Source organism: Bolinopsis microptera, chromosome 2 (assembly GCF_026151205.1).
Source record: "Bolinopsis microptera isolate Bmic1 chromosome 2, MBARI_Bmic_1.0, whole genome shotgun sequence".
Lineage (NCBI taxonomy): Eukaryota > Metazoa > Ctenophora > Tentaculata > Lobata > Bolinopsidae > Bolinopsis > Bolinopsis microptera.
Genome location: NC_087073.1, coordinates 4607050 through 4751228, shown reverse-complemented (window position 1 = coordinate 4751228; position 144179 = coordinate 4607050). Strand labels below are relative to the sequence as shown.

At 37.7% G+C, this 144179-nt stretch overlaps 9 protein-coding genes and 1 long non-coding RNA gene across 13 annotated transcripts; 8 read left to right on the top strand and 2 right to left on the bottom strand.

The window, feature by feature from the left end:
• Positions 1 to 30609: 30609 nt before the first annotated feature.
• Positions 30610 to 34716, top strand: LOC134826626 (olfactory receptor 7A42-like). 2 transcript variants are annotated; one of them, XM_063839081.1, is made up of 8 exons: positions 30610 to 30849; positions 30975 to 31222; positions 31510 to 31614; positions 31766 to 31880; positions 32069 to 32326; positions 32572 to 32800; positions 33001 to 33151; positions 33648 to 34716. In XM_063839081.1, exons 1-8 carry the CDS (start codon positions 30691 to 30693, stop codon positions 33805 to 33807), a joined length of 1425 nt encoding a protein of 474 aa, XP_063695151.1. In that variant the 5' UTR covers positions 30610 to 30690; the 3' UTR covers positions 33808 to 34716. The 2 variants fall into 2 exon arrangements, with proteins under 2 accessions (XP_063695151.1, XP_063695152.1); XM_063839082.1 differs by having other exon boundaries at positions 33001 to 33162; positions 33648 to 33722.
• A 3312-nt stretch (positions 34717 to 38028) lies between these two features.
• Positions 38029 to 40679, top strand: LOC134811268 (uncharacterized). The gene is made up of 8 exons (XM_063818042.1): positions 38029 to 38190; positions 38406 to 38501; positions 38863 to 38952; positions 39078 to 39164; positions 39328 to 39450; positions 39571 to 39702; positions 39938 to 40054; positions 40244 to 40679. Exons 1-8 carry the CDS (start codon positions 38134 to 38136, stop codon positions 40511 to 40513), a joined length of 972 nt encoding a protein of 323 aa, XP_063674112.1. The 5' UTR covers positions 38029 to 38133; the 3' UTR covers positions 40514 to 40679.
• Positions 40680 to 54377: 13698 nt separating this feature from the next.
• Positions 54378 to 58595, top strand: LOC134811259 (uncharacterized). Its single transcript, XM_063818031.1, has 8 exons — positions 54378 to 54828; positions 55044 to 55139; positions 55501 to 55590; positions 55716 to 55802; positions 55966 to 56088; positions 56209 to 56340; positions 56576 to 56692; positions 56882 to 58595. Exons 1-8 carry the CDS (start codon positions 54772 to 54774, stop codon positions 57149 to 57151), a joined length of 972 nt encoding a protein of 323 aa, XP_063674101.1. The 5' UTR covers positions 54378 to 54771; the 3' UTR covers positions 57152 to 58595.
• Positions 58596 to 80664: 22069 nt separating this feature from the next.
• Positions 80665 to 90195, top strand: LOC134826491 (centrin-3-like). Its single transcript, XM_063838871.1, has 5 exons — positions 80665 to 80814; positions 81634 to 81748; positions 82081 to 82153; positions 82304 to 82422; positions 89732 to 90195. Exons 1-5 carry the CDS (start codon positions 80674 to 80676, stop codon positions 89773 to 89775), a joined length of 492 nt encoding a protein of 163 aa, XP_063694941.1. The 5' UTR covers positions 80665 to 80673; the 3' UTR covers positions 89776 to 90195.
• Positions 90196 to 90292: 97 nt separating this feature from the next.
• Positions 90293 to 93523, top strand: LOC134826490 (uncharacterized). Its single transcript, XM_063838870.1, has 6 exons — positions 90293 to 90508; positions 91849 to 91941; positions 92123 to 92255; positions 92377 to 92505; positions 92619 to 92672; positions 92773 to 93523. The coding sequence occupies exons 1-6, from the start codon at positions 90338 to 90340 to the stop codon at positions 92967 to 92969; spliced, it is 777 nt and encodes a 258-aa protein (XP_063694940.1). The 5' UTR covers positions 90293 to 90337; the 3' UTR covers positions 92970 to 93523.
• Positions 93524 to 93676: 153 nt separating this feature from the next.
• LOC134826593 (putative leucine-rich repeat-containing protein DDB_G0290503) lies at positions 93677 to 99783 on the top strand. The gene is made up of 3 exons (XM_063839022.1): positions 93677 to 94316; positions 94587 to 94679; positions 97631 to 99783. The coding sequence occupies exons 1-3, from the start codon at positions 93693 to 93695 to the stop codon at positions 99161 to 99163; spliced, it is 2250 nt and encodes a 749-aa protein (XP_063695092.1). The 5' UTR covers positions 93677 to 93692; the 3' UTR covers positions 99164 to 99783.
• Positions 99784 to 100373: 590 nt separating this feature from the next.
• Positions 100374 to 101366, top strand: LOC134811001 (uncharacterized). The gene is made up of 3 exons (XR_010159749.1): positions 100374 to 100504; positions 100709 to 100734; positions 101266 to 101366. It is a non-coding gene; the product is annotated as an uncharacterized LOC134811001 (long non-coding RNA).
• Positions 101367 to 102978: 1612 nt separating this feature from the next.
• On the bottom strand, positions 102979 to 115678 carry LOC134811000 (uncharacterized). 2 transcript variants are annotated; one of them, XM_063817701.1, is made up of 8 exons: positions 115521 to 115678; positions 107947 to 108155; positions 107515 to 107661; positions 107207 to 107323; positions 106624 to 106849; positions 106234 to 106343; positions 105761 to 105855; positions 102979 to 104110 (listed from the first exon to the last, which is right to left on the bottom strand). In XM_063817701.1, the coding sequence occupies exons 1-8, from the start codon at positions 115525 to 115527 to the stop codon at positions 103894 to 103896; spliced, it is 1128 nt and encodes a 375-aa protein (XP_063673771.1). In that variant the 5' UTR covers positions 115528 to 115678; the 3' UTR covers positions 102979 to 103893. The 2 variants fall into 2 exon arrangements, with proteins under 2 accessions (XP_063673771.1, XP_063673769.1); XM_063817699.1 differs by lacking the exon at positions 115521 to 115678 and adding an exon at positions 108775 to 108991.
• A 13055-nt stretch (positions 115679 to 128733) lies between these two features.
• Positions 128734 to 135633, top strand: LOC134810997 (b(0,+)-type amino acid transporter 1-like). Of its 2 annotated transcripts, none has more exons than XM_063817697.1 (12): positions 128734 to 128901; positions 131818 to 131955; positions 132075 to 132243; positions 132370 to 132583; positions 132751 to 132876; positions 132993 to 133146; positions 133360 to 133483; positions 133785 to 133891; positions 134106 to 134202; positions 134563 to 134709; positions 134882 to 135077; positions 135252 to 135633. In XM_063817697.1, exons 2-12 carry the CDS (start codon positions 131849 to 131851, stop codon positions 135293 to 135295), a joined length of 1485 nt encoding a protein of 494 aa, XP_063673767.1. In that variant the 5' UTR covers positions 128734 to 128901; positions 131818 to 131848; the 3' UTR covers positions 135296 to 135633. The 2 variants fall into 2 exon arrangements, with proteins under 2 accessions (XP_063673767.1, XP_063673766.1); XM_063817696.1 differs by lacking the exon at positions 128734 to 128901 and adding an exon at positions 130157 to 130210.
• Positions 135634 to 135750: 117 nt separating this feature from the next.
• On the bottom strand, positions 135751 to 139469 carry LOC134810999 (cyclic AMP-responsive element-binding protein 3-like protein 1). The gene is made up of 5 exons (XM_063817698.1): positions 139385 to 139469; positions 137348 to 137482; positions 137022 to 137192; positions 136700 to 136909; positions 135751 to 136528 (listed from the first exon to the last, which is right to left on the bottom strand). Exons 1-5 carry the CDS (start codon positions 139457 to 139459, stop codon positions 136307 to 136309), a joined length of 813 nt encoding a protein of 270 aa, XP_063673768.1. The 5' UTR covers positions 139460 to 139469; the 3' UTR covers positions 135751 to 136306.
• Positions 139470 to 144179: the final 4710 nt, after the last annotated feature.

Here is a 144179-nt window from a genome sequence, read left to right as displayed (position 1 = left end):
TATTTTAAATGTGTCCTTATGGCATCTAAAAGTTATAAAAGATCAACTTACCTCAATAAATAGAGCACATTCACAACCACACTACTGTGCGAGTACACGTGACACCACGTGACACCACTATAGTGCGCATTGATTATTTACTGGAAGATTTAAGGATGATAGATATGTTACATACAGTTTGAGTTATAGCACAAGTATATGTCACTATTTCGGATCAAGTTTCGAAGGGTAACTGCTTTCCAATTTATAAAAGCTTACGGGCAATCTCCGTCTTTATCGGTCGATTAAATGGTTGTTCATTGTTCAACCTACCTTACAATTCTTACTCCTAATATGTCTGGTTTGGGTTTGTTTTGGGACCCTAGATTAGTCATGCTAAAAGGATTCTAGTAAAGATGGGGTAATAACTTTATGGTTGTGACTTGGGATAAAGTTTGCATACTTATACTTATAGCGAGGGTTCATACGACTTAAGATGAAATATCGAAGGGTAATTAAAGGTTGTGATTAGGGTAATTAAAGATTGTGTACTTAACCGCTATTAAGTATGATTTTTCATTAGTCCACTCAAGCAGCCATAGAACCCCAATTGGGTCATTTATCAAAATGAGATGCTATTATACTGGGCGGCGCTCAGCCTGTTATTCCGCCTCATCTTTATTCGGTGTTTTATCATGTTTATTGTTTATGAACATTATATTTATAGCCGGGGGTCCCCAAGTGGCAAATAAGAGATGCTATAGTTTCAAAAAGAAAAGGGCAAAGAGAAGCATCACGGACTCATGCCTTTATTTCCAGTCTTGACTCAGAATGAGTGGACAGTCTGAGCCATTATTGATAGACATATTACTTTGATCAAATTCCTAAATTCGTTGTACTGAACATTTTTATTCTTTTGATCTGTGATCTAGTCCTTGAGTTAATTTGGCTAGAACATAGAAGAACAATAAGCCAAATTCAATTATTCTTATTGCACTTATAAAAGGTTTTCTATCAAGCGAGTAGTCAAAGCATTTACATATTCCTAATACCATTATTGTGCACTGTAAACATAGTACCACATAGTACCATATAGTACCACATAGTACCATATAGTACCACATAGTACCATATAGTACCATATAGTACCATATAGTACCATATAGTACCATATAGTACCATATAGTACCATATAGTACCATATAGTACCACTACCATATAGTACCATATAGTACCACTACCATATAGTACCATATAGTACCATATAGTACCATATAGTACCATATAGTACCATATAGTACCACTACCATATAGTACCATATAGTACCATATAGTACCATATAGTACCATATAGTACCATATAGTACCATATAGTACCATATAGTACCATATAGTACCATATAGTACCATATAGTACCATATAGTACCATATAGTACCATATAGTACCATATAGTACCATATAGTACCATATAGTACCATATAGTACCATATAGTACCATATAGTACCATATAGTACCATATAGTACCATATAGTACCATATAGTACCATATAGTACCATATAGTACCATATAGTACCATATAGTACCATATAGTACCATATAGTACCATATAGTACCATATAGTACCATATAGTACCATATAGTACCATATAGTACCATATAGTACCATATAGTACCATATAGTACCATATAGTACCATATAGTACCATATAGTACCATATAGTACCATATAGTACCATATAGTACCATATAGTACCATATAGTACCATATAGTACCATATAGTACCATATAGTACCATATAGTACCATATAGTACCATATAGTACCATATAGTACCATATAGTACCATATAGTACCATATAGTACCATATAGTACCATATAGTACCATATAGTACCATATAGTACCATATAGTACCATATAGTACCATATAGTACCATATAGTACCATATAGTACCATATAGTACCATATAGTACCATATAGTACCATATAGTACCATATAGTACCATATATTACCAGTACTAATTCTGTAAGTGACATTTAGTATCGAACTTGGGATGACGACTAACTGACTATAACCTACTTGATCTGCATATCACGTTCTTGGGAGTAAGAGGAGAACAATGAAATTAATTCAATCATTTTCATTGCAGTCATGAGTCAGTATAGTCATAAGTCAGTGTTTGGTGCATATATCGTGTTCACAATTGATGCTCTTTTATACTGGAAGAGCTTCTTTGTGTAGAAATTCATGCTTCGCAGTAAACTTTCAGTTTATGCACCATCTTTATTTAACATATTATATGGTTAATGAGAAAGGAAACAATTTGCCCAAAAAACGCGTTATAGCGAGGTCCGCGTTATACTCAGTTAAAGCGAGGTATTACTGTAGTAGTAGTATTAATAGTATTATATACAACCTTAGTTCTAATAGGACGCTGACTTTGGTCACTTAGTGCCCATTTTTTAGTTGACCTGCACAATGCACAGCACATGCCATGTGCACAATGCACATGCCATGTGCACATTTATCATTTATCATGCAGGTTTTAAATCGAACGACTATACGTATGGATTTCTATTCTACGTATGAATTCTATTTCAAAGTCAAGAAGCTGAATATAATGAACACTTATAAAAAAGCATTGTTGCAGTAAAGTTCTAGGGAGTTGGAATAAGATTTATCGGTTACTCTGATCAATTATTTACATTTCTCTAGATGAGTAGATCATAGATGCGGTGCTCGATGTTATAATTATATCTTGTTGAACATATAGTTGAAGTTCCGTCTGATATTCTTCCCTGCAAGGCCTGCGCCTGCTGCATGTCTTATTTGATCCAGCTCACAACTCCAACTGTTCTCACGTGACGTACTTTAAGTTATTGCAGATTCTATCAATACAATCCTTTCTATCGCGCATTGAAAAGATTTTATTGATTTATTGATCTTAAATTATTATTAATAGCCACACGTTTTATAATAACATTAATGATTAATATACAATTATATTAATATTACAAGAATAGGGCTGGATAATCATTGCTATAAGGACTGCGGCACATCCTCTTGGTCAAAGCCAAAAGATACCTACTATACGGTTTGACACTTTATTCGAAGTAATTACTATCTTATATTATTATCGCCCATATATTCTGCCGTACCTTAATTCTTACAATAACTTATTCTATTAGTATTAGCTTATTATGAATATTGAATACTGGCTACTATGCACTTGCCGACCCTTATATGTATGACAATTACTTAGAATTACAAGGACTTGACAAACATTTGCCGGCTTTTATGCTATAACTCTATAAGATCCTCGGCGACCGAATAATTATGGCCAATAAGGTAAAGTTCTTTTCGCCCTTATAATTATACTTATAGTTATACATGAGAAAACGGGTTAAAACCACTTGCTCCAAATTGCCTCTTATCTATTTTTATCTATTCTGATAAATCTTTCGTTCCTTAGCTCGTGATAAACGGGACTATCACGTAAAATGGCAAGATTTGAATTTTAAGCTAATATTAGCATTTATACTTGTGCCTTGACATAGGACGTAAATTAGCATACCTTACAAGACATATTTATAACGTACGAAATGTGGCGGTTTTCCGAAAATTTCGCCATATTTTCGGACCGCCAAAATTTCGGTCGTCGTAATAGAATCCGTCGCATTATCTTTTAGCTTATTTCAATGACTGTGCCTTCACTGCTTTATTTTGTTTCTAAAAAGTAATATCAAGTAAAATAAATAAATAAATTCTGGCATCTTGGGACAAATTATTACCACACCAATGACGAATTGAATGTCAAGCAATACAGTTTAAATTTGCATTAAAATACATGTATGTGCTAACATGAAAGTCTTACAGTCTTAATACAGACTAAGTTTGAACATGATTTTACCGAATTTCAGAAATTTCCTTACTGCTTACTGTCACAAAAATGATGAAAAATACCCTTATTTTCTGTGACGTCCGAAATTTGACGGTTTTTGTTCAATTTCGCCATATTTTCGGACCGCCAAAATTTCGGTCGTCGCAAATTAGGCCGCCATAAATATGTCTTGTAAGGTATTATGTATTAGCATATTGATGGATTGACCTATCACTATCAGTTAATGTTGCTTAGGTTTCCCGTGGCCGTGACACTTGTTTCTACAAGTAGACACGTTTATTCGTTTAATGAGTCGGCCTTATTAAGAGTTCATGTATCACGTTGCGACCCCCACGGTCGTTTCACTATGGTGTTTCACTATGGTCGTTTCACTATGGTGTATCGTCCTGACGATACAGGGGGAGCCGCGCACTTCGTGCGCGGCGGGTCATACAACGTATGACAAATTAAGAACGCAAATTAACATTCATTTAACCGCTGCACGTGCAGAGTAATTGGACTTACCTCTGGCGGAGAGAAATAAAGGGCATGGGTGGCGCCGCCCACTAAAATGAACTGTTAGGTTTCTGGTCAGTTGACCGAGCTAACTTCTCTAATCGGCAGCAACATCTTCACTCGTCACTTCGACAGGAATGGAGTTGGGTTGTGGACATATTGTACAGCTGGTACTATATTTCCACATATAATAGGACACCACAGTATACTTAATACAGGGTCACAGGGTGTCGCAAAAAACACGACCACAAGTTATCAACTAGTTCCTCTACGCAATTAGTTTGCTTTGATGCATCAAGTTGTCAGATCTTGAACCCGAACTATCATCTCATTGGTAAATTTTAAAACGTCCCGGTTTCATTCCATCAGGAACTTATTCATTAGGAATGTCCATTTTTCTTTCAAATGGGGGACGTTATTGAAAATGTTGAGCACATGTATCCGATGACTTTTGGATAGTAATAGTATGATAGCATACAAAACGAGGTAGATATCGGACAATTAAGAAAAGAATAGCCTCATATAAGGCTGTCATTGTGCCCTTCATGAATAAACTGCAAGAAGTTGTGGTCTGAAAATATTTCGTTTTAAAGTTATCATTAACAATTCGATCACTTAGTCGTGTTTTTTGGAATATTCTACGGTTTACAATATCATAATATGATTATTGATTTAAATAAAAAACTAGTCAAGTCATTGTTTCAAAAGTTTTCACATCACTTATATAATTCATCTTCAAGCGGAGTGGTCTCTCAAGCGACGCCCTATAACCAACACGTGTCTACCATTAACAATAATATCAGCCCGACTACCGCCCACTTTCACATAATTTGGAATAATTTGCAGACATATTGGTCACATTAGACCATTTTCATGGCGATCAGTGTCTGAGAGAATTGGAACTTGATAGCTGAGTTATCATGACAGTGCTGACGAGTAAAATGTCTCCCAAGTACTCAGGAATTAGTGATCGTTATTTCAATTATGGGCTATTTTGATTGTGGCTTAGATTTCGAGTGGGATGGACTGTTTCGATTGTGCAGCTTAGGTAGTTTCTTGTGTAATGTTCTGGTACGTGGTGAGCTAAATTTGCACAGTTATTTAACTTTTAAAAACTTTAACTTTAACTTTAAGCGAACTTAGAATACTCACGATGATAACATTGCCAGGAACATAAACGACTGAATTAGGAGAATTGTCAATAACCCACACTTCATGGTAACTTGTACTTAGTTACCCTTTTATTTCAGTAATCTTACGCGGCATGTACTCATGTATTGCCATTGGTCAGTTGAGACACAATTGTGTCTCACCTTAATTAGTGACTATAATATACTCTCGCCAACTTGTAGTGGACATTAGTCCAATAGACATAATATGTTAACACAGTCCTCACTCCTCTGCGACAAGCTGTGTCAAAATGATTTGTAATTTATTATCCCAAACATAATCTTTGCTTGCGTGCATTAGTTGTAAATAATATTACTAATACTAATAGCTTATAGTACTATTCGACTTTCCAAGCAACCCAAAAACAACATCCTTTATGATTTAAATAATCATTTTTGTAATTTAATACCACTGTTATTAAATTTACTTGCATGGCGCTCAGACTCAGTAACTTTAAGTTTAAGTTTATGGTTTAACAAAATTAAAATATAATACCTAACGACTTGAATGAAATATTGTGCCTCGTGCTCAATGGTAAAATTGCCTTTTGCCCTAAAGACATGAGTAGTTGTTGATTAAATGTCAGCTCTCGGTCGAAACCTTGCGAGAACTTTAGCGATTTGAGTATACCATGATCACAGACAACGGAAGATATCAATGTAAAACTAAAAGAACTCCATCTTTTTGTTCTTGCGAATAAGCGAGGGTGGGTCACTGTCTCTTTATTGACTCCTGTAAATTTCCTATCGTGATATCTTCGTATTGTGTGTAACACTGACTGACATGAAACCTTAATTTTAAACTCGATTAGTTTCACGTAAAATAGCTCCCCTCATTGTAAGTGATGAAACTTATTCTTGCATTCCGCTCGTTTCACATTTGTCATTAATTACGACACTGGTCACTGTGTCTACTTTGTTTGATATTAACTACATCTATAACCGTCTATCCACAAGATATTATCATAAATAGCTGTGCTAAGAGATTATCAAACAAAGGTTTTGGATATTATATTACATTATATTATAATATATTATATTATATTAAGTATGTCGTAAAATTTACAAGTTAACACTCGGGCCACTGACCCTGTGAGTTAACTAATTTACTACACTCTAAGTTTTAGCACCTTTGCTGTTAAACTACTTTACGTAACAACTGTAAATATTAAACTTTTTGACCTATAGTAATAGTATGGTTAACTTTCATTTTTACATCTACATTGGTAATCTGTTGTACTTCTGCTACAGATTTAATTCATCCCTCTTAAGCTCTTTATACACTTCATGTAGTTGCACCAGTGCAGTTGTTGGATGGCTAAATCGTCTAGGGACCTGAACAGGGGTCAGGTGGTACAGGCCACAGGGACAGTATTACTATTAGTATAGCTCGCTAGTTTTAAATCATTATCTCAGTTAAGGGTTCCGTAAATTGTATCCAATTTCTCGTTCCGCGGAGTCAAAAAAGGGAATATTATATCGAATAGAAAGTTACGACTATAGTTACGATATATACGATATATACGATATATACGATATATACGATAAAGTTACGACTGCAGCAATGCAGCAGCGAAGCTTCGGGATAATACCTTCCTGACGATACATCGTATTTCATGTTTCATCACCCCCTCCCTAATTTTAAAGTTACTGAACCTTCAAACCTGGCTATAACTCTCTCAACACTTACCCGTTACCTTGCCCTAACCTACGAAAAGTTTTGTTTAAAATGCAATGCTAGGGGTGTGTAAGAGTGAAATGGACAACAATTTAGCAGCTCATTTTGAGTGCTCTTTGTGATCCATTGTCCAATGTCCAGTGGTTGTGATTACCACTGACTGACACCTTCTCTTATGCTAAAGCTGGACTCTCTCTTGCATTGCTCCAAAAATTGGGTGTTCGGTACAGTCAGAGAACTTGATTTTACATAGCTTCCCAGAGTGCAGGCCAGGAGGCTTAGTGCAGGAATTACTGGCTACTTATTTGTAGATTTGACTTACTAACTCACAATAGTTGAAATTAAGTTAATCGATTTACGCTATCTTATTTCTCAGAAGTTGTGTTAACTTATGTTATGCCAGCGTTCAATCCATACGCTTTGAAGTTAAATCTTATGAGTATAATTCTTCCGTCTTTTTAATCCAATTGAAAAGTAAGATAACGTTATTTTGTTTGCACCAAGTAGACCGCATCAAGAATTATTCGCAAATTGATTTAATTTTCTAAACGTTCCATTACTGATTACTATTTGTGGCTTTGAGTCGTGCAGCGTTTGTAATTATTTATGATTATATATAATGATATAGCCGCCGGTTATTAACAGCTTTAAACTCATTAAGTTAATATTTCAAGCCTTTAATTAAGTTTGTACTTACTGAAGCATACCTAATCTTTTTTGATGGTTTTAGCTTGCGTGGGTACTACTATTAAACCTGGCCTTTTTATTATTTAGCGTTGATTTAAATGCTGTCAAACTTTTATTGTCCATTTCTGTACCATTAAGTTATCTTAAATTTAATCATTATGCTGATGTTGATAAGTATTGTGAACAGTCAACAGTATCAAAGTATTAACGATAAAACGCTTTAGAGGATTAGTTGGCGAATTATAGCTACGTGGGTTTTTTTGTCGAGAAGACAAAGCTATCATGCCTTATAATTGTGCGGTTCTCAGTCTGATACCTTCATCAATAAAGGTTAATAAATTGTTAGACAGTTAATTGAAGTCAAAGCTTGTGGAGGGTTTTACAGTAACTACCAATCCATTAAATTTAATAATTGGGCGATTGTTTGTTATAGTCGCATGCGAAATGCTTTGAAGTTTAAAAGATCTTCTCAGCTTAACAGTAAACAGGGACCATTGGAGATTGCTACAATTACAGCCGATTCTCAGGTCGAGGAAGCTTACTAGTAAAATTTAAATTATTTTCTTCCCTAAATTTAACCTCTTTAGTTACATTCTCATTAAAATGGAACCATCTGAAAGTCAGTGAATTGCGTAAATAACCCAGTTTTACTGGCAATTGTTTAGACATGACTGCAAGTGCAAATGACTAAAGCGCTGTTATTTCTTACCGTTTGGTGGTGTTCCTGTCTGACTATTAATATTATGCTGTCTAAGGCTAATATCGCTATTCGATCTTTGAAAGTTTAACCAGCCGATTCAAGTTACTATTTAATTATCGTCTCTCAAACAAACAACAAAAATCCACTAACAAATAACAAGTATACTTTTGTGTATATTTTCGAGCAGGTTCGGTATTGTGGCTATCTACTGTGTCAACAATAGAGATTGATTTATCCTCTTCAAGCTCAACATTTCAGAAATCACGAGTCTACTTGTAGGAGGCCAAAGTGAGGCTAATAAAGAATTCGAGTTTCGACCGTATTTTAACTTTGATGTATGAAAATTGAAAACAGGTTATAGACCCACTAATAAACTTGTCATTGTAGGCTGCAGGTTATTGAGACTTTATCATAACTTATGTGATGTTGGATTGAGGCTCCCCTCTTTCCGGGAGGCGAAATTGGGGCTTACAGATACTGTTGATCTTCAGTCCCTAGATATTGTACTGTCACAACTCACAAGTTAGTTGATATCCATGTTGCAGAAGAAATTCCTTTGGATTATACTTAATTGATATCTAAGCTTCAAATATTCGGATGAAAATGAGGCTAACCTATCTTTTGAGAGGATGAAATAAGGCTTTCAAACAATTTGAAGGGCTAGTCCGAAGAAGCAGTAGAACAAGTAATGAACAAAACCTTGATAGTTAGCCTTATTTTATCCTCCATTAAATTCAAAAGACAGAAAGGGTAGGTGGAGTCTACCATCGACCTAAAGTATCCATATAATGTACACCAGGTCAAAGGATAGTTTAAAGGACGTTATTGTTCAAACATAATTCAAAAATTAGAAATGATCTGTTAGCCTCACTTTACCCTCCATTAAAAGAAAAAAAGGGGTCGGCTGGGCTGGCCTTCGACATAGAGCATCCATCTCATGTATTTTAGGTCAGAGCTGATACTTAGATAGACGTTATTATTCAAAGCAAATATAATTCAAAAATTAGAAATGACTTCTTAGCCTCATTTTTCCCTCAATTAGCGAAAAAATTTCCCTCTTCTCGTCGGATTATGAAAGAATTCGATCTGATGAATCGATTAAACACGTTTAAACTTTTATTGCATACTTGGAAGCTGTCATTAGAAAACAAAATGTAAAATGGCTCGTTAGCATCAATGTGCCCTCGACTAAATGCTTCAAAAATTTTATTAATCGAAACTCAATTAATTGAACTATAGACATGTGAAATATCATATTATGCTTATCTTAAATTTTCTTCCTGTGACAATCTTCTAAAGTTAAATTGGGAAAAACGTGGTCCATCTCGTGCGAACTTTCCTAATGACCAGGGTCAATAATGCGTTTTAATCAAATAAGTTAACAAATCATGTAAATTTAAATGAGCATCGCCCTAAAGCATTGATTTGAACAGATTTAATAATTCGATACGACTACTAACCTATAAAATTTACCCTAGTAAATTTAGTTTAAGCCTTTCGTGTACCAGCAGCAATTATCTTTTAATTCAAGTTTATTGAAAGCTAGACATTTTTAATTTATGAACGATACAAAGCTTCGATATTCATTGATTAAATATCATCCCATATCGTCAGAGAACAGTTTAAATTGCTTTTAGAGAAATTGTTAGGAGTGCAATCTTTTCCTATTTACGATCTGAAGGATTTATCCAAATTTCTTGAAGCTACCAATGGTTATCTATTCCCCATATTTTCAAGTCCTTGTCGTTTGAAAATAATTTCTTCACCAATGATTTCTCCACTAATTAAATAATGTTTAAGACATTCTGCTTGTTTGCAGGAACCGACGCTTAACTTCTGCCTGAAAGGTACACATTAAATAGCCCTGTAGTTCATGATATTATAACTTTATAACCTTTTATATGTTATAGAATAGTGATAGAACACTGACTGCTTTGTTTCCTGTCCATTATAATGGTCCTGATTTGCCCCGCCGTGGAGGTTATGTAGAATAACTTATCGCAATAGACTAATGGATGGGGAACAAAAGACTTTCTGGTAACGGTGTGTTTTTGCATTGTCTTAGTTGTGTACCTGTGCCGTGTATGTCATGTTATTGTACATTTTGGTTTTGGTTGAGCCATATATAGCTGAATCAGAATAGTCTGATCGTTTTCACAACTGTACTAACTTTGAATTAGTTAAGTGATATTTCAAAATCCCCTAGAGTCAAACAAGTTTTTTTTTCAAAGATACGAGCTTTTGATTATGAGAAAATGTAGCCTGAATCTTATTTCCGACAATTTCATCGGTTTTTCTGTATGTCGGTTATATTATTATTACTGTCTTGATATGCCATTTTGCCGACTGATAAGCCATTTTGCCGACTGATAAGTTGAAATCAGGATGTCGGGATTAATTGGATGATTCCGGTTTTCCGGATCAATTATCAAATCACGAGAAATTTATCGTCATGCCATCAAAATAGGTATCCCGAAGCCTATTCATAGATTCAATATCGATTTTCTGTGATCACTTGCGTTATTTTATTTATTAAACATCATGAACAAAGACTAGAACTTCAATTTCTGTCATATTTCACTGCTAATCTTTTGGTCAAGATCCTTGACCTAGTGGTCTAATCGTGCTTCGATATGTTTATAAAGCGTGACACATCGTCAAAATTATCCAGCTTTTCACCAGGATTACTTCTCAATATTTGTCAAAATGCAATGTTGGGATTCTTTTTCTCGTAAAAATGCCTATGTATTTTTATATAATCTGATCCGTTAAATTCCAATAAGAAAGTTCAATGCGTAAATAAGCTCACCAGTCTAACATTTACAGTCCGATTTCTTTTATTTTGCTGAGATTTATAACAGGTGTACAGTTAAGCGTACTTCCGACCTTCGCTGACCTGATTGGGCCCTAGCAGGTCCACCGGTTACGCGAAAACACCCTGCCGATTAAAAATTCATTTTTCAGGTTTTATCTTTTTAAAACCAGTTTTTGTCGAAAATTTATAAAAAGCTTCAGTAGTTTATGCACTCCTCCCTGCATTTACTAAATATATAAGTCATATTTTCAAATATATGCTTATCATTTCATTACATACTCAACTGTAAATACTACGTCTACAGTGTACTGATTAACAGATATTTTCGCATTTCTCAACCGCAGGGTTGTTAACAATAAGTCGCATAGCAGTTATTTGTTCTTGATTTATTTTGTTCATGACTCGTTGAATAGACACGAGGTCAATAGACCGAGACGAATTCAGTAAATTCATTCAACCAACATAAGAACAACAGAATAATCATAAATTCCTTCCAAAGTGTTGGGATTTCAAAATATCCATCGGTTATACGGGTATGTATACTCCTATATAATAATTGAATGTTACACCACTGTTTCGTTTATTTGCACTGATCTCTGCTCAGTTAGACGACGGATAAAACACTGTAACTTTAGTAATTTGCCCAATTCAGAGCCATTTAGGCAACACGATACCATGATCTGGTGCTGCTTCTTTTACTAATATTCTATAAGTCTATAATATATAATCACAATACATATAGTATTCCAACTAATCTGAGAACTTAAACCACTGTACTTTTAAACTTTGTATTTTGGTCATTAGTTATTAGTGGTAGAGCTGGAGGTATATTGACTGTTAACTGTGCAATATTCATAGACTCTTGTCTTTTGTTTTTCACCATTTTGAATATTATACTCTTCAACATCTTTAGCATTTTATTGGCTCATTTACGTAGGAGAGCTCGTGTTTAAGCTCACTTTTATATGTTTTCCTTTTTAAATGACTTAATCATTGCAGATCCTGTAGTCCTTCATGTAGCCTCTTTGAACCTTTAAACGCAACCTCTTCCTTTTAAGACTTGCATTTTTAAGTATCGAATTTTGTGAACCTCGTTGTCGGGAGTAGAAAATATTTTTGTGAGAATAGCGCCGTTGCTAGACGGCACACAGTTTACCTCAATTTGCAGCAACTGCGATCCATTGTCGACCTTCAGATTCATATTGACACTGCTTAATTCTAAGGAATTTGAAGTGCGCTGGTTATAGACTATAGTTATGATGAGTATTTGGAAGAGAATCATCATAGTGATAGTTAGTAATAGTTATTGGTGATCCTCGTTGTGATCAACAGGTGATTTAGATTGACACCAGCTTATTCTCAGGAATTTGATGAGTGTCGGTAGTAACGATGAAGCATTTAGTTAAGAATTCTGACTAACTGTACAGCACTACATAATCTTTCTCCAGCCTGTCTAGATGACTCTTTAAGATTGTAAGAGGATTAAGTTATATCTACCTCGAGTATATATAATATCTAGGCTATTTCATAGCTTCAATAAGTTATTTCGCCCTACTTCATAGAAATTTGACACTATTTCCTTGCCATTAGATCCAATTAGATGCTTGTCTTCAGAGATTAAAAGCAGTAAAAGTTATGTCCACTGTCCACTGTCCACGTCTTTGTAACCCGATGAGTCAATGACTCCCATTGGTCACTGTAAGTGAAGTTTGCCGTCGCCACTCTCGTGCTCAATTTCAGGGTCCTGGCTCGTCCTTACTGGTTATGATCCGGGGGAACAGTCCACAGACGACATAACCTGCTCTGTAACTCTGCCAATTAAACAAGGGTAGACTTGAGTGGTAATGGTTAAGAGAGTCGCAGAACAAGGGTTTATACTTGGTCACGAGGCTCATCATGCTGATCTGTAATCATGGAGTTTGCGCTAATGGCACGTGACAGTACGTTTGCTCGGTTGTGATTTTACGTGGAGGAACTTGATTGGATGAGTGCAATAAAATAAATCGTAAATGTGCAACTTTCAGTTGCAAACACAATGACCAACACTGCACTGGGAGTAGTAATCAAATTATTTCTGTAATACCATGGTAGCCAAAGTTTGGCAGCTTTGGCTACCATATGCTTAAGGGGGCATACACCAAACCTGTCCAACCCAAATGACCTCATAGGCAGTTCAGTGACCCTCTTGCCTCTAGCGCACCGTTTCCACACCAAAAAATTATTTTGAGAATACCCATTTTTGTAATCGAGCATTGATCCTGGTTAGAGTGGCATTTTCGGAAAAACACAATTTGTTTCATGGAGATGCTATAAGTTAATCATTTCTTGCGGTATCGGGTTGAAATTTTGCTCGCCGTCTATTCACGTCTATTTCAAGGTGTGTGTAAAATCTTGATATCGTATCTAAAAAGGCTGCGTTTTTATAAATTTTTAAAGTCAAAAAGCGGTGTATGCCCCTTAAGTTTTTTAGCATGCAGATCTAAGGTCAGGTCTTTTTTTGACCCCCCTCTACAGCTTTTTGTATCCCCTAATATTTTTTCGCACCCACCGAACGTTAAGTTGACCGTCATTTTATTTATATGGTAGACTTTGCTGTACTGCCACATCGGACGATTTTTTCGTCAAAAAGACCTACAGTTCGGGAAAAAGCCCCCACCCCCACGGCACTCAAAAATGGTGAACCATGCTATTACAACTTTGGCGGTTGAGGATCTGTAAATGAGTTTCAGACACTAGAAGTGATTAGAAATACCAAGATATGCTAATAACTTAATAAGAGACGGAAACCCTAACTTAAGGTTGGTTTACAGCATCTGTAACGACAGACGTGTTACTTACTGGGGTCCCCAGGTAAACGTGTTACTTACTGGGGTCCCCAGGTAAACGTGTTACTTACAGGGGTCCCCAGGTAAACGTGTTACTTACTGGGGTCCCCAGGTAAACGTGTTACTTACTGGGGTCCCCAGGTAAACGTGTTACTTACTGGGGTCCCCAGGTAAACGTGTTACTTACTGGGGTCCCCAGGTAAACGTGTTACTTACTGGGGTCCCCAGGTAAACGTGTTACTTACTGGGGTCCCCAGGTAAAGGTGTTACTAGCAGTACTTCTTAGTGCCTTCATATTCTGTTGTATCATTGTGATATATTAAAAATTATGTTATGGGCAAATTAGTGAACAGTATCACAGTATGACCAATAAATTTATAATTAGACAATATTTCCGTTCCAACCAGTTCCTCGCTTTCCGTCTAAATTGGGCTGCCATTAATTTAAGCCGTTGAACTGATTTCAATGAAGCATTTGCCAATTTAACGAGTGGTTTAAAAATTAAAGTCGTAGATCTTCTCGAATTTGTGGTAATGCTCAGTAATTAATCTGTGGTTTGTAACTAGGCTGAAATGCTTGTATTTAGGTAAATAAACTGCAGAAGAAATTAAATTGTTTGTTGGAATTTGTATTTTCCAGACTACGACGTTTACGTTTACGTTGTATGTTTATTTCGTACCTACTCGATTCTCATGATCATATCAAAACATTCATAGTTTGAAAACAAGATTATTCAATGAGGCTGGACAATATTTTACCGTTTACGGTAACGTTGGATTAATAGTTACGAGCTGATTATATAAGCATGTTGCAAGTGAAATGGCATGCCTTTTACGCACGTCCTATTATACTACATTATACGCAAGTGCCTGCTATAATATTGCAGTTTACGCACGTGCTGCACTGTTATACTGCATTTTCATATCATGGTTATTTGTTTATACCGATTATAATATATGAATGTTAGCAGAAATCAAGGCGGTTTCAATCTTAGTTTTACCAGATGTATCAAAATTATGGGCATTACCACGGTGCACCGTGTCAAATGCGTAAAATCGCCATCCATAAATTGTGAAAACGGTAAAAATACCATCAAGTTGAGATTTGAGAAATTTCGATGGCGTGGATGCGGATTCGACCAAAATATACAGTTTAAGTTCGTATGAACTCAAAATTTCCGAGTATTTTGCCCGAACTTTGGGGTTACGAATTAGTTATGGAAGGTCGACAATCCACAATTGACATTTCAAAGTTTTGTCTCCATGATTGAAGATGTTCATTTCAATTTGATACACGTTGATTGCTGCTAAAGACAATTGCATTTTAAAAACTTCACCCTCATTACCTGGAGTAAAAATACACGCAGTTTTTATTTTGCTTGTACTTGTAAGCTTGTATAGTAGCAGCACTATAGCATCTCAAACTTTATATTAACTTAAAGCTAGCGTTTAATTTGTTCACTTGAGCACCAGTTTAAGAGGACATCTATCAACGCGTCTGTTATTCTAATTTTCCAGGCAGACACTCTGTATTTTTAGACACTCGGTTATATAATCCATAATGATAGACACCTAGTCTGACAATGAGACATCTTGTAAAACCTACTCTGACTGCTCGTACTCCGCCAGTTACCAGACGTAACCATTGTCATGTCTCCTATACTATGTGTTTGAGACGATATTTTAGAAATTATGTGAATGTCGAGCTGGCTCAGCTTTATGAGTAGACGAATGAGTCGTGTGTGAAGCCGTTTAAAATCCATTTCACATCAACCGTCGATTAAGACGTCTTTCCACACCTCACTTTTTATTAGATTTCGTTTTCTGCTTTTTCGGCATTATATATATATGGCGTGGAAAGCTTTTATTTCCTTGGTTGTGGAATAATGACTGATATTTCATCCCTACTTCATAGAATCTTTGTGAACAAAACACAGCAGGTCTCTGTGATAATTTAACATTGTGCTTATCTATTCACTATTGTTACCACCTGTTTATACAAACAGAAGTATTGTGTGAATGGTTGCCAAGTTTTCTGTCCATTGTTATTGTTCCTAAACGAGTGTCGTGGACTCGTGAACTCTCGTAAACTTGTTTTATTTTACAATATATGGGGGCTCCCATGATCCAAACAATTGAATATATTTTGTGCAAAAACTCGGATTTCGAAGAGGTCTTTATATCACCCGCAAAACGAAACTCCAGATGTTGAGTAACTAATTCGTCTTTGTCACGGTCTACTTTGATACCCCCACAAATCATAATCCGAATGTTGGTATAAACGATCGAAAGTTTATTAAAGTTTTGGGGTTGATTAATTAATTTTAGTCTGCGTAATAAATGATGCATTTAAGTGCTAATTGGTTCACTAGAACCCTATATCGTTATCATTGAGAAAACTGAGTGCTTACAAGAACCCGGGAACCCCCTGTGTATGTGATAAGTCATCTTCAGACAGTCTGTACGTTCCCAAGCGTGACTCCTGACTAAATATCTAGCGTGACTAGATGTAGCCAACTTGTTGGTGTGAGGCACGGAATTGATCCCAGTCGACGCAGATTGTAATTTAGTCTGTACGCTGTTGGTTCGTGATTATACCCGGGTTGCGATAGTCGCTACATATTTCCATTGTAAAGTAATAACACTTAAAGATGACTGTGTTTGTCGTGTTCTGAACCGGAGCTCTGCATTAATTTATCCATTGTGGCAGAGCTTAGTTTCCCTGGAAACGTCCCACATTGTCCGACATGACTTGAAATAATCCGAGTCGCGACAATTATTATTCTATCATGAATTTATTATTCATTGTCATCCCATCATGCATGTATAACTCTCCATTCGACAAGGCACGCGCGGTGTCAATTACGCATGGTATCACAATCCTACTTTAGTCTTTATTGTGTCTTGATTCTGTCGAACTGCTTTATAGTTTATACCCCATAAAGAATCATTACATATTACAGCCTATAGGGGGTTTGGAAAAACTTACAGTGTAATTTCTACATGATGACTGTGTAGAGTGGCCGGGATATAAAACAATGTGGAACGCGTAGTATATGTGAACTGTGAACGATCCCTTAGAACCTTTACAATACAATCTCACTATAACATTTACCCGTGCTTACTCACAAAACAGTGAAGACGGTAGAGATGAACACAGCTCGTTCACAGTATAAATCCACAAACAATAGCATACTTTCACTCACGTATAATACGTAATACCTTGTATAATCCGATATAATCCGATAGTATTCGTAATATAGCATGACGTCTATTATAAACAATAAGAATGGTATGGTTAATGTTATAAACCGCTCATAAATACACTTTGTTAAATGATGCGTGTTGGTTTGCAGCACAGGTGCTTAACAAACCCCGGCACGCTGCAATATGGCCTCCTTCACTTATGACGTCAGCAAGTTTCTGGCTATTTTAGGCCCGTGAGACCACCGGCCATGTGCTGGCAATTGTGTAGCAAACCCTTTTAAACATTTTCAGGTCGCTCACAAATCCCACTATGAGCAGTGGCCTTTGGCACTTGAAACTTCTTCTAGCCTCCACTGATTTATTTACCATTGATATTGTTAGATTGTGGGCCGTAAAAATAAATAATTGTTTTATTAATTTGCCAAATCTTTCTTAGTTTGTAAAAATGCTTCAGTATTATAATCTTGTTGATTTTCTGTATTTATTCCTGAAAATTCACTGTAAGAAAATTCTGAAGAAACAAAAGATATCAAGCACCCCTTAAATAAACGAAAATTCCCTGGAGTAGTAATATATGCGATCAATACGATTCAGAAAAGACAAAGTGTTGTAGACATGACATTTGCTAGTCCACCGACTTCTCCATCTTGCCTGCTATCATGACTAAATGTCCTTGCCATTATGCCGGAATTAGGCACATTTTATGACGGAATTATTCACTACCTCTAAAATTGCACCCTCCGTCCTTACAGTAACTGTGATAACCACATTTATTGTGTCTTAATTATGTCGAACTGCTTTATAAGTTACCCTATAAAGAATCCTTACATATTACAGCCTAGGTGAAGGGGGTTTAGAAAGGCTTACGCCAGTGTTATTTCTACAGAATAGCTATGATTTTCTCACAATTAGGAGTATTTCCATCCTTTTTACAGCAACAATTGGTATGATTTCACATTTGTTTCGTCTAGTAAATTTTCAACTCATTTGCCAACAATGCTAAGATTGTTGGACCTAATTCATTCTTGCCTTTCGTTACGATGTTCCGGCACAGCACGGAATTTTGTTTGTTCTAATTGACGCCAGGAGGCAGGAACCATCTAGTTCCAAGTATTCAGGAACACGTACCACTTGTGAAATTCTGTGTCTTATTCACCAACCATATTAATAGTTCCGATCTGCAACTTTGGACCGTCCACTGCAAGCGATAGTGATGCATGGATACTGGATAGCATGACCAATGACCATGATTGATGATTATGCTTGGAAATCTTTGTAGATATTGTATGGATTGTTCTGTTTTATTTTTCAATTTACCATCAAAATATTTGGTCCGATGAATTGATCCTTTCCTCATATTAATTCACCTCTGCAATTTTAGGATACACAAATGTTTTGTACCGGGTACAAACTACAATTTAGAATTCAGCATCCTTGCTCATTTGTAAATGAGCAAGGATACTGAATTCTAAACTGAGTTATAAATTCTAAACTAAATTCTAAATAACTTACCATCTCTACAGCTATCAGCGCAGAAAACTCGGAGTATTTCGAATACTGTATATTTTGTTACCTATTTTTACACCTCAATAGTGTCGAAATTTTGTTCATTCCACCCAATTAGCAAGATATACACCTCGATAATTTGATATATTTTCTGTTTGGGAGACCTTTCGCCACTTCTAAATTTCTTGAATACGATTGTCTAGTCATGTTATTTTAATGTACCCCACAGCCAAAAATGCTTCCTTTTTATTCTGATCTGAAAAGTCAAGACTCAACTAATATTGCTGTATAACTATAAGAGTAAAGTAAGATCTTTTGTACAGCATATTCTAACTTTAAAATGAAATACTCCGAATAGTCGGAATCATTAACCTTTTATCCAAAATTTTAATTATTCCATCTAATATTTTACATTGTTATATTGCAATCTTTACTACTATCTACAAATATTAAATTGAGTGGAGCTGAAAGTTTAATCTTTGATCTTTGCCGTGTTCTTAGTGCAGTCAAAAGGCTAACTTTAATCAATATGCGTGTGTGTGTATATGTGTGTGGACAATTTCCGAGCGGCTTAATTAAGAAAACGATAAGAGTTACGGGACTGGTTTTTTTCGGTGTAGTGCCGAAAAAACTCTGACGAAGCCAATAAGCAAATTTTTTAAAAATCGGCCGGTGGTAGGTGTTTTAATTGATGGTTTTGTACCACAAATGTGACATAAAATGGCTCACTTTTTCTCCCTCCTTGCTCTCTCCCCCATTACTGCATATGCAGCGTTGGTACATGAATCATAATTAGGTTATTTGGCAGTGTATCAGCCGTAAGATTCACTGTCATGTAATACTATAAGGTTCATTTCCTATTTTCGAATATAATAGGCGGGCATAAACTTTTGCATTTCAACTGCTATAGCGAAGTCCCGGCCGTAGGCACGGGTTACACTAGTTTTGTCATAATGTCGCAGTAAAGAAATTCCGGGAAATTAGGACATTAGGTTTAACCACGATACGTGCTCTATACGGCCACTAAACTGCCACTATTATACGGCCACTATACGGCCACTATTATACGGTCTCGATTCGGTCACTATATAACAGCCACTAAACGGCCTATAAACGGCCTCTATATGGCCACTAAACGGCCACGATACGGCCGTCAGAGATCGAGAATGAAATAGTTCTCTAACCGTCCTCCACATTTTCTCTCGCCTTCCTTCATTTTTTATTCAACTATTTATTTCCATTACAAACTGTCTTCACTGAGTCTATTCAGAAACAATCAGAAATTTGTATGACAGAAACATTAAACTTGGGGCTGCTAATGCTTTGAATTTTGTTACAATTTCATAGTTTCCAACCAGTCGTCCCATTAAGGTTTTTGCAGTATTTATCATATGTGAGGTTAAAGTGTAGAGGTGATAATGATCAACTTATATTTTTCGAAAAATATAATCGCTTTTTTATATTATTACACCGATTATAAGCGATTATTTTTGAACCGCTTATAAGCGTCGAATAAGCGATTATAAACGGTCTTTAAAAAAAGCGCTCAATAGGCGATTATCAGCGCTGATTAGAAAATTTCTCTTTTGGAAACTTGCCTAAGCTCAAAACATGCACCTCAACAAGAATTGCGCCCGTTGTTTCGTTTTGGCGGACGCTAGATTTCCATTTCACATTTACTATAAATTTAAGTATAAGCTCCAATCAGCTCACTTCAATCTTCATGATAGTAATATTGATAAATTATGCATCAAATACGGGAAAAAATTCAGTTCAATTGCCGTAGAACTTAACAATAACTTGTATCTGTAATTCAAGAAATTATCAGCAAAGGTAAACTATACTCGTGTACACATCAATACGCTACGCGTGCCACGTACAAATTGGGCGTATTACCTAATAATAATATTATACATTACATGCATCATATACATTAAAACACAGTCGCGCCGCGCATTTATACTTATAGATCACAAGCTATCTATACATCACATCTCCGCAAGCAATCCTCGCGCGCGCGCAACTTTTTCGTTGCTTGGTAACGAACGGAAGCAAGGAACACGACATACTTAGACCCACCTACTGCAATCTCCAAAATCCACGTTTTTCTGCAAAAACCTCCATTTGTAACCTTTCACTATTGCCTTTTTCAAAAGGGTGAAAAGGAAAAAATTAACACAATTGTGAGGTTCTCTTTAAAGAACAAAATTGTGATACAGTGTACAGCTCATATCGCACCGTCATGAGTTTCTAGACAAAGCTGCAGGGAAGATAATTATTAAAAGGTATGACACAAAGCTTTTCAAATGATATGTCGTGAGTTTTTGGATATATATTATAGCTGTTTGATACGATAAGAAATATATTCAATATATCCCAATTATTAAGTATAAGCTTCATTGGTATCCGAGTTTATATCACTCTGAAAGAGTATGTTACAGTCATGTTGTGTTACGAACCTTCGTTAGAGTCATTACATTTACACCATGCAGCACTGTTGTTCCTAGTTCGATTGTTATCAGCTCTTTCTTTTCCTCACATTTGTTTAATTTCTGAAAATTGTAAAGAATTTTGGTTGAAAATTATAGAATTTGTTGGCACTTTGTGTCTTTTATGTTATGTCAAATGGTATGATTAATATCTAATACAGCGTTACAATACAATTAGTCATTTTTGCCAAATAATCAGAAGATTTCCGGAAATGGTTTTGATTTTCTCGGCATCTTATTTGGCATTGCTATAACATCCGGAATTATTATATTATATGTATTGTTATTGAATGATAATCGCTGAGAATCTACTGTAGTACTGCTATTCGTTCCAGAGATTGGAGAAAGCGTGCAATGCTAAGTTATATTATAATTAATGATATCAGTACAATTACATGACTTGGTAATGAATCAGAGGCATTACTACTGGTAAAATGTACCTCATTATGTCCGATTATGGTTAAGTTAGGTCGTTAATTGAGAATAATCATGCAATTTTAGTAATAATTTGTGTAATTTAGTAATAATTTCACTGTGAATTAGCTTGGAACATATGGTTAATACCAATTTGTCGGGAAACTTGATTTGATGCTAACTAAAATCATTTCGCCAATCATAAAAAGCAAAATCCCGGAATCAAGCTGATCCGGATTTTTTTCAAATTGTGTTCTTTACTGAAATTATAAAGCAGTATCGAAATTCATGCTCTTTCTTTGTATTGCTGATCAATAAATATTAAGATAAATTTGTTCCCACGTCTCAAGAGAATACCACGCCCTGAAGACACATTTCAGATCAGGCAACGTCTGGAAAATATATCAGCGTTTGTGTAGAAATTAAATTCTGAGTGAGTAATTGTTTTTTAAATTGTATCGATTATATTATCAGGGACTATATCATGTAAATATTTTTAAAAAGGAGGTTTACTAAAACCCACGTACGTTTTCTCATTAAATTGATCGTGTGAACCTTTAGCCTATTCCTTTGCATTCACAACTTTGCAGCCAAAGGATCTAGGTTATAAATTCCTGGCACAAAATCATATTACAATTTACATTTTACAACCCTATATTCCACAGCAACAAATAGTGATCTGTGCTTGGTCCGATTGTGTATACGCCTGAGGGCACTGGGTGCGTTATGTGACATCATAAATTGTTGGAAAGTTTTATAAACCCCATATTTTTGACCGCCAGATCAATTAATTGATCGCTTCATTCTAGCGGGCTTTAGACGGTTATTAATATTACTATTTCGGGTCCTTATTACCCTGGTTTATGTTATACTCGTCATACAAATTACAAGTGGTCATTGTACCCGGTACCGCCCTACCTGGTCTAGTTGACTAGTTCTAGTCTCCTTTTAACAATGCTCATCAGTATTGACCATGAAACTAGTGTCCCTCCTATAGTGGCTGCAGGCGGCGTCCTCTGTACCTGATCCAGCTATAGTATTCTAAATTAAAAGACCCGGTTATATAGCACGGAGACATTCCTTGCAGGCTTGGTACACAATGTCTTCACTAAACGTGACCTATTGGCTATTGTTCGCCTTATCATGAAGATGGTATCCTTTCTCTTTGTGCTCTACCAGCCAAGGGGCTTTGTCGACTGTTTCAGAGCTTAAGGAGTCTATAATTACAGGTCGGGGTGAAGTGGGTAGTACTTAGCCATTACCGATTAGAGTGCACTGGTTCCATAAGACCAACTTGTTATATCATTGTAGTGGAGCTGCCCCTTCTTGCTATTAAATAAGAGCCAGTGTAACTGACTGCTACTGCACAGTAAGTGTAACGTAACATAGTGTACAGTGACGTATCGTAACATAGTGTACAGTGACGTATCGTAACACAGTGTACAGTGACGTATCGTAACATAGTGTACAGTGACGTATCGTAACATAGTGTACACTGTACAGTGACGTAACAGCTCCCTTGTCCTTGTACGCCCTTAACTTTGTACTTCTCTAGTTCTAAATTAAAGCCTTATTATCGTCTAATATCTTGCAAGTTGAAGCAATTTGAAGCAACTATAATGAACCCTATAATTAACTGTGCTGTAATTACTGGGGAAGTTTCACTACTTAACACGTGGAGGCCGTAATTAGGAGCTTTAATAACTTTGCGGAGTGACCCACCAAATTAGATGACAAACTTTTACTTAAATAAAACTGTTCAATATGAAACGTCCCTTCCTTTTCTTGTCTTCTCCGGTTAGAATCCCTGGAATGCGTGATCGTATACACAAAAGCCTTAGCCGACATTAACAATTATCTCATTCAAATCGCTCTTAACGCTCGGTTGATCGCTTGATTCTGAGATTTACTCGGGGATATTATATTAATTCAGTTAATTATTCTTATTCTTCTGCCAATGGTGTTTGATCTCCGCGATTCTCCTTGATTAATTTTAACCGCGTCATAGACCTCATCTATAGAGACATAGCTAACTTTCGAGCTAACTTAAAAGCAACCTGTACATTTGTATTATTTACTATCAGCACCACTTATTTGATTAAATCGATTAAATAACTATTTAAGCAGGAGTCATTTTTCTATTGTTAAATGTTTTGTCTGTCAACGCAATTTCACCACCAAAATACGTATGTAACTTATAAACAATTATCTGGTTTATAACATTATATAATTAACCTAACATAACTATAACATATTATAACATATTATAACATAATATAACATATTATAACATGGAATAAAATATTAAAACTGTATATACAATAACCTCGTACGCCTTGTATATAACCTGGTGTATAAGCTCTACGGTAATTTAAGTTGGCTACCTGATTCCTAATGTGTTAGCAGCTCTTACAGCTTTACAGGTTGAGGTTGTAACTTATTTGTAAGTAGAAATACAAAGTTTAATCAAAGGTAGAGTGTTAGAGCCGGTACGAGTCTACAAATGCTTTTTTTATTTCAATATCCGCTAATGGCTCCACTAATTGGCCAGGTTTCCGTCTTTGCTCTGATCATGATCTGATCAGGTCCACCTTGCCTCACTCCAACCACTCCAATTGTCTGTAGCAATTTCTTGGCGCTGTTTGGGCTCCTTTAATCTTATTTGCTCAGTGCAGGTTGGTCTGCGGAAAATACTTAATTTGTAATGTTGAAACAAAACATGCAATTTGTAATAGGCCGAATACTGGAATTGGTTGGTCTGATAATTAATTGGTCCGATTTAGCTGGTCTGCAGAATGAAGATACTGGTTGAGGTTCTTTGCCAATTATTGTTACTAAAAGGATGTTTAATTTCAAATGTTAGACTCAGAGCTAATAGGTTATGGGAAGAGTTCTTTATTTGTCTCTTATTATTTCTCTCATAGCAGATATTTTGGTTTTGTAAAATTTACTTGAATTTTGTAATAAAATTTAAAAAGAAGGGAATATGTACTGGAAATGTTGGACGCGGATCAAATAAAGAAGAAAAAACTGTTTTAACTTTAAGTATGATGGAGCTGTGGTGTCATGTTGATTGGTCCTGTCAAATATGTGTTGATCTGCCGAACAATTTGTCCGTTTTTTTAGTTAGTAGACTGTACAAGTGTACAAGTTGTACTTGTGTCATTATCACCTAACCACCAGACGATTACATCTTATCACATACCACTACCGTTCAATGCATTCATTTTATCTAAAATCTATATTTTACTTTATAATTCAACATTTTGTTCTATCTCATTCAACATTTTGTTATATTTTATTTCTTTCAGTGAATTTGACTGTTTTCTGAGTTAGTATACCGTACAAGTTGTGTTACGTACTTTAGCCTGTCATAATAAAAAACATCTAATTGTGCTTGAAATTTGCAACACCCCTCTCTCACTGTGTATAAGTGTATATTTATAATTTATTGTTAAGGTGTTGTGGTTGACTAAAAACAACTTAGTTTGTTAATGTTGACCATCTCGTGTACAATCGGTGAACATTTGGTGAATATTTCGTCGCTCGAAACTATGTATAATCCAGCAAGTATGTTAAGACACTGAGTTACTGCACTATTCAGTCTTCAACATGTTGTACCTAATTTTGGTCCAACATGATTCAGGCTAAATGTGGATTAGTTTGGGTAAACTTAGTGTGGAATTCGAAGTTTCGCTGTATAAGAAATTTGAATATATCTGGGTGGCAGAATTGGCTAATTGACAACAATTAAGTATGCTAACCGGTAACTCTAGCAAGTTGTCACATAAAATCTATCCATTTTACGCAGAAACATAAGGTTTATGCCCGCTATAACTCGATTAACTTTCACTTCTTTAAGTAAAGGAACCAGAGTCAGAGTCCCAGACACGTGAATGTGAAAATATTCTCTGATTCCAGTCTCCAGAACGCATAAGTGAAACCCTATTTTAATAAAGCCTGTCATTATCATAATTAGAATGAGAAATAATGAACAATGTGCCGTCTAGTCGCACTCTGGGTTCGCCTCCTATAACACATCACAATTCAGGTGGTCGCTATTGTTTTGTTTTTACCGCTAACAATTAACTTGGGTAAGTCTAGTTCGTGGGCTTAAAACAGACATCAGTTCTGTTTCGTCTTTGTGTGCTGATTCGTCTTTGTTATAATCTGTTCGTCATCTCCGTACTCTACGCTGATTGGTCCAGTTTGATGGTAAGCTGTCGCTCAGAAAACAATTAGACAATTTGAAATATATTGTTAGACATAGTCATACACTTGCTAGGTAAGTAGGTTACTTATACGTTATAATAGACGTTAAAATTACTCTCAGTCTGATCAATTGATATGAAACCTCTCCAGTCTCCAGGGAATAATGTAGTTCTAGGTTTTACTTGAAGATTCATTGCCATTATCAGACTGTTCATAGTGTCTTCCATGCAACTCTCCTAGCTGAGTGTTACACAGTGGACTGTGGAGTCTGTTAACACATTTAACCAAAATTAATATCTATGAAACTTAAAATGGATGATTTCAATCGCAAGCCGTATCTTGCCGCAAAACAGGTTGTAATTGAAGGCCACTGAGTTATAATGTCCAACACAAAGCTGGAGGTACTATCAAAGCCCCGATGAACAAGTACAGGTACTGTACAGGTACCCCGATGTACCAGGTACCTTGCTCAAGTAACGAAAATGAAAGGGAAGGCACGAGACTTCCGTGAGGCTGAGACATGGGGTCGGCTATAAGTGATCGCAATATTCCACACAGCTGTGTTACTGTTGGCGGCAAGATCGTTCGCGGCGAGATCGTTACGGTTAATCTTTAATCCCTTTGACGAGGTTATGTAGAATGTAGATGCTATGTAGATGCTATGTACTGGTCAACTGGTCATTGCCTCCTGTTAGCTGATTTCCTTTAAATCACTAGTTATAATCGTAACTTTAACTGCAAAAGTGCGATTTCAGTCGATTAGCTAGCTATTGGTTATTGATTTCACCATCTTCATGCCAATCTGCTGATGGGAATCATAATTTACTAAGGCGCGTGGGTATTTAGTCTCTACCAAAGTGACGACTTCTGCAGACAGCTCACATGCTTTGTTATTGTAAAATGATGCTAAATATTCATCTAGGTGATTGTTTAATTCATTACAGATAGCTTGTTCACTCCAACCTCTGGTTGAGGTTGTAAACCAGCTTTCCTGCCCTTATCATAGCTTAATTACGAAGTTCTTTAGTAGTATGAACTTTCAGATTTCAGTGTCCATACTCGCGACTCCGTTAATTCTTATAAATTACATTCAGGTGCACAATATATTCAGTATTCTTACCTCTTAGCTAAAGTTGTCTGTTGCTGTCGAGCCCTTTAACCGGTTGCTTCTAGTACAGCTTTTTATTCCCACACTTTAGATAAAATCACAGCTCCTCACAAGACAAAAGGCATCACACTTCAACTGTAAATTGGTTATCTTATCTAAATTATTATTTTGACAGAATATAGTGTCCCTAGTCTCCTAAAAAGCTCAAACCATCAGAACTCACTACATAGCCGTCTAGTATAATGAGATACTAAAGTACTGATACCAATAACATGACCCGATAGGAGGATGTAGCAAAGATTTCGTTGTAACTGATCGTCGTAACCTGGTAATGATATTGGACCACGTCAAACAATGTCTCCATTCCAATCTCTGAAACATGCCGTATACAAATCTTAAACAATAATTTCAGAATGTGTGTTTGTCTGTCTGTCTGTCTGTCTGTATGTGCGCGTGCAATTTCCGAACGGCTTATTACTGCATATTTTAAACTAATTTCAACACTACAAATCTATTACATTTATTGAGTAAACGATGTAACAGAGTCGATATATTTTAATGTTGCCATGGGGTGGCAAGTCCCCATATATCGTGGTCCGGTAGCTTCATTGCGTCCTAATATGTAGCGTTGGTACATGAATCAAAATTAGGTTAGCCGCGTATGATTCACTGTCATGTTATACTATAAGCTTATTAGGGAAGGGGCACTCATTACGGTCTGTTTGGACTGTAGAGAGAGTTCATACTGTCATACGACAATGTTATGTGTGTTTTCAAATATAATAGGCGGGTTTATACTTTTGCATTTCAACTGCGATAGTGAACTCCCGGCCGTAGGCACGGGTTACACTAGTAATATCACTATAATCTTATAATGCAGGAATAATCTTTAGATGAAATGTGACAACTTCATTATCGAGCTGGCCCACATTGTTCTGAAAGTGTTAATCGACTTCGCCACTGTCATTCAAGTCCTTAAAAGTACAATTTTTCTGTGGGAGTACGGTGATTGATGGTGGAAATTTGACCATCTCGACCCCTTTGTCCAACTCTGTGAGGCCAGGTAATGGAATTCATAGAGTGATCTATCGATCATGTCCCCTCGGCCAACAGCTTGCGTTTCTATAATTGTCTTTCCCGTCTCAATCACGGTTAGAAATGTTTGGATTTTATCATAATTTCTTCGATATTTGGTTTCTGATCTGCTTTTTACATTACTTTTTCTGCAATAACATGAAGAGGTCAAATGTATTTTTCTGAATCATAATGGGAGTGAAACATCATGATCAACTGGTAATAAATTATAATTAAAAAGGTAATTAAACTGAATTAAAGGGGTATATCCCAAAAATTTCCAGCCCAAATGACCTCATATGAAGTTCAATGACCATCTAGCGCACTGTTTTCACACCAACAAATTATTTTTGAGAATACCTATTTCTGTAATCGAGTATTTCCTGGTAAAAGTGCATTTTTCGGAAAAGCACAATTTGTTTTGTTAAATTTGAAAGTCAATCATTTCTTGTGATATCGAGCTGAAATGTTGCACGAAGTTTATTCAAATCTTGATATCGTATCTGAATTATAGGTTGCGTTTTATCAATTTTTAAAAGTCAAAAAGTGGTAATTTTACTTTTCAGGCTTGTTTTGACTTTCACCAGGAAATGCTCGATTACAGAAAAAGGTATTCTCAAAAAAAATTGTTTGGTGTGGAAACGGTGCGCTAGATGGTCGCTGAACTTCCTATGAGGTCATTTGGGTTGGCCGACACAAACCCCTGTTTTGGTGTATGCCCGCTTAAGTTTAAAATTCTTGATTTAGCCAAGCTGTGTAGTGCACTTCATAGCTTGTGTGATTATGCCAACATCATTGGTGATTTGGTGGCGACCTGACTGTTGGTAATTGGTCAGATCTCTTGCCTATAATAAGTATCAGACATCTCATGATCACACGAATCATCACCATTACTACAATGTGCTATAGCACGCGCTATACTCCCCTCACCGTCATGAATATCGAAATAGTACGTGATATTACAATTCCTCTGTCGTAATCTTGATATTACTTAAATTACTTAAAGTGGTTATTGGATATTTTATATGGCTCATATGCCGTGAGAACTCCATTAAATTTCATTATCTTATTATTGTAACTAACGTTATGTAAGCAACAATCACGATTTCCTCTCATTTGTTTTGTAAAGTATGAGATAGCCGTGATAAATGTGATTTAAACTGGTATTCATCCAGAGTAGGAGCCGATATTTGATCACCAGTTTCGAGATTACTAATTGTTAAGGGTTGTTTCCAACAACTCCCTCCACCCTCTCGGTAGGGGACGTCATTAATAGTGAATGTTTTCTAATCACAATAGTAGTCGTCATTCTATCAGCCCTAACAAAGAAACCTCCCTTTCACTTTTGCATCAATTCAAGATGTCCCCATTCAATCTCTCCAACATGTCTCCTTCTCTCCAAGATTACTTTCTTTGTCTTCTCCTGTTTCAGCTGATGATTTCATCCGAAAATCAGCGATCTGCTTCGTCCTCTAAAGTGGGACTGGGTATTATTACCTCTGCTCTAATATTGAATATTAAATTGTTATCATTATAATAAGCGTTAGCTGACGTTATGAGTATGAAATATGCAAGTCAGTAATGGCGGTGTTAAGCCGCAGTCGCCCCAACATAATCCAGTGTAGAGTCTTATATTAAGATCGATGGTGATCATGAATATATGAAAACGACGTAGGTATCTCAAGGCGACCCGCTTGTGAATCGACTAGTTTCGACTAGTTTCGACTTTTCTCATCCACAATTAAGGTGATATTCCCTTGTGGACGTCGTTTTCATGCCTTCATGATCACCATACATTTTAATTGTTATTATTGTTACAGATGATCTATACCTGCTTGGGCCAAGGAAACTATACAATTGAATGGTTAGCAAATCATTCTACCAACGTGAACATGGACGATCATTTTTCATTTTTGTTCGGATGATGATTAACACTAACGAGAAATTAGACCAACTTCCTTATATGGTCATCATCGAGACAGTTTTTCGCCAATATCTCGCTAGGGGAGCATTTTAACCCTATGTCATGGGGGATAATTCGGAATCAGCGTTCGAAAATGCATCGATTGAAGTTAGTCTCAACTGTCGGGGACCTTTTAGAAAAATCTCGAAGATCGACTGTAGGGTGATTTAGCACGCTCGTTTTTGTTCACCGCTAAGCATATGCAAGATATAACCATTATATTCATAATATAATGGTTACCTTGGATTAAGTCGCTAATGTAGGTCACTACTTAAACTTTATTTAGAGGGTAGCCTATTTTTGTTGCCACCATTGGTGGACCTTTGGTTTCTTTGGTTTCTTTGGTTGATTACTGATTAGCTTAAGTCAAATAATCAAGTTGTAAAAAACATACACATAGCAATGAAGAATTTTAATGCTATGTATACTAACTTCTCACCAATACTACACACTTAGCCTTTAAGATGAACGAGAATCAGTTCACCAAGATTCGGAATGCGTCCCTGCCAGCGGAATGGTTCTTCTTTCTTCTCGGCATTGTTTTCCTCATTATCTCCATATTCGGAAACGGCTACGTGTCTTACAGACTTATTAAAATTGTGAGGATGTCTAAAGCAATCCAGGTTTGTAAAATTAGGATGATGTTTTGGTTCTATATACTTCCTTCCAGATTTTGTTCCATTAATGTTTTCGAGATTTCGATGAGAAAATTGCGGAGCCTACCCCATGCACATATTTCCTTTTTCAGACCCCCATTTACTTGTCCCTGACAATATGTGGCTTCTGTACTGGAGTATTCTGCTTACCCTACATGCTCTACACCCTCTACTTTTATCGTATTGAGAAACTGGGGAACTTGGTGACGGTGGTAAGTGTGGTTCCTACACCCACACCAATACCCCACTCCACCACCTCCTATTCTATACCCGCCAACTTCTCCTGGTACTCCTCGACTGAGCAGCCAACTATAGAACCTGATTGCAGCGACCAGATCAGGTGAAACAGCTGAAAAAATAAATAGCATGCATTTCAAGCTTGCTTACGACTGAACATTAATGAATTTTAATGAATTAGTACCATGAAGCATTTTACCCCTGACCGTTTTAACTGAGACTTAGGGTCCAGGTTTGAGTTAGCATTCGCTGTTAAGGATAGGTCAAGGTGTATATAGTTACGTTTTAAACCCAACAGTTTTGGTTTTGATGATACTTCATCAAATGTGGAGAGGTAAAAAGTAACGCGTTTTAACCAAACTCCAAGCCCTAACACGAATCCTCCTTCAGTGTGATGAGTTCGTTTGATAGAGTGTTCTGCAACATAGCTGGCACTGTCTTTAACATCACTTCTCGTCTTATTGTGTGGCTCATGCTTCTTCTTTCAATTGACAGGTACGTTCGAGGCTCTTGATTCATGTCTCTTCATAAAGATCAAAGTTTCATTCACCTCATTCAATGTTTCTATGCATTATTATAGAACAATTGACTACATTTGTCCTGAAATCCCGTTTCTGCCCCACTGAATTCCCAACAAAACCTCCAGGTATATTTTTATCTGCCAGCCATATCGGATACATTTGGTGAAGAAACAGCATTATGCTTTTTGGATCGTGGCCAGCAGTGCAGTCATCACCTTTTTGTCTTTTGCTCCCTACATTGTGAGTTTCAATATTATTTTATAAAGTTTTTTAGATTACTTTTGTTTCGATTAATGTTTACTATTACCAAATGAATGACCAAAACTTCCCCACTCAGCTGTGATTGACCTCCCTACAAATATTTACTGTTAGGAGCACCTATTAAAAATAATATGTGAAAATAATATATGAATATTTTCCAATTTCAGTTCTACCACCCTCAAGCAGTGTTCAAAAAGAAACCTCCAGGTTGCCCTGACGGCTATCCATATCAGCCGTACAAGAAGACCTATCCGGACAGCTATGTTTGCGACTATTCTCCTCTTATCATGCTTAACATATCAGTACATCTTGAATCAGCGGAGGGGTTCGGGGGCATGATCGCGTTCTATTTCTTTGCTGTTGTGCTGCTGAATCTAGTCCCTATCTTCCTCAATGTAGCATTCTCCGTCAAGGTCCTATTTGAGGTAAAACTATATCAGGATTGTTCCCTTCAATCCCTAACTGTTGTACTTGTTCGACGTTTTGTAAGATATATAAGTTAAATTTGATGACTAGAGTTTGGATGTATAAACGCACCGTCACTGTGTCCGTAGTTAATGACTGACCCAGACCAGGGTAAAGGGAAACTTGATTTGATGTTGTTTGGGACCAGTTAATTCTTACTCTCACAACTAAATGATGACAATGTTAGTTATAATTTATGTTTCAGATACTGAAGATGAGAAAAGTTACCCGAATGACGAGTGTGACTGTAGCTCGTGGAGACTACACAGAAGTAACCAAGTGTGAGGTAGAGCTGGAGGATCTAACTGGGAAATGTTCTCCTCCAACGTGTCCTCCGAACCTCTACAGTCAGATCAAGAGATTTTCTGTGGTCTCTCAGAAAAGAAAGTCAGTTCTGAGTGTCATGTCAGCTCGTGTGATCAAGAAAATACAAGGTAAAAGAAGCCACCACCCTCCTCCATCACCCTTCAGCCTTCTCTAATGTGCATTAGTTGTCTATAAGTCTGCTCTGAAGAGCCAATTTCAGCTGAAACCCCTACAGATTTTAATTCTACATAAACTGAAGCATAAGTTAATAATCAGATCGATATCTAGGATAACAACATTACAGGTTTACAGGTTACATTTTTTTCAGGGTTTGGTCGATGGTTGACCACCGGATCGGTAATAGAGAACAAGGCTAGCTTCACGATGCTGGTTCTTTCTCTCTTTTATATCATCACCTACTTCGCATGGGTTCTTGTGTGGATCGCCGGTTTTCTTCGTTTGTACAATCTAGAAATGGAGTAAGTCACTAGTTAGTCCCTTACTACCTTAGATCTGACAGAGGGGTGAATTGATCAACCACCACAAACCAAGATACCGTTCATATTTTACACATGTAAACCCTGGGGGTCGGGGGGCAACCCTGGGGTCGGGGGCAACCCTGGGGGTCGGGGGCAACCCTCCTTCAGAGTAGCTCTTGGCAATCATCACCAATCACTGCCGTCGCGGACACGTTTCTAATAAAATGTTTTTACAACGTTTGCCCACACCAAACTATGAAACCTTTTTCACTTTTTGTATTGCATATTGTACCTAGACTTAGAGTGCTGAAAGTAAAACAATATGATGCAATTTTAGTTTTTTTTAACTATTTTATTCGTTCCCTTACTAGCGTTCACACCATGGCAGGGGAAGAACTTGTCAACTTTTCTCGTTTTAATTTTATAATTTTATCCTTTAAACAGATAAGCCAATAAAAGGTAAATAGTACTATTTGACACAATACAATTTTTTCAGGTACTTAGATAAAGACGATATGTATATATATATACACCTGTATCACTCTACAAGCTCAATAGCGTACAACATCATGAACCACTATCCCATGGCTACCTTTGCTAACGCTGCATTTGTACCGTGTTTATTAGGATACAGTCTTCATCGAGGAAAAACTTAGCGAAACTAAGATATTTAATTGTCAGTTGTCAATGTCAGTGAATTGAATATTATTTTTACGTGGCCTGTAGAGCAGACGTTTCGTGAAAAATTCGACTGCATATGAACTGGTAGATGTATGTAAAATAAGGGACCATCTACTTAGTGCTTAGGACGTCTGGCATATAAGGCATATACATCGCGGACAGGGGGAGGGGGTGGGTGGTTTCTGAAAATTCGGACGTCCATAAATTTGGTGAAAAATAAAGCAAAAATTGCACTTTACCAACGAATTTCAGTTGTTTTCATAATTGTATTATTAAACGTTGTTGGAAAATCCGGAGACGTACTCCAATTCCAGGGGAGTGCAGAAGGGTGGTTTGAAAATTCGGACAAACCTGAACAAGTCGGGGAGGTCAGGAGGAGGGTGGTCTGAAAATTTGAGATTTTTGGCGGCCGTCCTAAATAGATGGCCTCTAAGAGTGAGAGAAGAAAGTTTTAAAAGACATGACAGTAGTTTAATTTATACATAATAATAACATGTCTATTTGGGTTATTTTATTCTTAATGATCCCCAGAATACTTTAGGCTTAGCGGTCCTAATTTTGCCTAAAATTTCATATAGGGTATAGGTATAGTTTATAGTTATTGGGCGACGCTCAGCCTGTCATTCCGCCAAATCTCTATATGTTTATGAACCTAATATCCTGGGGTCCCCAGGTAAAGTTTATAGTATAGTAGTATAAATAGTTTTTTGCCATGGTATTTTCAAATTAAGTGTTTTACTATTTCTGATTTCATTTATTCAACGCTTCATGATGATGAAGAATTTAGTCGCAAAATTAATAATTTTTATGAAATGTTAGATAATTATAGATGTTGGCGAAAAATGAAATTGTTCAATTTTGTAATAATTGATTTCAATGTAAAATCGCATTGTCCTTTTGTAGAAATAACATGTAAAAACTTATAATAATTTTGAATTTTATAAGACTGGATGAACTTTGTGGCTGCTTACTTAAAATTCTATTATTTCGCTTAATGGGTGATGTAGATATAATTTAATATGTATAAAAAATTATATTTGTTCCAATTCCAAGACCGTCGCGACGAGTCCAACTAACTGGAAACTCTAAACTCGGTGTGTGTGTCTTGGTACGGTATAAACCTACAATATTTCGCTGAATGATGATTAATCACTCTACACTCGACTGTATTGCACGTGCTTTTTTAACCCGTTCTCTAGCTGGCCCTGAACGACTATTCGTTGTAGCGCGATGCGTTACACTTACTGGGACGCACCGCGCACTGACGGATGCGGCTGACGGACAACTAGGAACCTTTCAATTTTACCTAGTTAACTAATTAACATGCAAGCTTGGGAAATCCAATCAGCTCCGACAACTAGGAACCAATCATGACATATCCCCGACAACTAGGAACCTCTGGAGATACTTTAAACATTCAGAGATTCAGGTGTCCACCGATTTCACAGCTGTGCTGTATATAATTCTGCACTCATCACAATGCTGGCAAGCATGACCGCCGCTCTTATATTCACAATACTATTTACCCCCTTTACTATTTACCCCCTTTACTATTTACCCCCTTTACTATTTACCCCTTTTACTATTTACCCCCTTTACTATTTACCCCCTTTACTATTTACCCCCTTTACTATTTACCCCCTTTACTATTTACCCCCTTTACTATTTACCCCCTTTACTATTTACCCCCTTTACTATTTACCCCCCTTTACTGTTTACCCCCATTGTAATTCGATGTTAAAGATGACAGGAATAAAAAATAGTTGTGTGGAGGTTCTTAAGAAATTTGCGCAAAATACGCGCCAGCATGTTATACGAAATTAGGTAAAAAACCCAAAATCGCCATATTCAGGTGCCTTAAAAACCATGTTAAAATTGAGTTAGAGATCTGAAACTTTGCAGGGCGTCTAGACCTCGTCCAAATCGACAGTAAAAAAAATTTCATGTTTCAGGAGTATCGGGAAGTGGGTTTTCTGGAACCCCTGTTTTACAACAGATTGTCGTGAAGCATATATATATATGATATAATATAGACGCTTTGGCAGTCAATTGGCAGTCAATTGTAGCCTACATTTAAGTGTCCGTAGATTCAAAAGTATAAAAGATACAGTCATTTTGAACCACAAGTCTTGAAGATAATCGTTTATACTTCAGTTTTCATTATATTGAAAAATAATTTAACGTCATCATAATCACTTGATGACGTCATCAAATTAAGTGTTTTTAAAACTTGTTTTTTGACAAAGTAACAACTTTTCAAATCGATTTTAAACCATTAAGGAGTAATTTTATTCAAAATCTGAGGACATTTTCATCTTAGATAATTGTTCAAGCATTCTGAAAATCTACCGGAAAAGTTTCTTACCTTGCTCCTTCATAAAGATATTTGCTATTGAAGTTAGTGCTTTTTTGAAGAACAATTTTATAAAAACACAAAAGTTGTGAATTAGTATTCTCTGGTGTTGGGCCATCCCTTGGATTGTGGAGCTCAATTTTGCTTCCTAAAGGTCTAAATTGTGTTATAGGCTAGTTTTAAAGTTGAAAATCGAAAAGTTGCACACGTGGGGTCACGCCCAAATTGATTTAAAATAGCTAAAATCACTAAACATTTTGATTTTCACGATTTTTATCAACTTTGGAGTCCCGTTGTGATTCAAGTTCTTTTTGAAATCTTCTGAAACTTTGCATGCTTATCAAACTATATATTAAATACCACTCTGCAAAAATTTACGGTGATTCAATATTGTATACGCACGCAACGTCCGCTCAAAGTTTGCACGTGCGAAAGGTGAGAATTTTGCTTATTCGTGATTTTGAATATATTCTGCTTTCCCACAACAGTAAAACAATATATTATATGAATTTGATACCAACTTGAAAGAATTTAAATTGACATATTCAGTCAATGATCGATAGATATGCTACCTCAAACACAAGGAAATGTTTTAAGGCAATTTTAAACCGTTGAAATTGCATCCTTATAATTATTAACTTATAACTCATTAATTAAGTTATCAGTTGACCTTGACATTGAACAAAAAGAGATGATCGTTTACCAAAACTCATAATCAATAATTATGGGTATAGTAGGCAAAGGCTTTTTGACAGAAATCTGTTACTGGAAACTGGTGGAAACGCTAATTGATAACCAAAACTAGAATGTCGAGTTCACGCTTTCAAAAACTGTGACGTTCATGGTTTGAACAAATTGAATTCCTTTGCTTATCGACTTACAAAATACTTCCGACAATTCTCACCTACGTCAGAGATAACCTGTTAGTGTTGAATTCTCGTGGGTTGTCTTTGTTAAACTTGTAAAATGAAACCATAGGAACTGTGGTGTTAATTTTTTTAGTACGAATTACGTAACAGCAAGGGTTCTGAGGAACCATATATGGTGAGGATACAGGACCAAAATTTTATAATGTCGTAATATAATTACGCGATTGTGACGCGATTGTGACGTAAAAGCTCTACCAGATTGTTAGCAGACTACGTAGCATAAAGTATAAAAACCCACCTCTCGCCTCAGTGTCACAAAAAAATTTTCAAGTTGTGTCCTTTGTTATAAAAGCTTTGAAATACTTAGTTTGCTCATTTTCCCTTTACTTGTAAGTAATGATTTTTTGGCCTTGTGTCTGTCAAAGTCAAAAATAATTTCACGGCTTCGCATACACCGGGCACCTTCTTTGTCTGCCTCTTATACGTGGCAGAAATGTGAAACAAAATCATATTATTGAAGCTTTCTTGCGACCCTTATAACATTATATTTCATTTAATTGATTTGATTATTTTAGTCTTTGCGTCAGTTATTTTCAGTTTTCCAAATAAATTATTTCATACGGTGATCATGTCACGTGATCGAGACAGCATTTTAAACCTGTGTCCTGTTTGGTGATACGGAATCAGTGTTCAGAAATGTATGTTTTATAAGTTGGTTTCAATTATCGGGGGCCCTTGCACTTTTAGAAAAACTTTATAGCTCGACTGGAGAGTGGCTTAGCTCTAAATGATATCATTGGATCAACTGAAACAAGTTATTACATATAAAGTACTAGTTCTGGCTAAATCGCATTATGGCATCATTTTCTTCGGCTTCCTTGATCATCTTTTTTTGTGATATTGAAAAAAGTTATTCTGGAATTTTTTGATGTCCGTTAACGTAATATTCGGTAAAATCACATAAGGATTTGTCCTCTTTTCTCATCCGTATACTGTTAAATATATAAAGATAGGAGGTTTTCAGTAACCAATAATCTATTTTATGTAGTGGATAACATTTGCATCGTGCAATAGCTGACATGTCAGGACCCAGAGCTCAACTTATAACGGCCTTGTCAGAGAGAATAAAAATCGAGGTATGTCCAATTATAATCATATCGACAGAATACTGCATCGTATTTATTTTCATAGCAGACATTTATTATATAGGGATATTTATAATAATTGTAGTTTTTTAAACATTTTGTTCAAAGTTTGTGTCTATGTGTACTCATTGAGTCATTGAGTCTTGCGTAATACTCAAGACTCACGCATAGCAGTTGATAATACAACATTCTATTTCCAATGCTAGAGAGTAACGGAATTCATTACGCATAGTATTACAAATAATGGAGAGCAGTGCAGCTGTGTAAGCTGTCTAGTACAAACTCCAGTGGTTTTAGGCTGGGTGAGTAAACTCTCAACTATATAGATTTTCATTTTATAAGTTATCGTAAATTTAAGGGACCATAGTTATAAGATATAAATCTTTGTATATATTTTGGTCTTGTGTAAATGTAATTGAAATACATTGCAGATGTTAAGCTTCTTTGAATTTTAAAATTATAGAAATACCGTAGTGTTATTGAAACTATCCTGATGGTGTTGCTGTATCCATATTTCATCGTAAAAATATATTAGAAGCTCCTGAATTTTCAGAATATGAACAGTGATATTGATTATTAATTGAATTATTACAACCTCTTTGTCTAAATCAGTTAAGACTTTTTCAAAAAGGTGACACCCGTTTAATTACAATAATTTTTCAGGGGATTGAAAATGAAAACATACTTGAAAATTATGAAAACGAGTTTCCGCCACTTATCAAAGCTGAACTTGCACCTAAACCCCATAATCAGGTTTTTAATGACATAATCACAATTATTTTATCATATTGTTGCACGGTTAATTGGCTGTATTGTTGATAATTATTTTATTTCCCGAAAAGGTATTTTAAGACGTTTCAAAAAAGCATGTTTTACAGGAACTTTGGAGTCAAGTTGTCTCAAATCCAACGCTCATTTATGGGTTGGCATCCTCTGAAGCTCCAGAAAATTGTCATGTCCAAAGGGTGAGTAAAACTGTTCATTCAATGATTACCCCATTTTATTGGATCCTTTTTTATTAAATTCAGGTTGCTGTAGACTAAAACAAAAAATAGATTAGTAATAGTGTCACTCTCGAGTTGATTTAGATTATTAGACAAAGCTTTTTTAAGTCGATGAAAATTACAGGAAAACGAGTACTTATCTGATAAGACGACAACCGGGGTTGGAGTTCTTGTACTGAAACAGAAAAACAGTAAATGTAAAACAACACAAGCTCAGAGATTCAAGGAGAAAGAAAAAAAACAAAAAGTTTGTAACTTAACTTTAATATAAAAAAAGCTTATCAAAGTACGATTAGTTTCTTAAAATTAATGATAATTACAATCAATTAATTTTTACTTTCTATACAATTACGATAAGCATTGGCAGGCCTATAAAGCTAAGGTGAGTAAAAACAAACATGGACAATGCAGAACAGAATCCCTATCATTTGGAATTAATTTACACAACGGATTCGAAAGACTAAGCCTACGAGAACAGCTGTGCAACAATTCAAAAAATGTAAGATTATAATTATTTGCATCCATAACTGTTTGTCTCTGACTTGTAATTAATTATCTGACATTTTCGTTTTATTTAGCTGTATAATTGTGCAGCGTAAATTCATTTTAGGTCGCATAAAATTTACACTTTACCAATACAACATAATTATTTGTCCCGCAGAAGAAAATTGTTTCAAATATATGTTATATTAACATAATATTTACATTAATTATAATATTGTACAAAATTGCAGGAAGAATGTCATTCATACGAAAATAGGACAACAGGGGATGAAGCTGTCGCATCAAAAAAGAAACCCATTAGAAAAACAAAAGCTCAGCGAAACAAAAAGAAAGAAGAAAAACGAAAAGTTTGTAAAATTCATTTTTTGAAATATTTTGATGTTTTTGATTAAATCTTTTTTATGCGCATTCAATGCAGACTAATTGGCACTCCTTCCAAAAGAAATAAATTATTATACGATGTGTAGCGATTGAAATATATCAAAAGGTACTTAAACATCGATATTGTAACGAATTACATGAAGAACAATTTGCAGGCTAAGGCTTTACAGTTAGAGATACAGTTACTAAAGCAGTTTGACGAAATAGAAATTATACAAAGATCAATATCTATCGAAGAAAAAGAAAAACATGAAAAAAGGACTGCAAAAAGAAGAAAGAAAGCAGCTAAAGTAAGTCTAGTCGTGAATTTATTTAAATTTCATAATTATAATTATTTGCATGACCAACTTCTTATATACGACAACTTGGTTCATTTTGAGGTTTCTTATACTTCATTCCCAGTGCGAAATCATCAAAGACATTAGTGGAGGAGGAACAGACAAACAATTCACAAAGAGTTTCAAGAGAAATTCGAAGAGAAAACGAATAGGAAGGAAATATAAAAAGCAAACTTCTGAGTCTTCCGTACACAAAAAAGGTAAGAAAATGTTATAAGAGTTGTGTTTATAAGTTGAGGATATAATTACTTTTACAATGTGGTGATTTTTTGATAAAGCAGCTTTCTGTCCACAGGTCTTATTGATAATTTAGTATTATGATCCTCAATGTCTGACATCTCGACTTGTTTTAGTTATTATTTTCAATCTACAGCCGCACTTTTCAGCTTTAATTAGAAATATTATAGTTTAACGTGCATGATGCAATCATAAACGTCAAAAAATATTCCACAATTTGTTAATTCTAATTTCCCTTCTTTCACTTTGAAATGTTATTTTCATTGCACATTTTCGAAATACATGCCACTTCTAAACACAAAAATAATCAACACATTGGCCAAAAAGTACGCACTGTACGTATTTTGTAATAATTACGTACGCATATTGTTTGAGCTTAAATTATAATATCCGGTCAATTATTACATATTTCACAGTCTCAATATGAACGTAAATCCTCCATGTAACGATATTTAGCCTTTATCTAATACTTTGCGATTAGAAGGTAAACAAAGTCATTAAAAATAGATTAGATCATGTGGGTGCTATCAATCACATTGCTAGTTGAATTTTATAAGTTTCTGCGCGAATAGCTAGCCTCGCTGCACAGCTGTCGTATGTTAGGCCAAAATATCTTACTACATGTACGCGTCGGTACTTTATTATTTTAAATCCCGAGAATGTGAATATATTTGAGACTCGCACCAAATCTTTTCACCAGCCTGTTTGTTATAATCGTAATAATAATAACGATTATATTCTTTATGCAGTTCATGTGAACAAATTCTGTACATTGTATTTCAGATTTGCCCAAAGAAGACAGTCTCGAAAGCAGCAGGAATTCTTCATTCAAAGATAATCAGAGAGATGATCAGCCTTTCGAAAGGGAAAGTGAAAGACAAAGTTCTCCTTCAGATGATGGAATAACAATGAATGTAGAATACTTAATGAATGAGAAGCAAGATGTTAAGGAAAGTCAAAGACAGAGCTCTCCTTCAGATGATGGAATGACAATGGATGAAGAATCCCTAATGAATGAAGAGCAAGATCCTAAAGAAAGTGAAAAATATCTACTAAGAAAAATGAAGCGTGCATTAAGAAACATTCGCTACCACTCTTCTCCCGGTGGCAGATCTGCGCTAAACAAAGCGCAAAGTAGGTACTTCTCTTCTCCCGGCGGCAGATCTGCACAAAGTAGGTACTTCAATTCTCCCGGCGGCAGATCTTCACTAAACAAAGCACAAAGTAGGTACTACTCTTCTCCCGCCGGCAGATCTGCACAAAGTAGGTACTTCAATTCTCCCGGCGGCAGATCTTCACTAAACAAAGCACAAAGTAGGTACTACTCTTCTCCCGCCGGCAGATCTGCAATTCATAAAGCAGCTAAGAAATATAAATCAGTCCCACATGTGAACGATCGAATGAAGGAAAAACTTCGAATTGTTAGGCAAAAACCAGAAACCAGGCAAAAACGGAAGGATTATGAAGATTCAAAGAAAGAAAAATTATCGCAGTCTAGAAGAACTCGGTATCGCCGAAGCAGATTGTTTGAAGAATTTGGGGAAGATTTTGACGATGACATAGATTATTGCTTGAAAAGGAAGCAGGCCATGAAACAGATAAAGACGCACACGACCCGCAACAATAAAAAATTGCAATTCCTGTTACACAAGGAGAAGATCAAGGGATTCAGAAAAAGTGTCTTCCTCCCTAACCTACCATATGTTTCAAAAAGAGGAACATTCAAATCAAAAACGTTCATGAGGTCAAAGAGCAGGCTTACATGGAAAAATGCCGTTATGCGATTGATGATGGAGCATTTGAATGATCAATTAACCAACAGCATCATTAAAAAATGGTACCCATCTCTCAATTTTAAAGGAAAAACCGACCATTACAAAAAGAATTTTGTCGCATCACAGCTCCAGAGGAGGATTTTGAACAGCCGTGATCTGTGGATCAAAGTTTTATATGGCCGTTGTCATAAGTTGAACTTGACATCGGAGCAGCTTCTCAACAAAGAAAAGTTGGACACATCTGAAGAGAAGCGCCATGACAGCATCCTTGGCTATAAATGTCACAGAAAAGGTACGGAACCTTACTTTCCTCTATACAGCTTTTTCAGTAGGGAGCCATTCACATTTCGGTACAACAAGGCTTCAAAGAAGAGCAGAGAGGAAACGAGAAAAAGTGAAAAATGTACTGCCGACTGCATTCCTGCTGGGGGTTTTGAGGTAACTCGCTTCAAAGACTTCTTGGCAAGATGTAAAAATTTAGAAGTGAGAAATTCCAGAACCTTCGTTCAAGAGTCAAACAAGTGTGGCAATGTCAAAGCAAATGAAATCTACAGCTTGATAGTCGAGCAGCGTAATCACCCTGAAAGCTGTTTAAGGAGGGAGGCGAAGAACAAGTGCTCAAGTGACTTAGTTCTGCTGAGAAAATTGAGTGTCCACTCCAAAAATGCTCGATCTATCTATAAGACTGTGAACGAAATGAAAACAGCCGACCAATTTGTGTGCGACTTGGATACGGCAACTGCAACAGGGGATATCGAGTATTTGATTAAACTAATGCAATACGAACCCCTGATTGCAGAAAAAATATTCAAGGTTGAGAGACCGCCACAAATCATTAATGAGCAGTATATGGAAGACAACTTTCCTAAACAATATTTAGAATTCCTGACTACAGTCAACGCCAACCATACAGTGCCTTGCATTTCTTGTCAAAGGCTGACCGAGGATAATCCTAAGAAATGCAAAACCATAACATCTCGATGGAAGAAGGTGAACATCGTCAACTCAGAATACATGCTTCTTCTCCACTTTCTGCAGTCAGATGAATGGCTTAAAATGGGAGGTGTTTATGTTGACACGTTGGTGGGCAAAAGAATTTGCAACTACTGTCACACTAAAATGGACAAAGGGGAAGTTCCAAGGATATCAGTGAGGAACGGGATGAACGAAGGGATCGTTCCCATGGAAATAGCTGATTTGTCCCAGTTTGAGTGTATGTTCATTCGACAAATTTCAATGTTCCAAACGTTTTTGAAGCTGGGACCAAGTGTTGGAAATCGGCCGAACAATGAAAAAATGGCGGCAGTCAAAGGATTTAGTGTCCACATCCCGGTCCCAATACAGGCGAACGTTGAGCAATTAGCGGGAGGAGTGCCTCATGGACTGTTGAATCCAAAGAATTTTATTGTCCTTCATGGTCTGCCAAACAAAAACAGGAAAGTTTGGCAATCTTTGATTAATGTGGACAAAGTCATTAAGGCAATAAAATGGCTCGTGAAGAACAACCCTCTTTATGAAAAAATAAACGTTCCAACAAAAGGGTGAGATTCTTGACATGATGTGTGAGGTTGATAGTGATATTGAAGATGGAGAAGGAGCGATTCCAAGGGACTTCTTTGATAGCTTTGATTGCTCTGACAATAAGAAAGCTCAAGATCCCTCCGATTCATCCTCTGCTACTTCTAGCGCTGGTTCGAGTATCAAACCGTCTACTAAGAGAGCTTGCCATAAGAACAGTTACACGTCTGAAGACATGGACATGTCATTGCCTGAAATGCTACCTGCGGAAAAGAAAGAAGATGTTGCCGATATAAATGACGAATATCTTGACAATTTATGTGAAATGGAAAGCGGCAGCAACGATGATAATTCAAGCAATAGCTCCATATTTTCACTTCGTAGTACATTCACAAAATCAGCTAAATTACCCAATGACTCAACAGACATGGATAGTGAAATCAGTGTTGATGAGGAACCACGCCAATCAATTGACAGTGAAATTAGTTTCAATGAGAATGAGAGCATAGATAAGGGCGGTAATTGTCATATAAAACCGTTCAAGAGCGTGACTAGTGTCGACTTTAAAGATATGGAATTGAGTCTTGACGAAGAAGATCCCTCCTATAAGAATTTATGGAAGTTTTCTGCAACAGTCAGCAATGAAGAAATGGCCCGGATAAAAAATGTCTCTAGTAGTAACAGCAGGAGGAAGTTGATTGCGCTAAAATGTGTGGTGCATATGGCTAGGATGCTAAACAGCAATGGTTCCCTCTGCGTTCGTTGCCATCAAGATGTCAAAAATTACAGAGATAGAGTCATTAATCTGTTGCGATTGGGAAAGAACACACTAGGCTACCAGCTGCTACACATCCAAGCGATCCTAACGTCGTTTTCAAAGATGAGATCAGCATTGCTTGCAGAAGATGACTCGATCAAAACCAACAAGTGCTCCTTCTGTGTCCTAAATAAAGTCTCTAAAAATCCCCTCAAGAAGAAAGCCAGGCGTAACACAAAAGGCAGCTTAAAAACGGTTTCGAATAGCCATCAATTGAGAGCAAGCTGGGGAGCAAAATTCTTTTATAGCACAAAAGTAAAAACTTTGTCCCTGTTAGATTCTATGAAAGAGGAAAGGCAGTTATGTGACGGATGCTACGAGGACGTTGAGAAAAAGTCAAGCAAAGGCATATCACACTTTACGAAACCCTCGCGATCTCTAACACTCAAAATACAAAAAAGGTCTACAGCTTTGTATGACTCGTACTGTGAAGTACAGGGGCTATATGCAAATGCTAATGATAATGAGTCACGTAGAGATGGTATGTGCATAAAGTGTGATCACCATATTTCCCTCTGCCAGGATATCCTCGATAAGAGGTTCGAGGATTTGGAGTTACCTGCTGAGGAAATGAAATGTTCTGAGGTTATCGGCTTGAAAGATAAAGAAGAAACTAGGCTTCTCACGGAGAACTTCCCTGAAAATATTTCTGCTAAAGAAAGGTCCACTTTAAGATCCAAAAACATGTTCTATAGCGACCATATTCTTCGCCATATTGGCACCGCTTTAGTCAAGTCCATCCATTGTCAACATTGCAAGAAACATCTCAAAGCAACTATAGCAGCCTTTAAAAGACTCGCGAAGTACAAGAAGCCGTCACCCGAGAATCAACCCGTAAATCTTGAAGACTGTGATCCCAGTGTACTCCAAAGTTTAGACGTTTTCTACTCTGAGCGATTGGCAAACTCACTTTTACATGGGTGCTGCTTCAAGTGCGAGAATTCACTCGACCTAATTGGAGGCGGAACAGAAAGTAGTGATGATTCCTCTGATATGACATCAGCTTCAGGTTCATCTGCCAAGATTTCTTCAGCAGCAGAGGAGTATTCAAGTCCAAATATTTTCTTCGAGGACGTGAAATCAGATAATGGAGATAAAAAGGGGCCTAAGAAAATGATGGAAGAGATGACTGAGGAAGACTACAAGAACTTAATCGAAGAATTCACTGTCACTGGTATGGATATCCTCGACGATAATCCTGAGTTAATGGATGATCTATACAGATTGTTGAGATTAGATGATGATCCTGTAGATCTGACAGACACAAAGCTGGACCTGCTGGCTTTTCCTGAGATCTTCAGCTGGGGTGTTGGTGGAAGGAAGGGTTTTAGAGGCGAAGAAGCGAAGCCCTTGCAATACGAAAAGTGTAGACTGATGTCCAGCAATGGGCCAACTCGAAGAAATCTACAGCATTTGTTTCACTTAGCAGGTGAGAATGAGCGTAGAAAAATCCGTTCTAGCATCTTCGCCACGCTAAAAAATGTACAAGGCATGGGACACCTAGATGCGGCGACTTTGCTCAACAAAATCAAAATGAAAGATCCAGCATTATTGAAAAGGATAAACAAAGTATTGAGGTTGGTTCCGAACACACAAGCTTATTGGGAAAGTGCCCGCGCAAAACTTAAAGCGCAAATTGAAAAGTTTGGTCCCCCAACCTTTTTCGCCACATTTAGCCCCAATGAGTACGACTGGGAAGACCTAATTCAACATTTAAAAGATGTCAACAGTGACATACCTAATATAGATGACCTGTCTCCTTCTGCTTTGCTGAATAAGGACCCTGTATTGACATCAACTTACATCCACAAAAAGTTTGATGCTCTTTTAAAGTTTATAATTGATGCAGAACCTTTGGGGAAAGTCAAGTCATACTTTGTGAGACATGAATATCAATCTCGAGGTACTATTCACTTTCACACATTTATTTGGATTGATAAAAGTCCCCTGATCGGCAAAAGTTCTGATGCGGAGGTTGCAAGCTTCATCCAAAAACACATCACTTGCAAACTCCCTGATCCAGTGAATGAAGCAACATTGTTTGATGTAGTGGGTAGCTACCAAAATCATTCGTGTAGACCGTATTGCTTAAGAACATTTAAAAAGACCAAAAATCCTTCAAAGACCAACAAAACTAGTTCAAAAACGCAAGTCGCCTGTAGATTTGGGTTCCCAAGACCAAAATCACAGAAATTCATCCTTCATGATGTTCTCTCGAGTGTGATTGGAAGAAAAACAAAGCAGATGAAGCAACGATTGTATGATTTGCCAAGAAGTGAAGAAGAAAGAAGGATAAATGACTATAACCCAATATTATCCTTTCTCTGGAAAGGTAATATGGACATTCAATTCCTTGCGGAAGACAGTCACTCGATCACGCAGTATGTTACCAAATACATAACAAAGGGAGAAACGAGTGTTGTAGACATTGATGAAGCAGACTTGAAAGATCTGTCCAAAACATCGTATCAGAATCTTTCCAAGTTTGCGTTCCAGCTTCTCAAATCTCGTGAGATGGGGGCACATGAAGCAGCTGACAGGATCCTTCAAAACAGTGGCGAACTATGGAGATCCTCAGAGACTTTTGTGTGGCTCCCATCCACCACTCCAGATCGTAGGACTAGGGTAATGCGGAACCTTAGTGACTTACAGCATCAGAAGCCTGACAGCACTAATCTATTCTTTGACGATTGGGTACACGTTTTTTATCCCAATAGGCCTCGAACAAAGGATTTTGAAAGCATGACGCTCTACGACTTTGTCTCTAAGTACGAAAAAGCGATAGGGAAACCTGAAAAGTTTGAAAAGAAAGACGAAGACAAGTATATCAAGATCAAAAGTGAAGATGGAAAATATATACGAACTCTTCAACGGAGAAAGAAAGAACCCGTTATATACCATCACAACTATTCCTTAAATACTGACCCTGAGCTGTTTTATTACAGCATGTTATCTCTTTATAAGCCTTGGCGAGATGAAGCGGACATCGCAAGCTCTCACGACAAATACAGCGATGCGTTTTTTGATGCCGTCGAGGACTTTTCACAGCTCAAGGAAATGTCTAGCAAGAAGATCAATATTGAAAAGGCTAGAGAGAAGATGGAAAAGGAAGCAGAAGCAAAAATGGCAGCATCTGGGACAGCTACTCCTTCACAGGCTGAGGATGACATCGATCTCGGAAATCAAGGTCTTAGATCCGGCCTACGAGATTTTGAGATAGTCAACGATAGAAGCGAAATAAAGTCTCATGGGGAACTTGAATCGTTCGTCAAAACATTGAACGAAGATCAAAAAAGAGTGTACCTCAAAGTCACCAAACATATTGAGCATATGGTTCGACACAGGGACAAAGAATGCACGGGAAAGGAGTGCAGTCGACCTCTCAATTTATATGTAAGTGGGTTTGGCGGAACAGGAAAATCTTATTTGATAAAAGCTCTTCAAGGGTATCTTTGGGTGCAGAAAAACCTCTTCGATGAATCAACTGATATTGCGTTGACTGCACCAACGGGGCTTGCTGCAGCAAATGTGGGAGGACAAACGCTTCATAGTCTTTTTAGTTTGCCAGTTGAGCATGGTGAAAAACTGCCCAAGTATACCGCACTCAAGAAGAATTCGATGCAGCAAACAAGGACTGTACTCAAAGACTTAGCATTGCTTGTTATCGATGAGATTAGCATGGTGTCGGCAGAGATGTTGATGTCAATAAACTTAAGATTGCAAGAGATCTTCGGTGCTGATGATTTGTTCGGCGGAAAAACCGTTGTTGTCTTTGGAGATCTTCTACAGTTGCCGCCTGTTCATGGCAAACGGCCATTTCAGGATTTGTCTGGGGACGATGTCCATAATTTAACTGGAGGCCTTAGAATCCCGAGTCACCTTTGGGAGAACTTTGAGTTTGATGAACTCACTATAAATCAACGGCAACATGGAGATGCTAACGAAAAATGGAGTGGTATGCTTGGCAGGATTCGTATTGGCCGTCAGAGTCTAGAAGACATTAACATTCTGCAAGAGCGGCTTATCCCAGTCAGACCATGCGAACTGCCTAGCCAACACTTGGATCAAATCGTTGATTACTACCTCAGTTTACAGAAACAGTTCCCTACTACTGTCTGTCTATTACCCAAACGAAACATGATGGAATCTTTTAACGCCACAGTCATGAAAAAACTCTTTCCTGATACCATTAAAGTTGAAGCAGACGATGAAGTCGACGGCAGAACAAAAAATGACAAAAAACGGGCATTAGATGCAGTTCTGAAGATTGATAAATTGGGTGATTCTCGAAATACAGCCGACCTTGAAAAGTGCCTCATTTTGAGCGAGGGTGTCCGAATAATGCTCAGAAAAAACATTGATACCGCGAAAGGGCTCGTTAATGGTGCTATGGGAATAGTCAAACAAATCGTGCGGCAGTCCGACGACCCAAACTCAATCGTTGAGAAACTTTTAGTGCAATTTGACGGAGTCGACGGCGATGTTGCAATAACGAGGGATACTCGCAAAGTGAAGTTGTTCGAAGAGTCATACCTCCATCGTCGACAGTTTCCTATCAGCACCGGGTACGCCCTCACCATCCACAAAGCGCAGGGTATGTCTCTGAGTCACGTGTTTTGCGATTTAGGCACTATGATCTTTGCAACTGGTCAGATTTATGTCGCTTTAAGCAGGTGCAAGACTCTTGAGGGACTTTATTTGGTAAACATAGATGAGTCCCGGATTAAAGTTGACCATCTAGCTATCAATGAATATGTCCGACTGAAGAGTAAGCCAATTATAGCAGCAGGTATAAATTTCATGACTGATGGTCAGCCAGATTCGAGCAAAAAAGGCAAGAAAAGAAAGCCGAAGAAAAAGACGGAACGCATCTGGTACGAAACTGACGCAGCAAAAAAAGCAAAGGCGACCTTCGACGATATTTTGAAGAATCACACAGATGACCAAACAAAAGCTTCTAAGAAAAAGCAGTCCACCAAATCAAAGAAAAAGAAGCCAACTGCTGAGAGGAACTCCAATTTATCTGCAGCTAACATCAGCACACACATAAATCAAATTCACGCTGGAATTCCTGACGAATTTATTCCAACTGCTGATATTGTGAGCGGCTCAGAAATGATGGAGGTATACAGGAGAGCTCTGGTACCCTGTTTTAGAGCCAACTCCCCAAACAGCTTCATTTTGAGATCTGCTTTAGAGTTGGACCCCGACCCATTCAACTGTAGACAGTCCCGTGATCTCTGGTTGACCGGGTCTACCATTGCAAAGTATATTGCGGTGATCAAAGATGGTTTGGCTGAGGACGCGGGTCCAACTCTGTACAGTATGGGACCTTACTGTGGTGCTTATCGGAGTGTGCGTGGGCGTCGCCGTCAATCTGGATTGCTTGAAGATTTCATAAGGAACACATTTGCCGAGAGGCCGTTCACTCGACTTAGGTATAGTAAATTTGACGTTTTTGTCTATTAATTCTTTGACACTTTTGTCCATTTATTTCGTAATTATAGCAACGACTGTTCTTGTGTTGGTAAATTGACTGATAAAAAGTGTAAGGTATGCAAAAATCGAATGCAATTCCTAAACCTATATATTTCAGGACAGTTCAAAGTTCTCCCCTTCACTCCTAGGGATCACTTAATACAATACGGAGATCCGATGACGTATGATATAATTGCTATGGTCGGCAACCCTGGTAATCATTGGTATACGGTCATCATCGACAACAGAAATCGACAGGTATGCTTTATTCAAAATATAATATAAAATCAATTTAAACTGAGAAGCTTTTGCGATTGGTCTTATCAGGCACGTAGCCAGGGGGGGGGGGGGGGGATTGAACCCCAGAAAAAAATAAGCCCCCTAGTACCCATGGTCGCCTGGTAACTGGGCTGTGTTTATGACTGCAGTCTGCTTTTTAAAAATATACAAAATCAATTTAAACTGAGAAGATCTTACGATTAGTATGACAGCAATCTTAAAATATCTCAGCGTTTATCGGTATTAATCGTGTTTCTTGTACAGGTTCTGCACTTTGACTCCCAAAATTGCTCAACCGTAACCATGAAAGATCGTTGCCACTCACATTTAAGGCTACTTAAAGACTTCCGACAATACCAGAGGTGAGTTTAACGTTTAACACAAATGAAATATAAGTCAAAGTGTTATATTTGCTAGTCACAATTTATTGTTACTGTTAGAATGGGCATTTCTTTGTTCACACTGATAGTCTAAAATCGCACATTATTTTCAGAGACAAGCTACCTATTGTTGTCAATGGAGATTTGAATACTGATGACTATACATTTGTTGATGGTCAATCCAGTATTCAAAGAAATGGTTATGACTGTGGTGTCTTCTCTCTGATGAACATCGAAAAATATATAACTGCCAGACCATTCAATCATCCTATAGTACAACCTTTGATGAAACTATTTAGACTTAGAATATTAGCAAAACTTTATCACCAAAGTGTCATATCAGGATTAGGGGGTTAAATGTTCTCAGAAGATGGAATCATTTTTTCACCTTATCTGCCTTTAATGATATCATGTAAGATGGGCTGCTTGTGATAGCGTAATGCCTCTCTCGGCTCGCAGTCTGTCAATTGTTCTTATTATGGAAAATTTCTGGCAACTAAAAATGTTGTAATTTGTGTCGGAGCAAATTGATATCAATTTACGATTTTGATGCTATATCTGCCTTTAATGATATCATGTAAGATGGGCTGCTTGTGATAGCGTAATGCCTCTCTCGGCTCGCAGTCTGTCATTTATTCTTATTATGGAAAGTTTCTGGCAACTAAAAATGTTTTAATTTGTTTCGGAGCAAATTGATATCAATTTACGATTTTGATGTATTAATTCTTCGTGCAATTTGTTGTTATTTACTGTTATTATGTAATATTATGTTGATGTTTGTTTTGATTTATTTGTTTATATTTGTGATGTTTTAAATTATTTCTTGTTGTTGAATTTTGCATAAGTAATATTTCTTGGTGTTCAGTAATCTTTTAGAATATTTTGTGATTATTATTTCGTATTTAAATTTGTTTATAACGTTACAGAAGGTATTTATTTAATGTAGTTCAAGGAGCCCTAACTCGCAGCCTACGATGGCGCCTCTTTGTGTTTCACTCAGATCACGGCCTGCTATATTGTTAATTGTAGTTATTTCACAATGCTGGCAAGCATGACCGCCGCTCTTATATTCACAATACTATTTACCCCCTTTACTATTTACCCCCTTTACTATTTACCCCCTTTACTATTTACCCCTTTTACTATTTACCCCCTTTACTATTTACCCCCTTTACTATTTACCCCCTTTACTATTTACCCCCTTTACTATTTACCCCCTTTACTATTTACCCCCTTTACTATTTACCCCCTTTACTATTTACCCCCCTTACTGTTTACCCCCATTGTAATTCGATGTTAAAGATGACAGGAATAAAAAATAGTTGTGTGGAGGTTCTTAAGAAATTTGCGCAAAATACGCGCCAGCATGTTATACGAAATTAGGTAAAAAACCCAAAATCGCCATATTCAGGTGCCTTAAAAACCATGTTAAAATTGAGTTAGAGATCTGAAACTTTGCAGGGCGTCTAGACCTCGTCCAAATCGACAGTAAAAAAAATTTCATGTTTCAGGAGTATCGGGAAGTGGGTTTTCTGGAACCCCTGTTTTACAACAGATTGTCGTGAAGCATATATATATATGATATAATATAGACGCTTTGGCAGTCAATTGGCAGTCAATTGTAGCCTACATTTAAGTGTCCGTAGATTCAAAAGTATAAAAGATACAGTCATTTTGAACCACAAGTCTTGAAGATAATCGTTTATACTTCAGTTTTCATTATATTGAAAAATAATTTAACGTCATCATAATCACTTGATGACGTCATCAAATTAAGTGTTTTTAAAACTTGTTTTTTGACAAAGTAACAACTTTTCAAATCGATTTTAAACCATTAAGGAGTAATTTTATTCAAAATCTGAGGACAAATTCATCTTAAATAATTGTTCAAGCATTCTGAAAATCTACCGGAAAAGTTTCCTTACCTTGCTCCTTCATAAAGATATTTGCTATTGAAGTTAGTGCTTTTTTGAAGAACAATTTTATAAAAACACAAAAGTTGTGAATTAGTATTCTCTGGTGTTGGGCCATCCCTTGGATTGTGGAGCTCAATTTTGCTTCCTAAAGGTCTAAATTGTGTTATAGGCTAGTTTTAAAGTTGAAAATCGAAAAGTTGCACACGTGGGGTCACGCCCAAATTGATTTAAAATAGCTAAAATCACTAAACATTTTGATTTTCACGATTTTTATCAACTTTGGAGTCCCGTTGTGATTCAAGTTCTTTTTGAAATCTTCTGAAACTTTGCATGCTTATCAAACTATATATTAAATACCACTCTGCAAAAATTTACGGTGATTCAATATTGTATACGCACGCAACGTCCGCTCAAAGTTTGCACGTGCGAAAGGTGAGAATTTTGCTTATTCGTGATTTTGAATATATTCTGCTTTCCCACAACAGTAAAACAATATATTATATGAATTTGATACCAACTTGAAAGAATTTAAATTGACATATTCAGTCAATGATCGATAGATATGCTACCTCAAACACAAGGAAATGTTTTAAGGCAATTTTAAACCGTTGAAATTGCATCCTTATAATTATTAACTTATAACTCATTAATTAAGTTATCAGTTGACCTTGACATTGAACAAAAAGAGATGATCGTTTACCAAAACTCATAATCAATAATTATGGGTATAGTAGGCAAAGGCTTTTTGACAGAAATCTGTTACTGGAAACTGGTGGAAACGCTAATTGATAACCAAAACTAGAATGTCGAGTTCACGCTTTCAAAAACTGTGACGTTCATGGTTTGAACAAATTGAATTCCTTTGCTTATCGACTTACAAAATACTTCCGACAATTCTCACCTACGTCAGAGATAACCTGTTAGTGTTGAATTCTCGTGGGTTGTCTTTGTTAAACTTGTAAAATGAAACCATAGGAACTGTGGTGTTAATTTTTTTAGTACGAATTACGTAACAGCAAGGGTTCTGAGGAACCATATATGGTGAGGATACAGGACCAAAATTTTATAATGTCGTAATATAATTACGCGATTGTGACGCGATTGTGACGTAAAAGCTCTACCAGATTGTTAGCAGACTACGTAGCATAAAGTATAAAAACCCACCTCTCGCCTCAGTGTCACAAAAAAATTTTCAAGTTGTGTCCTTTGTTATAAAAGCTTTGAAATACTTAGTTTGCTCATTTTCCCTTTACTTGTAAGTAATGATTTTTTGGCCTTGTGTCTGTCAAAGTCAAAAATAATTTCACGGCTTCGCATACACCGGGCACCTTCTTTGTCTGCCTCTTATACGTGGCAGAAATGTGAAACAAAATCATATTATTGAAGCTTTCTTGCGACCCTTATAACATTATATTTCATTTAATTGATTTGATTATTTTAGTCTTTGCGTCAGTTATTTTCAGTTTTCCAAATAAATTATTTCATACGGTGATCATGTCACGTGATCGAGACAGCATTTTAAACCTGTGTCCTGTTTGGTGATACGGAATCAGTGTTCAGAAATGTATGTTTTATAAGTTGGTTTCAATTATCGGGGGCCCTTGCACTTTTAGAAAAACTTTATAGCTCGACTGGAGAGTGGCTTAGCTCTAAATGATATCATTGGATCAACTGAAACAAGTTATTACATATAAAGTACTAGTTCTGGCTAAATCGCATTATGGCATCATTTTCTTCGGCTTCCTTGATCATCTTTTTTTGTGATATTGAAAAAAGTTATTCTGGAATTTTATGATGTCCGTTAACGTAATATTCGGTAAAATCACATAAGGATTTGTCCTCTTTTCTCATCCGTATACTGTTAAATATATAAAGATAGGAGGTTTTCAGTAACCAATAATCTATTTTATGTAGTGGATAACATTTGCATCGTGCAATAGCTGACATGTCAGGACCCAGAGCTCAACTTATAACGGCCTTGTCAGAGAGAATAAAAATCGAGGTATGTCCAATTATAATCATATCGACAGAATACTGCATCGTATTTATTTTCATAGCAGACATTTATTATATAGGGATATTTATAATAATTGTAGTTTTTTAAACATTTTGTTCAAAGTTTGTGTCTATGTGTACTCATTGAGTCATTGAGTCTTGCGTAATACTCAAGACTCACGCATAGCAGTTGATAATACAACATTCTATTTCCAATGCTAGAGAGTAACGGAATTCATTACGCATAGTATTACAAATAATGGAGAGCAGTGCAGCTGTGTAAGCTGTCTAGTACAAACTCCAGTGGTTTTAGGCTGGGTGAGTAAACTCTCAACTATATAGATTTTCATTTTATAAGTTATCGTAAATTTAAGGGACCATAGTTATAAGATATAAATCTTTGTATATATTTTGGTCTTGTGTAAATGTAATTGAAATACATTGCAGATGTTAAGCTTCTTTGAATTTTAAAATTATAGAAATACCGTAGTGTTATTGAAACTATCCTGATGGTGTTGCTGTATCCATATTTCATCGTAAAAATATATTAGAAGCTCCTGAATTTTCAGAATATGGACAGTGATATTGATTATTAATTGAATTATTACAACCTCTTTGTCTAAATCAGTTAAGACTTTTTCAAAAAGGTGACACCCGTTTAATTACAATAATTTTTCAGGGGATTGAAAATGAAAACATACTTGAAAATTATGAAAACGAGTTTCCGCCACTTATCAAAGCTGAACTTGCACCTAAACCCCATAATCAGGTTTTTAATGACATAATCACAATTATTTTATCATATTGTTGCACGGTTAATTGGCTGTATTGTTGATAATTATTTTATTTCCCGAAAAGGTATTTTAAGACGTTTCAAAAAAGCATGTTTTACAGGAACTTTGGAGTCAAGTTGTCTCAAATCCAACGCTCATTTATGGGTTGGCATCCTCTGAAGCTCCAGAAAATTGTCATGTCCAAAGGGTGAGTAAAACTGTTCATTCAATGATTACCCCATTTTATTGGATCCTTTTTTATTAAATTCAGGTTGCTGTAGACTAAAACAAAAAATAGATTAGTAATAGTGTCACTCTCGAGTTGATTTAGATTATTAGACAAAGCTTTTTTAAGTCGATGAAAATTACAGGAAAACGAGTACTTATCTGATAAGACGACAACCGGGGTTGGAGTTCTTGTACTGAAACAGAAAAACAGTAAATGTAAAACAACACAAGCTCAGAGATTCAAGGAGAAAGAAAAAAAACAAAAAGTTTGTAACTTAACTTTAATATAAAAAAAGCTTATCAAAGTACGATTAGTTTCTTAAAATTAATGATAATTACAATCAATTAATTTTTACTTTCTATACAATTACGATAAGCATTGGCAGGCCTATAAAGCTAAGGTGAGTAAAAACAAACATGGACAATGCAGAACAGAATCCCTATCATTTGGAATTAATTTACACAACGGATTCGAAAGACTAAGCCTACGAGAACAGCTGTGCAACAATTCAAAAAATGTAAGATTATAATTATTTGCATCCATAACTGTTTGTCTCTGACTTGTAATTAATTATCTGACATTTTCGTTTTATTTAGCTGTATAATTGTGCAGCGTAAATTCATTTTAGGTCGCATAAAATTTACACTTTACCAATACAACATAATTATTTGTCCCGCAGAAGAAAATTGTTTCAAATATATGTTATATTAACATAATATTTACATTAATTATAATATTGTACAAAATTGCAGGAAGAATGTCATTCATACGAAAATAGGACAACAGGGGATGAAGCTGTCGCATCAAAAAAGAAACCCATTAGAAAAACAAAAGCTCAGCGAAACAAAAAGAAAGAAGAAAAACGAAAAGTTTGTAAAATTCATTTTTTGAAATATTTTGATGTTTTTGATTAAATCTTTTTTATGCGCATTCAATGCAGACTAATTGGCACTCCTTCCAAAAGAAATAAATTATTATACGATGTGTAGCGATTGAAATATATCAAAAGGTACTTAAACATCGATATTGTAACGAATTACATGAAGAACAATTTGCAGGCTAAGGCTTTACAGTTAGAGATACAGTTACTAAAGCAGTTTGACGAAATAGAAATTATACAAAGATCAATATCTATCGAAGAAAAAGAAAAACATGAAAAAAGGACTGCAAAAAGAAGAAAGAAAGCAGCTAAAGTAAGTCTAGTCGTGAATTTATTTAAATTTCATAATTATAATTATTTGCATGACCAACTTCTTATATACGACAACTTGGTTCATTTTGAGGTTTCTTATACTTCATTCCCAGTGCGAAATCATCAAAGACATTAGTGGAGGAGGAACAGACAAACAATTCACAAAGAGTTTCAAGAGAAATTCGAAGAGAAAACGAATAGGAAGGAAATATAAAAAGCAAACTTCTGAGTCTTCCGTACACAAAAAAGGTAAGAAAATGTTATAAGAGTTGTGTTTATAAGTTGAGGATATAATTACTTTTACAATGTGGTGATTTTTTGATAGAGCAGCTTTCTGTCCACAGGTCTTATTGATAATTTAGTATTATGATCCTCAATGTCTGACATTAGAAGGCTTTCGTAACCTTCGAGACTACTCGACTTGTTTTAGTTATTATTTTCAATCTACAGCCGCACTTTTCAGCTTTAATTAGAAATATTATAGTTTAACGTGCATGATGCAATCATAAACGTCAAAAAATATTCCACAATTTGTTAATTCTAATTTCCCTTCTTTCACTTTGAAATGTTATTTTCATTGCACATTTTCGAAATACATGCCACTTCTAAACACAAAAATAATCAACACATTGGCCAAAAAGTACGCACTGTACGTATTTTGTAATAATTACGTACGCATATTGTTTGAGCTTAAATTATAATATCCGGTCAATTATTACATATTTCACAGTCTCAATATGAACGTAAATCCTCCATGTAACGATATTTAGCCTTTATCTAATACTTTGCGATTAGAAGGTAAACAAAGTCATTAAAAATAGATTAGATCATGTGGGTGCTATCAATCACATTGCTAGTTGAATTTTATAAGTTTCTGCGCGAATAGCTAGCCTCGCTGCACAGCTGTCGTATGTTAGGCCAAAATATCTTACTACATGTACGCGTCGGTACTTTATTATTTTAAATCCCGAGAATGTGAATATATTTGAGACTCGCACCAAATCTTTTCACCAGCCTGTTTGTTATAATCGTAATAATAATAACGATTATATTCTTTATGCAGTTCATGTGAACAAATTCTGTACATTGTATTTCAGATTTGCCCAAAGAAGACAGTCTCGAAAGCAGCAGGAATTCTTCATTCAAAGATAATCAGAGAGATGATCAGCCTTTCGAAAGGGAAAGTGAAAGACAAAGTTCTCCTTCAGATGATGGAATAACAATGAATGTAGAATACTTAATGAATGAGAAGCAAGATGTTAAGGAAAGTCAAAGACAGAGCTCTCCTTCAGATGATGGAATGACAATGGATGAAGAATCCCTAATGAATGAAGAGCAAGATCCTAAAGAAAGTGAAAAATATCTACTAAGAAAAATGAAGCGTGCATTAAGAAACATTCGCTACCACTCTTCTCCCGGTGGCAGATCTGCGCTAAACAAAGCGCAAAGTAGGTACTTCTCTTCTCCCGGCGGCAGATCTGCACAAAGTAGGTACTTCAATTCTCCCGGCGGCAGATCTTCACTAAACAAAGCACAAAGTAGGTACTACTCTTCTCCCGCCGGCAGATCTGCACAAAGTAGGTACTACTCTTCTCCCGGCGGCAGATCTTCACTAAACAAAGCACAAAGTAGGTACTACTCTTCTCCCGCCGGCAGATCTGCACTTCATAAAGCAGCTAAGAAATATAAATCAGTCCCACATGTGAACGATCGAATGAAGGAAAAACTTCGAATTGTTAGGCAAAAACCAGAAACCAGGCAAAAACGGAAGGATTATGAAGATTCAAAGAAAGAAAAATTATCGCAGTCTAGAAGAACTCGGTATCGCCGAAGCAGATTGTTTGAAGAATTTGGGGAAGATTTTGACGATGACATAGATTATTGCTTGAAAAGGAAGCAGGCCATGAAACAGATAAAGACGCACACGACCCGCAACAATAAAAAATTGCAATTCCTGTTACACAAGGAGAAGATCAAGGGATTCAGAAAAAGTGTCTTCCTCCCTAACCTACCATATGTTTCAAAAAGAGGAACATTCAAATCAAAAACGTTCATGAGGTCAAAGAGCAGGCTTACATGGAAAAATGCCGTTATGCGATTGATGATGGAGCATTTGAATGATCAATTAACCAACAGCATCATTAAAAAATGGTACCCATCTCTCAATTTTAAAGGAAAAACCGACCATTACAAAAAGAATTTTGTCGCATCACAGCTCCAGAGGAGGATTTTGAACAGCCGTGATCTGTGGATCAAAGTTTTATATGGCCGTTGTCATAAGTTGAACTTGACATCGGAGCAGCTTCTCAACAAAGAAAAGTTGGACACATCTGAAGAGAAGCGCCATGACAGCATCCTTGGCTATAAATGTCACAGAAAAGGTACGGAACCTTACTTTCCTCTATACAGCTTTTTCAGTAGGGAGCCATTCACATTTCGGTACAACAAGGCTTCAAAGAAGAGCAGAGAGGAAACGAGAAAAAGTGAAAAATGTACTGCCGACTGCATTCCTGCTGGGGGTTTTGAGGTAACTCGCTTCAAAGACTTCTTGGCAAGATGTAAAAATTTAGAAGTGAGAAATTCCAGAACCTTCGTTCAAGAGTCAAACAAGTGTGGCAATGTCAAAGCAAATGAAATCTACAGCTTGATAGTCGAGCAGCGTAATCACCCTGAAAGCTGTTTAAGGAGGGAGGCGAAGAACAAGTGCTCAAGTGACTTAGTTCTGCTGAGAAAATTGAGTGTCCACTCCAAAAATGCTCGATCTATCTATAAGACTGTGAACGAAATGAAAACAGCCGACCAATTTGTGTGCGACTTGGATACGGCAACTGCAACAGGGGATATCGAGTATTTGATTAAACTAATGCAATACGAACCCCTGATTGCAGAAAAAATATTCAAGGTTGAGAGACCGCCACAAATCATTAATGAGCAGTATATGGAAGACAACTTTCCTAAACAATATTTAGAATTCCTGACTACAGTCAACGCCAACCATACAGTGCCTTGCATTTCTTGTCAAAGGCTGACCGAGGATAATCCTAAGAAATGCAAAACCATAACATCTCGATGGAAGAAGGTGAACATCGTCAACTCAGAATACATGCTTCTTCTCCACTTTCTGCAGTCAGATGAATGGCTTAAAATGGGAGGTGTTTATGTTGACACGTTGGTGGGCAAAAGAATTTGCAACTACTGTCACACTAAAATGGACAAAGGGGAAGTTCCAAGGATATCAGTGAGGAACGGGATGAACGAAGGGATCGTTCCCATGGAAATAGCTGATTTGTCCCAGTTTGAGTGTATGTTCATTCGACAAATTTCAATGTTCCAAACGTTTTTGAAGCTGGGACCAAGTGTTGGAAATCGGCCGAACAATGAAAAAATGGCGGCAGTCAAAGGATTTAGTGTCCACATCCCGGTCCCAATACAGGCGAACGTTGAGCAATTAGCGGGAGGAGTGCCTCATGGACTGTTGAATCCAAAGAATTTTATTGTCCTTCATGGTCTGCCAAACAAAAACAGGAAAGTTTGGCAATCTTTGATTAATGTGGACAAAGTCATTAAGGCAATAAAATGGCTCGTGAAGAACAACCCTCTTTATGAAAAAATAAACGTTCCAACAAAGGGTGAGATTCTTGACATGATGTGTGAGGTTGATAGTGATATTGAAGATGGAGAAGGAGCGATTCCAAGGGACTTCTTTGATAGCTTTGATTGCTCTGACAATAAGAAAGCTCAAGATCCCTCCGATTCATCCTCTGCTACTTCTAGCGCTGGTTCGAGTATCAAACCGTCTACTAAGAGAGCTTGCCATAAGAACAGTTACACGTCTGAAGACATGGACATGTCATTGCCTGAAATGCTACCTGCGGAAAAGAAAGAAGATGTTGCCGATATAAATGACGAATATCTTGACAATTTATGTGAAATGGAAAGCGGCAGCAACGATGATAATTCAAGCAATAGCTCCATATTTTCACTTCGTAGTACATTCACAAAATCAGCTAAATTACCCAATGACTCAACAGACATGGATAGTGAAATCAGTGTTGATGAGGAACCACGCCAATCAATTGACAGTGAAATTAGTTTCAATGAGAATGAGAGCATAGATAAGGGCGGTAATTGTCATATAAAACCGTTCAAGAGCGTGACTAGTGTCGACTTTAAAGATATGGAATTGAGTCTTGACGAAGAAGATCCCTCCTATAAGAATTTATGGAAGTTTTCTGCAACAGTCAGCAATGAAGAAATGGCCCGGATAAAAAATGTCTCTAGTAGTAACAGCAGGAGGAAGTTGATTGCGCTAAAATGTGTGGTGCATATGGCTAGGATGCTAAACAGCAATGGTTCCCTCTGCGTTCGTTGCCATCAAGATGTCAAAAATTACAGAGATAGAGTCATTAATCTGTTGCGATTGGGAAAGAACACACTAGGCTACCAGCTGCTACACATCCAAGCGATCCTAACGTCGTTTTCAAAGATGAGATCAGCATTGCTTGCAGAAGATGACTCGATCAAAACCAACAAGTGCTCCTTCTGTGTCCTAAATAAAGTCTCTAAAAATCCCCTCAAGAAGAAAGCCAGGCGTAACACAAAAGGCAGCTTAAAAACGGTTTCGAATAGCCATCAATTGAGAGCAAGCTGGGGAGCAAAATTCTTTTATAGCACAAAAGTAAAAACTTTGTCCCTGTTAGATTCTATGAAAGAGGAAAGGCAGTTATGTGACGGATGCTACGAGGACGTTGAGAAAAAGTCAAGCAAAGGCATATCACACTTTACGAAACCCTCGCGATCTCTAACACTCAAAATACAAAAAAGGTCTACAGCTTTGTATGACTCGTACTGTGAAGTACAGGGGCTATATGCAAATGCTAATGATAATGAGTCACGTAGAGATGGTATGTGCATAAAGTGTGATCACCATATTTCCCTCTGCCAGGATATCCTCGATAAGAGGTTCGAGGATTTGGAGTTACCTGCTGAGGAAATGAAATGTTCTGAGGTTATCGGCTTGAAAGATAAAGAAGAAACTAGGCTTCTCACGGAGAACTTCCCTGAAAATATTTCTGCTAAAGAAAGGTCCACTTTAAGATCCAAAAACATGTTCTATAGCGACCATATTCTTCGCCATATTGGCACCGCTTTAGTCAAGTCCATCCATTGTCAACATTGCAAGAAACATCTCAAAGCAACTATAGCAGCCTTTAAAAGACTCGCGAAGTACAAGAAGCCGTCACCCGAGAATCAACCCGTAAATCTTGAAGACTGTGATCCCAGTGTACTCCAAAGTTTAGACGTTTTCTACTCTGAGCGATTGGCAAACTCACTTTTACATGGGTGCTGCTTCAAGTGCGAGAATTCACTCGACCTAATTGGAGGCGGAACAGAAAGTAGTGATGATTCCTCTGATATGACATCAGCTTCAGGTTCATCTGCCAAGATTTCTTCAGCAGCAGAGGAGTATTCAAGTCCAAATATTTTCTTCGAGGACGTGAAATCAGATAATGGAGATAAAAAGGGGCCTAAGAAAATGATGGAAGAGATGACTGAGGAAGACTACAAGAACTTAATCGAAGAATTCACTGTCACTGGTATGGATATCCTCGACGATAATCCTGAGTTAATGGATGATCTATACAGATTGTTGAGATTAGATGATGATCCTGTAGATCTGACAGACACAAAGCTGGACCTGCTGGCTTTTCCTGAGATCTTCAGCTGGGGTGTTGGTGGAAGGAAGGGTTTTAGAGGCGAAGAAGCGAAGCCCTTGCAATACGAAAAGTGTAGACTGATGTCCAGCAATGGGCCAACTCGAAGAAATCTACAGCATTTGTTTCACTTAGCAGGTGAGAATGAGCGTAGAAAAATCCGTTCTAGCATCTTCGCCACGCTAAAAAATGTACAAGGCATGGGACACCTAGATGCGGCGACTTTGCTCAACAAAATCAAAATGAAAGATCCAGCATTATTGAAAAGGATAAACAAAGTATTGAGGTTGGTTCCGAACACACAAGCTTATTGGGAAAGTGCCCGCGCAAAACTTAAAGCGCAAATCGAAAAGTTTGGTCCCCCAACCTTTTTCGCCACATTTAGCCCCAATGAGTACGACTGGGAAGACCTAATTCAACATTTAAAAGATGTCAACAGTGACATACCTAATATAGATGACCTGTCTCCTTCTGCTTTGCTGAATAAGGACCCTGTATTGACATCAACTTACATCCACAAAAAGTTTGATGCTCTTTTAAAGTTTATAATTGATGCAGAACCTTTGGGGAAAGTCAAGTCATACTTTGTGAGACATGAATATCAATCTCGAGGTACTATTCACTTTCACACATTTATTTGGATTGATAAAAGTCCCCTGATCGGCAAAAGTTCTGATGCGGAGGTTGCAAGCTTCATCCAAAAACACATCACTTGCAAACTCCCTGATCCAGTGAATGAAGCAACATTGTTTGATGTAGTGGGTAGCTACCAAAATCATTCGTGTAGACCGTATTGCTTAAGAACATTTAAAAAGACCAAAAATCCTTCAAAGACCAACAAAACTAGTTCAAAAACGCAAGTCGCCTGTAGATTTGGGTTCCCAAGACCAAAATCACAGAAATTCATCCTTCATGATGTTCTCTCGAGTGTGATTGGAAGAAAAACAAAGCAGATGAAGCAACGATTGTATGATTTGCCAAGAAGTGAAGAAGAAAGAAGGATAAATGACTATAACCCAATATTATCCTTTCTCTGGAAAGGTAATATGGACATTCAATTCCTTGCGGAAGACAGTCACTCGATCACGCAGTATGTTACCAAATACATAACAAAGGGAGAAACGAGTGTTGTAGACATTGATGAAGCAGACTTGAAAGATCTGTCCAAAACATCGTATCAGAATCTTTCCAAGTTTGCGTTCCAGCTTCTCAAATCTCGTGAGATGGGGGCACATGAAGCAGCTGACAGGATCCTTCAAAACAGTGGCGAACTATGGAGATCCTCAGAGACTTTTGTGTGGCTCCCATCCACCACTCCAGATCGTAGGACTAGGGTAATGCGGAACCTTAGTGACTTACAGCATCAGAAGCCTGACAGCACTAATCTATTCTTTGACGATTGGGTACACGTTTTTTATCCCAATAGGCCTCGAACAAAGGATTTTGAAAGCATGACGCTCTACGACTTTGTCTCTAAGTACGAAAAAGCGATAGGGAAACCTGAAAAGTTTGAAAAGAAAGACGAAGACAAGTATATCAAGATCAAAAGTGAAGATGGAAAATATATACGAACTCTTCAACGGAGAAAGAAAGAACCCGTTATATACCATCACAACTATTCCTTAAATACTGACCCTGAGCTGTTTTATTACAGCATGTTATCTCTTTATAAGCCTTGGCGAGATGAAGCGGACATCGCAAGCTCTCACGACAAATACAGCGATGCGTTTTTTGATGCCGTCGAGGACTTTTCACAGCTCAAGGAAATGTCTAGCAAGAAGATCAATATTGAAAAGGCTAGAGAGAAGATGGAAAAGGAAGCAGAAGCAAAAATGGCAGCATCTGGGACAGCTACTCCTTCACAGGCTGAGGATGACATCGATCTCGGAAATCAAGGTCTTAGATCCGGCCTACGAGATTTTGAGATAGTCAACGATAGAAGCGAAATAAAGTCTCATGGGGAACTTGAATCGTTCGTCAAAACATTGAACGAAGATCAAAAAAGAGTGTACCTCAAAGTCACCAAACATATTGAGCATATGGTTCGACACAGGGACAAAGAATGCACGGGAAAGGAGTGCAGTCGACCTCTCAATTTATATGTAAGTGGGTTTGGCGGAACAGGAAAATCTTATTTGATAAAAGCTCTTCAAGGGTATCTTTGGGTGCAGAAAAACCTCTTCGATGAATCAACTGATATTGCGTTGACTGCACCAACGGGGCTTGCTGCAGCAAATGTGGGAGGACAAACGCTTCATAGTCTTTTTAGTTTGCCAGTTGAGCATGGTGAAAAACTGCCCAAGTATACCGCACTCAAGAAGAATTCGATGCAGCAAACAAGGACTGTACTCAAAGACTTAGCATTGCTTGTTATCAATGAGATTAGCATGGTGTCGGCAGAGATGTTGATGTCAATAAACTTAAGATTGCAAGAGATCTTCGGTGCTGATGATTTGTTCGGCGGAAAAACCGTTGTTGTCTTTGGAGATCTTCTACAGTTGCCGCCTGTTCATGGCAAACGGCCATTTCAGGATTTGTCTGGGGACGATGTCCATAATTTAACTGGAGGCCTTAGAATCCCGAGTCACCTTTGGGAGAACTTTGAGTTTGATGAACTCACTATAAATCAACGGCAACATGGAGATGCTAACGAAAAATGGAGTGGTATGCTTGGCAGGATTCGTATTGGCCGTCAGAGTCTAGAAGACATTAACATTCTGCAAGAGCGGCTTATCCCAGTCAGACCATGCGAACTGCCTAGCCAACACTTGGATCAAATCGTTGATTACTACCTCAGTTTACAGAAACAGTTCCCTACTACTGTCTGTCTATTACCCAAACGAAACATGATGGAATCTTTTAACGCCACAGTCATGAAAAAACTCTTTCCTGATACCATTAAAGTTGAAGCAGACGATGAAGTCGACGGCAGAACAAAAAATGACAAAAAACGGGCATTAGATGCAGTTCTGAAGATTGATAAATTGGGTGATTCTCGAAATACAGCCGACCTTGAAAAGTGCCTCATTTTGAGCGAGGGTGTCCGAATAATGCTCAGAAAAAACATTGATACCGCGAAAGGGCTCGTTAATGGTGCTATGGGAATAGTCAAACAAATCGTGCGGCAGTCCGACGACCCAAACTCAATCGTTGAGAAACTTTTAGTGCAATTTGACGGAGTCGACGGCGATGTTGCAATAACGAGGGATACTCGCAAAGTGAAGTTGTTCGAAGAGTCATACCTCCATCGTCGACAGTTTCCTATCAGCACCGGGTACGCCCTCACCATCCACAAAGCGCAGGGTATGTCTCTGAGTCACGTGTTTTGCGATTTAGGCACTATGATCTTTGCAACTGGTCAGATTTATGTCGCTTTAAGCAGGTGCAAGACTCTTGAGGGACTTTATTTGGTAAACATAGATGAGTCCCGGATTAAAGTTGACCATCTAGCTATCAATGAATATGTCCGACTGAAGAGTAAGCCAATTATAGCAGCAGGTATAAATTTCATGACTGATGGTCAGCCAGATTCGAGCAAAAAAGGCAAGAAAAGAAAGCCGAAGAAAAAGACGGAACGCATCTGGTACGAAACTGACGCAGCAAAAAAAGCAAAGGCGACCTTCGACGATATTTTGAAGAATCACACAGATGACCAAACAAAAGCTTCTAAGAAAAAGCAGTCCACCAAATCAAAGAAAAAGAAGCCAACTGCTGAGAGGAACTCCAATTTATCTGCAGCTAACATCAGCACACACATAAATCAAATTCACGCTGGAATTCCTGACGAATTTATTCCAACTGCTGATATTGTGAGCGGCTCAGAAATGATGGAGGTATACAGGAGAGCTCTGGTACCCTGTTTTAGAGCCAACTCCCCAAACAGCTTCATTTTGAGATCTGCTTTAGAGTTGGACCCCGACCCATTCAACTGTAGACAGTCCCGTGATCTCTGGTTGACCGGGTCTACCATTGCAAAGTATATTGCGGTGATCAAAGATGGTTTGGCTGAGGACGCGGGTCCAACTCTGTACAGTATGGGACCTTACTGTGGTGCTTATCGGAGTGTGCGTGGGCGTCGCCGTCAATCTGGATTGCTTGAAGATTTCATAAGGAACACATTTGCCGAGAGGCCGTTCACTCGACTTAGGTATAGTAAATTTGACGTTTTTGTCTATTAATTCTTTGACACTTTTGTCCATTTATTTCGTAATTATAGCAACGACTGTTCTTGTGTTGGTAAATTGACTGATAAAAAGTGTAAGGTATGCAAAAATCGAATGCAATTCCTAAACCTATATATTTCAGGGAGTTCAAAGTTCTCCCCTTCACTCCTAGGGATCACTTAATACAATACGGAGATCCGATGACGTATGATATAATTGCTATGGTCGGCAACCCTGGTAATCATTGGTATACGGTCATCATCGACAACAGAAATCGACAGGTATGCTTTATTCAAAATATAATATAAAATCAATTTAAACTGAGAAGCTTTTGCGATTGGTCTTATCAGGCACGTAGCCAGGGGGGGGGGGGGGGGGGAATTGAACCCCAGAAAAAAATAAGCCCCCTAGTACCCACGGTCGCCTGGTAACTGGGCTGTGTTTATGACTGCAGTCTGCTTTTTAAAAATATACAAAATCAATTTAAACTGAGAAGATCTTACGATTAGTATGACAGCAATCTTAAAATATCTCAGCGTTTATCGGTATTAATCGTGTTTCTTGTACAGGTTCTGCACTTTGACTCCCAAAATTGCTCAACCGTAACCATGAAAGATCGTTGCCACTCACATTTAAGGCTACTTAAAGACTTCCGACAATACCAGAGGTGAGTTTAACGTTTAACACAAATGAAATATAAGTCAAAGTGTTATATTTGCTAGTCACAATTTATTGTTACTGTTAGAATGGGCATTTCTTTGTTCACACTGATAGTCTAAAATCGCACATTATTTTCAGAGACAAGCTACCTATTGTTGTCAATGGAGATTTGAATACTGATGACTATACATTTGTTGATGGTCAATCCAGTATTCAAAGAAATGGTTATGACTGTGGTGTCTTCTCTCTGATGAACATCGAAAAATATATAACTGCCAGACCATTCAATCATCCTATAGTACAACCTTTGATGAAACTATTTAGACTTAGAATATTAGCAAAACTTTATCACCAAAGTGTCATATCAGGATTAGGGGGTTAAATGTTCTCAGAAGATGGAATCATTTTTTCACCTTATCTGCCTTTAATGATATCATGTAAGATGGGCTGCTTGTGATAGCGTAATGCCTCTCTCGGCTCGCAGTCTGTCAATTGTTCTTATTATGGAAAATTTCTGGCAACTAAAAATGTTGTAATTTGTGTCGGAGCAAATTGATATCAATTTACGATTTTGATGCTATATCTGCCTTTAATGATATCATGTAAGATGGGCTGCTTGTGATAGCGTAATGCCTCTCTCGGCTCGCAGTCTGTCATTTATTCTTATTATGGAAAGTTTCTGGCAACTAAAAATGTTTTAATTTGTTTCGGAGCAAATTGATATCAATTTACGATTTTGATGTATTAATTCTTCGTGCAATTTGTTGTTATTTACTGTTATTATGTAATATTATGTTGATGTTTGTTTTGATTTATTTGTTTATATTTGTGATGTTTTAAATTATTTCTTGTTGTTGAATTTTGCATAAGTAATATTTCTTGGTGTTCAGTAATCTTTTAGAATATTTTGTGATTATTATTTCGTATTTAAATTTGTTTATAACGTTACAGAAGGTATTTATTTAATGTAGTTCAAGGAGCCCTAACTCGCAGCCTACGATGGCGCCTCTTTGTGTTTCACTCAGATCACGGCCTGCTATATTGTTAATTGTAGTTATTTCTTTTATAATGATTTACTGTTTATTACTTCTTGTTATTCATATTGTTTTTTACTACGAATAGTGAATATCAAAAATATACATGTGTATTCATGAGTCGCTTTAAGACCAAAAAAGGCTGATATTTAACCAAAACCCAATAAATTGGGTAGGATGGACCGTCGCCTCAAGTCAGTTATTGAAATTATAATGCTACTTATCAGCTGCGTTACACAAAGCTGCGCAATAAAAGTATAATAAAACGAGTCAAAGATGTGATATAAAAAAGTGACCGTTCTTGTCCCGTAACAGCGCGGTCGCTTGCTTTGACCGTCATGTCACCAAATCACGAAATTTAGACTTTCGAATCTTCTTTAGCATTATATTCAAAAACACGTATTTGTTATTTACAACAACGTCAAGTTTGAACTATAAACTACCACTTTGTTTTTATTACGTGGCCGTCCCTATACTTTAAGTTTATTAATTTCCGCAAACTACACGTTTATTGATTTCCTCAAACAACAAATGAGTTATAATTAGACTGCGTACGCCGTGCAACTACATGCATGGAAGCTTTATCTGCATTGATCAGTTTATACGCTCATGAGGCTCAGAGTGCAATTACGAATAAAAATCAAAACGATGACAGTTATGTCTTTTGAAACAAAATATTATATATTTAATGGACAAGTTTTCCTTGAATTTGAAATAAATGAATGGCAGTGTAAAACATAAATTGAAAGTGAAACTCACGTCTTGCAGTCTTTACTAACTAATACTGATGGTAATAGTAAACAAAATTCTTACTTATTTCCGGGAGGTTTCGTAATACTAATTACTATCATTATACACTTAAAGTTAATCGTATTTTATCTTCATAATACAAATTAAAATTATTCTGGTTTAGTTTTACTTTCAGCGCTACTTTTATTAGAACAATTAAATCACTACAATTCTGTTGCATTTATCAAGGAATGAATATTGAATACAATTTAGTTATATGTTATGTTTGTAATGAATTTCCAGCTGTCTTGCTTGTTATCGGCCATCGCGTTCAAAACTTATTTACGTGTTTTTTACATAAAATATGCATGTTCATGATATGTGATACAGCCTTCATTATTTTCTGGCATTGTTACCGACTATGTGATTGTTCTGGATAAAAATATCGTAAACTTTAATTTGCCTACTTAATTTAAATGACGACCCAGTTCTAAGTTTCAACTGTAATATCAATATTTAAACTTAATCTAAATTAACAATGTTGATGAGTGATTTGGTGACATGACGGTCAAAGCAAGCGACCGCGCTGTTACGGGACAAGAACGGTCACTTTTTTATATCACATCTTTGACTCGTTTTATTATACTTTTATTGCGCAGCTTTGTGTAACGCAGCTGATAAGTAGCATTATAATTTCAATAACTGACTTGAGGCGACGGTCCATCCTACCCAATTTATTGGGTTTTGGTTAAATCTTTTATAATGATTTACTGTTTATTACTTCTTGTTATTCATATTGTTTTTTACTACGAATAGTGAATATCAAAAATATACATGTGTATTCATGAGTCGCTTTAAGACCAAAAAAGGCTGATATTTAACCAAAACCCAATAAATTGGGTAGGATGGACCGTCGCCTCAAGTCAGTTATTGAAATTATAATGCTACTTATCAGCTGCGTTACACAAAGCTGCGCAATAAAAGTATAATAAAACGAGTCAAAGATGTGATATAAAAAAGTGACCGTTCTTGTCCCGTAACAGCGCGGTCGCTTGCTTTGACCGTCATGTCACCAAATCACGAAATTTAGACTTTCGAATCTTCTTTAGCATTATATTCAAAAACACGTATTTGTTATTTACAACAACGTCAAGTTTGAACTATAAACTACCACTTTGTTTTTATTACGTGGCCGTCCCTATACTTTAAGTTTATTAATTTCCGCAAACTACACGTTTATTGATTTCCTCAAACAACAAATGAGTTATAATTAGACTGCGTACGCCGTGCAACTACATGCATGGAAGCTTTATCTGCATTGATCAGTTTATACGCTCATGAGGCTCAGAGTGCAATTACGAATAAAAATCAAAACGATGACAGTTATGTCTTTTGAAACAAAATATTATATATTTAATGGACAAGTTTTCCTTGAATTTGAAATAAATGAATGGCAGTGTAAAACATAAATTGAAAGTGAAACTCACGTCTTGCAGTCTTTACTAACTAATACTGATGGTAATAGTAAACAAAATTCTTACTTATTTCCGGGAGGTTTCGTAATACTAATTACTATCATTATACACTTAAAGTTAATCGTATTTTATCTTCATAATACAAATTAAAATTATTCTGGTTTAGTTTTACTTTCAGCGCTACTTTTATTAGAACAATTAAATCACTACAATTCTGTTGCATTTATCAAGGAATGAATATTGAATACAATTTAGTTATATGTTATGTTTGTAATGAATTTCCAGCTGTCTTGCTTGTTATCGGCCATCGCGTTCAAAACTTATTTACGTGTTTTTTACATAAAATATGCATGTTCATGATATGTGATACAGCCTTCATTATTTTCTGGCATTGTTACCGACTATGTGATTGTTCTGGATAAAAATATCGTAAACTTTAATTTGCCTACTTAATTTAAATGACGACCCAGTTCTAAGTTTCAACTGTAATATCAATATTTAAACTTAATCTAAATTAACAATGTTGATGAGTGATTTGGTGACATGACGGTCAAAGCAAGCGACCGCGCTGTTACGGGACAAGAACGGTCACTTTTTTATATCACATCTTTGACTCGTTTTATTATACTTTTATTGCGCAGCTTTGTGTAACGCAGCTGATAAGTAGCATTATAATTTCAATAACTGACTTGAGGCGACGGTCCATCCTACCCAATTTATTGGGTTTTGGTTAAATTAATTAAGACAAAGATTTTTTTCAAGATAATGATATAATATAATAGTTCAAACCGAACATAATAATTACATACAGAATACATTATTCAATATCAATCTCATGGCCAAAGTATTTGGCAATCTCAAACAGATAGTCAACCTTGCTAGAGCAATCCGAGTATTTGGAACAGATCTGGAACAACTGGTCATTGGAAGGTTTCCTTCTAATCCTTTTCTTAGAAGGAGTTTTTCCAACACCCAGTCGATCGATATTCTTTGGAGCAGCGTTGTCAGCAGGGTGGTTGTGGAGTTTGGAGCCAAGGGATAAAGAGTTATCTGACAGGTTGAGGTAGGCATGATTGGGACACTTGGTAGGAGGGTTGTGCTTCCGGCATCGCCAAGCAGAGTGGATGGCTGTATCTTTAGCCTTCTTTCTGGAGTAGATGTACCCGTCCGTGTCCACCAGCTGTTGAGATCCTCTCTGTCCTTCGATGAATTTGGAGAAAGCAGGCATGTTGAATTGAAACCGATACTCTTCATGTTCACGTTTCAGTATATATACCAGAAGTGCGGTTGTATATTAACAGCTGATCAACTCTCGCACTTGTGATTGTATGTCTCGTATCATTCCCATTGCATGCTCGGCTCAAATCCTTGGATACGAGAACCAGCCCCTTTCGGACCCGGCTCACGCCCGTAATGTGAACACATACCGAGAGCTCAAACACTTCTTAATTATAATATACTTCATAATACACAGCTACTTACTAAACTGTCATGTGAACCCTACCCAGGTAACAGGTTTTTGGTTGTCCGGCTGTTAGGATGGTTATAATATGGATCACATCACAAATGATACGTCACTGATGGGGCCATGTGCAGTGGCGTAACGTTGCCTGTTGGCGCCCCCCTGCCGAAAAGGCGCCCCCCTGTTGGCGCCCCCTCTCCTTTTGGTGCCCCTCCCTAAAATTGAACAAATTAGGCGATTTAAGAGGATACGCCGGTAAAATCTCTAAAAAAGTGTGTATCTAGAGCAAAACGCGCAGTTTTGCTAGTACTTTAGTTAAGTTTTCGAAATTGTCCCACATTCAAACGACGATTTGGCGCCCCCCTAAGACGGCGCCCCCCTGCACAGCGGGGTCAGCAGGGCCCTTCGTTACGCCACTGGCCATGTGATTGTGATGTGATACCTGTGGGAGGCCGAAATGAGAGGTTCCTAGTTGTCGGTCACCGAATTAGGCTTCTCGTTAGATCGGCGAGATGCGCTACTGGGCCTCGCCGAGCTGCGAAGAATTGACATCGTCAATTAAGACTTATATTAGAAATAAATAAAACCCTTACCGGGCCGGCTCTATAACATATAATCAATAATTTGATTCTAACCCTAACCCAATCCCTAACAATTGATGAATTGATTATATGTTGAAATAGTTAATTCACATACTATACCCCAGTCTATAGCCGTTGGTATTTTCAAAATTTCAATGAAACAATAAGTTTTAAAATGAAACAATAAGTTTTATTTTACATTCCTTTAATCATAAATAAAATAAGAGCTTAAACCACGAATTAGGTAACTAGAAAAAAAATATTCGTTGGTGATTGTATATGATTATTTAAAAAACTTTATTTGGTTGTTAGTTTTTTATTATGGCAAGTGGTTGAATTTAGTAAGGGGTGCACAATAAAAATAAACTTTCTCGGATTTTAAAAATTTCTGTACCATTGTTTTTTAAGTGTAGAGACTGTAAGAATTTTCACAGTAGCAAATTTGTTATAACTTTTTGGAAGATCAGTGAGCAGTGATCAGTTTCGCACAGGTGCAGTGCCATTTTTGATGGTGCGCGGCTTTTGGAGCAAAAGTAGGTGTAAAAGTTGTAGCGCGATGCGTTACTGTGCCGCGCCGCGCACTCAATTATGCTTCTCGCGCGCAACGAAATGCGCTACTGTGCCTTGCCGAGCTGCGATGAATTGACATTGTCAATTAAGTGTAAAAGTCGCGTAATTTGACGAAATTCGTTGATTTTTATCGTATTATTCTGTCATATCTTCGTTTCCTTGAATGAGATCATTCTGAAAATTGACAAAAACATTTTAATTAAATAGGGCTTTCACAACTGTCCGAAAAATTTGGTGGATATCGGAATTTTAATTGATATAGTGATGAAAATGGGGCAAATTACGCTGCTTTTAGCTGTAACATAATGTTTGATGGTTGGATATGATATGCTTTAAATTTTTCGGACACTCTCCAATTGTAAGTACTAAGTCTATAAGTAAGCTTACCAATTTTTGTTAAAATTGGATCAAGGGAAGGTTACTGGTTACTCAATACGTATTTGTTTCAAGAATTTTGTGCTGGCCGAAATTAGCCCTAAAAAACCATCCTTATACAGTCGGCACGCGCGGCTCACTGTCGATGGTGCGCTACCTAAATTTAGTGAAACAAGGTCAGTTTCTCTATTGTCTTAGAAAAATTTCTACTTTACAGTGCAGTAGGCAATGCTGAGTGGCAGGAATGAGGGACCAAAACTTTTGGGGCTAACAATGGCCCATATTGCCCAATTTGCCCAATTTGTATTCCTAAGACGCGCGCCGCGCGAGTTGGATACGTCGACGGTCTCTAATATTCAATATTTGGAACAAATATTACGTTTTGTTTTGTTTTAAAGACCCAAGGGCCACCCTTAAGGGCTTGGAAACCGGTTTATTGACAATATAATATATAAATAAACTGAAATCGTAACATTCATGGCAATACTAACTGAAATAATATAATCTGTAGTTAAAATAATAATACTTACTGTCACTTAATTAAGATATATGATATAATAAAATGAATCTCTTTTATTTCCACACTAATTCTCACACCAAGCTTTAATTCACACACCAAAACTTTAAATTTTATCAGATTACAAATGTCCTAATATATACGTCTCTTATCTTTTAGTTAAAAAGTCAGGGGTGCAGCCGTTTAACTTCAATTAAAATCAAAACAATTCATCACGCTGGATCACGATATTATTCTATCAAAATCAGCTAGCTGTGTTATTCCTCGTTATTGCCTCTTGATTGGTGTTCCAATAGCACACGTTTTGCATTAGACTTGTAAATGTTTATTGAAAATAAGCTGGGAAGACAAGTTATATTTAAGTTTGTTTCAGTGATGGCAAGCAGTGGACCTTTAAAAAATACTGATTGTCTAAAAGTGTTACTACCGTATGTAAGAAGCCAGTCAGAGCTAGTCTCATGGCTGGAGTTAACTGTAGGGATATTACTTGGAAAAAGGCCTTTGATTGATTTTGGCACTGTTTCAGGGAAGTATTTCATCCTGTGCATTAATATAAGTGCGTTCTTCACGATAATTCCATGAATAGTGAGAATTCCATACTCTTTAAAGAGTATCACCCGTTAACACAATTGACAATGTAAGCTGTCGGAAACATTTTTTCAAAAGACCAATGACTTAAAGTGGATTGACATTGTTAAAATGGAGGGACCGTTCCTTTGATGGTCATGATAGTAGGCCCACATCCAGAAAGTTTTATATTTCCTCCCAGATGCGTTTTTTGGGGGCGCAGCCCCCAGCGGGGTCCAGGGGCGGAGCCCCTTGGCGGAGCCCCTTGGCGGAGCCCCTTGGCGGAGCCCCTTGGCGGAGCCCCTTGGCGGAGCCCCTTGGCGGAGCCCCTTGGCGGGGGCTAGGGGGCACAGCCCCCCGGAAATTTTTTGCGAAATAGGGTGTTTTAGACGGCATTTGGCATTAAAGAAATTTGTAGGACAGCAATAAACTGGGATTGAAAAGAATCAAGTACTCACGTAAATTTGGTAACTTCACAACAGCAATCTGCATTCTCCAATCAGAATATTTCACTGTGTTCCAAAACTGACAGGATGTTCCTCTTTGATTTTTATACAATCGAAACATTTTCTTCAAAAATTTCCTCAATTAATTTGTCTTTATTCCAAAAAAATATTTCGAAATTTAGGAGTAACTTCTCAAAAATTTCCTCTTTTTCTCCCGTTTTTCCCCCCAAAAAAAAATTTCCTCCCAGGCTGCCTGGCAAGATGGCGTGTTTCTGGATGTGGGATAGTAGGTCAGCCTATTTTAAACTGTGTAGGCTTTCCTGGGTGGTTCACATAGCCATGTGTATTATACGCGTACTGCGTGACGCGCTTGTTTCACAAGTAGAATATACTATATTTGCCGCCTTCGGCGGTCGCGCGCTACTGCAAGCTCTGGTTAGAGCAAACTGGGTGGCGCTCAGCTCAGCCTGTCATTTAATCCTGCATTCCACCGCGACCGAATTTCTATTATGAACATTATAGCCTGTGGTCCCCAGTTAACCGCGCATGCCGACTGTAGGATTGAAGATGGTTTTTAAACGCTAATTTCGGCGTGTAGCTCGATGCACTACTGGGCCTCACCGCGTATTCAATATTGCTTCTCGCTTATCGATGAGATGCACCATTGGGCCACTCCGAGCTACGAAGGATTGACATCGTCAATTATATTTCGGCCAGCACAAAATTCTTGAAACAAATGCATATTTGGTAACCTTCTTGATACACGTTGTATACCTCTTTGAAAAGTGGTATACACAATACAACGTGTATCAAGCACTGCCGATGCCTAGTTAAACTCGTTCAAAAAGGATTTGATGCTTAAGTTACTATATCCAATTATAAAACCATTTTCCTCCAAGAAAAGAAAGATTCCAACTTAATATTCATCAGCAGCGCACAAATGGGTTGCGATAAATAATGAACGGAGCGTCCTCTGCAATAAAAAACATGACTGATCGGTTGGGGAAATATTCATATTAGAACAAATCCTGTCCCAACATTTGCTTAAAATATTGATTAGGGGTTCATATCATGAATTGCTTGGGTTAGTTCAATGATGTATGAACATCACCCTTGTGCAAAGTAACGATCAGTACTATTGAATATTGCTTATTAGGATGTAAAAGTTGTAATACATAATATATAATATAATACACGTCAAAAAGTTAAGTGTCTAGTAATTGTGTTTGTTATTATTAAGTTCCATTGAAATATTTGCTTAGTTCAAATTCCATAGTCTAGAGTTGAACTTTAGTGCTTAGTTAGGGATCCCCTTTCCTGTAGATGAAATTCTTAACTTTTTTATGAAATTTTAAAATTAAAATTTGACTTCATTGGTGACAACTTTCAACTTACCATGGGCCTACGCATACTACATACTACGTGATGTGCTTGTTTCATGAGCCGAATGGCAGGCGGGCGCATGCTGCTGCTTACTTGGCGGTAGCTTACGGTGCTCAGCCTGTCATTCCGCCGCAGCTTTATCGCTGTGTTTATGAATACTATAACTATCAGCCTGGGATCCCCAGGTAAGCTATCTGCAAAGCCAAAAAATCACATTTTCTCCCATAACTTCAAAGGGAAGCATTTAGGATGTTTTGTTGTTCATAACTCATATATAAATGTGCTAGTTGCGGTTATTTTGCGCCATTCAAAAAGTCACTAGCACATTCCTATCAAAATTTTAGAAAAATCAGTAAATATGAAAAACGAAAAATGTGCCTAAATTTGTTGTTTGGCTTTGAAGTCCAATAGATCTGAAGATAAATGAGGAAGAACATTTTTGAGGGCATCAAAAACTGCGCCAGAATTCAGAGAACAAGTTCATGTCAACCATCAAATCAATCCGATCTTCCCTGACTGACTTTTTGGTTAAAATAAGTCTGAAAAGGACAATTTCAACTTTTTGACTTTTTTTAACTTTAAAAATTTATAACACACCAGCCTTTTTAGATACGATATCAAGATTTTACACACACTTTGAAATAGATGTGAATAGACGGCGAGCAAAATTTCAACCCAATACCGCAAGAAATGATTAACTTATAGCCTCTCCACGAAACAAATTGTGTTTTTCCGAAAATTCCACTCTAACCAGGAAATGCTCGATTACAAAAATGGGTATTCTCAAAATAATTTTTTTTGATGTGGAAACGGTGCACTAGATGGTCACTGAACTGCCTATGAGGTCATTTGGGTTGGACGGCACAAACCACTGTTTTGGTGTATGCCCCCTTAAATCATGTTACATCTGATCTGAAAAAATGAGCCAAAACGGATTAGAAATGACAAGGTTATCAAGCATTTTGTGTATCTCTTTAACAAAATTGGCTGGGTAATTATGTGACACCGTGACACGACACCTTAATTGGGCACCCTTAACAATTTCCATAATGTTTAATGGGTTTACCTTATCACCTGATCACACACGGTAATGAATAAACTCGTTATGCTTCGTATCTCAGTCATCTGAGAAGCTACAACTCTAATTTTTTCAGGACGAACGTAATTCGAATGGCCAAACACAATTCAATAAAATTTAGCTCGATCCGACTTCCAAACTATCAAATAAATGCGAAAATGAACCTTCATTTGAAAAAATGTACACGAATCCTTTTCGATTTGACAAATTACTCAAACCAGTGGTGGTAGTAAGTCATACCAGAAAGAATTATTTCAATTGGGCACTCAGTGACTGAGCTATGGCCAACGTTTTCACACTGACTTTTGGCCATCATAGATTTTTAATTTTTTAGGCAAATCCCTAAAAATGTTTGCACCCAAAGCTAAAAATATGGGTACCATTTAAAAATGATTCCAATGAAAATCTTTTCAGAGACAGTTTTTCCAAGCTACTTAAATGTCAAAGAAAATGCAATTTTATCGATAGAAAATAAAGTAAAGCCTAAAAACACACCAAACAATGATTAAAATGTGATACATACAAAGAGTTAAGTAGGTGTCCAATGAAGGTCCCATTCAGTCAATAGTAAACAGTGTCAAGCACAGGTCGTCATAAGAGGGACCTCTCATTGATTACAGGCCTGGGTAAGGCCGGATACATACCAATGTCTGGAGCATTGGCTGTCTAGTATAGAAACTAGACTCCCAATCTAGGTGTTGGTGGGCCCTGTAGATAAACATATTAAGCTTATCACTTTTTAAAATTTCACTGCAGACCTGGATGGATTTTGGCCCACTGGAGCAGTTGATGATCACCAAAAGTGGAATCCCCACCTCGGAACCTAAGACTGAATGGAGTTGGGTTAGAAACATATAAGAGATATGATGGTTTAACTTGTAGAAGCTTTCAATAAACATGTGTTAATCGTCGTCAGCTGAATGTGATGGGGTGGCCAATGCTTATATAATGTGATGGAGTGGTGTCAAGGATGGAGGGTGGGGGTGGTGTGGGTGGGAAAGTGAAAATTACAGTACAATGTCAATAAAAATGTAGGCTTCTGTTGAGGTTGAGAAGGAAATGCCAGATGGTCTGGACTTTAAGGATTTGGCAATTTTAGGAAGGATGGGGTCCCAGAGGGAACTACATTTGGGTGCGCAGTCTGTTCTGTTCATGGCTGGTTGTCGTATTTGTATAGCTGCGTGTTCTGTGAGGTCAAGTTGGGAGCGTGAGGTGAGGGATTTGAGGACTTCGATGTTGTTCCAGGAGATGGTGTGGCCGGTGGTCAGGGCATGATGTGCAGGGGCTGATTTGATTCAGTCTGTGGATTCGTCAATGGCATTGTTGAGTCTGTAACATCGTTCGTGTTCTTTCATGCGGTGAATCAAGGGTCTGTAAGTCTGTCCGGTGTATTTTGAGGGGCACTGTGAGCAGGAAATTTCGTAGATGGTGTTGGGAGTGAGATGAGTAGGGGGTGTGGTCTTCGTGGTCTTTGGTGAGGAGGTTGCAGAGGAAGGTAGCCGAGGAGTGGGTGACTTTGATGTCGTGTTGTCCGAGTATCTTGGAGATGGGTTTGGATAGGGAGGGATGGAAAGGAAGAGAAACACTAAGGGCATGTTCACGGGTCTGTCGGTTGAATGAGGCTAGGGATTGGTGGCGGGAGTTCGTCGTCAAGGTGTTGGGGTGAGCAGATGTTGTGGGCTCTTCTGGTCAGTGATCGGATGACTGCGTTCTTAGATGAGTTGGTGGTGCAGGAGGAGTACTTGGTGTAGAGGTTGGTGTGGGTGGGTTTTCTGTAGACTGATGTGGATTTGTCAGGGTGGATGAGAACGTCAAGGAAGGGTATAGTTCCGTCTGTAGAGGGATGTTCTTGGGTAAAGTTCTTGGGTAAAGTTGTCGGTAAAGTAAGTCGGTACCTAAGGTCTTCTACAGCTAGTCAGTAAATGAATTGAAAGCTATTCTTCATAGCCACTGCCACTATAATGTTTCTGAACTGAAATCCAGGACAGGCAATATAATTATAGCAGCAAAATTCGGCTATAATTTGTGTTAACAGCTTCTATCCTCCCTGAAGGAGAAATGCAGTTTGTTCTTCCAAGGGTGCATGATGCTGCCTAGTACCTATTGTGTTTACTGTGCACCAACGTCCAACAGGGCTGATTGGTCAGTCAGGTTGATATATTTGAGGACTGGACAGTATTAAAAATAAAACAAAAGTTAATAAAACAGAAGTTAATAAAACAAAAGTAAATAAAACAAAAGTTAATAAAACAAAAGTTAATAAAACAAAAGTTAAATGTATATTACTAATTATTCAATCAATACATATCATTTAAACTCTAATATTAGAAACATACAGCAAGATGGATGTCTTAACTCTTAAACTATAAATTTTTTGTAACTAATAATCTAATAGTTTAAAGTTGAATTTTAGTTAGGTATGAAATGCCACCACATCATAGTTAGGATGAAAGATTATTCTTAAATTATAAAATTGAGAAGATTGGTCTATAACTTAAAATTTAAAATTCTAGCTATCTACTTTTTAAACAGTTGGTTACAGTTGGTGACAGAACTGGCAGAACCAATCTTATTGTGGCTGGTAAAAGGATCCAGTAAGGGCTTTATCCCAACCCCTGGGGACTACAGTGTAATAAGATCAGGCCAAATGTATAGATATGTAGTGTAATTTATTTATTTCGGAGCTATATTTGCATGATATAGCTGGTGGTCATATTTAGAGGTGAGTTCATTCGTGTGATATCTTCATGTTGATGATCTCCAATCACGCATTGGTCCATTGAACTTACAAACACTTATTAGGGGGCTTTCTGTTTTATTTCTTATACACAGTACATGCAATAGAATAGCCTAGCTGAAATTAATTAATTGTCCTAACACATCTCTTCAAGTGATCAATCATCAATGCAAATGGCAGAGGTCAAGCTTGGAAAGCGAAGTAAGAAAAGAAGGGAGCTAACTAATGAACAGAAAGAAGAACTGCGAGAAGCATTTGATTTATTTGACTCAGATAAGGATGGTGTTATTGACTATCATGAACTCAAGGTAAAACATTATAAATAAACTTTTTATTTATATATTTTCTACTCCACACTAATTTACTCTAGTCTCTACACTCTTCTGCATTAAACGATTCGTACAGTATCTAGTATAGTACTATATTTGCAGTACACTACAATAGACTATATTTTAAACTGGCAACAGCTTAAAAACACGAAAACATTATTGATCAAAAAGTGATCTTTTTCTGGTGATTAACCGTTTATTACAGCTTTCTTTGGGAATAGAACTTTCAGTATCTCAATCGTGTCTTGTGCCATCCTCAGTGACCTTGCTCGATGTTCATTGAAGAAAAATTGAGTCAAAACAGTGAAATTTGGGTCAAGGAAAGCTGAAATTTGAAAATGTCCTACTGGTAGGACATTTTCAAAATTTTCATTCCATCAACGTTTTCTCCGAATATACAGCTTCCAGTACCTTGATGGCGACTTGTGTCACTCTCACGGACATCACTGATTGGTCACTGGTCAAAAATTTCGGTCACTCGTAAATACATCGTATTTACAAGTGTCATTAGCAAGCTTAAAGTCGGCTCGTTACTGCTTCTCATATATAACCAAAATAAAACCACTTCCTAAAAATTGAAACCCAGATTTGTATCTTTCTATTTTGCTCGACAGACGTGAAACAAGATTAGAATACAATTAAAAGTCAATCGAAAGATAACTAAGCGGCCGCAAACACAACATAACCTACAGTGCAGCCTGTTATCTTGCTTTTTTTCTTATATTATTATTATTCTTATTCCCACGTTTTATTTAGATTTATGCTCAAAAAACTAAATACTGAACTTACACTTTACAGGTTGCTATGAAAGCGCTTGGGTTCGACGTCAAGAAAGCAGAGGTTCTCAAGTTGCTAAAAGACTACGATAGAGACGGCTCGGGTAACATGTACTGGGACGACTTTTACGATATCTGTTAGTTATTCCTTTTATAAGTTTTTATAACATCATTTAAATTTTGACTATTCAAATGGTACTAGTTGATAATATCATTTTAATATTAATTTATTTCAAATGGTACCAGTTAAATCTAAGAAATAGAACTTGCGTTTAATTTTTTTACAAAATTGGACGTTTTGATATGAATCCATAATGGTAAATTTTTGTCAGTTCTCTGTCAAATTAGAAAATATATCCAAGACCAAAAGGTTTCTATGTTTTGCATGATCGATTTATATTATTGCATTAATAAATTAATTATTATATAAATTGATTATGCATATTGACAGAAGAAACTAACTTTTCAGTGAAAGATAAGATGCTGGAGAGAAACCCTGAGGATGAAGTACAAAAAGCGTTCACCTTATTTGACGACGACGGGTAATAATTTGTAATAATTAGTCCTGTTAATTACAAATTATTACTAATTAATCGCGTATAATTAAACTCATTAATAAAAACCGTTATATTTCCTTTTTCCAAAAATAAAACCGACTAGGACCGTCTTTACGATTTTAAAAAACATTTCAGAACTGGTTCTATAAACCTGAGAAACCTGCGGCGCGTAGCTCGCGAGCTGGGTGAGAATATGAGTGATGAGGAACTTAGAGCAATGATAGACGAGTTTGACACTAGCGGGACTGGGGAGAGTAAGTCTATTGTATTTGCCCTGTTCTATTGAGTAATTGTTGTCTTATTCGCAATAATTTACTGAAGTTTCAAACTTCTTTGCTACTAATAGATGGCTGCTTAGCATGTAAGGCTGCGTCTCGTTTCTCAATAAAAAGCATAAATAAAACTGCATTGTTGTTGCAATTTCAGCAAAATAATTGTTGTTACAATTGGCAATCGACTATTATCGATAATTTCTTTCAACGAGAAGAAGTGACACAACGAATATGAAGCATAAAATATAACCCACAAAACACGAGGGTCTGTTTTTTCTTCAAGCTCTGAAACCTCAAAAACAGAAACATGCTTTAAATTGACAGCGTGCTAAAAATCACTCTACACTCAATCTTCGAGATTTTTCTAAAAGGGCCCCCGACAGTTGAAACTAATTCTAATCGATGTATTTTCCGACTCTGATTCCGAAGTACCCCTCATGACAGCGTGTTAAAATGCTCCCCTGGCGAGATATTGGCGAAAAACTGTCTCGATCACGTGATGTGACCGTATAACGAAGTTGGTCTAATTTCTCGTTAGGGTTTCAGCATATGCTTTTGTTAGGGATTGGGTTAGGGTTAGGGTTGGGATCAGATTAGAGAGTTAGGGTTTCGAATAGTCGTTTAGGACCAGCTAGAGAACGTGTTTAAAAAGTCACGTGACAGTCGAGTGTAGAGTGATTAATCATCGCCCTCTAAATTGCTTAGTGTAAGTTGAGCAGCACAGTCACAAAAGTCTCGTTCATACAATTTTTGGTATTTCCAAGGATCCGGGCATTTGGTATTTCCAAGGCCAGTAGCTCAGGAGTCAGGATGTCTGATGCAGTGTCCCGATTAAAAATAATAGGACACTGCATCAGATGTCCTGAGCTACTGGCTAGTTATTTAGTCTTAGCACTCTTATGGGAACCTGTGCATGGTAGAACAAGGCCGACCGAGACAAAGCTATTTGTCTTTGTTACTGAAGAAGTTGGGACAAATTCTAAAGATGAACTGTGAACCCTGCTGCGGAATAAAGATATATGGAGGGGTTATCTGGCGTAGATCAGACTTAGTTCCGACATGGTAGTAGTAGTAGTAGTATTCGTAGTAGTAATGATCCTGAGATTTGGTAATTGGTATCGCTACGAAATTTACCCCTATGCCATTCTTTGAGATCATAGTAACTCTTTTTATTTTGCTAATATTAGTCCCACTTAGTGCCTTTGTAATCTAAGGAGGTAAATTTGGCGAATATGTGGAAGTGTGGCCACTCTGTCCCAATGATTTAAACTTTACTTTTAATATTTGGTGTCCAGCCAACATGCACGGGTGAGGCCCAACGAATTTTATCTGTTGCCGCCACTGCGTGTTCGACGCGACGCGCGAACTCCGAACCCAGTTCTTGTGTACTGAGTGAGTGCGCTTGCAGTCTGTGTAACCACGCGGGATATATATATATTTCATGGCTGGACTTCTACACAATAAAAGAAAGCGGTTGTGATTAGATCTTCGAAAGTCTTTGCATCGTTTATTTACATCAATTCTGAGAAATTATATCATTAAAGTAACTACAACAAATACGAATCATATACAATTGAGAATAAATACAAACTAAAAGCAGTGGGAAAATCTGATGAACTGAAATTTAAAAAAGAAACTGAAAGCCGTTAAAAATGTACTCTTATCTTATCTCTTATCTAAATACTGATAACTGATTCTCGGAAAATCACTTAAAATCACAACAAAAAACCTGTAAAATTTATACTTAAGTAAAAAATGTAATATGCACGTCTCTGGAATAATGGTATAACTAAATAAAATCTACAAAATATACTAAAACTATAACTAAGCTCCGGCAGATTTAAAAAGTATATGGTTACTATCAAGGGTGTTCATACCCCCAAACCGTTCAAGGGTTTTCAATTGGGTCTGGTAGAACCCCTCTCTAGCTTCCATAGCCTTTTCTTTGTCTGCTTTACTAATATTAGGCTCAAATACTAAAGCGTCTACTATAATGACAGAAAGGTGCTTACTAAGTGAGGAATTATAGGAGGCTATGGTACTAAAATCTAAATCATGATCAATATCTAAAAAATGGTTAACTAATTTACAACTTCTTATACCTTTCTTTATGTGACTCTTATGGTTAGAGAATCTCTTAGGGAGATTTGAGGTAGTATAACCGACATACGACTGTTTACAAGTCTTACACTCCATTAAATAAATGAGGTTATAACTCTGACAAGATATATACTTCGTTATAGGGAAAACTTGTTTAGAATGGTGACTACTAAAGTTGGAACAGGGGGACAGGAAATTTTGCTTACAAACATAGCATTTACCACAAGCATGGCACCCTGGGTCGACAGCCCCGGGAACCGCCCTTAGATTTTCGGAGTCTGGTTCCTGGATCTGACTTGCAGTTGTTTCTCTCTCATTATCACAGTTTAAAGTTCCACTGGCACGGTACTTATTGTGTACAAGCATGCCACCGATAGTTTGATTCTTTCGATGACTCACGAATACACTGTCCGCACGTACCAGCTTCTTCAGGGCCGGATCGAGGTTGAGAAGGTGCTTATACTTATGGATAATGCCCCCCATGTTGGGAAGTGCTGGATTTTGATCCATCACCATGGGTATTAAACAGGCAGTCGACTCATCCTTGTCTTTAAGGGTATACAAGTTTTTCCTATTAGCTATATCACTAAATTTGTTAAAGGCATCTTCTATAATACTGGAATGATAACCTCGGGCTAGAAGGTAACGTGTATAGACCTCTCTCTGCTCCAAGAAGTTAGTGTCTTCACTGTTGTTCTGTCTCACCCGCCTCGCCACTCCAAAAGGTATGTTTTTTACAACATGGTTCCTATGGCATGACGTGGGGATAAGGTAGCAGTGGGTGTCACTAGGTTTAGAGTAGAGTTTGGTGTGGACAACATCACCAACAGCATAGACATAGGTGTCTAGAAACTCAACGCCGTCCCTAGAGTAGTCGTAAGTAAACAAAAGGTTTGGGTGGATACTATTGAGCCATTCCATGAATTGTAATAGTTCCTCAACAGTACCGGGCCAAGCCATATAAATGTCATCACGTAATCTACCCCAGAATGCTGGTCTATGAGGCGGGCCATATTCTAGATCTCCTTCGTTAACTAAAATATCAATCTTATCCATAGCACAATCTGCATACTCACATGAGTTCTTAGGACCCATCGCTGCTCCACGCTCCTGGCGGTATGTTATACCGTTAAATGAAGCAATGTTGTAATCAAGAGTAATTTCTAGTGCACTAATAATGCATTCTGTACTAAACAATTGATCACCACTACTCCTTTTATTCAGGTGCTTAGTGCATTGTTGGATCCCCATATCCCTAGGAATGTTGGTAAACATGTTAGATATATCGATGGCAACATGTATAACCTCCTTTCCCAACAATATGCTAGACTCGTTCAGGCTATCAATCTTCCTCAGAAAGTGAGGGGTATCAATAATTCTATAATTCAAAGTAGCCTTCTTCAATTCATACGCAGTCAAGGCAGAAAGGTTTTCAATGTATGAACCACAGCCGGTGGTAATCATCCTCCCAGGATACAAAGGTGGTTTGTGTGCCTTGGGATTCAGGTACATGTTTCCAGGCTGGTTAAGCTCAGTACATGGAATAACCCACTCCTTGACCTTCTTGGACATACCTAATTCATCTTTAAACTCAATTGTCCAATTCGAAATTTTATCAATCAATTCTACAACTAAATCATCTACATTATTTACAATACTATATACAGATCTATCATTTAAATGTACACCTATTCGTTGAATATAATCTTCTTCACTAAGAAGGAAGAATCCTACTCCTTTATCGAATGGTCTGATTACAATGTCTTTCCAACCTTTGACTTCTTTGAGAGCTGCTCTGATGGGCGCAGCGATGTTATCTGGTGAGACGAATTTCTGAGTTGGCCTGTGGAGGTCTACTTCTGCTCTGCAGCATTTTATAAATGCCTCAAGTGCAGGGTTTTTACAAGATTCGAAAGTACGTGATGCATCAGTCTTTATAAGACAACGTTCCATATCAGTAACTCTCTTATCTGCTTTGTTGGGTCCACATTTAAAGCTATCAAATACAACTTTAGCTCTCATTTTAGAAAACCATCTACACAAATCGTTCTCGAAGCGGCTTAGATCTGGTAGGGGAGGTGTAGGTGCAAACTTGTGAGACAAGAAAAAGACATAGAGTTGCTCTTTACTAAGCTCTTTGTCTGTAAGATTTACAACTGTTCTGGACATGTTTTCCATTGACAAGTCTTCAACCTTGGGAAGAGTACCTTTGATTAACGTCCTCTGATGTCTGTGGGATGTGGTACGATTAATCTTTTTTCTCTTCCTTCTTCTCCTCTTCTTCACAGGTTTAGCATTATCCACATATGAAGGTGCAACATAAATAGCATAGTCCTTATCTCTCTTCAACTTAGATTCATGACGCTTGGTTAGTTCAAGTTTCTCCTTGTGCATTAAATTAGATAAATGATTCTCTAAATTTTCATGATCTGATGGGGGAAGTGCAGATTTGATGCAGTTTTTGAAACTATAAAAGCTTTAACGCAAAGTCTGAGACCTGATTACTTGATTATCTATGACTAAGTCTAGCATTCTTGATTTCTGTAACTGATTAAGCGCTTTACAGGATTCTACATAAAAAGTGTCTTTAACTGCACACCTAAAATTGATTTGAGTAGCAATACCTCTAGGGATATTACCGTGGTCTCTCGTAGTCTGTAAGTATCTCAATTGACAAGATGCCCTAACTGATCTAACTGCTAAGTTGTCCAATTTAGGCATCGGGGGACTCATAATGATAAATGTTACTGAAAACAAACTAAAATCTCATAAAAAGATGTCGGATGACAAACGGAGCGTGGAGGCTCTGGGGATTCTGATGTGTACCGAGCTTGTAGCTGATAGATTGTAGAAGAATCACCACGTTGTGTCAGATGTGTTGCGTAGAAGTGCTATATATATTTCATGGCTGGACTTCTACACAATAAAAGAAAGCGGTTGTGATTAGATCTTCGAAAGTCTTCATCGTTTATTTACATCAATTCTGAGAAATTATATCATTAAAGTAACTACAACAAATACGAATCATATACAATTGAGAATAAATACAAACTAAAAGCAGTGGGAAAATCTGATGAACTGAAATTTAAAAAAGAAACTGAAAGCCGTTAAAAATGTACTCTTATCTTATCTCTTATCTAAATACTGATAACTGATTCTCGGAAAATCACTTAAAATCACAACAAAAAACCTGTAAAATTTATACTTAAGTAAAAAATGTAATATGCACGTCTCTGGAATAATGGTATAACTAAATAAAATCTACAAAATATACTAAAACTATAACTAAGCTCCGGCAGATTTAAAAAGTATATGGTTACTATCAAGGGTGTTCATACCCCCAAACCGTTCAAGGGTTTTCAATTGGGTCTGGTAGAACCCCTCTCTAGCTTCCATAGCCTTTTCTTTGTCTGCTTTACTAATATTAGGCTCAAATACTAAAGCGTCTACTATAATGACAGAAAGGTGCTTACTAAGTGAGGAATTATAGGAGGCTATGGTACTAAAATCTAAATCATGATCAATATCTAAAAAATGGTTAACTAATTTACAACTTCTTATACCTTTCTTTATGTGACTCTTATGGTTAGAGAATCTCTTAGGGAGATTTGAGGTAGTATAACCGACATACGACTGTTTACAAGTCTTACACTCCATTAAATAAATGAGGTTATAACTCTGACAAGATATATACTTCGTTATAGGGAAAACTTGTTTAGAATGGTGACTACTAAAGTTGGAACAGGGGGACAGGAAATTTTGCTTACAAACATAGCATTTACCACAAGCATGGCACCCTGGGTCGACAGCCCCGGGAACCGCCCTTAGACTTTCGGAGTCTGGTTCCTGGATCTGACTTGCAGTTGTTTCTCTCTCATTATCACAGTTTAAAGTTCCACTGGCACGGTACTTATTGTGTACAAGCATGCCACCGATAGTTTGATTCTTTCGATGACTCACGAATACACTGTCCGCACAGATTTACATTATATATATATATATATAATGTAAATCATATTTTGTGATTATGATTCATATCACAAAATAGATATGAACTTATGAAGTTCGATTTTATCGATTCGATTTAATTACGAATTCATTGATTCAATCGATCGTCACCATCTCTCTCTCTCTCTCTCTCTCTCTCTCTCTCTCTCTCTCTCTCTCTCTCTCTCTCTCTCTCTCTCTCTCTCTCTCTCTCTCTCTCTCTCTCTCTCTCTCTCTCTCTCTCTCTCTCTCTCTCTCTCTCTCTCTCTCTCTATCTCTCTCTCTCTCTTGGTTACGGTCAACGGTTTCTGGCCTCCTATGATAAGAGGGAAGCCTTCTCGCCGTGCCAACAGCGTGCAACTCCTGCTAGCTGCACGTCAGGACTCCAAAGTATATATACATAATCATTAAAAAATATATATCAATGTAACTAACCACTGGAGTCTTGAAACTGTCACTACCTGGATTAGAGCAAACCCACTGCCGTTGTAGTACTTCTGCGGGCAGACAAGGGACTTCCGAGCAAGGTGAAAGCCTGGGGAGATATGTCTCTATGCGGAGATGGGCCTAGGTTGAGTTCCTAGTGTGGAATTTAGTGAAAGTTCCTGGTGAAGAATCCTAGGAGGTTACCCAAAAAGGTTGTCCCTATCCAGTCTTGTCGACTGTTCCACAAATTTGAAGATATGGTTGAGTTTACTGTTGTTAAGATCCTCCGTAGGGGTTTACCAAATATCCTCATTCTGAGCGTCATGAGCTGGATACACTTGCAGAGGAGGTGCTGGGATGTTTCTGCTTCTCCTGGAAAGTGTTCACAATCTTGCGTCTTGAAACCACGTTCTGAAAGTAAACTAGTGGGCTGTGACTTATCCGGAAAGCGGCCATGTTAGCCATCTGATGTGAGTTCCAGATATATAATGCATATCATATTTTGTGATATGAACTTATGAAGTTCGATTTTATCGATTCGATTTAATTACGAATCCATTGACTCAATCGATCGTCACCATAATGGCGAGCATTTTAAACTGCACTGCACTATTGATTATTATTATCCTTACAAATTAACTGAATGGTTCATTATGAAATAACGTCACACAATCGTCTACTGAAATGAGCAAAATTGGCTGATAGAATTGAGAATGTGAGGTCGCCATCCTATCTATAAGGTTTAGACTCACCTCCGTAACCGTTGTTTTTATTTCAGTTGATCTCAACAGATTCATGTCGATAATGCTAGGAGACTCGTAGAAACCATCATCCAGACTAGTTACCAAAGTTACACGGGAGAGACGACAACCACTCAACAGCCACTAATTAGCGGATACTTTACCGAATAAATAGATATCGTCAGAATCCACCTCGACTTTATCAAGAGTGGTCGGATGTTTTATATTCTAATCAGGCTGGATGATTCAATGAATATGAACAAAGATTTACAATCATGTTACCATATTAGCATATTTGCCGGTGGACGATAAATATTTATTGGACCGCTTAGTGTTTTATTTTGATATTAAGGAGCGCTTTAACTTTAACTGCGGTCACAATTTATGCCTTACTCTGCAGTTTAAAGAGTTTAAGTAATAAGATTGCTTTTGTTAAATTTTGACATAAAAAATGAATATAAAGTGACACTTATCTCATCGATTATTTTAATTCAATTCTAACAGCTTCGTCTTTAACTTTCAGAAACGCAACTGTACTTGTTAATTTCTTTAAATATGTTGAATTCTAATCTAAATGTCGCACATTCCAAACTACTGATCCTAGCACTGAAGATAACATTACCACCTCACCCATCAGTGTTATAATGGCCAAGAAGAAAGGTAAGAAGCTGCAGTCCAAGACACGTATTACTGATACAGTGGAGAGCTCACTGTTTGAAGCTGAAATAGAGGAAGCCACCGAGTCAGCAGTAGCTGCTCTTTCTATGAAGAGGTTCAGTCCTGTACCGACTGTGGTTAATGCTAGACAAGATGTGGTGAGTTAACCCTGAGATTAACAACAGAACTCTGTATAGTTGTAGTTTAAACTAGTTTTCTCGTTACCATAATAAAATTGTGATTCCATTAAAAACATTGCTATTACTTTACTTCGTTACTTCGTTGAGTTCATCCGTGGAGCCGGAAGGGTCATCAGATATCTGACCACCTGGATAGCGAGTAGTCGACCAGTGAGTTTGACCAACTGCAGCTGTAGCCGGCGACCGGAGGGTTGTCCGGTATCAAAGCAAGAAAGTTCGACAAACTACACTTAAACATGTCAAAGGATGAATCAGCCTTTACTGTGTGAGGCACTTTGTTCCACAGCTTCGGTCCTTGAACTGCAAAAGACCTGTCGTACAGTGACTGGTTGCGTAAGGAACTTGACTTTGACAATGAGGGTATGACAGCTACATCCCCGTGTCTTGGGGTCACCTTGAACTTGATATCACAACAGTTTGGTACCACATTATGGAGAATCTTCCACATCATCAGGATGATATACCTCTCCCGTCTGCGCTGTAGAGACATCAATTTAAGCTGTACGAGTCTTTCCCAATAGTTGAGATGTTGAAGACCGCCAATACGACTGGTGAAAGTTCTTTGCACCCCCTCTATCAGCTGTATTTCAGTCACCTTGGTAGGGCTCCAGAGTGGGCAGCAATACTCTAGAAAGCTTCTTACTAGTGACTTGTAGAGAGTAGTCATTACGGTCTTGTCGCGAGTTTTGAACACACTGAATACCCAAGATAGCGTGCTCCTTGCTTTGGGTACCATGTTGCCGATTAAGATTAATTCTTATCTTATCCCGAACTTAGATATGGGAAATTATTTCATTTTTGGCGATCTTATCGCCTTAGTATCCACATTTTAACAGAGCTATAAGTCATTGAGAAAATATAGGGCCTAGCTTTTCAACATGATAGATACACTGGGACGGTTCTTTTTCTCGTCAATTTTTTGAAAGATCCTATATTGCATATTTCGTTTTCTCACGTCTAATTAATTTCAAATTCAAGAGATTGAATTTGTTTGATTACATGTCAGACCACCTCGAAGATATGTAGGATGATCAGTGCTTGCTGATATTCTGTTATTTCTTACACGAGTACTGCACTTGGTCACTCTCAATTTTATCGTTCGGTGTAGATCATGCCGACTCTTCGGATTTAGTTCGTTTCATATGCTGTAGTTTCTTTTTACTGCCAAATCTCATTTGTTAACGTGAAGTTGATTCTTTTTTTTTAAATGCAATTTATCCAACCGGACCTTACCAGTTTTCTAAATTTATTTTTACTTGAAATGTCACATCTTACCTTATCTTACTTCTTCTTTACAGATGGAGAATATTCTGAAAGTCCTTCAAGAGCCGACTGAGACTATGTACAAGGGGCTGAGTCAGCGGGCCCAGAACGAACTCAGTCCTCAAGAGGTCTCTTACATCACTTACTTTTCATTCTGTGACATTTTAAATTAACTTCCTCCTATTCTAAAATAATCAAAAATTCTTCTCCAGGTGACCGTGAAGAATTCGAAATTTGTCCCGTCTTGAAGTGAACATTAATTGAATAACAGTTTAATTCCAAATCTCGTTTTAAACCGTGTATCTCCAGGTAAGAGAACTGAGAGAGTTGTTCTCCATATTTGATATTGGAGGAAAAGGTAGACTCTCGTATCCTGTCCTCAGGAAGTCTCTAAAGACTATGGGGTTCTCTGCTGATGACAAAGAGTTACTTGGAGCCATAGGTTAGTCTTCCTTCTCATAGGTTAGTCTTCTTCTATCTCTGATAAGTTAGTCTTCTTCTCCCCTCTCATAGGTTAGTCTTCTTCTCCCATTATCATCTAACAACCTTATCAACTCCCTCAGCGGACTGTAATATAGCGGTGGACGAGGGTGTTACATTCTCACAGTTTGTAGATATTGTCCTGATAGAACAAGGAGACAGTTTCGATGTTTACGAAGAGTTGATGTCTGGATTCACTGCTATGGATATTGGTTTGTTCTCTGCGAGATTATTTGTGTGTCTCCACTATTGTGGGATTTATAGAATGTCCCCTCGAAAGTGATATCGTATGATATAATTTGTTTCAATCCTTCTTTATCTTCAGAGCGTAACGGTAAAATAACGGCACAATCACTAAAGAAACTCTGCAAACGGCTTGGTAAGTTTTAAAAGCTACTCCCAGCAAGTTATTCTCTCAAGAAGCTGAAACAATCCTTGCCATAATATTCTTATCATTATAACATGACTCCTTCCATCAGATGAGGATCTCTCCCAAGCCGAGATAGAGGACATGATATCGGAGGCAGATAAGGACGGTAACGGAGACGTCTCACACAAAGAGTTTATATCAGTCATGCTAAAAACCAACTTGTTCCGGGGAACCACAGCTAACTTCAACTCTTGTATTGCTGAGAATAGGAGGGAATCTCAGAGGAAGGAGTCTCTATTTTCTTGATTATTGTCACGTGTCCTGATTGTTAATTGAGAACTTATGATTCTTTCTCTGAAGTTTACCTGACTCCTGCCAGGTGACACTTTGATAACTCCGCATGACTGCATCCGTAATAACTACCAGATCGATTCCTTATTTAGTGGGTATATCAGATTCATCATCCATCGTCTCTAGACTCTAATCGATGTAATTTCAGTTAACTTCCAATATTACAACATGCTATAGGGTGAGCTCTTGACAACTTCTAAGTTAGTTTATTTGATACAGTAACTGGTAGGTGTGTATCAGTTATTGTTGTTATGTGTATTGCGGAGCTGTGGAGCTGTGGGGTTTTGTCTGTTTATTGGGGGTAATCCTGAGATGTTGTTATTCTAGTTTAAAAGAAACGTACTACAGAGTTTCGCACTATTTACCTACTGTAGTGAAAATGAGTAAACCTAGGACATTTCAGCCATAAATTGTAACTTTTACACATTCACAACACAGAAATTGTAAATAATTTATAAAATGATTGTAGATAAGTGTATAATAATGTAATTTATTGTTCTTATATAATAACGATCTTTGTTTTATTCATTGAACCGTGTCTGGTGTAACATATAAATTCATTACTCGCGAATATAATTTTTTGGCTGAACTTCAGTAGTTTCTTTAATAATAATTTATCAATATTGAATAAGCTCGTAAAGTTATGACCCGTAATCTACGTTTTACTTTTAGGGCTTTATGAACTATTCGCCCATCCACAGCGACCTCTTTACTTCCTTCAACAAGATCGGATCTGAGATAGATGACATTTTCAATAATCTGGATGTTTTCAATCAGTCCTCCGAGCGTTACCAGACTTCGGAGCGTTATTTGAAAGGAGGGTCTTCAGTAGACTTCCTTGGTCCAAAAGAGACCGAACCTGACAATTTACCCAAACACAAGCTCAGCTTTTCCCATTCAGAAGCATTAGACCACGACTTTTCAATTATCCCCCTTCCAAAGCAAGCGTTCTCCGAGTCTGCCAGTAATTTCCTAATACAGGCCCAGTCCTCAGCAGTGGAACTGTCTAAATGTGGCTCCTCAACCCCTCTCAAAACAAACCCCTTCAATCAGAACAATCTGAACAACCTCTCCCTGAGCAGTCTCCACTCCAGTAGTAACCACACTAACCTAGGATCAGTGCTACTGAAGTCCCCTGACTCTGTGAGCAAAGAAAAGGAGCTCTGTAAGAAACATCAAGGAGAAATTAAGGAGTTGAGACAGAGGATTCTGGGGCTGACCGACAGAATCCAGATTACTGTGGACGAACGGAACAAAGTTTTCTTCAGACTGGAGGCTGCTGTCCGCGAGGTCGCATCACAGGTCAGTCTGTCCTGAGATTTTAAAGTGAACTTTGAACTGTTTCGAGTATGTAAAATATTAGTGTCTGTCCTGACTTTTAAAGAGACTTATTTTACCGTCATGAATGCCGAAAATGGAATAAATATAAGTCTGTTGCTAGGGAACCTACTCTGGTTGCTATGGTGGTCATGGCGACCTTCAAAATCCATCATTAACACTTTCAAGTTGTATTGTAAAATGATGACCTTGATGAAATCTTGTTCTTTTCCGTTAAAGTTTTTGTTTTTTCAGGGGACTAAAAAAGAAGCTCTGTCACAAAAAGTAGAGGATCTCAATCAGAAAATGTTAGAAAATGACTATGAAATTAATCAACTGAGGACACAGGTAGCCATTTCGTCTGGGTATCATCTATTGTTATTGTTTCATTATCCATACATTGGTTACTAGTCCAGTCATTTAAGCACATTATAGGCTCACTACCTGCGAATCGTCTGTGATTTCTGAGACTTAGCCCAGACCTTCCTAAAGGTTTTTAAGCTATCAAAAAACGCATGTTGCAAAAATGTTATCATGGGCATAACCCAGGGGGCCAAACCCATTGTTGGTCTTTAGGCGCTTTTCTGCCTCTGAAGGTCGTTCAGACTTCTGGGCTGGATGAAATGAAGCTGAACCAGTACATCTATAAATAATTATTAAATAAACAGTAAACAAACTGCTGAAAAACCTCTACTTTTCGATGAAAGCGCCAAAAAATTGTAAAGCGTAGCGCAGAGATTTCGCTTCTATTACTTTGAATGGAAGCATGGTTATGTGTAAGGTGTGGGCAAAGTCTAACAAAATCAAACGATCTGCAGGTAGCTGAGTAATTGCATGATGATTTTAGCAAATTACTTGGAAAAACCGGGTAGATTGCCTTGGAAATATAAAGGGGGGGGTGTCACGTCCGTCTATGTCCGCTTGTCTCATAGAATCCAAAAAGGACAGGACATAGGCGGACATAGACGGACATAGGCGGACATAGACGGACATTAGCGGACATAGACGGACATTAGCGGACATTAATGGACACCTAAATTGCTAAATTTTTGCTGTTATAGGGGGATCATGTTTTTTGTCCGTTCGGTACCCTATATTTTCAAAACGGACAAAAAATAGAGCGGACAAAAATGGACAAAAACGGACAAAAATGGAAATAACATTTAGATGCTTCCTCCTCCTACTCTTCCTCCTCCTCCTCCTGGGTCTTCCTGATCTTCCTCAGTCCTCTTCCTCCACCCCTCCTCAGTCCTCCTCCTACTCCTCCTCCTCGTCCTCACTCTCAGTCCTCCTCATCAGTCCTCAACAGTCCTCCTCCTCCCCAGTCCTCCTCCTCCTCCTGAGTCCTCCTCCTGGGTCCTCCTCCTCCTCTTCATCCTCCTCCTCTTCCTCCTCAGTCCTCAGTCCTCCTCCTCATCCTTCTCCTCAGTCCTCCATCCTCCTCCTCAGTCCTCCCCCAGTCCCCTTCCTCCTCCTCCTATTCAGTCCTCCTCCTCCTCCTCCTCAGTCCTCCTCCTTCTCAGTCCTCCTCAGTCCTTCTCCTCCTCCTCCTGAGTCCTCCTCCTCCTCCTCTTCCTCCTCTTCCCTCTCAGTCATCCTCCTCAGTCCTCCTCCTCCTGGGTCCTCCTCCTCCTCTCCATCCTCCTCCTCTTCCTCCTCGGTCCTCAGTCCTCCTCCTCATCCTTCTCATCAGTCCTCCGAGTCCTCAGTCCTCTCCGAGTCCCCCTCCTTCTCCTCCTCCTATTCAGTCCTCCTCCTCCTCCTCCTCCTCAGTTCTCCTCAGTCCAGAGTCCTCCTTCTCATTTCTCCTAAGTCCTCCTCCTGAGTCCTCTTCCTTCTGAGTCCTCCTCCTGAGTCCTCCTCCTCCTCCCTCTCAGTCATCCTCCTCAGTCATCCTCCTCAGCCATCCTCCTCAGCCATCCTCCTCAGCCATCCTCCTCAGTACTCCTCAGTCCTCCTCCTTCTCAGTCATCGTCAGTCCTCCTCCTCAGTCCTCCTGAGTCCTCCTCCTCCTCCTGGGTCCTCCTCCTCCTTCTCCTCCTGGGTCCTCCTCCTCCTGGGTCCTCCTCAGTCCTTCTCCTCAGTCCTCTTCTTCCTCCTCTTCCTCCTCCTCCTCCCTCTCAGTCATCCTCCTCAGCCATCCTCCTCAGTCCTCCTCCTTCTCAGTCCTCCTGAGTCCTCCTCCTGAGTCCTCCTCCTCCTGAGTCATCCTCCTCAGTTCTCCTCCTCCTCCTCCTAGGTCCTCCTTCTGGGTCCTCCTCCTCCTCCTCCTCCTGGGTCTTCCTGATCCTCCTCCTCCCTCTCAGTCATCCTCCTCAGTCATCCTCCTCAGTCATCCTCCTCAGCCATCCTCCTCAGCCATCCTCCTCAGCCATCCTCCTCAGTACTCTTCAGTACTCTTCAGTCCTCCTCCTTCTCAGTCCTCCTCAGTCCTCCTCCTGAGTCATCCTCCTCAGTTCTCCTCCTCCTCCTAGGTCCTCCTTCTGGGTCCTCCTCCTCCTCCTCCTCCTGGGTCTTCCTGATCCTCCTCCTCCCTCTCAGTCATCCTCCTCAGTCATCCTCCTCAGTCATCCTCCTCAGCCATCCTCCTCAGCCATCCTCCTCAGCCATCCTCCTCAGTACTCTTCAGTACTCTTCAGTCCTCCTCCTTCTCAGTCCTCCTCAGTCCTCCTCCTGAGTCCTCCTCCTCAGTCCTCCTCCTCCTCCTCCTGGGTCCTCCTCCTGGGTCTTCCTGATCCTCCCCAGTTCTCTTCCTCCTCCCCTCCTCAGTCCTCTTCCTACTCCTCCTCCTCAGTCCTCCTCATCAGTCCTCAACAGTCCTCCTCCTCCCCAGTCCTCCTCCTTCTCCTCCTCCTGGGGCCTTTTCCTGGGTCCCTATATAATTTGATATAATAAGTTAAAGCTATTAAATAATAAGTTAAATAGCTTAAATAGCTTTAATGTGATTAATAAGTCGTTTGTTTTGTACAAGATTATAATACAAGTTGCGAAAAATTCTCAAAATGTTTGTCCGTTAATGTCCACCAATGTCCGCTAATGTCCACCAATGTCCGTCCGAGTCCGCCTATGTCCGTCCGTGTCCGCCTATGTCCCAAAAAACACGTCCGTTGTCTCATAGAATCCAAAAAGGACAGGACATAGGCGGACATAGACGGACATGACACCCCCCCCCTATAAATTGCAAAACGTTTATGCGAATTATAGTCAAAGGTTTAAATGTTTTTCAGTTATACATTTGAGAAATTTACAAACCATCCCCTCCCCTCCGCAAACTATTAATAAAAATAACTCTTTTTCAGATCAGCCTGCTAGACGGTCAGATAGATACGACCCATACCTCCGAACTAAAACTCCTCGACAAGCTAGACCTCACTTACTCTCAGTTGGGACATTTCAAGGAGGAACGGGATAAGGTTCTCAAGGTAGCTCAGCGGTCAAACGATGAGTGCCAGAACGTAGTTCAGAAGTACAAATTACTTCAGAAGATCCATGATCACTGCAGTACGGTAAAAGATAACGATCAGGCAGAGAGACAGACCTTGTTTAGCAAGGTTGACGAACTGACCCGCGTCATATCCAATATGCAGAAGGAGAGAAATGATCTTATTCAAAACTTGGAGAAAGTTCATAAACTGGTTGATAAACTGGAGCGGAAAGCTACGGATAAGATTCAGGTTCTGTGTAGAGAGTTACAGGATCTCCAGGCCACTAATTCCTCCCTCAGAAGCTCTGCTCAAGAGAAAGACGCCGTGTTATCTATGGACCGAGCCACAATCAGAGATTTGGAGTCTAAACTTATTGAGTGTGAACGGGAAACCTCTGATGTAAAACGGTTTGTACAGAATCATCAGCAGAATCAACAGGGAGCTATTTCTACTAAAAATAAGAAAATTAAGATTCTCTCCTTGAAGGTTAAGCAGCTTCAAACCCGTATGCAAACACAAATCAGTCAGATAAGTATTCTCACGGAAACAAATGAGAAACTGGAAGAAAATTTAAAGGATGAGAAACTGAGATGTAAATCAGTGGTTGATGAGACCTCATCGAAAGATAAAAGGATTGAAGATTTAGAGGTTGCATTAAAAGAGCAATCTGTTCAAGTGAAAGAGGGCGCGGAGAATCAGAAGTTACAATCAGAACTGGAAGCAAGTATAACTGAACTCGTGCAACAGAGGGAATCAATCCAAACTGCACTGAGTGTATTAGAACAATCAAACAGCGCCCGACTTCAAGAAATAGACGAATTGAAACACTCCCTCGCCTCAACCGAGCTGGAAAAAGAGGCCCTCCTCCACGAATTGTACTCTAAACTAACCGCTAAAGATCGGAAGATCGGGAAACTAAAGGAAGGTATCAACCAGCTAGTTTCCTCCAGACAGGAAACAGTAGCCGAGCTACAGGAACTGAGGTTCGCTGTATCAGTCCTACAGGGGGAGGTGCACTCAGTCAAGGAAGAATCTGATGACAAACAGCGAGATCTAACAGCGGATCTGAAGGAAAAGAGTGTTCAACTGGAGCAGTACAAAGATCTGCTTGATAGGATGGAGGTGGACCAGAGGTCTAGAGTCATGGAGATGGAGTCAGAGTATGACTTCGTATCAGCTGCAGTGAGAGTTCGGGAGCTGGAGGCTGAAAACAACCATTTGAAAGCTGCACTTCAGAAGAGTCGTGAGAAGCACTCCAGGCTGAAACAAGACTTTGGGAAGAAAGTGAGGGAGCAGAATGAGATTATTGATAGTTGCGTGGAGAAAGAGGCCGCTGAGAAGCAGCTGACCGAGATGCAGGCTTATTATCAGGCTCGTGTTAAAGAGCTTGAGACGTCCCTCAAATAATTGTAAAGACTTTGCGCTCTTTTTCATGTTTCCTCTTTCGATAACCTAATTGTTAAAAAACTGTGGCGAATTTTGATATCTATATTTCATGTTAAGAGTATATTTGGTTGGTTTTTTGGTGGTTTATGTCTTTGAGCATTGACAAACATTTGAATAGAAGGGATCAGACTGTAATATTTTCATAAATTTTGTATTTATCAGAAACGGTCTTGTTAAACTTAAATAACCATTGACCATATAATTGTATTTATAAATTGGTAATTTTTAAGAATTTTTAAAACAGATGGTAAGAGTAATTCCTTTGCTTTAAGTACATTTATACATATATATTAATTTGTATCTATCAATATTAACAGTATGATTAAATCACTGAACTCTAATGCCTCATCAAATTAAAATCTGACCAGCTCAATTCCAAACCTTCATACTTCTTCGAATTATCACAATACTTTGGATGATTTGAAGAGCTAGCAAGCCCATCCTAGCTACCAAGAGTTGAGTAAAATGTTGCACTTGCAATAATTGCTGATCAAATCGTGCTTAGTTTTCACGCCCGCACCCGTCATTTCTGTAACTAAATCTATTAACAATTAACGTATTTTATATTTGGTTTTATGAGCTGCCTGGTTGTGATTTGTTCCGACTATCTTCACCAGTTAACTCGCAACAAATTTGAATGAGTGATTAAAATATTGTTGAGAAATAGGCTATCAAACGTGGTGTGAGACGAGGTACCACGTGCCGACCCGCCTGCCATTCAAAGCTAATCATTAAAACAGCGCACCTACAAACAAAGTGATCAGCAGTTAATTGGTCGGTTAAAGTTTAATTTCCAGCCATTATCCAGTGTTTATAGAAGTGAAATGCATGCTCGGTCGACGCCGCGTGATACTTAACCGAGCTGATTGGGTATCACGTGATCTGTTGATCGACCGCTGTCTCCGTCCTGAGGATAGGGATTGACGCATGACTAGGCTAACTCATAATCCTGACAAATCAATTAAACTAGGTGATGGCTGGAAGACGAGTTACCAGCGTGAAATTTGTGCGTCAAAGATAGCACGTGCTCTGGTTGTCTGTGTCACGTGATGAGTTGACAGTGTCTCAGCACGCGCTGAGTAGCAGCACGTGGGCTGGAATGAGACCGACGATTGGCGGCTGTAAATCCCCCCAGTTTCGATATAACTATCCCTGGGCGAATATGCTGCTCAGTTCTATTTTGTAGTCATTCCTTTGTATCACTAACCAAGAGAGATCTCAACTTTAACCAACTTCCAATATGAAACTGTTCCTTCTCATCGCTGCTTCTCTACTCGTCCTGTCCACTGTCACTGTAGAAACGTATGTTCAAATAACTTTATTTCATTGTGTAAATCATTTAAAAAATGTACAGAGCTGCTAAATCCCCTTTTATTATAAAACCTGGCCTTGGTCGCCTGTGATTTTATTTCAAAGATTTTGAATCAAAACAGCGTAGGTATTCAATATTCGCCACGAAATTAATAATTTATGTTAGCAATTTAAACTTAACATCTTTATTTTCAGCGAAGCCAGAGAAATTGTTGCTGAGGGTAAGTTAGTTGATTACTAAAGTTTAAGTACAGAGGTCTAATAAACCTTTATCAGTCCCTGTCTTGACTCTTTTAAAATCGGTCTTCTCATACCAAGGATTTAGAACGCACTAAGATTGATGGTTGAGAATGACAGTTAAGATTATATTAGTGGCATTTATTTAGTGTTACGAATCTATACTTGTTAGACTGCGGCTGGACCCTGGATTTGACGACTTGCTCTGCTTTAGTTTTATGGTTCCAAAATTCCTTTTCATACAATAAGTTGTAATTTTAAAAACATAACTATGAAGACTGTAGTTTTTCGTCAACAATTTTCTTCACATTATTGATTGAGATTCCGTCCATGTCCGAGTTGAATCCAAAAATCAGACATGTAATCGGGTAACTAAAATTCACCTTAATGTAGCAAATAATATTTATATTATTTTATGACAAATGTAAATTTTGTTATTGATCTGTTTCATGTCTGGTATTGGTTTGGACCAAGGACGGCCCACTCTTTCATCATAGTTATCTTTTTCTTCACAGGAGCTGAGGCCGACTCTGTAGAGATGGAATCAATGGAGGAAGATAGCTTTGTCTTCAGGAAAGAAGAAGAATCTGCATTCCTGTTCGCCGACTAAATCAAATGTAAGTCTCATCCTCATTTATCCATGAAAATATACCATATCTGAAAGTTATGTCAGGGGTCACTCTGATCCAGAATTTGATTTAAAGTTTTGGGATATTTCTATCCAGTTTCCATCTGTCATTGAGGTGTCCCACCATAAAGTAGTCCAAATCATACCTCATATTCTAAAAGTGTACGTGACATATTATTCTTGCGGTGTAGATGAAGCTAGTATCTTTGCTAGTATCTTTAACAGAACACCATGTTCCTACTGTGTTCAATGGTGAAGGTGCAATCATGCATTGTGCTCTTTAAGTTTAACATAGTGTGTGGCTGGGGCAGGATTTTTGATCTTCACGTGCAATTCGCAGCAAGGTTGAACTTAGGGGGGAGATGGAGGGAGATTTACAAAAAATGCTAGAGTTCAAAACATTGTTTAAATATGTTTGAATGTTGTTGTATGGCTATGCTGGTTTTGGGCTGGGCTGTGAATCTTACTTGATGACAAGTATGGCACTTACACGACCCAGCATGGCCATTGGCCCTAACACCATACCCGCCCCAACACTATGCCGGCCCATGATTTTCCGAATCGCTTACCAGTGGAAATCTAGTCAATTCAAATATCTGGTTGCTTGGTACTCATGGTTGATACGATCACAGCCCAACCACCTTCTTGATCAGACATGTGCATACGCCATCTGGGAGCCGTCAGTTGAGCTTGCTCTCTGACTCGTGGGTTGAAAACATCGTGTACAGTTGACAGTACTTCGTGAGTAGTACAGTTCTTCAGAACGATAATCCGCCTCCCCAACCAAATATCTCATGCTCCTAACATAGCCTGCTTGTTGTTATGCGATTTTGTCTTTAATTTTATATCGACAATAGAAGGCAAGGTGGTAACTTTTAGATTTGTAGAAACACGAATAATGGCCTTTGTAGTAGTGAGACAGTATTATAATATAGAATATGGAAACAATATAAACGCTTCTAATGAATGACATGGCCCCTAAAGAACGGTATCAGTATTCAGTATAAGTTTTATTTAATATCTAGCTATAGTTCTTTAACTACTAAGTTTTATTTATTTGTAATATCTAGCTCAAGTCCTATGGTTAATTTAATATCTAGCTCGAATGACGACTGACGGCCGGCTTTGTTGTGGTTAAACTACTCATGTCTATTATATTTACAAAATTTAGGACATTAAGATGTAGACGTGTAATCAGGCGACTAATCGAGGATAAGTGTTAAGTTATGTGTGGGGACATAAAAATGTGATCTTTCCCCTTTTTGGCACGGATCCAAAACTAAAAAATTAGTCACACTCCTCCCTTTCAAGGTTTACAATCTGCTAGAAGCACCGCAACAACCATTCTGTGATGTTCAAGCATTCTCGTGAAGGAAACGTGTCTCATTCTCCGAGACTGATGTCTCAATCTTGGGATTTTGGTCTCAACCTGGAACTGTCAAGGAATGTTTGCGAGTGTGAGATTTGACTTTACTTTTTGCTGCGTGGACAGTCAATTTGCAATGTTATAATCTTACTATACCATTTTTATTCACAAACTATTATACTATGTCATTACTTGGTTCCTTCTAATAAATTTTAAAAATGAAAATGCTGAATTCGTTCTAAATCTACGGTATTTTACAAATACAGTTCATGATTTTACAGACTTTGCAATTGCAGACCAAGCTTTAAACCTATCGTAAAGATTAAAGCTTATAAATAGTGAGAATATAAAACTAAACCTTGTCTGCAATATTGTCACAAGTCACGGTTGAACAAAATACTTAATTCTAGTTAAAGTTCTTCAGATTTAAAATGAATCAAGAAGAAAAAATGGTTTTAGATAAAAAACAACTTCAGATAAATTAGCAATTCATTTTTAATCCAGATTGCATGAAATTTTCAGTGTTAAAGTTTTCCAATTTCAATTCAATCCAGCACCTTTTCTCTTCAAATTCCACAAATTCTTTCATCTGAATTAAGTTATTTAAAGCCGAATGTTGAAGCATTATGAGGAAATAGGAATAATCTAAGTAATGTCTACTCTAGTGCCTAATCTAATGACTATCGACTACTCTAGTGACCTATAAATCGTCAGATTACAATTAAAAAGTCACCTAATCATCAGCTAGCTCTGGTCTGTGCTCAAAAACATGCTTCTCTTGCAGCTTCTCGAAAATTTAGCTTCTTAATGTAAAACTTAAAATTATGGATCTACCATCTTGTCTCAGATTAATAAGAAAATAAAAACTAAAAACTGCTGTAAATTCAAAATCTAGTTCAACTGTTGTGGGTAAACTTTTGAACCTTTACGACGTCATATTGAAATATAAAGGCGTGAAATATCAATTATCAAGATACACAAGAGTTTAAATAAATCGTTTTGTCAAATAAAACCTAAACTATACATAACATGCTTATTCAGTCTTCGCTGTCCATCTCATCCATACTGCTACAGTATTCTGTTAAAAACTCTGAATTCTCTGTCAAGTCTCTATAAAAATGTCCCTGGGGGAGGGACACTAACCACTGCTTAATCCTCGGGGCAGAGACTACTATCCATGGTGGACTTCACCGTCCTCAGGAACATGAATGGAGAGGTCTGACTGCTGTATCTGCCACATTCTTTAACCCAGGCAATGTGGCCGGAGAACCATCTTCTTTGGGTGTCCAGAATGTGTTGTGCTGCTTGGTCGTCAGGGTCCACTAGTTTTGAGAGTCTGGTGTGGTCTGAGAGACACTCGTTTGCTCTGAGAGGGGAGGCGTGTTAATTATGTAATTATGTAATTAACATAATTATTAATTAATCTATTAATTTGTAGATAAGTTTATTATTGTAGGTTTTCAACTGCACTACCAATAAATAACGTGTCATGATTGTAGAACTTATATTATGTTATAATCTAGCTTTCTAGTAGTGACTGGTGCAATGCTCCTAATCTTTGTTTGGACTCTGGCTTAGAATTAATCCAAAAATTTAGTGGCGGTTTAATTAGCTCCTAATTCTCCGCCAATATACATGAGTGGTAAGTATCCTGGTAACGCTAATTTACAGTACAACAATGGTTGAAATCTGAAATAAACAAAAGCAATTTAATTGAAGGCAATTGGGCTCAGTATTGTAGGAAATAGTATAACTCTCAAATAAAACGTCGAATACTTATCCAAATTAGATCAATATCTTTTTGCAAAATAAAGTATACAATTCTGCTCATGGAAATGCACTTTAGTTTTAATTTAGGGAAATTTGTTCACTTGACTCGGGTGCAATTCGTAATTAGCATCAATCTAAAGGTAGATTCTCATTGGCTCTTCTAAATTTGGAACAATTGACTGTGAACAAACTTCCAGGCAATACAGCTGATACGAATATTTTACTACCTCTTTGTTAGCTAGATGGAAAGTTGCCAGACAGCAAATCATAGCAATTCGCATGAATAATTGAAATTACTGGCTGTTATTTATCTGTCGCTCATGGTAATGAACTGCGCTGGATTTTATCATTGCTCTTCTTATAACGAATTTGTCGGCAAATGAATATATTAATTCACTTTACAACGGTAATGGATACTGTGCGACAAATTCTATTCGATTTTGTTCAAGTGTGCCGTAATACAGAGGATTTATTTCAAACCATTTTATTAACCCTGTAGTTGACAAATGACTCAGTACTCAGTACTTGACAATTGAGCCAGTTTATTCCCAAGCTGCTGCCCAGTCCTATCTACAAGTCTAAACAGCATGATCTATCTGATGACACCATGTCTCGGTAGTTGAAGTTTAGCGGTTTTCCCGGTATCCTGTGAGCACCTCCCTATGACCGGCCGTCTAAGAGTTTAAGCTGCAGTTTTGTGACGATAGAAGCTCCAGTGCCAGTCTCACATTTGTCCGACTGAACTATGTAGTACAGGAAATACACTGGCAGTATACCTGACCTGGGACACTTGCTCACGACTTCAGGTCTATAATTTAAAACATCTTAGTTAAAAGTGCTGGTCTCAGAATCTAACAGCTCGCACAGACTTGTGGAGCAGATTACCAAAAGAAAGTTGAGGCTAATGAAGTTTGAAGCTACCGTCGATATTATTTGTTATTAATTGTTGTTTGTTTAACAGCTTATCTTATAGAGATTCTCACGGCTTATTATAGATCCAACGTAACAAGGCTGTATATTGTAAAGCTGAGAGGTACTATAATGCCGTGAAAAGCTATTCCATGGTAAAACTACTTAGTTCTTATGGACGTCAATCCACTACCCAATTGAGAGTGTAAGACTTCGGCCGACCTGAAGGACAGAGCACGCCTCCATGCATGACTTTGATCACAGTTCGGTAAACCCCACAACAAAAAGGTTGTGGTAAAGCTGCTGTAAAGAATAAAAAGACAAAGGATAAACCTACCTTTCAACTGTCAGGTGAGCAGCCTCGTCAAAGGGTACCTGTCGGAGCTCCTGCACCGCGCAGACGTAGTTGAAACGGTCCTTTTCACGGTAGATCTGTGTAAAACATTATTTAAGAATCTGCGGTAACCGCAAAACTCCTTTACAGCGAACATCGACCAAGCTCATCGAATGGTACCTTGCCTTAGTGGCTAAATCAAGTTTTGCAGTTACATGAGGGTGTGAGGTTGGCACAGGGTCTAAGCTTAACACTCCTACCCGCCCGCCGCCCCGGTAAAGGGGTCGGGATCATGCGATGCTAGGCAACATTAGCATAACTCTCAAAGTGTGTAACCCTCCTTTATTATGCTTTTATTTTCTTCTTGACAGATGAAGAGTTAAAAGAAGAGAATTAAAATTATAATCAATTGGATAAATATGCGCATAACTAACTTAACTATTCGAGTGAAGAATGAAGAGTGTGTGTAACTGTACCTGTTTCTCGTACGAGAAGATATCGTTCAGCAGGGCAGCGTGAAGTGTGACCAAGTCAAGACACTTGTCCAGTACTTTCCTGTCCTCGCACTGTCCGTAGGACGTGCCTCCTGGTATAACAAGAAGTTAGCCTCTAATAACTTAATAACAGGGTATTATACTGCGACTAATGGTAAGACTAGCGGGTAACACGGGTGGGAGATGATGAGGGGCTAAGAATAGTGTTCCTTTAAGTTTAACTCTCAACAATTGCCGGCTTGATTTGATTATTGTTGGATATTTGTGAACCATGCGCAATAATTCTGCAGACGTGTTGCACAATATACATAATACTGTAATAGAAAAATATTTAGAATGTAAAGCTAGTATCTAGGAGAAAGAGTTACCAACCTGCAAAAAAAACACATAGAGCGCCAGCTGAATCCTTCATTCTCAGTTCCTCAAACTCCTCAATAGAGAGGGGGAATGGTTTGCCAGCCTTCATTGCGAAAATGTGAGGAGTACAGAAGGTCACTCCTTTTCTCAGATGGTCGTCTAGCTGGTAAACGTATTCGTCGTAAGCTCTCCTGTCCAGACACGCCAGAGACTTGGCTCGCAGGTACCGTGCTAGCTTAACCTGGGTAATAGTGGACTTAGGGCCATATTCGTATGTGGTCAGGAAAACTGGGCAATATGGGCTCGTATATGGTACATGACCATTCTCGTTACGTTATGGAAATAATTAGATGGTCTTTAGCTGGTTTTCTAGTCATTAGCTATCACCAAAATAAGTGTTGGCGTAATAAATTGCTCCTATTTCCGTACTCATAGTCGGATTATTTTTAGTTCACTAGGCTATTATTATAGGTATCAGATGTTTGAATGGATTCCGGGATTCTATTTCCAAATTAAGGTAGTATAATAGGTGACGTAATTTGTACGGGTTATGAGTTGTACTGCAGAACTGCAGATGATTAGTGGTAAATCCACTTACCACTCCATGGTTGGGTTTGAAGTGTTTCAGAGGGGGCAGATCCTCAGTGTCCCCATCCACCAGTCCCAAGATGTCATCGTTCGTATCTCGTACTATCTCTATATATCTTTGCACCATCTAGTACAGTGTGATATCGTCATTACAATAGAAGGAAACTGTCTGCATTTTCACAGTAGATTGTGACGACAGGAATAGTTTAGAATAGTTTGCCCTCTACGTAAGAATTTATTCTCAGCACAATAATCAAACTTTAGGATTCTTGGAAACATTCCAGCGAATCCTCGACACAAACAGGTAAACTGACTTACAGCATGATTCCCAATAGAGTCCTCATCGTCTATAATGAATCTGTCTCGGATATCGTCTATGGTGTAAACCAGTGCCATCCACAGGACGTAGCAGAGGATGTGGTCCTTAGTACTATTCGGAGACGTCAGACTCGCTAGCATGTCAATCTGGAAAAGTTTGAGGGTTATTTATAAAATCAGGCTTCAGTATGTGTTGTACACTACAATAAGTTAAATATTTCGTGAAGGTGGACCTAGAATTTATGGAAAATATAAGTGAATTTCACGGATAACAGAATTTGCAGTGCATGAAATATGAATGAGACTAAATATGTGGAGCAGTGCAGGTCCTTCCTTAAATATTGTTAAAATCAAGAAATGAACCCAGGCATAAATCTAATCATGCATGTATTAGAAAGAAAGTCACGAAGGTTGAAAAAAAGGAGCTGTTACCTTGAGACTTCTCCAGGCAAGATGTTTCTTGGTGTTGTGTGAGGAAATAACCCCCGTATCCTCCAGCACCCTCAGAACGGACTCCATGAGGGAGGGATCGTAGTAGGAGCGGTTCATTTCCTTCCGAACTGCGTCCAGGGTCAATGGTAGTTTAAAATCGGATTCTTGTACTGTTGACTCTTCAATCCTTGTATTCTGATCTCTTAATCCTGTAAAAGGAACAAAACTTAGAATATTCCTGAGTGTAAAATCACCGTTCCTTCAATTATAATTACAGAATCTTTAATGCCATCTGCACTTGCGCTCTAACACAATTTCCCTCGGTTACTCCTATTCCCCTCTTACATGCCTGATTGATTCTCTTTCCACCGTAACAATTCGGATATACCCGATGAAAATTCTGCCGTAATTTTGCCAATCTAAACGGAGCAGATCTGAGTGACAAAGGTCGGTTCAGGCCAAGGTAGATTTTGCAGATCACTTTCAACTAAACGAGCAACTTTCGTCGAAAAAACGCAACAAGGAGAACAAATGCTAAACTTAAATTGAGTTAAAATACCCAAAAAGACAATGCTCACAATGTATTAATTTGTGAAACGTGAATTTAGAGCTTAACGCATTCGTAGCGGACAATGTCTAACAAGATGAACTCGACCAATGATCAGCTGCAGTATTACCAATCTCTAACGATTAATGTCACTGGCCTATTGTTTCAAGGCATGTATGATACGGGAATGCTACCTCAATATAAGCAATGCCCCCGTGACTTGTTTTTATTACTGTATAATCGGAATAGAGGCAGATCATGAGAAGCGAAAAATGTCATACCATTGGTTGCAGCATAGCTGGTCGACCGGGTGAGTCTTCTCTTCCTGTTGTCGCATGCTGTTGGCATCGGAACGGGCATTGTGGCAGCAAAACTAGAGCTAATCGAAGTAAACGTGTGAAATGTTTGTTGTGAACAACTGGTGTGTGGCGACAAGTGCGGATGCATTTAAGTAGTAAATTCGCGTGGAGCAATGCCGTAGGAATTTCACTCCCGATCAGATAAAGCTGTTAGGTGAGGTCAGCCTTAACGCAGGACGGATCTAATTGAGGACTGTAGAGTTGGGGGAGAGGGCATGCTAGACGGGTGATATCCTACTGAGTTGGGCTCCTTAGTCCGGTACCAGCCACGTCATGCTCCGTCAACCTCACGTGACATGCCAACTATGTGTCCTCCTCCGGACCTCGTTCGGCCCTCAAATGAGGTAATACCTGGCGAACCCATACCCATGACTTTATGAGCTCCTGGAGTTAAACGGACATCCTACGAAGCCAACCCCCTGCTGTAATGATATTTCGATTTCCAAAATATCTTGTGAACAGATATAGATTGCATATGCAGGAGGAGGTCTGGAAATCTTTGTAATTCCCGAAGAGGCTTAAACTATTTACCACAAACATTGTGTGTCCTTCGTCCGGTTAGGGCTTCTGCCCCTCCCTCCACAACGAAATTAAAATTTAAACTCTATTATTAAATGCAAAGTGAAATGGTAAACGGAATGATTTTGGGCAACTACTAATTTCACAAGATTCGTTTAGCCAGACGAAGGATCTTTCTAAGGTAGTGAGATTTGGCGAATTTGTACCCTGTCCCCATCCAGAAACAACGGCAGCGAATCAATTTCCGAAGCCTTATTTGCTATGCGACATGACCCGAGATGTGCTCGGGTGATTATTTTCACCTGGTCCGGCACCTAACCACGGTTACTGTTTGCAGCCAAACCAAACAAGCCTGGGTTCGGATTTCCTTGTGGACTGCCCACCGCATATTTGCAAATATATTGAATATCTAAAAGGTTTGGTGGTTAGTCCGTTAGCCGTAGTAGCTTCAGCCTAACTATCTGAATAAAATAGGCTGCTGATCAGAATCTAAAATTGAGTTAAGTAAGAACTGCTTGCCATTTATATACTTGCCAATAAGCGCCTTCAAGAATTTCACAAAATTTGGGATGCGTCTAAAACTTAAATTCTTCAAAGAAAATACGGTCCATCAATCTTAAAACCATTAGTGACGTGGAGAGAATATTGCAGTGATCACCTTCATATCGAGAAACACCCATAATCTTATGTACTGTCGAATTTGTTGGAAACTTAAAGACTTTAGCTTATCGATGAGTGCTAGCAGTAGCTGCTAGCAGAGCTAAATTTGCAGAAATGCCTGAAAAAAGAGTTGCTAATTGACAGTGCAGTGCTCTGGGCGCATATTCTGGGACAAATTTAAACCAAAAAAGTATCCCACGCAGCAATTTAATCGCAACCACTTTTGCACTAACAGTTCAACAAAACTCGTATAATCCAAGCATCATCAACATCATGATCAAGCCTAGGATATTCATTAACATCAATATGTTAAACAAATTTGTTAGTTTGGACGAGACATACCGGCTGGACTATATTATTGAAGCTTGTCAATTCTGAGAGCTGCTGTTATTTTATTGCCAATTCCTGCTCACCCCAACAGAGATCCTCCAACTGATCTGACTAGAACATCTTAACAATCAAATAACTGAGCTGCAAATAAGGAAACTAACAATGTGATAATGACAGTAGAACCCTGCTGATAACGAAGTGAGGGAGCACAAAACCACAGTATTTCTAAACTTGGTATGTAACTTTAAATACTTGAAATATTCGAGGTTTGCCCCGTAGCCGGGGGGCTACTGAAGTTTAGACCGCATCAACCGTCACGCCTACTTGATGGCTCACTACTTATTTACTTATTTACCTAAAACACGCCACCAATTTTCCCGAGATACCACGACAGCTAGCGTGTGTTCAGGTGTATTTCAACCCCGCTCCTAGCTGTGCCGGTGATTTGGTTCAACCTGGTGTTTTGCCAACTTGCAAAAACCGCGTGATTCGATTTTTAGGACGATATTGGGAGTATGAATTATGAAAACTGAAAATATTGAAATTTGTCATTAGATCTTAACGTGAACTTGTGGTAAATTGCTTGTTTACGACTCTAACGGCATAAAACTTGTATTTTACGGCATTTTCTCTGTTGCAGTCTTACATACCTACCTGCCAAAGTTTATTGCATTTTGGGATCGTGTAAAGCTCAATTCAAACTGTCATCGCATTAAAAAACTTAATCAAAGGTGGAAATCAAAGTAATGAACTGAGGAATATCGCCTCCCTCTCTAATGAAATGAATCAATTTTGGAGGGTTTTAGGCTTTGGCGACCGACCATTTTAAAGAAAATTAATTATATTAGCTTGTATGACAACATTTGCGTGATCTGACAGCAGCTGTTTCGCTACAACGTCACATAACGACGTCAAGACCTTACAATTGCTGGCTTGCACAATGTCTCAAAACTTCAAGCCCTATACCTACTCTCCAGGATTTTCAATAAAGCTGGCCATGTAACCACAAGACTTACCCGATAGAAAATGCAAAGGATTGCGAAAGTTTGGATTAGAAACTGCAATTAAAAGCTCCATCGCTCAATCAAACCAATCAGGTGGAAATACAAAATAGAGAAATATGTCTTCCCTTCTTAATGAAATTAATCAACTTTTAGGAGGTTCTGGTATTTTGGGTCCCTATCATGTGGGGAAGTGGATATCAACCTCCAGTGATCTTCACAGCTTCTTGACATAAAATTTAATTGGTGAAAATTAATCAGTTGACTGATTGACGCCATAATGGACCCTTTTAGCTTTTTGAACAAAAATTACTGTTCCTCTATCAATGTCTTTATTAAAGTTAAATTGGAAACGTCATCGATTGGAATGGTTTTTCGAATATGGCATCTGACGTTGGAACCATTTTTATTAAATCAGGCATTTATTTAATTTTAATCCGTGGTTTGATATCAATAGATCAGAGGTTGCAATTCGGATTTAATGACCAGATAGGAGTTAGTATCGGTTAATTGTGACGTGGGCTGGCATGGGTTGGTCTATAACTTACCCGTCATTTATGTATTAATTATAATTAATGACTTAATATTATCAGCAATGTCAACAATTTTTAATTTCGTCAAAAATGCAGCTGCTTCCTAATTAAATGTTCCTGATACAGTGCCAGTTCTGCAGCATTCCCAACATTCTATTTTTATCTAGATGAATCACCCGTTAGTTTCGTCACTAACCAATAACTTGCCAGTCCCCTAATATAGTTCTACTGAAAATAGTGCCAGGCTGTCTAGAGTGCGGGGATCTTGTTACGTCACTATAATGTTCCAGTACCAGCCTACTTTTATAGAGCTAGGGGAGTTGTCGAATTCAATTGTTCCTTATAAGGAGATAGTGGGGTCCCGCAGGACCGAAGGGCTCAAAACCCCGGTCAATGATCGCGCGGAAGTGCATTATATCACAGTGATACATATCACATTAGGGACACACCTGATTCTGATCATTGGGGCAAGGGATAGGGGGGGACTAGCTAGACAGAGCCCCACCAGGGGTAGGAAATGGGTCCCAGCCATACTGGTTAGATGTTGAACAAGGCGCAAGGTAGGGCTACATACCGACCTGCCCTAAATTAAAAGCAATTGTTACTTCCTTCTCCTTTAAATCAGACTGAGAGTGAGACATTGCCCCGATCTGGTGTGTAAGTCATTGCTTCCGTACTCAATCATTGCCCCAATCAGTAACATATCGCTCCGTGCTCAATGAAGGCGAAGCTCAATTGCCACATAATGATTATTAATCAGCTCATGAATAGCCAGCTAAAATTGCAGCTGTGAATGAACTGTGGGATGTGTGAGAGAATGTGTTTTATATAATAGGACATTTGAACAATGCTGCTCCCGCTCAATCTTTAAATAAAAGAGAAACCAGAGAAAGGACTGAATGAGAAACCAGATAAAATGAATGATGCACGATTTGCAGCTTATTCAGTCACTAAAGATCTACAAACGGTTCGAAAAAAACAAGTCGGATCAGAAAAATGAACTGACCTCACCCTGAGATTATTCTTTATATGTATGTAGATTGTAGACTGTATGACTATGACATATTGGCGACTGTGTTAACCGACTGGTTTATACCAATACTCCCACTCGTGTGGTCTAGTCAGCAAGTAGGTGCAATACGGCTCTTAATTTAGCCTACTCTTGATCACTTCCTTTGCAAAACAATGCACATTCCGATCCAATATATGAACATGGGCCTGGGCTCTGTGCAATGTGAGGCTACAGCTCATCAATTAATTATATCCTAATTTATTGTTAAAACGAAGCCTTCCTGTGTGGGCGGGATTAATATTGTGAACCAATTGCATACCTCCCGGGTATGCTAATGTTTTGTGATCTCCAGGAAATGGGGTAGACAACATATCGGATATCTTGAAAACCTCCCCCTCTCCCGGGATATTGAGCTCCTGGGTACAGATATACTGGGTATTGGGTACCTACTACAGATCTGCAGGTAACGTTTTTACAGCTCGGCTACTGACCAACTGTAACAAACAAACAAGTCCCTGTTCGTACCCATGTAGAGAAACCTTTCTCAAAATCTCTGATGTGTTTACTGTTTATCTAATATAACGTGCGTGGGAAGGGAGACACTTGCTTAAATACCGATAAAGTTACCCTCCCTGAAGTAAGTACTACTACTCAGTATACCATTCTCACTCTTCTAGATCAATCTCTTCTTCGAACATGCTTGATCCATCATGAATAATGAATATATTGATGATTGAATAAGAATTACAGTCCATGAATAACTTATTTACACAACAAATATGCTGTCTCTTTGGAAAATTTAATCAGTATTACAATTCCAACAGATCATGAATTCATGGATAACTATAAGCATTGGTTCTGCTAGGGTAAACATGGCTCAAATTATCACTTCCAATATATCTGGAGAAATCTTTTGTATCATCATCCACCGTACTGTTTATTGAATACACCCCTTACGAACATTTTCTGATGTAAAGTTCCGGTTTGAGTGCCATTTAGAGTTATTATTAAGATTGAAGGAGAACCGTTCCATAGTGGATACACACTACACACACACACACACACACACACACACACACACACACACACACACACACACACACACACACACACACACACACACACACACACACACACACACACACACACACACACACACACACACACACACACACACACACACACACACACACACACACACACACACACACACACACACACACACACACACACACACACACACACACAGTGTACATAGCACGACACTCACCCACGGTATTTAATCTACTAATCTAGATATCAGAACACAATGAGATGAATGTCCAAAAAGAAGCGGCCCAAATACAAGTGGAATTTTATCATCTTATCACTGTCCCTAAAAGAATTGTTTACATTCGGAATTATATTTATTTAACTAGGAAAACTGGGAAAAAATAATGATTTAAACAAATATTGCCCCTTGTTAGAAACATGGTCTAATTTTACACGGCCTTCTTAATGATTCTGTCAGCTTTTGTTTATCAAACCGGTTGATGTTGTTAAAATGAACGGCATGTTCGTATACTGATAGAAAAATAATAATTGGTCTTAACAAAATGATAACTCCAGAACCTAGCTGAAGTACACATTGAAGGTTTTGTTATAGAACTCAAAAATTATGAAATGCTAGAAAAATTTGTTATTGCAGGTGATCCAAAAGACCTGGATTTTTTACTACAAAAATAAATACAATGTCGAAGTCCAAAACAATGCTCAAATAAAAGCTACACTTCCTCTGCGCACGAGAATATTTCGTATCTCTTTAAAATTGGGTAAAAATGGCAGACTTAAAATTGCACGAGCAAACTAATTCGCAGTGTTTTTCTGAATTTCAATATCTTTCGGACAAGATTTGAAGGCATGAATTTCCCAGCTGTAGTCCGAACAAATTTCAGCTCAGTATCTATGACAACGTGGACTATCTGCTAGCTCAAAAGTCGAGTTTCGTTACTCTATTATAATTTTTGGTAAAACATTAAAAAACACATAAGCTTTATAACTTGACCTAAAGTATAAAATTTAGACGGCGACTAAAATTCATAAAAATTATTTGTTTTGCAAGAGTCAATGTTGTCCTTAACAGTGAGAGCCTATCAAATATTTTTTGGCACAGGCCCAATAGCAATAACAACTGCTTTGTCAATTCAAATGTGTAACTGTCAGCAAATTTAGGTTGAAAATCGAAAATCCTTTTATCATTTTATACCGCGAGGGTGGGACTGGGATAATGTTGGCCGATGTGCGAAATTTTGATTAATATATTTTACTGTAGTTTAAAAATGTTTGGGGAAGAATGCTTGGTGCTTGATGACAGACAATGCAAACTGAAGATATCTATCAAAAATCATCTTGTACCTATGTTAAACTTAAAGCGAGCATTTTGGATTTTTTACGATATTTCTAAAAAACGAGGGCACCGTACATAGATACTATGCCTATTCCTTTCGTTTATGCTCTGTTGCATGCATGATCTTGCAAGATCGGCTCATAAAAAGCAAAGCAAAAATATAAACTGACCACTAAATTAACACAATTAACCAAATTAGCTAATTAGTAATTAAAAAGGAGAATTACCTCTCATGATCTCGATGACTTCTCAGGCAAGCGTCTGTAGCGAATCAAAATTATTTAAACCTAAAATCACAAAATTTGGGCAAACAACGTATATTGTTCACAGAATAGGCGTATCGGGGATATGATTGGTCGGGTTGGCGAGCCAATGAACGCATGGTAACTATAGCCCAGTTTGAGGAACTATATGGTTTCTGCTATAAAGAATAACGTAGGAAATCTAATTTACACACCCTGACTCTAGCAGCTTGTTATCAGGGTCGGTATTTCCATTTCATTTGATTCTGGGGCCGACAGAACCCTCCTGTCACGAGCCTCCTGATTAGGAACACTTCACACCAACATTCCACTAACAGTGTTCCTGCCTCCACTAGACGCAGGGCAGGATTTCCACATTCTTACCGCTCCACAGAGGAGGAAACTAAGTTGATTTGCTGGTGGGCTCATCTGGTGGAGCCGCCACGCCACTGGGTACAACTCTATTGCTCTCTCTTAGACATTAGGCAGGTCAAACTGGGGCCTCCCCATCCCGGATGTGTTATTTAGTGATCCCGACACGGATGAGAGCAGATACTCGGCAAAGTTAGAGGTTATTGTCTGTCAGTCATAAGGCATGATCTGTGAGGGGCTCGGTTGTATTTTACCGCATGTTCGCACAAATAACTGATACAGCAGAACCTTAATGTGAACACACATGATCTAGAGTGGGAACAGTAGCAACTTTTACACAGCTAGACAAAAGCAAGACACGTATCATTTAACATTTCTCCCCCTCTCTCTCTCTCTATCTCTCTCTCTTCCGAATCACTCCTAAGCCATGCTGTATCAGTCTAAGTTGGGTTAGCAAATTCTATAATAAAAAAACGAAAACGTGTTATCAGCATTTGCCATTCTTTCACGAACAATTTCGTCTGCGAATAATGTATCTGTCATTCTCGTTATCAATCCGAGAAATTCTTAAAATGGTGATGATCCCCCAACATTAAACAAAACAAATTTTCATAATTATTTAAATTGTGACCTATTAATTACTTACTCATTAAAAAGGAGAAGTTAGGGTAGATTGACTTAAAGTCAAACAATCAACAAGCGTTTTTGGGAAGTTTAACTAAGATTGAAAAATGTACGTTTGTAGATGTCCAGTTCGTCATTTGTTAATGTTACAGACAAAATTAATCATCTTATTCCTCATTGGATATGCAATGGAAAGCCTTTATTTTAGGAACTCTGATCATGTATTCACGTGGCAAATAGTGAATTCAGATATTTTCTTCAATAATTCCACTCTCAAGCAAGTTTAATTGTTTTATCGATGCGGTATACAGACCTTTTTGGTGGTCTTGGCAACCGCGGGGGCTTATTTCTGTGGTTTATTTATCAGTGTCGGCACGGCGTTTTCGTCTCAGCTGCAATCAAAATGCCAACCAGAAAACCGACGTGGACGTTTCTTTCCGCCTTCAGTTCGCACCTATTATCAAGATGTGTGGAGAAGGTCTAATTTAGGGTGTAGGACACGAACATCTCTCCGACACATTTTAAAATCTTTCTTTGCCGTCTTGCATGACTGACATCTTGCTATTTCAATTTCTCTTAAAATGTTCCATCTGGGGAGATAATTTGTTATGAAATGTTACTTTTCTAGTGTTGTTCCTGCCAGCCTCTGTCCTAGGGTCAGCCACCCGTCCGAGGTGGCCCGTCTCTTTTCCCTGTTTACAACTGTATATCTCGTCAGACTTGCTCGGCTTATAGTTCACTTCTTCTGCTACCTTACTCAACGCTACACATATATAGTATATACGTTTAGGTGGTCAGTTCACGTTTTAATCAATGCATAGAGCTGGATGGGTTATCCTGGAGAAACTTTGTTCCTTGCAAAAATTTTCTTCAGAATCACTGTTCCGACCACGAATGAATAATCGTCGACAAACATGGGTTTTAACAAACCTGTGTTATATTTATAGCGACCACTAAACTTCCTTTCAGACTTTTTAAAGGTTTTTATAATTAACCCTAAACGCATTTCATCAACTACAGTGGGTTAAAACATCAAAATGCGATTAGATTTGGATACTCTAGTGACCACAATCCAGCGCATTGGGGTGCATAACCTTGATTGTCAAGTGGTCAGCACAATTTGGAGGAAAGCCACAGATCATTTTGACCGCAGGTAGCTTGGATTCGACTTGCTCACACTCGCTTCTCGTGTGTTATCAACTTATTATCGAATCTTTAAAGTAGGATTGAAGTCGAAGTTATACTTCCTTATTAATATTAATATTAATATCGTCATCTATTATTGCGAAATCATTCGGCATCCTATTACACTTAATGATTACCAAGAATCAATGTAACGTTCATTCGAGGATTCTGAAAATTCGGAAGATCCAAAAGCAATAAATCTGTTGATTATTACCTAGTAGTACATAGTTATAGTTATACTAGATATCATTATAAAACCTTATATTATCTGAACAGAGATCACGCACCAAGAATCTCCCAGTCTGAGTAAGGTAAGGCAGACAAGTCAGACTTGAATTAAGAAAGTAGTCAATAGCAGTTATTGATTCTGAAGAAGAATATTGGCAGATGTCTGGCCAAGGTCCTGAGTCTTGGATCTTAAATCTTTCTATGTCAGATCAGTTTAGTCTAGATATCCGAGGAGACGTAGATAGGAATTGTCACAGAATAGTATAGTCATATTTTAACATCACCATTTAAACAATACGTACATTGAAATAGCTTTCCCATGTCTGTCTGTTGAGCTTGTGTAAGGGTTCATTGTCGGGAAGGTCACAAGGTTATCATGACACCGCCGCGCTCTTTAGCTCTCTGCTGAAATTTTAAAAGAGTTATCTTTTAGCTTTTCCCTTCAGAGTTAGCTATTTGTGTCCAAATCCTACTCTGTAAATCTGTACTCCATGTATCTGCTATGTGAAACTTAATTTCAAAAATTCTCTAATTTTTAAATTTACGCTGCAATAAGCTACCTTACTTTTATTTATTTTATTCCATGACGGTCATATCATCCTTGAATAAAAACTATGTCACCCTTGAAGTTGGTGTCATATAGTAAGCATTGTTTAAGTTATAGTTTATATGTACCGAAAATACCGTGGCGGTACCACAAAGGAAAAGGGCACTTAAATCACTAGCTTGCTAGAGTCGCCCAATAATATTGGTCTGGAAATGTTGTGAGTAATTTAGTGACTAGGCACTGAACATTTAAGCAACGTTTTGGATTTCATTACGGCATACAATCGAGGGGCGTGTTGTTGTTAAGCCACTGTTTAAAAATATAACTTATCGATTCAATTACAAATAACACTTTGTTTAGACAAATGAAGCTGCGGAATCAAATCTACAAAAAATTGAATTTGTAATTGGTGAATTATAATCTACTTTATTAACTGTAATATAAATCAACTTGAAAATGATGATTCAAATTTTGCAGATTACAAGTTATCATTGATTAATGATATGAAATGTTTTCAGTCTCGTTTGCTGCGACTTGCCGGCTCACCCTCGAAATTCTGGAGCCAGACTCGCAAAGGAATTTTACAGCACCAACTTTTCGTCTGATGACGAAATTCCGAAATGGTTTCATCCTAGTGAAATATATAATAGGATTTAGGCTTGAATTGACAGCGACCAGCAATGTGTAAGAGGTTGAGAAAACTATGGTCCAAGTATCCAGGTAACTTTTAGGTCCCTTCCCACCCTCACCTTTAATATTTTTCATATTATCTACTAGGTGATTAACGAAGTGAAGGTGGCAAATCAAAACAGGAACGTTGCAAATAATATAAATTCCAGTCACTATCATCACTGTGATCGTTGCTTTCATATGCTTGCTCTTTTCATTCGACATAACTTTACCCTCTTTCTTTTGAGCAACCCACAGTTTATAGACAGTAACAATGAAGCTTCCTAGAATAGGGATAACTGGTAGACCCAACAGAAAAAGGAAAATAAAGGATTGCGCAGAGTCGTATCTCGATTCAGCCGCGTAACGTTTGTTAGAGCTCAAATAGCACGCAGAAACCAATTTCTCTCTGTACTTGTATTTAACACCATCATAAATCTCATCAACGGACGAAAACTGAGCCACAAGCTTCTCTGTTATCATGATTACTGTAGCCACGGTCAGGAGTATGGCAGGCTTTTTAATATCCAGCTTCATGAGGGGGTAGAGAAGAAGTAGACATCTAGAGAAGCTGAGGATGGCCACAAGAACTACAGACAGAACAGGTAGAATGTTCCAAAGTAGTCCCCAGATGGTACAGAACGTGGGGTCACCAAAAAGTACTGGTGTACCATGTCCACCAGTCTGGTAAAACGAAGCTTCGATGAGAGGAAACACGAGGAAGCAGATCAAAATGTCAATAAAAGTTATTATCCGGTAGAGATAGATCATGTAGGTTTTGTTAGTAGCTGCTCCTGTTTTACGTTTAATAAAGTACAGAAATGACATTACATTAGCAAGAGTCCCGAATATTATGCAGATAATGTACAGAACTCCGAAAGTAATATCTATCTCCCTTGTTGCAGCGTCAGTCTTCTTGTTATTCATATCTCTGTTTCGCTGCAAAGTTTAAACTTCAGTAAGATTCTGCATACTGACACTGCAATACTACAGGGTGATACAAAAATAATGTCGTAGGATTATAAATGGCTATAATTTCGGAGGAGAAATGAAAAGATCGCCAACATATACAGCATCCGGTCAGTTAAAAAGAAACAATTGGAAAATTCGGCAATATCAAGAAAGTACAAAATTATATCTGCAGTGGACGCAAAAATGCTGCACGGTGTCGCCTAAAGAAAGACCCCACCTTATTTTTGTGGTGCCACTGCAATATTCTGCTCTTAATTTCTGTATGGAGTAAAACATCCATCAAGTTGTTCCTAAAACTATCGTAAATATTATAAGGTCACATATAAATGTTCTGATAACGAAATGCCTGCAGCCGCTCAATAATCACAGTGCTGGCAAGCACGACCGCCGCCCTTATACTCACCATACTATTTACCCCCTATACTATTATACCCCCTTTACTGTTTTCAGGCCGAAAGTAGTTCAGCAGGCATATTTTAAGTTCGTGTTCAAAACATTCTAATTCAATGTCAAAGATGACTGGAATAAGAAATAGTTATGTGAAGGTTTTTAAGAAATTTGCGCAAAATACGCGCCAACACTGTTATACGAAATTCGGTAAAAAACCCAAAATCGCCATATTCCTAGGTGCCTTAAAAACCATTATTAAAATTAAGTTAGAAATCTGAAACTTTGCAGGGAGTCTAGACGTTGACCAAATCGACTGCAAAAAAAGTTCCAAGTTTCAGGGGTATCGGGAAGTGGGTTTCCTAGAACCCCTGTTTTACAACAGATTGTCGTGAAGTTAAGACTAAGTATATCTACCTAGATAGGTATCTATCTAGATATATAAACGCTTTGGCAGTCAATTGTAGCCTATAACAGTCAAGTGTCCGTAGATTCAGTCATCTCGAACCACAGGTCTTGAAGATAATCGTTTACACTTTAGTTTACGTTACATCAAAAAATAATTAAACGTCATCATCACCACTTGATGACGTCATCAAGTTAACCGTTTTTAAAACTTGATTTTTGACAAAATAACAACTTTTCAAATCGATTTTACACCATCAAGGAGTAATTTTATTCAAAATCTGGGGACATTTTCAGGCTATAGATAGTTATTCAAACATTCTTCTCTGAAAGTCTACCGCAAAGGTTTCCTACCTTGCTCTTTCATAAAGATTTTCGCTATTGAAGTTAGTGCTTTTTTAAAGAATAATTTTATAAAAACACAAAAGTTGTGATTTAGTATTCTCTGATGTTGGGCCATCCCTTGGGTTGTGTAGCTCAATTTTGCTTCCTGAAGGTCTTAATTGTATAATAGGCTAGTTTTTAAGTTTTTTTTTTTTTTTTTTTTTTTTTTTAATTTTTTAAAAAGCAACCTACTAAAACCAATGGGGCCCTCCCCGGGGTCATTACTCTCGCATTTGCGAGAGTCGTCCCAAAGGTGTGAAAGTAGGTCAAGATTTGTTCACACCAAGCCCTAGCATCGCTATTTGCTGACCATCTGCCTTCACTGAAGGTATGTTTTTAGAGAGTGGAGGCCGACCGTCAGCTTGGGATGCAGGGCCAAGTGGTCAACAACGTCAAGGCCCCCTTCCACCTGGGCCATGTTGGTTTTGGCAGATACTGTGGTAATAAGATATGAAGTGAATGAGTGAAATGAAGTGATTGAAAAGGGTGTAAAAGAGGAAGAGCTTGTAAGGTAGTTTAGGAATGGAAGGAAGCAGGGCATGTACTACAAAAAACAGTTAGTAGTACTGTAAGATAGTAACAATAACCATTGATAATAAAATAACAAAGACAGCAATATAAATGGGGTGGACAATTTGCCCTAATCGGCCAAGATCGACACAATAGAACTTTTGTGGCCTATTTTGTCTCCTGTAAGTGAAAGTTTAAGAAGTTTGATATATCCCTGCCAGATCGGCATGTCCCCTGCCTGAAATCTTTTGCTAATGTACCATTTGGCAACAATATTAAAATAATTTATAATTTGTGAAGAGTGATTACAAACTATAAAATTAATTTTATTGGGGTCTTTGTAATTTCTATCGATTTTCCTTTTTATAAAGTCTTCAAGTATTGTGATGAAGCTATTTGTGTGGATACAATGGAGATAGATATGAGGAATTGTTTCTAAGTATGTGTTACACAGGCTACACATGGGAGTATCTGTAACAATTTTCATTTTGTGTCTCATGTATCTACACGTCGTGATCCTCATTAAGAGTTTGTACTGAAATTGAATCAACTTAAAATTTTTAGATACTAAGAAAAATAGGTTGCTAAGAACGACCGCCCATTCTATTGGTTGATTATTTAGGTCAATAACCCATTGACGTAATGGGGACAGCTCGTTTGGGCAGATAGAGTCGTACATTTTATCCCGAATTTTACTTCCCTTCACCTGTCCAGTTACAGAATTTAAAAATTTAAGTTTTATATTTGGGTCAACAAACTCAATATTCCTTGAGTTAATAGTGGGGCAGTTATATCTCCGTATCCCCATGATAATGTTACAGTACTCAGTTTTGGAAATAGTATTTGGAGACAACTCCCACTTGTTAATGAACATATCGTAGTTAAGGATTGTACTTTGGTCTATAGAAAGGAAATCAGAGATGTAAAATATTCCCTTATCAATCAGATGATTGTTCCAAAGTTTAGCCCCGATGTCGGTTATTGCTTGGTTGTACCACACGCAGTGATCAATAGAACCCAAAGCTGCATTTACCGAACTTATCTTCCACTCAGTGTAACAATTAAGGACGTCTTGAGTAAAATGGCAGTTGGTTTTAGCGAGACCGTTTTCTACGGAGATGGTGATATGGTCAGGAAATTTCAGCTGCATAATCATAATATCTTTCCAAGTGTGGTGAAAGGAATTATTTAATAGCTTGGATATGAGGCTGGTTTTAAGACCTATAATAAAATCAGATAAATAAAAAAGTCCCAGGCCTCCATGTTCCTTATTTCGGGTAATAATCTCACGTTTTACTTTATCGCGTTTGCAACCCCAAAGAAAATGGAAAATAGCCGTGTCAAAGATTCTGATAAAGGAAGCATCCGGTCGAGGGAGAGGAGAAACAAGATATGTTAACTGGGAAAAGAGAAGGGTTTTAAGTTGAAAATCGAAAAGTTGCACACGTGAGGACACGCCCAAATTGATAGAAACTTGCTACAATCACTGAAAATTTCTATTTTCACGATTTTTATCAATTTTGGAGTCCCGTTGTGATCCAAGTTCTTTTTGAAATCTTTTGAAACTTTGCATGCTTATTAAACAAAATATAAAACACCAACATGCAAAAATTTACGGTGATTCAATATTGTGTACGCACTTGGTTGACGATGTCAACCCATCGAGATCGTTGCTCTGCGAAGCAGAGCAACGATCGACGATCGATGCGAAGCAAGAATGCTAGTTCGCGCGGCGCGTCGAAGCAGCGAAGTCCTCCAATGTACGCACGCAACGTCCGCTCAAAGTTTACACGTGTGAAAGGTGAGAATTTTGCTCATTCGTGATTTCGAATAAATTCTGCTTTCCCACGACATTTAGATGGCATTATATATGAACTTAATACCAACTTGAATGAGTAAAAAGTACCATATTCACTTTTCAGTCAGTTATCGACAGATATGCCTACCTAAACACACGGAAATGTTTTCAAAGGTAAAGTTTCGAAATCGTTGAAATAACCTCCTTATTAATGAAGTTATGAGTTTACATTTCGACTTTGTAAATTATCCTGACATGATAATCAAAAAGAGATGATATTTGACCAAAACCCATAATCATGGGTAGAGTGGACCGCAACAGTGTCTCTCTCTCTCTCTCCCAAACAAAAGGAAACGATTTAATTTGAATAACCGTCCGCACATGCAAATTGATACCGAGAATGAAATCGGTCGTTCGCTTTTCCCATTCATTTACAATTGTAATAGATTAAGAAGAACTACCCGAAAGCAGCTGTACTCTGCAATAAAGATTGAATAAACAACAGTTAATTGGACACTAACTACCACCCTTATCCCGAAATACTAGGTATCGACCCGAAAGCAACCCAAAGAAATTGTAACTTTATTACATTTACAATTCGTAAGCCGTGAATGAATGGGAAAAGCAAGCGACCGATTTCATTCTCGGTATCAATTTGCATTTGCGGACGGTTATTCAAATTAATATCATTTCCTTTTGTTTTGGAGAGAGAGAGAGAGAGAGACACTGTTGCGGTCCACTCTACCCATGATTATGGGTTTTGGTCGAATTTAGTATAAGCTAAATTGTATTAGAGCATTGCTAATACATCACTTACGAAAAATGAAGTACAAAAAGTAAAGTACTAAGGATCGAGTGGAACGATTATTGTCTATTTTAAAGACTTTACGAACATCTGATAATCATAACATTGAAAGTAAATGCTCCGAATCATAGTGCTACGCATGCTGAGACTCAAGATCGAGCCTCTAATTGTAGTTCTGCTCGGCACGCATCATATCAGGTGTGGAAATAACAAAACAAAGCGGAGAAGTTAAGAAAAGAGCAGAGAAGTTGATGAGGAGAAAGGAGAAGTTGGAACAAAAGGGAGTGTGGGCAGACCTTACTTGAACGGACATTAATTGAACGCTGGAGGTCCTAGCGTGTAGCGTTCATCTTAATGTCCGTTCAAATAAAGTTCGTCCGTTTAAGGTCCGTCCAAGTTAAAGTCCGTTGAGATTTTTTCCAAAATTATTCCACTGCGAACTCATTTAGGATATGACAACTTTTTAGTTTCAGTCAATTGTAATTTCTATCATCGGATTCGGACTAAACTATATCATTGGATCAATGAAAAACGAGTTATTATTGATTATACAATTTAAATAGTCTAAGTATCACTTCTTCGGAGTTATTATTTACCTCCGCATCTTTTAAAAGTTTACACTGAAATGCAGGACCGAGGTGGTCGAATACAGAATTGTTTTCAAAAAGCAGGTATTACTGATATGATGCTTTAAGCATGGAATATTTAATGCACGATATCCAATCCCATACATTTGAGGAAGATGACCTGTGATATGATCATCAAATCTGGTCATATTTCGTATCTGTTGTTTTTACACAACAACACTGATCTACAGATATTTTGATATTTTTTACTGCTTAACGACTGCCTTTCTTGCTCATTGTATGATAAATTAATTTACAAATTATCTGCTAAAATTTTAAAAACGCCAAAAAAAAAGATGAAAAAATTTGGATTTTTGATGGTTCTGAATGCCTTCGAGCGTTCATTTTAATGTCCGTTCATAATTATGTCCGTTCATTTAATGTCCGGTCAAATAAGGTCCGATAAGGTAGAGCATTGCTAATAAATCACGAAAAATGAAGTACTAAAAGTAAAGTACTAAGGATCGAGTGGAACGATTATTGTCTATTTTAAAGACTTTACGAACATCTGATAATCATAACATTGAAAGTAAATGCTCCGAATCATAGTGTTACGCATGCTGAGACTCAAGATCGAGCCTCTAATTGTAGTTCTGCTCGGCACGCATCATATCAGGTGTGGAAATAACAAAACAAAGCGGAGAAGTTAAGAAAAGAGCAGAGAAGTTGATGAGGAGAAAGGAGAAGTTGGAACAAAAGGGAGTGTGGGCACTAACAATGGAACATGAAGGCTCGGTGTTTGGTAGGTAGTGTTTAGAAAGTATACAGAGTGACTATATACAAATATATATATTATATATATTTTATAGATCAACAAGCTAGGTGTAGTAAAGTAGTAATATGTACATGTCAATTTTATTTTACTTACGGCTTATATTGAGCTGGCTCTGAACTACCGTTGATGTTATCGTTATCGTATAATATTGTGTTCAGCATTTTCCTCATCAGGCTTGAGCAAGGAGAAAGTTGTATTTGATCAGTAACGGTAAAATTTAAGAACTGAAATAACGAACGAAAAGATCGGCAGTTGCAATGTGAACAGACAGGATAATGATTTAAATTAAATAGTACTACTACTAGACGTAATAAATAATAAACATAGACTGGAGCAAAATAGCGCGCGTAAACAGAATAAGAACAGCTACAGCCAATACCACCAAGAAAAAAAGTTCAAATATTTGAATTAGGGGCCATCTACTTAGGACGTCCACCAAAATCGCAGATTTTCAGACCAGCCTCTCCCGGCCCTGTCCGGGATCACCAGCTACTTTTAAGAGTATCAATAAAACCAACTCAAATTCATTGTTAATAAAATGTGTAGTTACTTAAAATAGACAATAATACATTTAGTGTCGAACAAGTTTAGCACAGTTACATTTAAGTACATTTAAGTACTCGTTCAAAGTACAGGGATCTAAACTTACAGAATAATTAGTGTCAAAGAGTTGAAATAAATGGGACTTTTTCGTTAATTCTGCCAAAATTTCCGGACGTCCGGATTTTCAGAAACCACCCCCCCCCCCCCCCCCCCCCTCTGTACGGATTTGTCCGAAATTCCAAAACCACCCCCTCTATATTTGCCGGAAGTCCCAATGGCAATACTAAGTACAGGGTGTACCGTAGAAAGTGTGACTTTTTTCCACTTCTGTAACTTTTTACAAAGTCAAACTTCATAGTTATTTTTAACTAAATTTTGTTGGAAATATATTTGAATTAATGATAGTAATAAAAAAAATTGTTAATAATTAAGAATTTGCTCAAAATATCCACCCTTCTTGGCAAGTACGTATTGCAGTCGACTATTTAAATTGTTTATTGCCGAACTAATTTGAATTTTTCCGATCTTCCGGCACTCCCTCCTGATGTTCTGTTTGAGTTCCTCCACTGTTCTTGGGTAAGGGTTGGTGTAAACCTTTGATTTTAAATACCCCCAGAAATAAAAATCGAGAGGATTCAGATCTGGGCTATATGGGGGCCATAGGAATTTCGAGTTCCTGGAGATTAGCCTCTCCTCATCAAACCTCTCTGTCAGCCAGTCAATGGCGAACCGACTGCAATGATGCGGTGCCCCATCTTGTTGGAAAGTACATTTTTTAAAGTTGCCCTTCCTTTTCAGAGCTGGTATAACCTTTCCTTTAATCAACTTTATATAATTATCTGTTTTTATTGTCTCCGCTACCCCCTCCTTGTCCTCAAAGAAATAATACACCCTGTATATGGCCCCTTAGCCAATTTAAACTGGAAACCAGATGTTAAGAAGCAAATGGTAAGTGAGCAATGCGATTGGGGGACTTATCGATACCCAAGGGCAAGATGATGTGATTTTCGGAATTCGCCCTCCCGACCACCGACGTTGCTGCATAACATAACCCAAAAATTAAGGCCCTCCTAGTCCTAGCATCTGAAGAGATCAACGTCAAGGAGGACAGAGGAGTTCCTTGACGAAACCTTGTCTACAGGGAAACTTATATCCCCTATTAGTCTTACCCGGAAGAAACCGCACCGTTATTTACAATTTAGAATTAGGCGAAGTTTAAAAAGCTAAAGGTCTGGTATCTAAAAGGTCCGAATAAGTTGGCACAAAAGATATTAAATCCGGGACTTTGTACAGGTTTGTTGTGTGTTCGAATAATTTAATCATAATCCAGGAACACACAAATACACGTTTCGCGCCGCAAACAGCAAACACCGCTCAAATTTTGCTAAAGAATCGCGTGGGTGCAGGTCCGGCAACGCATACAATTTTTAATTTTAAGACCATACATTTTATTTTGGCCCCTGAAATTTTATTATCAAGATTTCGGCACCTGTAGCAAATGTCCGAAAGTATTTTGGTCTGGTGATTAACGTTTCGCTGAATCCGATAATTTAAGCTTTGACACGATTTAAAGCACAATTGTGGAAGTTAATTTTCCGGAGAAATTGCGTTGAAAGGTGGAAAACCATATTATCACTTTATTCATTTCTGTCCCATTTTCAAGTATTGAAGATGAAATTTCGTATACCAAAATTTCACAATTCTGTCCGAATTTCCTCTAGTGACTAATTAGCGATTAGTTAATGAACTATGAACGCCATTCAACACAATTAAGGTCCTGGAAGTTTGTTTCCGACCGCAAAAAGCATATTATATCAGAGGAAATGTTAGGTGTCCAATACGGTAAGTTAAAGTAAAAGGTTTTTAATAAATTTGACACGTTACGTGCCCCTTTTATTTTTCTGTGCGCGATGAAATGGACATTGGACATGATGACAATCGTCAATCAAATATAAATGTGCTGGTTTACACCTAGTCCTACTATCTTACACAACCGAATCTCGAGCATTTTCTAGAATATAAATTAGCAATTAGGCCAAATCAGAACTTTATCATTATGACAATCGAGAAATGTACTACAGTATCGTATATTTTATGTGAGTGCATTTATATTATCTTATCTCATGCATGTCCGGGTGTTATTTTATATGCAAGGCTTTGGTTGATCTCACAAATTGTCATTTTATTTTACCCGCGGCAATCTTATAAGGGTTTAGATGCTGGTAGTAAGTATAACACGGTTTAAATTTCCCTAGGTGTTCCTGCATACCTCTAATTATTGAACTTGCTTAACGCAATATAATCCTATCTGCTATCAGTACAAAGCCTGATCTGCTTACTAAGGCTTCTAACTGTGCTCCTGTTTCAGGTATTGGTTTAATGCTGCTGCAGACTGATAAGACTGTCACTGAGCATGGTTTAGCAAGACAACTTTCTTATCATGTGGACTGCGGAATTCCTTATCAGTCAGAACGGCTTATCTAACCCGCTCACTTCTAGCTTACTTAATCCATCTGTAGTACTAGTAGTGCCACTGGTGAGTACGTCTGCTTATCTCGCTCTTTCTCTTGTTTAAACTTTGTTTATGTTTGCCAAATCTCGTACTTATTCTAGCAGTAGTTTAGTTGCAACATATTTAATAATTATCCAATCTCTGTCTACGGACCATCTGCACTAGTTTCCTATAGTGCTGATAGTCTTTCTTTTTTATGGCACTTAGCACTGATTCTTAATGTCGGCCAAGTACCTTACATCCCCGAAAAGTCGTGAACACTAAGTGCACATGATAATATTAATTAAAATTGTACGCGTGTCTTTAGGACAATGGCATATTATTAAACGCAGCTATGGATGAGTCGCTTTGATGTTGCCTTGATGAGCAGCCCGTATCATATTACTTCATTCTTTCTAAGAAACCTTCGTTCATTTTTAACAAAATACTTGGACTTAATTTCGTGCGACGCGATAGCCCTCAACTACGTTCGGGCATTATCGCCGTATCGCGCTCAGCATTTTTACAAAGATTTCAAAAATTTCAAAACAATAGCTTTTTAGTAAACATGTTCGACGCCCTCGGATTTGAAGAACTTTGATTTTACGGCTATTTTTATTATTTCTCTAAGAAGGGTCTCGGAAAATGGAACGACAAAACGGCAATCAAACTGTTTAAAACGTGTAAAATGTAAATCCTATAATATGTTACATGTAGGAACCCGACCGCTTGTTATTTATATAGAACTATAATAAACTTAAGTGTTTTGCACGCTTGAAAGCAATTGCACAACTAGACATTTGTCAGATGATCATGCCACTTATTATGGTTTCGAACCTGCCACGCTGGTTGGCACCGGTAATAACACTACCGGTTGCTTCTTATCTTATCTCGATCCCAAAATGCATGCTTGTTGTTCTGCGTTTGCACGTGCTTTTGGTTAGATCTAATTACTGTAAGCTCTTCCGATGCACTATAAAAACACTGTTTTAGCACAGTGTTTATTCTCAGTTCCTAGACCTCAGAACTACAAATTTATTTAATGGCCGGCTGTTTTAGCGGTACTTTCCAGACACTGATTTACCGATTAGGATCGTAAAATTAATTCAACTATATTTTTCCGGAATAATCTAATTAAATCAATCGTTTTTTCCCATTAATCTGTGTGTGGTCTTATCATACTCAGTGGGCCATGTAATCTTCGCCCTGATGAGTCACCAACTTAATGATCACAGTACGATCATTTAATCATGCTCCATTATATTGATATCAAGTTACTAACAAAATGTGGTTTTATCAATACAGTGACGGTTGTTCGGGAGCACGATCTTATTCGTATCGTTCTATTCTCTTGGTACGTGGCATTGCATACCTAATCTTTTATATAAATTTGCACGGTAAATGCTAACCGAAGTACGCATGATCTTAGCTGTTCACCATTTGAACAAAATTTTAACCATTCAAAATTTTCAAAGTCCTGTTAGATTTATTTGTTAGTTGATTCATAGCTTTGACACAGTACACAGTACGCCGCGCAGTACACAGTACACAGTACACAGTACACAGTACACAGTACACAGTACACAGTACACAGTACACAGTACACAGTACACAGTACACAGTACACAGTACACAGTACACAGTACACAGTACACAGTACACAGTACACAGTACACAGTACACAGTACACAGTACACAGTACACAGTACACAGTACTCAGTACACAGTACACAGTACACAGTATACAGTACACAGTACACAGTACACAGCACACAGTACACAGCACACAGTACACAGCACACAGTACACAGTACACAGTTCACAGTACACAGTACACAGTACACAGTACACAGTACACAGTACACAGTACACAGTACACAGTACATTCACCGTGAGACAAAATGCAATACATCAGAACATGGTTTAAAAGTAAACAATATGTCTTGCTCGATACGTCAGACTCCCAGTAAACAGGGTCAGTGTTTCCTTATTTTGTATCTTAGTACTTAATATAATCTTAGTACTTAATATAATCTTAGTACTTAATATAATCTTAGTACTTAATATAATCTTAGTACTTAATATAATCTTAGTACTTAATATAATCTTAGTACTTAATATAATCTTAGTACTTAATATAATCTTAGTACTTAATATATATCTTAGTACTTAATATAATCTTAGTACTTAATATAATCTTAGTACTTAATCCGCAATAACCGCATATATATATAGTTGCAAAAGTGCAATTATGTTGCTATTAAAGGTTTGTTGAGTATGAAAAATAGCTGCAGACTGTTTATAACCTTTTTATCTTAGTACATAACTTAATCTGCATATCTGTATAGAGTGTATGGTTGCAAAATTGTTATTATAAGCTTAAAACTGCTCTTAAATGCGAATAATTGTGTCATCTCGTCGCGTTTTAACTCTGAGGAAATAATTTTAACAACTCAATTAAAATTAAGGCTACCGGACAACTGAACCAATTTGGACTTTTCCTGGACAGGGTAGCTTGGGAAAATAATTATAACCCCTAGTTAACTTTGAAACGACAACTGACCCACTCGTCACTAGAAATCTAGATATATATTTAGATGTATTTCAATTTGGGTTTAGTTGTCATATTTGTAATATGACCTGGGTTCATTTGTCATATTATTGGGATTTTGGCTTATAGTTAAAGGGTACCCAATTAAGCTGATTGGGTACCCTGTTAACTATGTGGGAACTGGGTCCAATTGGATTCAGTTGTCGGTCACCTCTTTGCTTCCGTCCTCTCCCGTTTTATCGAGAGATTTCTGTTTTCGCTCTCTTCAGAACCTAGGATTATTATTACGGGTTTTCTAGAATCTAGTATACTACAATTGATTACAGCTGGTTTTCTTTCTAGTGTGCTTACTGCTTCAATTGCTTGTAGCGGGTTTTTTAGTTGCTATAATTAATTATAGTTTTCTTAAGAAGGAGGAAGGAGGTGAAACACCACACAATAATGTCTATCAACAGTGAAGCCACGGAACATACGCCTCTTATAAGCTCTGACAACCCAGAATCAGATGAATCTGGGTCCAAATCAGACAAGATACAACTCTTCAGTTGGTAAGTTTATACAATATTGTTTAAGTGAGAAACTGATAAGTTTAATAGATAGATATCACACAATTTCAAGTTATAATTTAAGTAATATTCTCACTTTCTAACCGCCACCCCCTCCCCAGTATCTCAGTAGCCCTCTCCATGATGACAGGGGTGGGTATCTTCATCTTCCCTAACATGGTTCTACAACATGTGGAGAGCGGAGGAGCGTCTCTGGTGGTCTGGGCTATAGCTGGAGTTGTGGCTCTGCTTGCTGGACTCTGTTATTCTGAACTCAGCATCGCCCTACCTGTGAGTTTTTAAAGATGTTTTATTTTGAAGAGAGCCCTCCAAATGTGACTACTATATCATTCGTAACTTTTAATCTTATGTTTGGGCTGAATGGAAGTTATGTTGAACCTTTGATCTCTCCCCTAGGGTTCTGGTGGTGAGTTGGTCTACATACAGAAAGTATTTGGCAAAGCGCCAGCAAACCTTTTTCTTCTTACTTCAGCCTTCGTCAAGTACCCAGCTATAACCATCATAATGACACGCACCTCCTTCACCTACCTGATGAGGTGTTTTACTGACTTCTCCTTCGAGGTTCCACCTTACCAGTTTGTACTAAGCTTGGCTGGCATTGTTATAGTTGGTAAGTTTTATGTTGGAAAATTTTCTGATAATATTTCTTAACCCGTCAGTTCGGGTTTCAAAACATTGAAGTGATCGGCGTTATAAAATGTACAACTCTTTATTAACTTTCCAGCTGATATCTCATCATTAATAAACTTCTCACCTCTAATCCGCTTTTATCGTCAGTAATCACCTGTTTGATGGCGTGTTACAGTACTAGACTCTGTACCCTCACAATCAACGCCCTCAACCTGTGCAAACTAGCCGGCATCCTTCTTATCCTCTCCTTCGCAGTCTATGTGGCTATCACAGGTTTGTTGAGTAAATAGCTGATTGTTAGTTTCAAATTTAAATTTTCTCACAAATAAAAGCCTTATTTAAATGAAGAAGTGAACGTTATATTGTTAGTACGCTGAAAACTACCCCAGCGCCGGATAAACATGAGATAACAGAGCGGTTCTCGTTCAAGAACACTGCAACTAATATCCCCACAATACTTCTCTCCTTATTTGGAGCTGTCGCTAGTTACGAGGGATGGAACTGTCTTAACCTGGTCGCTGGCGAGGTCCACAACCCCCAGAGGTTAGATTTCAAATCTTTCAATTTCTTGTAATTTGAACAATATCAATTCCTTTCTAAACACCACTTGCCTGACTCAAAGCGTCCGAGTATTGCCTTCATTGATTCCTATCAATCATAAGTCCGCCGATGTCTCCAGTATCATTCACTTTAAGTCTTGTATTAGCATGAAGACGGCCTAACCTCAAACTTAACATATTATTCCCCTCCCACCAGGACGATGCCGCTAGCAATAACAATAGCAACATGTGCGGCTATAGTGTTTTACATCTCCTGTAATGTAGCTTATCTCACTGTGTTACCTTTAGATGTCATGAAGGAGTCAACTGCTGTTGCCCTGGTGAGACAATCTGCTGATTTCTTCTTATCTTTTATCTTTAACATGTTTAAACTTTAACATGTTTAACAAGTTTAATATGTTATCTGTAATATAATGTATTCTGTGTAAAATTATCTTTATCCCGGTTACTGCGACAAGTAAAAATGCTCTTAAGATAAATTCATATTTCTCAAAATATGTTTTGAACATTATCAGAGCGTTATTCACTGTGCATGTTTACTGAAATAGAACAAGGAATTGATTTATCAATATAAAAATAATTCAACAGATGATTAAATAGTAATTAAAATAACCTTTTCAGGATCTAGGTAGACTGGCTCTGGGACAGACTGGTCAGATATTACTGAGTGTGTGTGTTGTGGCGTCCTGTCTAGCTACTGTTCTAGGATTAGTTCTCTGTAACTCTAGGTTAGCAGTTAATTTTCTTTAAAACATTATTGCAACTATTCAAGCTTTGGGAGGAAATTTAAATTATGATTTAAGATTTTGTGATACATAAATCTAAAATTTTAGATTTTATAATATGACACGCGTTGAAGCTCTAACTCTAAGCAAACACCAAACTGTTTTAATTTGGATGAAGAGTGTATTTATGAATAATTGTGACAAGATGAAATGACAGGTTGTTGCAGAGAGCCGCCCTAGACGGTCAAGTTCCTGAATTTATAAAGTTCACTCTCATCCGAACTTCAACCCCCATCATATCAATACTCCTTCACGTGAGTACTATGACTGTATCTTATTGCCTCCCTCCCTCTCTGAGCAATGCTGCTGATATTGCGTCAGATAACTTTTGTAACTGTAAGCAACTGCAACAAGTTGGAACACAAAGACTTTTGGGCGTTTGGGCGTTAAATATTTAAGTAAGCCTATTTTTTGATCTGACTGCGTCACATGCTCATTGCTCAATGCTCAATGCACATCAGACATCGTCACATCATGATCTCAATATGTAATCTTGATGAACTCATCATTAATTATTACGTAGAATATCTAACTCTTAACTTCTTTAATCTAGAAGTTAAGAGTTGGATATTAATATAACGATAGCTCCCATCACAGACCCCATATCATTACAGGGTTTTATCAGCAGTATATTCGCCCTAATAACCTCGTTAGACGCGCTCACCACTATAGTTATAATAGTGTCCTGGTTGTTCTACATGCTTTGTTTCACCGCTCAACTTGTTCTGAGATTCAGAGACAGACTCAAGCCCAGTTTCCGGGTTAGTACTTTAACTTACCTTTAGTGAGCAACCTTCAACTTGTTGTACATTTTATTTTATAAATATAAACTGTACTGTTGAAGATGATATGATCGATTTGATAGAATTCCGATTAAATTTGGAATCATTTTGTTTATGATATGTACCCTAAGTTAAAATGAAAAATGTCCAGGTGCCTACACTGATCCCCATGGTTCTGATATTGTTCAGTTTAGTTTTGATGGTCTCCCCCGCCCTCTCGAGTGTCGGAAAGTACCGCTCTTTTTTTACTGTGACTGTCATCCTGTTAGCAATTCTAACTCCCATATCCATCATATCTACTCTCCCTTCTCTACGGACTTCAGGGAATAAATTAGTTCAAACTTCAGGTACACTATGTAGAATAAAGATTTAATTATTACAGTTTTTAAATCTTGTATTCAACTTAAACTTAAAGTCTTTTGTCATCACTCAATAAAATAACAAAAAACTCTACTCTCTCTCTCTCTCTTTTTTATTAATTTTATCGGTTATATACTTAAAGTTAATGACATCCTCCTCAGAGCGTCTAACACGCTTCATTGAAAGTTCGGGCTCCTTTAGCTGACATCTTGGAGGGTTTATAAGTGGACAAAGAAATCAGACTCCGCCTGTCCCTGATTTTATGTTTCCAATAGTTATAATAACGTATATTTTAAGTTTAGTCAGCTGATGCTTTTAATTTTAGAAGTTTTAAGGTTTGTTTTTATCGCACTAACAGATGATTGGAGTTGACTCAGAGTTTTCCACGATTTTTTGTCTCTGTGTGAATTTTAATACGCTTTTATCTTTCAATAACTTGGGTCTGAATTTTATGTTAGATATAATGTATAACACAATGCCGAGAGTTTATAACATTATTTGCGAATCTGGAATTTTGAAACTCATGATACATTTGTTTTCTACGAGCCATTGAATTTAATTTAGATTCATTCAAGCTCAACAAATATTTGGAACAAGCCGTAATTTTGAATCTTGAAAATATAATGTATTTTCAGGCATAATTATATTAATCGAACACCATTCTGAAAATTAAAACATGGTTTCCGAGTATGTAAATTCAATTTAGATTAATGAAATTAAATAATGAGGTAAAATCAATTGTGTGGTAGACTATCTATTTTGAAATTACAAATATGTTTTCTATACAAATAAAACATTCAATGAAAATAGCAAATTAAATCTTACGTTTACCTATTTTATGGATCTTGTTGGTAAACACAGTCCTTCACACAGTCGAAATTCAAGCACTTTGGAATCTGATCCAATCACCATCCCCATGTTAAGCTGTCAAGCAGTTGATCTAAGAATCTGAATCTGTTAAAGGTTCTGCCCCTGTCTCTCTTATATCTCGGGGAAATCAGTCTGAGTCTTCAATCTGACTGAAAGTTCTCCCCTAATTCCCTCAAATCTTTGCGTCTTCAGTCTGAGTCTTCTCGCTGACCGAAAGTGCTCCCCTAATTCCCTCAAATCTTTGCGTCTTCAGTCTGAGTCTTCTCGCTGATTGAAGATTCTCCCTCAAATCTAGGTAAATCAGTCTGAGTCTTCACTCTGACTGACGGTACTCCCCCTAATTCCCTCAAATCTCTGGTAAATCAGTTTGAGTCTGCACACTGATCCCTACGAGACTGTTACTACTTCTAGTCAACATAACAATCTTCTCTTGCATCTCCCTGTTTATACTCTCCAACTCCGAAAGACGCTCCTTCAGATCCTCGTTAACAGAAGAGAAGATGGAAACTCTCCGTTCTAAGCCCTCCACATATTCCTTCTTCTTCCTCCGACTCTCTTGAGCTGATATCTGCAGGGGTGATCACAAGGTAACAAATCTCAATGGTATTAAACTTATCAGTCCTAACTCTTCGCACAATAGTATGGTGGTTCCTTGCTAACTGCAATGATACTGGCTCACGGTGAAAACCCACATTCCCGCCTCGAATGGATGCAGCAAAATAAATTTTAAGAAACGTACCTTGTTTTTTATCTTTCTCCTCGCCTTTTTGATAGCCTTGTCCTCGCTCAAACCAAGACAGTCGAGAGCGGACATCTCATAGCTCTGAGACCCCGGATCTTGTTTCCACTTGCGGAGTATGTCTGTCTGTAGTTCTTGTTGTGTTTTTAGCATGTCGTGTGGGCTCTGCAGTGCTGGTCGCTTGCTTTCCTGCTTCAACCTCTCTTCGCCCTGAAAATACCTCATTAGTAAAAATGTTTTGATGTTTTGTTGTAGTCGGCCCACTGCCCCCGGTAGTATTATTAAGTGGTAACCCCAACCACACATCATTCATTCTACTCACGACATCAAAAGTGTAGTTGTTGTAGTCGACAGGTTCTGATTTCACCATTATCTTCCGCTTTATTCCCGGACCAGTAGGCGATCTTTTTACCGTGGGACTGGTTTTAGGGAGTTGAGTGGGGAGATCCTCTAGGGTGCTTGTCAGCCATTCAGCTTTCTTCAGACACTCTTCCTGGTGAGGACTGTGTGTCAGGGATTAACAAATGGATAAGATCGCAGTCAAGGGTATATTCTGGAGTTTTAACAATAAATATTCACAATCACATAAAGGTTTCGCGAGGAAAATCTTAGAAATATTAAAATATCTGGGATATTTTCGAAACTCACTATAGATTCCTCTCCTAGAAAGGTGTTGAATAGTTCGTTGAAGATCTCCTCGCTTTTCATCTGTGATGGTATGAGACCGTTTAAACTCTGGATCTGTTCTGTCTTGTCTTGTGCCATGTATTTCTTACTCTGATTCTGAGATGATGATGATGAGAAATCTTGAAACTCTGGCAATTTCAGTATCAAACACACGAAATATCCGCTTAAAATGTGGCAAATCAGGACTACAGCTATCAGGTATCATAGAAAACACGGAGCCAAAAAACGTGATATCATGTAAAACTGGAGGTGGATGATAAACCATTTACAATTTACATTTAAACTGCAGTGTAATTTGATCCCACTTTTTCTTGGTTTTGTGCCACATGCACTATCTGCTCGCCGAGACAATTGATCCGCCCCTCACACTGTGAGGGCATCACAGGCTCCTTTTGTAATGACAATTATAATTAGCCTATTCCAGAGGCCCCTTTCTGTTTACAACTCCTAACTGGACACGTGTACATTTAAAGAGCGTTTTTTAACAACGGTTTAATGGTCATTAGAGGTTATTATTATTTGCTAAACCAGGGTACTGACACTGTGCAGTGTGCACTGTGCACTGTAATACGAACTTTATTGGGCAGATTACAAATTAGTGTATTGCAAGTTATGCGATCCTGCAGTTACTGGAATTACTTAAACTGTAATAAACGATGTAATTGTAAACTGTGAACAATGTACAGATAATTTCAGCAATGGTCATTATGCAGCTGTAATGTTAGACACAAGCTCAAGTCTCAACAATGGTCTCAATATACATTATACAAATCTATTTAATAAATTATGTAAAATAGTAAAACATTTTAAAATTAGAATTACTTCTACATTACTTTGGTTTAGTGTAGGGAGGTAGAATATAATTATATTGTTTACCAAATATACAATTTGCATCATACAAGGAGCACAACTAAATAAATGGGGAGGTACAAAAAACAAATTGTAATAAATTATCAATTTGGCTATTGGTTATGCCTTACTGCACAACAGTAAGTTAAGACTGCGAGGGAGCGCTACTAGATTACAGGGCAGGACAAGATTTCACTATCACAAGAAGCTCGAATAAGAAGTGCAAGTTGTGAACCGTAAACGGATTTGTGGGGATGCGTGTATCAAACATTCAAATAATTATCTCTTTGTGATAATGCAATATCACAATATGGAATTGAGGTTCCTACTTTGCTTGACTTAATCTTCTGAAAAGTAGGAAGGGGAATTATAAATTACGAGTTATTATTATTGTCATTATTCGGGTAATTAGTAAACTTTATAGTTTCATATTTTAAACTTTGTCTTAATCCAAGATCACTTCTAACACTGCATAGATATTCATATATGCACAATGTACAATGTACAATGTACATCAGTATTCGTTAGTACATTCATATATGCACAATGTACAATGTACAATGTACATCAGTTTTCGTTAGTAAAAATTATAGTACAATAGTACATAGGTATATTGGTACATTACTACACGAGTAGGCTATCCTCACTATACATTGTCACATGATGGACAGAATGATCACATTAACAGGATTTCATCAGTGAAATTATAAGAATGGGGGTGATTGTAAAAACCGTAAAATCATATCGTTGCAGATTAACGTACGAGGGTCTAGTGTAAAATATTAAAAGAAATTTATAAATTTATTTCCCCGAATTATTTTGGCTTTAATTATAATATTATTATATGCAAGTTTCGACTAAATTTCGGCCCGTATTTTTCCGCCGTTGTAACTGTGAGCACCAAACGAATGCAATGCTGAAAACGATACCCCTTTTATAGAACTAGGAGGGGCCGGCTTTTTATCGAGTGTAACTAACTAAATAGTAAATGTTGTTAGAGTTATACCAGATAAGAAAGCAATAGACACTAAAAGCAACCAGATCGACGCACTACAAAATCTACAAATAGCAAGCGCGAAACAGAACATAAGATAGTGTCTGTTTGGATCAGTACCTACAAGGTCAAATTATAAGCAATTCACCACACACCTTTGACCTTACTCCATTTAAGCTGCAGCTGAGGGGTTGAAAGAGATGGTCATTATTGCCACGTAAGCAGACCATATGTAGTAGCCGCACACACTCGCACGGAGTGACAAATATAAAACAGTGCAGTGGTTCCATGTTGTGAGCGGGTACAATGTTGCCACGTCACCGTGAGGGGCACGTGACCTTACTAATGTACATTTCTCATTACTAAGAGCTCCGCAATTCTCTGCCGGTCAAAGTGGATCTTGGTGTCTCAAGATGAAACTCTAATTAATAGAACCTTTGGCGACAATATGATTCAGATTCCGGAAACGGAGATTTTATCTCCCGAACGTTTACAATTACACGCCTTACTGGTAGTGTAACCATGGTAACTTAAAGCTGTTTTAAAGAAAGATTTTGAACCGGGTTAGAGGTTTGGTTGTTGTTTACCTTACTCGGGAATATTATAGCGGGTTAATTTATGACTGGGAAAATTAATAACCGGGAAAAATATGGCGGAATTTCCCAAAACCCGCCAAATTATCCCGGTCATGTATTTACCGGTGGCCGACCTTTCAAGTTTTTTTTTCAGAGGTCAACAAATTTTCAACCGAAATTTCTGTTTTTGTTACTTGTTAAAGAAGTTATTTCAATTTACAGTTACTGATATTACTCAAAAATAGAAAAAAAGACACGTCTAGTATTTAAAGGAAAATGAATCTATAGGCATAGCAATAATAAGTCAAATCTTCATTAAAGCGTATTCTCATTCTCATTATCGCTTATGTCCCCTCCATTATCATTATTGATATCCCCCTGCTGCTGACCGTCAAATTCGAAGTTGTATTGTTGTCTTAACAAGACTTTCATTTTGTCCGCTAATGGGGCTACTGCTCTGAAGGTCAGCCGGAGCTTAATTTCCTGCCCACCGCTTGGTATTGGGGAACGTCTTGGCTTTGCATCTTCAACTGCTCCACTTCCAGTAATCAATCCACCGTGGACCATGAAATAGTGGCACAGTTTACTCACTTCATGGGCAAGAAAAGTGAGAATCACGGTCCACCCTGAAATCTGATTTCTATAACCAAATTGTGATTTTTATAACGAAATTATGGTAGCAACCGCCAATAAAGTTACAGCCCTCCATCCACTGCTTCAAAAGTCTTCTCTAGCACATATGAGACTTCAGGTAAAATATGATGATCACCACCCCCTTGGAACCCCATAATCTGAGTCGGCGGGTTTTTTTATGACTGGTAAAATTTTTGACCGGGAAAAATATGGCGGAATCTTCCAAAACCCACCACTTTATCCCGGTTATAATAATCCCGAGTAAGGTAGTATAACCAATATGTCTGATGTCACCAATGTCGGTCCAATTTTAAATCAGGCCGAAGCTGGTTTACTAGTTCAAGTTGGTAACAGTAAGACATCATTCACAATTTATATAGGCCAAGTTTTAGTTATTTAAGACCCGTCAAGCTTCGTTTTGAGGGTCCCTTACCATCAGTATCACCCAAATCGGACTCAAATTTGCTACATATCTGCGACAAGAGAAACGCCATTTTCGAACGTGAGGAGAGTGAGGACTCCTCAAAATGCATTAAATTAATTCCTTCTGTAACGTCCTCAATAAATATAGTTTTAAACTGATTACAACACTACAAACTATTACATTTATTGAGTATTTTAAGCGGGAATATCCTGTCCAAACCCAAGATACATGACATAAAGAATTTGGTTTAACTTGTTTGTATGAAAAGCATCAATAGTTACGAAAACAAAATTTACTAAACATTTTAAAACATTACTGAACACCAAAAAATATTATTACTTATTCATAGATAAAACAACGAGAAATAATTTAAAATATAACAAAAGAACAAATAATATTAAATCAAAACAAATATCAGCATAATATTTTTTTTTTAAATTAAATACTTTTCAAATTTTACAGAGTACAGCAATAGATGAATATAAAATAGAATCGTTCAAAATATCGCCCCCATCTGTAAAATATGATAAGCACCCAAACACGGTAAACACATAGTGAACTATGTCCGCAGTAACTTGGGCCCATTACATCGAATTAATCTAAATCCAAAAATTTATGAAAAACTATTTAATAACAAACTAATCCATGGTGAATAACTGTGGATATAGAGTCAAAATTGTTATTTCAATACGTCAAATTTCAGATACATTAGATACAGGTCTGATATGGTCATTAATGTGTGAGAAGGTGTGCGGGTGAAGTGTGTCGTGTGATATGATGTTGAAAGTATAGGAAGGTAGATACAAAAATAATAGCAAAAATAAAATAACAAAATAACAACAAAACATACGATATTTGAATAATGACTAAAAATCGTAAAATATAAAGGATTAAACAGGATTAAACATGAAATTACCAGAGAGAACACTAACGGACTCGTCTTGGCTATACAAGAATGAATAAATCAATAAATAAAATTATCAAAACTGAATCATTTAAAAAAAAGTAAAATTTAACCGTTTACAATTTCTCGAAAGTAAAAGAAGATCGTCTATAATAATTTAAGGTAATACAGTAAATAAAGTTCGAGTACTACATCTGTTGGCGAGGGTTAAGGGACGTTTTAGGAAGCAAACGTTTGCGGAGGCATCCTAGAACGGTATATATTTTAACACATCATGCACGGGTGCCATTCTGTTTATTTGGTTCACAGCTTTTTCCTAGACTCCGTGTTCGGACTTTTGTTTTCTCTACCAGTTAATCGTTATTTTTTTCCCGCTCTCCATGCAAGCTTTCCGTTCATTTTAGAGCCTCATTTCATCAGTCGGTCTTACTAAAGAACTTCTCACCCTTTTATATAAGAAAACCTCGTTTGGATATCTATCTATTTAACCTTTATGCTATTATTTTTCCTTCCTCTGTCACATTTTAAAGTTTTATAGTCATTAGTATTTTCGGCAATTTTTTTTGCACTCGAAAACTTTGATCATGACACGAGGAAATATGGACAGAACTGGACAAGAACACAAACTAATTCAAAGACTGAGGAAACAGGAGGACTCTGCAACGGCCAGGAATCAACTACTCAGTCACCATCGCTCAATTGTCAATAATTGGTTTGGTATCGACGTTACATACTATTTTTCCCCGACTGTTATTTTATTTTATTTTTCTTTTTTCTTTTCCTCCTTTTATTATTTATATATTTATTTAAACCATTCCAGTACACTGTGCAGAAAGTTGGAGATTTACAATTTTGGAAGCATGCAAGGATACAGATTCCCTATGGGCTTCAGAAGCTATTCATGCTTTAATTTTACGTATCGAACCTAACCACCTAACCAGCTTGCTGGTGTCTGGACGGAGTGCTAACTTGATGTCGGTGCTGCCTCTGGATCGGGTGCGAAGGTCCGGCAAACCATCCACCTTAAATCAAACCTCTACAGTGTCATTCAATAGTATTATACGTGGAGGTGCAGGTGGAGTGATGACGGCGACTAGGCAAAGCCAAAAGGACCCTAGTAGCTTGATGTCTGTTTGCAACTCCCGTAAGCAGTAAGAGCCGACGTAAACACTGTAAATACAGAATTCCTTTATCATACATGTAATCCTGTTTAATCCTGTTTACATGTAACATGTATGTAACTTTATCATAAGTAGGAGTATTTTCTAGTTCACTTAAAATATTTTCTACATAAAATTTCTGACAAATAATTGCAATATTGCTTCCAGCTTTATCAACAGACAAATTTTGACTGGAGGTCCAGCCAATATTTACGGACAAACTATTTTGGCGACAGTTACCATATAAATCGAAATCAGCATTTACAAGCGTACACCGAATGGTCGAAATCTAATCGCACCCGCACGTGACGCGCACTTGTTTCACGGCGGGCGCCGAGGGATGATGACGCCCGAGGAATGATGACGCCCGCCGAAAAACAAGCACGTCACGTAGTACTCGAAAACTCCTGACTCATATTTAAATTATGCATTATGTGAAGCCCTGGGGTCCTTTCCGAAACGGTACTTAAGTCAATAATGGTACTTAAGTTAAAAGTTAAGCAAAAAGTATTTTCGAAATGAGACTTAAGGGGGGGGGGGGGTTCACCCTGATTTTTTTGTGAAACTTGGTTTCGAGATAGCAGTTGACCAACAAACTAAGACCGGTGACCGAACTTTTGAGGGGGTCCCGGACCCCAACAGCCAAACGGTGCCCGCGGCAATATTTGCTTTGTATCCTACTATTACTAAGTGTAAAATGCGCTCCCCATGGTAACACAATTCAGCTATAAATGCGACCGGGACACGGAACAAACTCTTTTCTCTCGAAATTGTCAGCCTAACGTTACAAATCAATTAACGCACGAATTTTGATCACAATAATATATATGAACTATTGCGATGAGCAATAACCTGTAGTCTGTACTTCATTATGAAGTACAGGTTATTGCTCATCGCAATCGCTCTTACTAAATCGCTCGCCCAAATTTTAAGAAAATTCTTGTGAAAAGGCCCTTTAGGCATGAAAGTGATCTTAATCGGTGTATTTTTGGACGCTGATTCCAAATCACCCCCCATGACGTAGGGTTAAAATGCTTCCCTGGAGAGTTATGGGAAAAAAACCGTTTTGGTCACGTGACAGGCTAGTAAAACGTGAATTCGATTATTTAGGGCTCGGGTCAGGGTTAGGGTTGTGGTTAAGATTATGGATAGCTCCGGGGTTATGGTTAGTAGGCGGTGCACGATAAAAATAAACTTGCTCGGATTTTCAAAATTTTTGTACCATCGTTTTCTAGAGACTGTGAGAATTTTCAC

Coding starts and splice junctions, on each gene's coding strand:
- LOC134811259 (XM_063818031.1), top strand. CDS start 54,772: ATGTCAGGACCCAGAGCTCAACTTATAACGGCCTTGTCAGAGAGAATA. Junction 55,591..55,715: donor CACCTAAACCCCATAATCAG/GTTTTTAATGAC, acceptor CATGTTTTACAG/GAACTTTGGAGTCAAGTTGT. Junction 56,089..56,208: donor AGAAAGAAAAAAAACAAAAA/GTTTGTAACTTA, acceptor AAGCATTGGCAG/GCCTATAAAGCTAAGGTGAG.
- LOC134826593 (XM_063839022.1), top strand. CDS start 93,693: ATGAACTATTCGCCCATCCACAGCGACCTCTTTACTTCCTTCAACAAG. Junction 94,317..94,586: donor TCCGCGAGGTCGCATCACAG/GTCAGTCTGTCC, acceptor TTGTTTTTTCAG/GGGACTAAAAAAGAAGCTCT. Junction 94,680..97,630: donor TTAATCAACTGAGGACACAG/GTAGCCATTTCG, acceptor ACTCTTTTTCAG/ATCAGCCTGCTAGACGGTCA.
- LOC134810997 (XM_063817697.1), top strand. CDS start 131,849: ATGTCTATCAACAGTGAAGCCACGGAACATACGCCTCTTATAAGCTCT. Junction 133,892..134,105: donor TTAGTTCTCTGTAACTCTAG/GTTAGCAGTTAA, acceptor ATGAAATGACAG/GTTGTTGCAGAGAGCCGCCC. Junction 134,203..134,562: donor TCATATCAATACTCCTTCAC/GTGAGTACTATG, acceptor ATATCATTACAG/GGTTTTATCAGCAGTATATT.
- LOC134826626 (XM_063839081.1), top strand. CDS start 30,691: ATGAACGAGAATCAGTTCACCAAGATTCGGAATGCGTCCCTGCCAGCG. Junction 31,881..32,068: donor TGTCTTTTGCTCCCTACATT/GTGAGTTTCAAT, acceptor TTCCAATTTCAG/TTCTACCACCCTCAAGCAGT. Junction 32,327..32,571: donor CCGTCAAGGTCCTATTTGAG/GTAAAACTATAT, acceptor TTTATGTTTCAG/ATACTGAAGATGAGAAAAGT.
- LOC134811268 (XM_063818042.1), top strand. CDS start 38,134: ATGTCAGGACCCAGAGCTCAACTTATAACGGCCTTGTCAGAGAGAATA. Junction 38,191..38,405: donor CAGAGAGAATAAAAATCGAG/GTATGTCCAATT, acceptor TTCCAATGCTAG/AGAGTAACGGAATTCATTAC. Junction 38,953..39,077: donor CACCTAAACCCCATAATCAG/GTTTTTAATGAC, acceptor CATGTTTTACAG/GAACTTTGGAGTCAAGTTGT.
- LOC134811000 (XM_063817699.1), bottom strand. CDS start 108,940: ATGCATCCGCACTTGTCGCCACACACCAGTTGTTCACAACAAACATTT. Junction 107,662..107,946: donor TTGCCTGGAGAAGTCTCAAG/GTAACAGCTCCT, acceptor AAACTTTTCCAG/ATTGACATGCTAGCGAGTCT. Junction 106,850..107,206: donor TCAAACCCAACCATGGAGTG/GTAAGTGGATTT, acceptor ACTATTACCCAG/GTTAAGCTAGCACGGTACCT.
- LOC134826491 (XM_063838871.1), top strand. CDS start 80,674: ATGCAAATGGCAGAGGTCAAGCTTGGAAAGCGAAGTAAGAAAAGAAGG. Junction 81,749..82,080: donor GGACGACTTTTACGATATCT/GTTAGTTATTCC, acceptor CTAACTTTTCAG/TGAAAGATAAGATGCTGGAG. Junction 82,154..82,303: donor ACCTTATTTGACGACGACGG/GTAATAATTTGT, acceptor AAAACATTTCAG/AACTGGTTCTATAAACCTGA.
- LOC134810999 (XM_063817698.1), bottom strand. CDS start 139,459: ATGGTCTGCTTACGTGGCAATAATGACCATCTCTTTCAACCCCTCAGC. Junction 136,910..137,021: donor ACAACTACACTTTTGATGTC/GTGAGTAGAATG, acceptor AGGTATTTTCAG/GGCGAAGAGAGGTTGAAGCA. Junction 136,529..136,699: donor GGAGAAAGATAAAAAACAAG/GTACGTTTCTTA, acceptor TCACCCCTGCAG/ATATCAGCTCAAGAGAGTCG.
- LOC134826490 (XM_063838870.1), top strand. CDS start 90,338: ATGGCCAAGAAGAAAGGTAAGAAGCTGCAGTCCAAGACACGTATTACT. Junction 90,509..91,848: donor TTAATGCTAGACAAGATGTG/GTGAGTTAACCC, acceptor TCTTCTTTACAG/ATGGAGAATATTCTGAAAGT. Junction 92,673..92,772: donor GAAACTCTGCAAACGGCTTG/GTAAGTTTTAAA, acceptor TCCTTCCATCAG/ATGAGGATCTCTCCCAAGCC.